This window comes from Cibotium barometz, chromosome 59 (assembly GCF_041138505.1).
Source record: "Cibotium barometz isolate CiBa-2024 chromosome 59, ASM4113850v1, whole genome shotgun sequence".
In the NCBI taxonomy this organism is placed as follows: Eukaryota; Viridiplantae; Streptophyta; class Polypodiopsida; order Cyatheales; family Cibotiaceae; genus Cibotium; species Cibotium barometz.
The window spans coordinates 27,150,071-27,261,239 of NC_141104.1; the positions used below are offsets into that span (position 1 = coordinate 27,150,071).

At 44.6% G+C, this 111,169-nt stretch overlaps 1 protein-coding gene and 1 pseudogene across 10 annotated transcripts; one reads left to right on the forward strand and one right to left on the reverse strand.

Moving 5' to 3' along the window:
- Window positions 1-30,021: 30,021 nt before the first annotated feature.
- Window positions 30,022-33,750, reverse strand: LOC147605657 (pentatricopeptide repeat-containing protein At2g33680-like). The gene has a single exon (XM_086793415.1). The coding sequence runs from the start codon at window positions 33,497-33,499 to the stop codon at window positions 31,277-31,279; it is 2,223 nt and encodes a 740-aa protein (XP_086649541.1). The 5' UTR covers window positions 33,500-33,750; the 3' UTR covers window positions 30,022-31,276.
- Window positions 33,751-46,992: 13,242 nt separating this feature from the next.
- Window positions 46,993-95,090, forward strand: LOC147605658 (pentatricopeptide repeat-containing protein At5g16860 pseudogene; annotated as a pseudogene). Of its 9 annotated transcripts, none has more exons than XR_015265124.1 (4): window positions 47,097-47,328; window positions 47,567-47,795; window positions 48,589-48,712; window positions 92,723-95,090. The product of XR_015265124.1 is annotated as a pentatricopeptide repeat-containing protein At5g16860 pseudogene, transcript variant X9 (transcript). The 9 variants fall into 9 exon arrangements; XR_015265117.1 differs by having other exon boundaries at window positions 47,097-47,262; window positions 47,567-47,808; XR_015265121.1 differs by lacking the exons at window positions 47,097-47,328; window positions 48,589-48,712 and adding an exon at window positions 46,993-47,090 and having other exon boundaries at window positions 47,567-47,808.
- Window positions 95,091-111,169: the final 16,079 nt, after the last annotated feature.

A 111,169-nucleotide genomic window follows, 5' to 3' on the forward strand; every position in this document is an offset into this window, starting at 1 on the left:
AATTGATGAATCAACATTAAACTAACGTGCTGCCTCAGTTGGCAAATTGGCACTAAATGAATGTGTTGCCTCCGTTGACGAATCGGCACCAAAATATGTGGAAGAACTATGGCACTGCCTTAGTCGCGCGGCGAATCGGTGTCCATAAAAGAATCAATGTGAATGTGAGTGGTATGCCAGAATCAAGTGTCGGTAGTGCGGGGTAAGCGATGTTTCAAGAATCCACTATGATTTCTCAATAGAATGATTCTTATACTTTACCAAGTAACGATGATACATAGTGCCAGTACGGGTGGTTGTTTGGTCATGGTCAATGTGAATGTGAGTGGTATGCCAGAATCAAGTGTCGGTAGTGCGGGGTAAGCGATGTTTCAAGAATCCACTATGATTTCTCAATAGAATGATACATAGTGCCAGTACGGGTGGTTGTTTGGTCATGGTCAATAATACTTTCAAGTACTAGAATTTCAAAGTCATCCTCGAGGAGAGGAGGGCCATCAATAACAAGGTTAACAAGAGTGGGGCCTTTAAAGGGTCTCAATAAACTAATGTGAAATGAGTTATGTATCTTCCAGTGAGTGGGAATGTCCAAGCGGAATGCATTTTCATTAATTTGTTGGATAATTGTGGATGGTCCATAAAATCTAGGAGCCAACTTGATCTTAGGATGCATGGCAATATTCGTTAAGCATCTTTTCTCTATGAGAAGCCAAACTAGATCATTTTCTTTGAATGACATTAGTTGTCGTTTCTTGTTGGCTTGAGCAGTGTATTTCAATTGTGCTCGCTTAATAGATTTAGTGACTTCAGCGAGAATAGTAGCGTGGTCTCATGAGCTAAAGTGTCAGCAGCTAGAACATCACTAGTTATGGCAGAGACATGAATGGGAAGGTTCTTGCCATAGAATATTTAAAGGAAGCTCGACCAGTAGCGGAATGGGGGGTATTATTGTAAGCAAATTGAAGTAGAGGCAAATGTTGATCCCAATTAGAGGGTCGGTCAATAGTGTAGGATCTAAGAAGATCCATAATAGTGTTGTTAGTAGCTTCAGTCTGGCCATTGCTTTCTGGATGGAAAGCGGATGTAAAGTCCATTTTAGAACCTAAGTTCTTGAATAAAGCAACCCAAAAATGATTGCAAAAGCGGCCATCTTGGTCAAAGAGAATGACTTTGGGAAAGCCATGGTGAGGAAAGATAGTCTTAATGAATAGCTTTGCAACCTGAGGGGCAGACAGGGTCTTCTTGCACGGTACAAAGTATGCTTGCTTGCTAAAGCTATTAACTATGGTCCATATCATGTCATTATGAGAGGACGTAGTCGGCAAACTAGTAATAAAGTCCATTGAAATGTCTTCCCATGGACCTTTGGGAATAGGTGGGGGCATTAAAAGACCAAATATTTACCATGATGGCGTTTAATTCTTTGACAAACAATACATTCAGACACAAATTTTGCAATGTCATGTTTCGTGTCAGGCCAAAAGAAATATTCTTTACATGTAGCTAATGTGGATTGAATTCCTCTATGTCCCATATATGCAAGATCATGTATCTCAGTTATGGCTAGTTCTCTAAATAGTGCAGTGATGCAAGGTCTCTTTTGAAAGAACAAAAATCCATTTGGATAAGAGTAATCATTTAGTTGCAAAGAATTGTTAGCATGTATGGCATTCCATGTAGGGAAAAAATCAGGATCATCAGCATATGAGTCAATCATGGCATCGAAAGATTACACTTGAATAGTAGACACATTATTCAAATAAGCATGTTTAAGCTCATCAAATGAATTAGAATTGCAAACAGAACTTTGGTTATCATCAAGAGGTCTGTGATTCAGAGCATCTGCAACTACATTAACACGGCCTGGTTCATATTGGATCATAGGGTGAAAATTTTAGATAAAAGAAGCCCATTTGAGGTGGCAATCCGATATTAAAGATTGGGTCAACAAGTGCTTGATAGCTTATTGATCCGTCTTTATTATAGGAACTCAGATCCCATGAGATAATGCTTCCATATGTTGAGGGCATGGCAACAGCTAAAAGTTCCTTGTCTAGGTACTATCCTTGGCCTCATTGGATTTAATCTTGCGGATTTCATAAGCTATGGGATGGTCATCTTGCATGAGGGTTGCATCTACGTTAGATCCACTACCATCTGTGACAACTAAAAAGAAAGGATGGTCAAAGTCTGAGAGTTGTAGGACAGGTGCATGGGTCAATAAGTACTTCAAAGTTTCAAAGGACTTCCGTTGATGACTGTCACCCCATCGAAAAACTATCTTCTTTGCAAAGAAAGATAGTCAATGGGAGAGCAATGGGTCTGGACTTTCTTAGGGTCTACTCGAATACCATCGGCCGATACAATATGGCCTAGATATTCCATCTTAGCTTGAAAGAAAGAATATTTGTTAGGGTTAGCATATAATTGATTTTCTCGTAGCAAATCAAAGACAATACTTAAGTGATCCTTGTGTTCTTCTTCAGAGTGACTATAAATGAGCATATATCATCAAAGAAAACAATCATGAAGTTTTGATAATCTAAAAAAAAATATTCATCATGCGTGCAAATGTGCAAGGAGCATTAGTGAGACTGAAGGGCATGACAATGAACTCATAATGTTCTGATTGTGTACGGAAAGCAACCTTGAAGATATCAGCAGGATCTATACAGATTTGATGATACCCAAACTTTAAGTCAATTTTACTAAATACATTTGCACCTTTTAATTTATCTAATAGGTCATCAATTCTAGGGATTGGGTAACGGTTCTTAACAGTCACTTTATTTAGTGCTTTTATAGTCTATGCACATCCTACAGGTTTTATTCTTTTTTAGCACAAGTAAGACAGGCACAGCAAATGGGGAGCTACTAGGACAAATGAGACCTTTGTCAAGTAATTCAACTACTTGACATTGCACTTCTTGTTGGTGCAATGGTGCTTTGTGAGGTAGTTGAATGCTTGGACTTTTATTTCATGTGTTTCATTGTACCTAGTTCCTTGAAAAGCAGATTTTACTTTATAAGCAGAAGGAGAAGTTTCAAATTAGAGTTTCTTAACAAGTTTTCCAAAGATGAAGTCATGTGAACTACCATCATCATGTAAAACATATACTTCAGAATCATTTATATGACCTTTCATTCGTAATAAAGCATGTAGCGAGGAAAGCATACTTGAATCAATAGATTCTGTGTTGTTCACCTCGCATTGAAGAGCATCTTCACTTGAGATTGGAGCAAAATCGAGATCCTCAATAGCGCTATCCTCTTCAATATAATGGAGTTTTGCCGATGAAGGGTTGCCCTTTGGAAGCTTAGCAGGGCACTGAGACTATTTATGGCCTAGTTTATGGCATTTATAACAAAATATTTGATATTTGTGCTGCGAATCAGCACGTGGTGCGTGCATGCTATTGTGGCTAGGTTAGGGCTTTGAATTTACATCATTTGGCTTGGAATTAGCCACATTAGATACATTTTTATTTGGAAAAGTGGGTGCACGAGTGTTGTTAAAAGTGTCAATGCATGGAGTAACAAAAGGTTTACGAAAATTACGATTGTTTGTTACCCAAGATGATTGTCGATTTTGAGTTGCCACTTGTGGTTGTCAAAATTGAGTAGCCTTTTGAGAAGAGCGAACCATCTGGGCAATAGATCGAAGCTCTTTTTTCGCGTCCTGGACGAAAGAAATTGCTTCCTAGAGTGAAGAGAGCTTCAAAGTGTTGATTTTTGCTTGTATATCACATTGAAGACCATCTGCGTATTTGTGTTGAAGTAAATCTTCAGGCACATCTTCGAGCATGTGAAGGAGTAAGAGGTGTTGCCAAAAATGCTGAGTATATTGACTCACGTTTTTACCTTCATCCCATGAGAAATTTAACCATGTGTGGCACGCGTGAAGATGAAACTAAGGTGGTAAGAATGATTCTTTGACCTTCTCTTAGAACGAGGCCCAAATGGCAGGGCGATCGATGCTACTGTGAAGCACGTTCCACCATAAAGCAGCTTTATCATTCTTGTGGTTGTGGTGGCGCACTTAATTTTGTAGCGACAACTTATCTTTGTTCTTTGAGGATTTGTTGAGCGTCAAACGCAGCTCACAAAATTTTAGCAATTCGGTTGTCCTTAGCGTTTGAGTCTCCCAGTTGCTTGTCGCGGTCTTGTAATTGGCATTCAACATCTTGAAGTTGTTGTTCTAGAGTAGTGTGACACGAAGTTGGGTTTTTGACTTCGGTCACTTCTTAGAATCAAAACACACTTGTATGAAACCTCACAGTCTCCTCACCCCTAAGTTAAGATAAAGATATACACATCAAAGGTGAGATCATAATTCATGGAAGGAAAGATGAAAGGCTCCGGAGGAGAAGCAAGAATTTTTGCTAGTCTTGCAGCTCCAAATAAGAGGGCAATTCTTTGTTGGAAGAAAATCTTCCGACTCAAAATTATGTGAACGGAAACATACGGGGAATATTGGTAAGGTTCATCTATGCGAATTGGGCGATTTGGACGGAGCATATTAAAGCAAAAGAATATGGCAATTACTTACAAGAGGATAAGACACATGGGATTGGCCTTTTGATAAGAGATTAAGAGGAATTAATCATATTAAGAAGAAAGAATGGCCAAAAGTCTATAAAAAACAGAGATACACAGAGAATTGCAGTTTTAAATCCATATAGGCTGTGCAAAAGAGGATTACATAGATGCGTAGAGCTTGAAGAGAGCTTCGCGCCCATATAAAAACTTTCAAAAAAAGTTATGAGCATTTTACTACAAGACTATAAAACTGTCAAAATTCGCCTAAAAGTTAGCAACTTTAGGAAGAAATTCTGATCATCAATGAAGTAAAGGATTAAGAAATTAGTTACATGAGTGGAAAGAGCATATAAAGAGCTTCCTAGCCATATGATCAATTTCAGAAATCAATACCCAAGTGAAGTAATTACCGATTGAAATTTGGGTATTGGACCACAAAACTGCACTTCTCTCTCTTTGCATGAAACCTCAATTTTCACATAGCCTCTTGCTTCTCATCTCCTTCATGATTCAAGCTAGAGGGTAAGGGTTAACATTGCTCAGTGGACAATCGTAAAGATTTACCTATGGTCCCAAAAGTCTTTCCACATGCTCATTACCGCTAAAACCATTGGTATCTTCAAAGGAGGGCGGCAATAAGGCAAGGGCTACCTTGAGAAGTCACAGGCCCACCAAGATAATAACTCCTTATCCCCCTTATCATGAATCATCAAAGAGGTCCAAAATTGTGTTAAGCATGAGGAGCTAATGCTAAATGAGATATTCACATGTAAAGAGAGTGTTTGAATAAGGGTTTGAAAGATAAGAGAATGGCAATGACACAAAATGCTCAATTGAGGAGGCTTCATTCATTGATTTGAAAGGGAGAGAAGGGACTCCTTTTATAGGTGGAGGATCACCCTCTCTTCCATTGTTACAAATTACAACATAAAAAACTTCAACCCTTCAGTGACATATACCATCAATTGTCCTCTTAGGCTAAGTCTTCTATTGATTATTAAATTGAAGACTTTTTTACTTTGAAAGTGTGATGAGATAATAGCCAAGTCTAAGTGGCATGTAGGTGGAGATCCCACTTACACATGGCGAAATTCTCCTCTTCCATGTAGGCATTCTAGAAGAATCTTTCTCAATTATGCACCTACACACACTCCTCCACATGCCTTCCACACTCCCCAACTTGTAGCCTTATGGTGAATACCATATTAATAATACAATTAAAATCCATGTGAGCATGAAGGCCCACTTTTATTTTTCGTATCACTAGCCTATCTACCATACCAAAGTATTTATCAAGCATACTTATGACATTTACAATGTGTGCACCCTAAATCAAGTAAAACCATTATATTTGAAGATAAAATGTTGTTATCGGGGTAGCTGCCAAGCCGCCGTATCACCACGCCGTTATTCTATTGTGGGCGCCGCAATCTTCTTGGACAAGCTTCCACCTTACTACCATTGAGAAACCATCAAAATATGCACAAAATTGAAAATGAAAGATATCATTTTTTCATGTCACAGTAGCATAAGGCAAAGAGGTATCCATGTTGGAGTAAGCACCGATGGTCGCCCGTCCATAGTTTCATTTAATTAAATTGCTACAACTTAATGTAAGTAGCCAAGCTTGGAGACCAAGCTACTTTTTGATATTAATAGTCAAAGTGGAATGTATCAAGCTATTTTTGAGCACTTGCTTTTTGGCTAATAAATAAATACATGAGAAAACTTAATAAATAAATACATGAGGAAACGTGCTCACTCATGTATGGGGGGAGATCTTCTTGTCTAGTTGCAAAGCTTTATGCTATGGCTATGGAGGTGAATTAACAACATTGGTATCAGAGCCAGTTAAAGTTGCCACTACACCTGGTTGCCACCTGCTCCTCTGCGCATCCCACCTCTCACCGTCATCTGTGTGTTTTGTGTACTTGCTACTAGCAGCTGACTGAATCAAACCTGACTGCCAGTTGTTGCCAGCACCCAACACATTCCAGGAAGTCAACACATGTTGCCCACTGTACCAGCTTGTGCCGCCTTCTGCTCGTCAACGTGCCCAGGCCAGCGTCCGCTGCCACCCTCACCCATTGTCGAGTATGCTTTCTGTTGCTGCTTGTCGCCCCCAGCCAACACGTGGTGCTGGCTGATGACAGGTGCCCTTGGCCACCACCAACGGAAAGCTGCCGCCTACTGCATCACAGCAGGCTCCGACTTCTGCATCGTCACCACCGGTGCATGACAGCGAGAGGGCGAGATGCAGTTCTCTTGCTTGATCGTAACGTCACCCTGAAGCTTGTACATTTGTGCCCAGACATGCCTCGCTGAAGACCTTCTCGATGAACTTTCCCCTGTAGACATCCAAGCAGAGAAGCTCAAAGGAGAGATACCAAACCTCCAGCCGCCCTCAGCCTGCAAGAGAATTAGGGAAATTTGAAATTGATGGTAATTTCGGGGTTTCTCAAAAATTAGGCAAAAATTGCTTAATTAAGGCTTTGACAAAATCAACAATTTTGGGGCTTTCCAAATTGAAGCCTCATGTGTAAAATTGAAGTCGTTTTGGGTCCTCTACTTTGGCCATCTTTTAGCTGGCATTGGTTTCTATCACCATGGATCTACCGCTACGCACCGGTCAAAATCCATCACACCCACGCTACTTCGTGGACTGATCTGCTCACCAAAAACATAAGACACATTACATCTCCCTTATCCGTTCATCAAGATGCGACCACCACTGGTCCACGCTCTCGCATGTACCCAGTCACGACCGTGTGGCAAATGAGCATACTATAAATACCACATAAAATATTAAATAATTCCACAATTCATATTTTCATAAAACAGGAACTGTGTGGTGCTCACTCGCGTGATGCTCTCCTCCTTGTAGATCTTCTTCCCCCCCGGTAAGCTCACATCAGGACCAACCTTGCAGTAGTTGCCGCTCTTCGATCCATTTCTGTTTCTGCTCATCATGAATAGCAGCAGCGACTTCGATCCATTTCCATTTCTGCTCAACAAATAGGAGCGACGATAGTGTCTTTCTGCTCCTTGACATGGACCAAAGAATCCTGGTCTCTGCTCACACGATCGCACTTTCGCGCTTATCCAAGGCGACCTATATCTCCTGCATCCTTGCCTCGAATGTCTTCTCTTTTTCCAAGGCGACCTATATCTCCTACATCCTTGCCTCGAACGTCTTCTCTTTTTCCACAATTGTGTGCCCCTAAGATAATTCGCAACGAATAGTTGCAACCGTTTAAAAAAAGCAAAAGACAAACAATACTTTTTGACAACTCATACCTTCTAATAAACTTGTCCACCAAAGTTCACACCTCTTTCCCACACAACATAAATAATTACATACACCAAACTGTAGGAAACACGTTAAATTTATATAAATAGATAAATTTAGTTTTGTTTCAATTTACAAAAAATCATGCGGCCTTATAATTTGGTTTGATACATGTAAGTGGCCCTAAAGTTTTAAAATAAAAGGTGGTACACTACAACACATCGAGAGCGTAGCAGCGTTTTTGAAAGGAAAATATCAAGGGTTTTCATGATGCTCAGTAGTGATATATTGCTGCCCTGCATTGCTTTTTTGCTACTCAGCAAAGCTTTTAGCAGTGCTTTTTTACTGTTCAGCAACATAAAAAACACTACTATACTGTAAAAATATCTCGTTTCTTTTACCGTCGCATAGTTTTATCTTTTTTGAATACAATAAACTTGTTCTTTGAGTTTTTTTTGTAAGTTTTTACTATCACTTCTACCTCTCCTACCCTATCTTCCTCAAGCTCAAGCAAGGTATATCTGCTGTTTTTCTTTATTTCCTATGCAAACAAGCTTTCTATTAAAGCTTTCTTGTGAGTATTTCCTTTCTCTTTCTTCTCTTTTAAGTTTTTCTTTTCTTCTTTTTTCCTTCTCATTAAAGCTTGACCCTAACCCTATCTTCTACATAAAAACCCTAATAAAGCAATTTGATGGAGAGCTCTCCATCAAAGCTCTCTATTATGTTTTCTATTTAGAAGCTAAGGTTAGGGTTAAGCTATAATGAGAAGAGAAAAAGAAAGATTCAATTAGTTAGGGCAAAATCTTTCATTAAGATTTTTATTAAGATTAGGGTTTTGTATATGCTTTCTATTAGGATTACTAATACTTTTCTTCTTTATTTGGTTTGATTTTGTAGGTTATCCACATATACAAGCCCCATAAGGTAAGAGATCTCTCCCTTTTATGTTTCGTGTCTTATGCTTTTACATGTTATAGGGTTTGTAAGTTTTAGGATTTGTTATTTTTCTCCCTTACATAAATAGCATAGCTCCTCTCTAGAGGTGGTCATATGCCTTAGCTTCATGTATGAGGCTAGTGCATAAAGCTTATGCATTAGCCTTATGCATAAGCCTCATACATAAATAAGGGTAGTGCATAAACCTCATGTATAAGACTTATGCATTACCAAATGTATAAGCCTCATGCATGAGGCTTATACATAAGGTTTATGCATGAGACTTTTTCATAAAACCTTATGCATAAGCTTCATGTGTAAAGCTTATGCATTAGCGATAAGCCTCTATGTATAGCCTTATACATAAGCTTATGCATGAGGCTTATGTATTAGCCGTATATATAAGCATCATGTATAAATACATAAGCTTTATGCATAAGTCTCATGCATAACCCGCATACATGAGGCTTATGTATAAGCTATGAATGCGTAGCCTCGTGCAAGCTATGAATGCTATGCATGAGCCTTATACATAAGGCTTATGCATTAGGCGAGTGCTATCTAGGCATGCACGTAGCTATCGGAATGCACGTAGCTACCGGAAGCTTCCATTACATGCTGGGTGCTACTGATGCATGCCGCTACCTAAGCATACCGATGCTTTTGATGCATGCCGGTAGCTACCTAAGCATACCGGTGCTTCTGATGCATGCCGGTAGCAATCTACGCATGCCGGTAGCTTCCAACGTATGCCGGGAGCTTCTTGTACATTCTGCTACTACCGGTATACGTTGATTGTTACGGTATGTATAAGAAACTATCGGCATGTATTGGTTGCTATCGGCATGTATTGGTTGCTATCGGCATGCGTTGGTTGCTACCGACATATGCCGGTAGCACCCTACACATGCCAGTAGCTTCTTATGTATGTCGGTAGCTTTCTACGCATGCCAGTAGCTACCTACGAGCTACCTACGTATGCCAGTAGCTACCTACGAGCTACCTACGCATGCCAAAACCTACCGGCATGCGTAGGTTACTAGCGACATGCGTAGGTAGCAACCCGCATGAGTAGGTAGTAGCACCTTCCTATACATGCCGGTAGCTTCTTGTGTACCGGCATGCATTGGTTGCTAGCGACATGCGTAGGTAGCAACCGGCATGAGTAGGTAGCAGCTTCCTATACATGTTGGTAGCTTCCTTTGTATTGGATGCTACCGTATTGATAGACAGTCACTTTCTTGTGTGGCACATGGTTATCAAAATGCTGGGCTTTATCATATAAGTGCTTCTCCTAAAGCACTTGTTTCTAATGAAGATAGTGATCTATGGCATTTCCGCTTTGGCCATGTTCCTCTTACTACTTTGCAACATCTTGTCTCACATGACATGGTTACAGGTCTACCAAAGCTTTAGAAACCTCGCCATCATATTTGTTCTTCTTGTGCTCAAGGAAAGCAACATCGGGCTCCTTTTCCAGAGGAGGCTACTCATAGGGCCACACGCATACTTGAGCTTATTCATGCTGATCTTGCAGGACCTATGGAAGTACAATCGCTTGGTGGATCCAAGTATTATATGCTTCTTGTGGATGACCTCTCGCAAATCATGGGTTTATTTCTTACCTAAGAAGTCTGATGCTCTTTCTCATTTTAAGGTTTGGCTTGCCCAACTAGAGAATCAAGCAAGTCAAAAGGTATCTTTTCTCAGGACTGACAATGGAGGTGAGTTTATAGCATTTGAGGATTTTCTAGCTTCAAAAGGCATACAACGACAAACCACCATACCCTACACTCCTCAGCGGAATGGTGTGGTTGAAAGAAAGAATAGAACGGTGAAGGAAATGGCCCGCTCCCTCTTACATCATGCGAAGCTACCTTCCTCCTTTTGGGGTGAGGCTATAGCTACTTCAATTTATCTTCTCAATCGCTCTCTTACGAAAGCAGTGGACGGCATGACTCCAGAGGAGGCTTTCACAGGCCACACACCTACTGTTTCTCATTTTCATGTCTGTGGTTGTGTTGCTCATGTGCATGTGCCTTCTTTTAAGAGGAGGACTCTTGATGGTAAGTCCAAACCTATAATATTCACAGGATATGCTTCTCACTCCAAAGGGTTCCATTTTTGGGATCCTTCTCGTGAGGATATTGTTCTTTCACGTGATGCCATCTTTGATGAGCATGTTTTTGGTCTTGATGAGTTACCACCTTCTACATCTCTCTCAGATCCATTTCCATCTCTTGAGCTTGGGCCTCTCTCATTCCCTACAGTCTCATCCTCATCTACACTATCAGTTCCTACTTCATCCCCTTCATTCATTTTGATTGCGACACCTACTACTTCATTGGATTCTACATGGACTTCTGGTCCTCCAAAATGGGTTCGCTCTCTACTTCAAGATTCAGATATATCACTTTCAGATGCTCAACAATCTACTACACGTGTCTTACGTACACGCCCTTCAGTAAATATTACCTTGATGTCTCATATTGGTGATGTGTTTGAGCCTGAAACGGTTAAGGAAGCTCTTTCCTTACCACATTGGTGTGAAGCAATGCAAGCAGAGATTTCTTCTAAGAACACATGGCACTTAGTTCCACGACCACATAAAAAGGTCATTGGTGTTAAGTGGATTTTCAAAGTCAAGTTTCATTCTGATGGTACTCTTGATAAGAACAAGGCACACCTTGTTGCTAAAGGTTATGCTCAAAAAGAAGGTGAAGACTTTGATGAAACTTTTGCTCCTACTGCTAGATATTCTACTATTCATGTTGTTTTTGCTCTTGCTTCTCACTATACCTGGCCTATATATCAAATGGATGTTAAATCTGCCTTCTTGAATGGAGATTTAGAGGAGGAAGTTTATGTGGAACAACCTGAAGGTTTTATTGCACAGGGTCATGAACATGATGTGTATTTATTACAAAAAGCTCTTTATGGTCTTAAGCAAGCTCCTCGAGCTTGGTATCAGAAGATTGAAAGTTTTCTCCTTTCTCTACATTTTGAGAGAACTCATGCAGATCCTAATCTTTATGTGCTTATTGTGGATGATGATATATGCATTCTTGTGCTTTATGTGGATGATTTGACACTCACTGGCTCTAATTTGGATCTACTCAAATGGGTTCAAACTCAACTCACAACATCATTTACCATGACTAATCTTGGACTACTCCACTATTTTCTTGGTTTAGAAGTGTGGCAATTTGCTTCTGGCATCTTTCTTTGTCAAAAGAAGTATACTTTAAGGTTGCTTGAGAAATATGGCATGCATGATTGTGCATCACTCACTTGTCCCATGGATCCTAATTCCAAATTATCCAAAGATGATGATTCTCCTGAGGTTGATTCTACAGAGTATCGCCAACTTATTGGTTCTCTACTTTATTTGGTTAACACTCGGTCAGATCTCTCCTATGCTATGAGTATTCTCAGCCAATTCTCTTCACAGCCTCGTCGATCTCATTGGCAGGCAGCTTTGAGGGTTCTTCGATATCTTCATGGAACTCTTGAGTATGGCATTTCTTATGCAGGTGGAGATACACTTATTGGTTACTCAGATTCTGATTGGGCAGGGTGTATTGATACTAGGTGTTCCATGTCAGGCTATTGTTTTATGCTTGGTAAAGGACTTATTTCTTGGAAATGTCAAAAGCAGTGAATTACTTCTTCTTCATCGACCGAAGCAGGGTACAGGTCATATCTTGATGCCACTTCTGAAGCACTTTGGCTTCAACAAATTCTGAATCACCTTGGATGTTCATCTACTTCGACACTCATCTACTCAAATTCACAGAGTGCTATTGCTTTAGCCAAAAATCCAGTTATTCCAAACACATTGATGTTCATTTTCATTTTGTTTGTGATTGGATTTCTGAAGGTCGCATTCAGCTTGAGTATTGTCCTACCAAAGATAATGTTGCTGATTTGTTTACTAAGCCTCTTCCTCGACCTACCTTGGATTATCTTCTTCAGCGCGTTGGCGTTGGTCCTCCCATCTGGACCTGAAGAGGAGGTGTTGGATAGGTGTCATCTCCAGATGGTGTCACGCTAGTGGCACACTCTTTAGCCTCTAGGCATTTTTGGGATTTATAGCATTCATTTTCATTTTTTCCTATTTACACACATTTTTGGGTGGAGGAAAGGGTGGAGGAACTTTCCTATATATATGAGGCATTGTAGTTCATTTCTAATCAAGTTGGCTAGTGGTTCATTGATGAGTTCTTGAGTACATTGTCTCTTCTCTCATCTCTTCTTTCTCACAAATCTCGCATATTTTACATTCTTATGATTTTTCTATAATTTATCTTAGAATATGTATTCAATGAATATAATACAAATGTATCCACATTAGAACTAAAAACTCTACGGCACAATAAGATGACCCCTCCCAGCATACAGACTCTATATTGCGGTAGAATTCTAAGTGTCTCTAGTGTTAAAAATTATGTTGCTTATAGCAATACCAAATTGTAGCATTTGGGTGTGTGTGTGTGGTCATTTGTTAAAGGTTAGATTTGGGTGTCATTTGTAAAATGGGTGAAAGGGAAAAAGGGAGATTCTAGATAATGTCATGGATGAGATTCACATGGGTTAGACACTTGAAAGAATAGGCGCTCCTTTCCATATTGGCCTACAATTGTTTAAAATTTGTATGGTATAATAGGATGACCTCCCTCCGACTGCAGACTATGTAGTACTGTGGTAGAAGTCTAAGTGTCTCTAGTGTTAAAAATTATCTCTAGTGTTAAAAAGTGTATGGTACAATAGAATGACCCCCCTTCGACTCTACAGATGATGTATTGCAGTAGAAGTCTAAGTGTCTTGTGTTTAAAATTGTGTTGTTTGGCAATGGCATTTGGGTGTGTGGTCATTTGTCAAAGGTTAGATTTGGGTGTCACTTGTAAATGGGTGAAAGGGAAAACTTGAGATTATAGATAATGTCATGGATGAGATTATAGATAATGTCATGGATGAGATTCACATGGTGTTGGACACTTGTATGATGACTAGATATGAAGTGGATGGATTATCACGAAGTTAATATACGTCAAGGAGGGGGAAAAGGCCAAGGGGCCAGGGCTTATTTATAGCCCTTCTTGTACTTGAAGTTACAATTAAATGCAATTTGAAGTAGTGTGTCTTTTTGGAGTTTACTTCTTATTGCTTTACTAATTACATTAAATGCAATTAATTTGAAGTAGTGTGTCCTTTTTTTTTCAAATAAAAGGTAGCTTATATTAAGAAATTAAAAAAAGTTACATCGGATAGAGAGCTTTCACAAGCAAAATGTCCTTTGTGATTACTATTTCTCTCAACATCATCATCTCTTGAATTGTGTTAATCAACTAAGAGAATTGGATTCCAAAATAGCCTAGCTACACAAGAAAGCTAAGGTTAGACTGGTTGAAGTAGTGTGTCTTTCTTGAGCTACACAAGAAAGCTAAGGTGAGACAGGTTGAAGTAGCGTGTCTTTCTTGAGTTTACTTCTTATTTGCTTTACAAATTACATTGTACCTTTTGCCCTTAAAGTAGCGTGTCTTTCTTGAGTTTACTTCTTATTTGCTTTACAAATTACATTGTACCTTTTGCCCTTACTCTTCATTTTAGAGTTTTTTTACGTGTAGGTTGCTCTTTCTTCAAACCAGTCTTCATTATAAACTATCTTCAAATGATTCGTGGGACTGCAGTTGGGCTCTTCTATCATTTGCTATTATTAATACATTACTACTTGAGCATCTTGCAGTTAATGCGACACCATGAGCTATTATTGAGATGGCCAAACACCGAGCCTGAACTGGCTTCCGTGGCTCCCCTAACTGTTGCGGTGCCATTGATTGCACGCATATCATTCCACCTATTTTATCGAGAGCGTGTCAAGGTGGGGATCGATTGTCTGATGCTGCACCTTTCGAGGTTGCCGGGTGAAAACATCAGAGAATACATTGTGGGTGACGGTGGCTTCCTTGGTTGATCATACCATGAAGGCTTCTTTATGGATAAATAAATGACCTTTATGGATGTAGCTGGGGATGTATGGGATCATCATCAGAGATGATCCAGCAAATAGGAGAACCATGGACTCATGCTACTGTGACTGAGGAGACATCCCTGTGCGGAAGGGATTACACCTCGTACATGCAGAGCTTGTCAATAAATGAGCAACATCAATCCCTCCAGCAAGGCACACAACTGGGACTTGGCTATTCAAATGGCGAGCTTTGCAGATATCCAGCAAAGCAGATGGGGGATGTTGGGACAAAAGAACTAGAGGTGAGGACTGGTTGTATGCTCTGTTCCCAGTAGACAGGAGCTCTGGCATCTTCCCTACTCAACTTGAGGCAGTCTTGCCAAGCAATAAGCACAGCCCTGAGGTATCCTTCTCCACCAGCAATCCCTCTGGTAGCAAGGGAAGCAACCATAACAAGTGGGTTGATTGGTTGATGGGATGTTGCTATGTGGTCGTGGTGGAGTGGTGTATGCAACAAGGGTAGCGGGCTTAGTTGGGTGCAACATGGAGAGGGCTGGGGAGGCAAGGAACTCCATAGTTAAGACTCGAGAATCGTAGCACCTGTTAGGGTGACTGTAAGGCAATACTTGATCCATCTGGGATGATAGAGTTTGTGTGCCAAATTCTGCTGAGATTAGGAAAAGGATCCTTTATGAATGTCACGATAGCAAGTCATCCACGGATAAAACGGACCTATGATTTGGTAAAACAGACATTTTACTGGCCTAAAATGAAGGTGGAAGTCCAAGACTATGTGGTAGGTGAATAAGACTAAGCGCATTAGAACAATTGGCGAGTTGCTACATCCTTTAGAGATCCCTTTTAGGACGTGGGAACGTCTTTCCATAGATTTTATTTCTCGGATTGCAACGGACCAATAGAGGGCATGATGCTATCTAGGAAAGCTGAATTTGCTTGTTCTCTATCACCTCTCTGATGAAGTGATATTTCACATCCACATGCTTCGTCTTTGCATGAAAGACAGGGTTCTTTGCCAACTGGATGGCACTCTGACTGTCACAATGCAACAATGGAATATCCCCTGTATAACCCAAATCAACCACTAAGCGAGATAGCCATAATGCCTCCTTGCAAGCCTCTGTGGCTGCAATATACTCGGCCTCTGTAGTAGATAAGGCAGTGCACTTCTGCATCCTGGATATCCATGACACAGCACCTCCTCTGAATGTAAACACATAACCGGTAGTAGACTTCCGGTTATCTGGATGACCGGCATAATCCGAATCCGTGTAACCATGCACTAATGCATCCTGTTTGCCAAAACAAATGCACATATCCTGTGCGCCCTTCAGGTATCTCATGACACCTTTCACTGCTTCCCAATGCTTCTTGCCAGGTTTAGCCATGTATCTAGAAACTACTTCCACTGCAAATGCAATGTCTGGCCTAGTAGCAACCATGGCATACATGAGACTACCACAAGCTGAAGCATACGGCACCTTGGCCATATCAGCCCTGTCTCTATCCGACTGTGGGCTGTCCATAGCACTGAGTTTCACATATGGAGGCAAAGGAGTACCAGTCTTCTTTCCCCCGTCCATATTGAACCTCTGCAAAACTTTGCCAATGTATTTCTTCTGAGACAAATACAACACATGCTGATTTCTGTCCCGAAGTATCCGCATACCCGAAATGTGATTTGCATCACCCAAATCCTTCATATCAAAGGTTTGATGCAGCCTCTGCTTCAAGGCATCCATCTCCTTACGAGATTTCTCGGCAATCAACATATCGTCAACATACAAGATGAGGATCAATAGACTGCCATCCAAAGCTTTCTTGGTGTACAAGCAGTGATCTATATCACTTCTCCTGAATTTTTGGGATTTCATGAATGTATCAAATTTATGATACCATTCCCTTGGTGCCTGTTTGAGCCCATAAAGACTCTTTTTCAGCTTGCATACAAGCTTCTCCTTTCCACTCACTGCATAACCCTTTGGCTGTTGCATATATATCTCCTCATGGAGATCACCGTGAAGAAAAGCAGTCTTCACATCCATTTGAATCAAGTCGAGATCATCATGCGCAACCAAAGCTAACACAACTCTAAGTGTGGTCATTTGGTTGTAGACTAACTGACAAAGATGGTGAGGTTTTACCTACAAGGTCAACCGTTAGAGCAATTGATTTGGCGCAATAGTTTGCTAAGCAGTTTTTCAAGTTGTATGGATTGTCTTGTGATATAGTGAGTTTGTTGAAATTATTCGAATTATTTGGCATTTATAGATTTATTTGATGGATATTTATTTTATGTACAAGCGAGAATGATCACCTTTAACTTGTCACATATTTTGAGCTTATATTGTGAATGTTAGTACAGATCAGTGGTGGCAGGGTTAGTGTGCGGATGTGCATGGATCCACTGGGCTTGCTTCTACGAAAATTTATTAACGCATGGCGCGTGGCGATTATTTATGATTCAGCAATGGTAGTGATATTTTATGTGTACGTTAGTGTGCAACATTTTGATATACATTAGTTCTATTTCATGAGTGAACCTTAGAGTATTCATACTTTTGTATTTAGGCTTATGCAAGCTCAAAGTGGAGATCCATATTTTTGGTCACATGTATTTTTGGCTCTTGCTTTTTGTACAAGGAAATATATTTAAATACACAATGAAGAGGACGTGAGCCACTCTCATGGTGGGGGGAGATTCAACCCAATCTTGTGTACGTACACATCTCTATTTTTATTTCAATGCTTTTGGTTTTGTGCTTTAATATTTTATCATAGGCTTCACCATGGCTTCTAACATTGGTAACTGAGTTTGCAAAATCCTCGTGGAGCCTAAAGGAAAAGAGAACAAGAGTACAAGTATCATCACATCATTAACGAAATTCTTTTCTTAAAAAATTCTCCAAAAGAATTCTTTGTTGAAGGCCAAAGATTAATCTTCCAAAGCAAGTGTGTGTGTGTGTGTGTGTATATATATATATTATTGTAAAAGAAAAAAGAAAAAAGATTATCTCTCTGCACGACGACGGTCGGTCGATTTTCTCTCCTTAGGGTGGTACACATTTTTTTTCAGAGCTAGCCCCCGATCCGAGCCCCCGATCCGAGCCGGTGGATCTTATTCAGCGTAGTCCAAAACCCTTTGTGGTGATTTCACCATCTCCTCTCGAGCACCATCTTCCTTTCCTCTCCACCTATGGCTCCCATGCGGCATTGCTATGCTGCAGAGAAAGGAGGTTTGAAAGCTTTTATTAAAAGGCTTTTCAAGCCTTTGATCAAGGCTTAATCAAAGCCTTTCGTAAGGTTTTTTTTCCTTTTTTAAAGAAAAGTGGCTATATTTTCCAAGAATAGGAGGCAATAAGATTCACCTGCTAAGGTTGAGAAAACAGGAGGCTACATTTTCTCTATGATGGTTGGCCCCTTCAGCAAGTTTCAAGATTCATCGGGTGAGGTTAAAAGGGAGATGGACAAGAAGCTGAAAATGCTTTGAGTTGATGGAGATGACCCAATATCGTGCCCCAAATTTCTGCACCAAAGTTCGCATGGATCTTTTTCCCTCGTCGTGCTGAGGACGGTCGCATTATCGGATGGATGGGGGTTGCGTTTTATGGTGTTGCATAGCCTTTTTAGAAGCCTTTGTTTCAAAGTCTTTATAAGCCTTTGACTAAAGGCTTTAGTAAAGCCTTTTCCTAAGGTTTTATTTTAGCTTTAATCAAGGCTTATAAAAATATTTTTTTAAAGGCCTACTTAAAGCTATATATATAATTTGAGCATTGAATCAACATATTTATTTTTTAACTAGCCTTATTAAAGGCTACTAATAAGCCTTTTAAGACCTTGCAAAAGCCTTGTTAAAGGCTTCTTTTAAGCCTCCTTCACATAGTTTTGGCTGGGTTTTTATATCAGTAAAATTCAAATCAACTTCCGGCCTTATTGCAAGGGTTTCTTGTGACTTTTTCCACGCCTTTTGAATGAGGAAATACCACAATTAATATTTATTTACTAATCACTTTCTTTGTCCAAGATTGAGATTTTTACAGACGTGATCATAATTTATCTCAAAGTGACAACAAGCCAACATTATCGAATAAATAGTCGCTTCCACATTCTACTTGCTTCAACATTCAAAGGTATTTGGCATACTGATTTATCAATTATAAAGTAAATTTGTGCTCACATTATAATTTGACATACGGGTAATTCAAATTCAACTACTAATCCATGTATTCTCCTTGTGACGTATTTTTTGGCTTGCCATTCATTGATATTATATTCAGTGCATATTATTTTATACATGTATATACATTCAAATATTTATTGTGTATATATAAATGTATGATATCTAGTATTACTATTTAATTCGGTTATTTTCACTATCCATATACATATATATATATATATGATAATACAGTTCATATGTATTTTCTACACACACATATATATATATATATTCTTATTGTTAATTAATTACACTTGCATAAAGAACAATCATTTGTGTTTAAATCTTTATGATTAACAAACTAAGCGACTCTTCTAGATAACAAAAGAGGTGAAACAACTCTAAGAACAACTAGTCGTTAGCTTGAAACAACTAGTCGTCGTTAGCTTGAAACAACTCTAAACTAAAAGTGGCCATGATAATATCATATCTTCTATTTTAGAAAAAAAATATGAATCAGCCCATCAATGATTATTGAGATCCAGAAACTTCATCTTTAATAATGCGAATGCAATAATGCACATAACTCACAGCTAGCCCCTGTTGAGCATATGTAATTTATTGTTTTCTCATAATATGATGATGCTAATTAGACAACTTTGTAACCATGAATTTTTTTCTATCATACTGTATTTACTATAACAATACTTATTGATTAGAATGTCTAAACTCATTCACATATTGATTAGAATGTCACATATTCATAAATATTTTGCATATACCATAACTGCTTCCCATGTTCCCCAATTATTCATTAAAATTATTTTCATGCATCATAGTCATAGTTACAATTTCTTATCCATACATATGTATATATGTTTAGTCTAAATATTTTTAATACGTGCATAAGTATTTCACACACACACACACACACACACATGATTTCTTTATATAAACGGTAGTTATTTTGCATTCATCTTGTTTTTACTTTATTTTGTTGTAAGTCGTAAGACTTTAGGTGCTGGGGATAGCAAATTAAAGGTTAGAGGTTAGTGTTTGATGAGAAACATCCAACCATTAAATTCTCCCCATGATTTTATGGGCCTTTTAGAATAACTGCTACGATCAATAACAATGCTTATCATTTGAGTTGAGCTCATATGCAGAGAAGAAGGGACTGCGAGCACCAGGGCAAGCTGGATTCCAACGAGCTTTCTCCACTATCAAGATTCCACAATCTTCAGCTCTAAAAATATAACAAATGATAGCTTATTTCACAATGACACTTTGGCAATACTCTATCTTTGTTGAATTCTAGATGTAATGACACGAACGAAAATTCCATCGAAGATTGCTAAAAATAGCAACTTTTCTTAAAATTTAGATGATCTCTTTGCATTCTACTACATGAGAAATACATGTAAGAACCACGTAGAAACCCATTTCATTGCTCGATCTCTCCCAAATCCTCAAGAGTTCGCCATATACATACTTTCCACTCAACACTTGAGCTCCAAAGCTCATTTCTGTGTCCAAGAAACCATCTTAAGTGCCTGGACCATGCTATGAACACTTGGTCCTTTGTACTAGATAATCCCTCATTCCCAAAGTTTGTATATTCTTGATCTTTTGGGCATCCAAAGCCCATCACACACATGAATTTTGGAGATGTCGAAAATGCTGACATTCCCCCCCAATGTAACTCGCCCGGGAAGCGCGGGAGTGGGTGTGCATCACTTTGACCATGAGCACAATCAAACATTTTGGCATTTAATCATAGCCATTAAATAATCCACAAAGCTGAAAATAAAAGTTGTACAATTGATACCACATAGAGGCCAGAATGGGCCGACCCCCCCTTGGAGTATTTCATTATCCAAGGAGAAATATAACATGTACAAGCTTTGAGGGCCTTACTCTCCCCATGGGAGATGCCGGATTATCAGTATACAATCATAAACATGTCCTTCATCCAATATGGCTATCCATCATGTCCTTCCATAGGCGCACAAACATGTATAAGAGCCCATATGGCTCTTTCATACACGCATAAACTTGTATGACAACCCACATAGCTCTTCCATAAGAACATAAACTTGTAAACTGTTAGTAGTCATCTCCTATCTATACACTATGTCAGGGCCTCTGTTGTGGGTGTGCCCGCCCCCATATTTGGTGTCTTCCCATTTTTCCTCACTCTCCATATTTTTTCCCATTTATTCGGAGCTGTGTGTGGGCTGTCGGCTGGCCCGAGGTGCTAGCCAACTTTGTCTGTTGGTTGCCCAACTGCTCTGATGATGCCCGATAACCCCCACAATGCTAGCCAACTAAACTTAATCTAGCGGACTGACCATTGTGCTGGCCGTCAGTCTGGCCTGTTTTGAGCTAGTCGACCGTAGCAGCAGAGGGGCCATATAAAATGGCCCCCTGCCCTCACACTTATTCATTGTATCATTTCAGGATTTTATTAATGTATATAACAGAGTTACACTAGCTTCTCTCTCTCTTTCATTTGTGTATTGCTCTCTACAGCAGTTGTCTTCATTTCTGCTATGCATTTGTGCATGGTATCAAAGCCCCAGGTGGTGTGAAGCTTGGAGACAATGGGACGTCGAGGGTTTGCTGATTGAGGTGATTATTGGAGACTATTTTGGGCTATACAGGACTTGGAGATCGGGTAGAAGGCGGCCATCACCGTTGGGACAACCACCTTGCATTCTATTTGCAGCCTCTTCTTTTTTTCCACCCACCCTCCCTTCACAAGACCTTGTGAACCCTTGAGATGGCAGATTTGCTTGAGATGACTGAGAAGCACGTGAAGATCCCAACACTCCCCACGTTCCTGGTGGACCAACAATTGGACGGGAACAACTATGGGATATGGAAAGTATCTGTTTTGGAGTCCTATGACTTGGCTGATTTCATTGTTGTTGGGGTTCCACGGCCAGAGTTGGAAGAAGGGGAGTTACCATCTATTCGGAAGGAACGGGAGGCACAGGCACAGTTATGAGATCGTGTTAATGCCCGAGTCCGTTCTTTCATCTTCCTCAATTGCACATCACAAGTGATCAATCACATAAAGCATATGACGCTGGCCAGAGGGATTTGGTAGCATTTGGCTTCTCTCTACAACAGGGTATCACCCATGAAGAGAATCTCCTTGGAAGTTCAGATGCGGGTGATGAATCCTGTAAAGTCGTCGGACGATGCGGGAGCACATAACAAGTTGCAAGCTCTTCAACAGGAAGTTCTCCAGGCAAAAAAGAGATATTGACAGAGGATATGGCCATAACATTGTTGTCACATTTGCCCTCTCCGTACTCAGCCTTTTACTCCTCTTTGATCACCAATGTGGCAGGCTCAGCACCATCACATGGGAGGAGCTTGTGCCTATGGTCTTGGACCAAGAAGAGCAATTCATGAACCCTCCATAGGGCGGAGGTTCTGAGGCCTTGAGTAGCCAATGGTCGAAAGGCAACAACAACAAGGGCAAAGGGAAGTCTTCTGAGAAGAAGCCCGATTCACGAACCCTCCACAATAGGGCAGAGGCTCTGAGGCCTTGACTGGCCAACGGTCGAAAGGCCGTTAACCAACAACAACAAGGGCAAAGGGAAATCTTCATTGGAGAAGTCTTCTAAGAAGAAGCCTAATTTCGACCGAGAGAAACTTAAGGCCGAAAGGACCTATAATGATTATGGGCGAGAAAGGCCACTATTGGAGAAAGTGTCCCAAGCGGACTGGGAAGAGTGTTGATTCTTTAGCTTCAGCTGGCAAAGACTCCAGCCTTTGTGCACTTGGAGATGTTGGACACCGATGCTTCATCTTCTTCGAGCGAGGAGACAGTTGGCTTCACTGCCAAGGATACTCGAGAATGGATTCTTGATAGTGGTGCTTCCAGGCACATTACTCCTTCCCCGTGACTTTTTTTCGGATCTGAAATGGTAGTCAGGTCGCATTTTCATTGGCGACAATTCCACCATACCAATTCATAGTGAGGGCCAGATGGAGATCATTCGATGGATGGTAGAGGGGGGAAGCATTCCTCTCGTGTTCTTTACGTCCCCGCACTTGGTTTTCATCTATTGTCAAAGCATGAGGTGTGCAAGATTGGCTTCAGGGTGGAGTTTGATGAGCATTCTGTTGCTCTACGGGACCACGAGACTGGTAAGGTTTTTTGGGAAGGCGGCATGGAGAATGGTATATACAAAATCTCCGCACTCTCCTCTTTGACAGGTTCTCAGATTGGTGATTTGTGGAACTTTTAGTTTGGCCACTTGAATGTGGATGCGCTGCGACGAGCTTTCCGGGACCAAATGGTGGTTGGCTTGCCAGATGTTGGCAGCAGGCAAGGACGCTGTAGTTCTTGCATTCGTTGGTAAGCAGCACAGGGAATCTTTTCCAAAGCAGGCGTCTAGGCGGGCTTCGAAACCTTTGGAGTTGGTGCACACTGACTTGTGTGGCCCTATGCAGACAGCATCCTTTTTGGGAGGTTCTTTGTACTTCATGCTGCTCGTTGTTGATGATTGTAGCAAATTCACATGGGCTTATTTTCTTTCCCAAAAGGACCAAGCTTTTTCTTGGTTCAAGGAGTGGCATGTGATGCTGGAGAAAGAGTCTCGCTTGCACATAAAGACTCTTAGGGCTGACAAAGGAGGAGAATTTTCTTCCAATGCTTTCGTGCAGTTTTGTGTGAAACATGGCATCAAGCAAGAGCTGGCCAATATAGGTTGGCCATCAGAGAATGGAGTAGTTGAGCGTAAGAACAGGACTGTGGTGGAGATGGCAAGGACGATGCTGAAGCATCGTGATCTTCCTCGTCCACTTTGGGGAGAGGCTGTGGCTACAGCTATCCATATCCTCAATCGTTCTCCGACAACTTCAGTACCAAACATAACTCCCTTTGACGCGTATTTTAGCAGGAAACCTGATGTCTCCCATTTTCGTGTGTGTGGGAGTGATGCATATGTTCACATTCCACAGAAGCAGAAGGGGAAGCTCGACTCAAAGTCCCAAAAGCTTGTCTTTGTGGGATATAACTCTCTTTCCAAGGGATACAGGTTGTCTCATCTAGAGAGGAACGAGGTTGTCATCAACAAGGATGTGGTTTTTGATGAGCATGTTCCGGTTTCCACTGTTGATGAGCTGCCACTTCTTGGAGACCCAGATGATTCTGATGATGATTCCTAGTCGATTGTTCCAGTTAGATAGCCTCAATCAGTTGAGGAGGTTGAGCCCGTAGAGCTGGAGATAAGCCCCAACAGCAGGAGGCTTCGCGTTCTGTTCGAGTACCCAAGTGGTTAGTAGACACCCTTCGGGAGTCAGGTGTTACAAAGCTTCCCTCTGAATGGACCACAGAGGACGGACCTCAAAGATCGCATAGAGTTCGTGATAAAAGTCATTCAGTGAAGCTTTTATAGGTAAACTATGCTTTGATGTCTCGTATCATGTGGGACAAAGAGCCCTACTTCCATCAAGGAAGCCCTTGCACAGGATACTTAGAGGAAAGCCCTCCATGTGGAACTAGATGCCATTGAGAAGAATAACACTTGGGAGTTGGTTCCGAGGTCGTCGAAACGATCTGTCATTGGTGTCAAGTGGGTCTTTAAGACCAAGTATACGTCAGATGGGTCAGTGGACAAACACAAAGCCAGACTTCTGGCTAAGGGTTATGCTCAGTGGCCTGGCATCGACTATGAGGATTTCTTTGCAATGACAGCGAGGATGACCACGATTCGGACCGTTCTTGCCCTTGCTTCTTCTCAGCGGCGGTGGCCTGTATTTCAAATGGATGTTAAATATGTGTGACCTGCCAGGAGGAGGTGTATGTTGAGCAGCCTCCAAGCTTTGAGGTTCCAGGATCAAAGGGAATGGTTTACAGGTTGCGGAAGGCCTTGTATGGTCTTAAAAAGGCTCCCAGGGCTTGGAATCAGAAGATTGATTCCTTCTTTTTACGGACTGGATTTTAGAGATCGGTTGTAGACCCCAACCTATATCTCTTTTGGGAACGCAGTATGGTCACGTTGATCATCCTTTATGTGGATGACCTCATTCTCACCGGCGATCGTATGGAGCACATTGCAGTGGAAGAAGGCTGGCTTGTCAAAGGAGTTTGAGATGACCTATTTAGGCTTACTTCACTTCTTCTCGGGATTGGAAATCTAGCAGACCCATAATGGGTTCTTTGTCTCTCAGTAGCGATATGTTCATGAGTTGCTTGAGGCCTTTGGGATGGAGAACTGCAAGCCTATCACATCACCGATGGACCCGAACACAAAACTTACAGTGAATGATCCTTTTGCTTGGCGAGATTGGGTTTCCACAGAAGGAGCCCACGGTCATCCAGTGCGATAACCAAAGCTGTATCGCTATTGCTCGTAACCCGGTCTTCCATGCCCAGACCAAGCACATAGAGATACAATATCACTTTGTTCATGAGAAGATCTTGGGGCTGGTGACATCTTGCTTCTTTATTGTTCGACGGAGGACAATGTAGCGGACCTCTTCACAAAGTCTCTACCTCAAGCTATGCTCCGACTGCACTCCAGCTCACTGGGGTTGTTCCACATCCAAGAGCTGAGAGGGGGTGTTAGCAGTCATCTCTTGTCTGTACACTATGTCAGGGCCTCTGTTGTGGGTGTGCCGGCCCGTATTTGGTGTCTTCCCATTTTTTCTCACTCTTCGTATTTTTTTCCATTTATTTAGAGTTGTGTGTAGGCTATCGACGACTACCCCCAAGTGCTGGCCAACTTTGTCTGTTGGCTGCCCGACTGCTCTGACAATGCCCGACCATCCCTAGAAAAGAAGCCTAGGAATCCATAGACCTGTATACCATAACTCTTACCACATGCTCCGCGCTAACCACACACCTTGGAGTAGAAGTTGACTATTTTTCCTGAAACACGTTCAAGAAAAACATACAACACTTCTCCTTGCATTTACACACAAGGGTTAGGTGTTCAAAACACATAAACCATGAGGAATAAAAAAGCAATAGCTTTGTAACCTCAAAGAATACTTAGCTCTTCTTCTTTGCTAAAAACATCATGAAGTCATGAGACAAATAGAACTCCATTATAGCTTGCTTTACGCTTTAGAAGCAACTTCCATAATACAAAGATAGAAGATAGACGCCTCCTTACAGACTCCAAGAAACCATAATGTTCACTTTCCATTATGCCTGGTATTGCTATGTATAATACTACCAATGGCCATAGTATGCACCTTAATAAGATCATTCTCACATAAGAATGAGAGAAAGCCTTATACTTTGATACCAATGTAACTCGACCGAGAAGCGCGAGAGTGGGTGTGCATCGCTTTGACCATGATCACAATTAAACATTTTGGCATTTAATCACAACCATTAAACAATCCACAAAGCTGAAAATAAAAGTTACACAACTGACACCACATATAGGCCGGAATGGGCCAATCCCCCCTCCCCTCCCCCCCTGGAGTATTTCATTATCCAAGGAGAAATATAACATGTACAAGCTTTGAGGGCCTTACTCTCCCCATGGGAGATGCCGGATTATCCGTATACAATCATAAACCTGTCCTTCATCCAATATGGCTATCCATCATGTACTTCCATAGGCGCACAAACATGTATAGCAGCCCATATGGCTCTTCCATACGCGCATAAACTTGTATGACAGCCCATATGGCTCTTCAACAAGAACATAAACTTGTAAACCAGCCTATGTGGCTCATCCATGAGCGCATAAACCAGTATAATAGCATGTATGTCGCATCCCTGAGTGCCAAAACTTGTAAAGCAGCATGTGGCTAATCCATGAGCGCATAAACCAGTATAACAGCCTATATGTCGAATCCATGAGTGCCAAAACGTGAAACCAACCTTCCCCAAGCTGGATATGGCTATGGTGGGCTTAGAAATGGTGAAAATCAGAGTTTTCAGCCTCCACCAAAAACCTGCTTGAAGCTCAAACTCACCCAAGAGATAACTCTCTCATGTTCAAATAAGTAAGAAAATGCTACAATGCCATGTGTCGAGCTGAATTGACAAGCGTGAGGACACTTGTCTTACTTTTATCCTCGTATCTGCCACATGTCCCAAATCTGAAGGCCAAAAATTCCACAATCTTCAGCCCTTAAAATATCCTAGATGATAGCTTATTTCGCAATGGCACTTTGGCAATACTCTATCTTTGTCGAATTCTAGACATAATGACGCAAACGAAAATTCCATTGGAGATTGCTAAAAATATAAACTTTCCCTAAAATTTAGGAGATGATATCTCTTTGTGTTCCACTACATGAGAAATACATGTAAGCACCACGTAGAAACCCATTCATTGCTCGATCTCTCCCAAATTCTCAAGAGTTCACCATATACAAACTTTCCACTTGACACTTGAGCTCCAAAGCTCATTTCTATGTCCAAGAAACTGTCTTGATGCTATGAACACTTGGTCCTTTGTACTGGATAATCCCCCAGTCCCAAAGCTTGTACATTCTGGATCTTTTGGGCATTTAAAGCCCATCCATACACATGAATTATGGAGATGCCAAAAATGGTGACACCTTTGCTCCTACTCTCTCTTTTGTTTTGCTTCCGCATTGTGCAACTTTATCATGGTATCAGTTGCTTCAGTGCTTGCATCCACATCTCGTTCCCTTTGAAGTTGGCATTTTGCGTTTGAAGAGGAGGCCTACGTTTTCATCATCTACTGGTGGCTACATTTTATTGATGTGTTTCCATCCAGGTGGCTGCGTTTTCAGCATAGCAGCTACGTTTCGGTAGGTGGCAATGTTTTTCTCTCCTTCCACCATCTTCTTCATCAGCATTTTCAGTTGCTAGTAGTGTGTGGGCTGCGTTTTCAGCCCTGGTCAGCAGTTGGTGGTCTTCTTTGAGTGTGGAGCACCCTCAACTAGTGGCAATTACAGCCTGCCTCTTCTTTGGCAGCTCTACCTACTTCGTGGGTGCTTTCCGACAAGAATTTTGGGCTTGTTTGCTCCAGTCTAGTCCCACTCTACCTCAATTCTCAGAGGGGGCTAACTGGTCCTTTCCTTCCATGGCGTTGGAGAAGTTTTGGAGATTGGTGGCTTGTTTGTAGAGGTTTGTTTTGTTCCTGTGGATATGGCTTCCCCCTGTATGAACAAGGAGGACAAGTTCAACAAAACCAACTATGCTCATTGGAAGCTGAATATGCGGATCTGGTTCATCCATAAGGGTTTGTGGGAGATTGTTCAGGGAAGTGAGAAGAAGCATGAGCGTCCTCAGAACTTGAGGCATTGGACCCAAGTTCAGGAGGATGAATTCCTTGTGAAATTACAAGACTGGGAGGATCGTGATTCGAAGGCGCACTCCATGCTTGTGTGAACCATTACGAAGGTCTCACCGGCCGTACAAACTCTTACCAGGGTTTGTGGTAGATTGTTACAGCAGTGAGAAGAAGCTAGAGCATCCTCGAAACTCAAGGCATTCGACCCAGGTTCAAGAGAATGAATTCCTTATGGAATTATAAGACTGGGAGGATCGTGATTTGAAGGCGCACTCCATGCTTATGCAGACCATTACTACGAAGGTCTCACCAGTCATGCAAACTCTTACCATTGCACATCAAGTCTAGTCCAAATTGAAGGATCTCCATGCTCGAGATTCATCTATGCGAGCAGTTACTTTGCAAGGGCAATTCTACAATCTGTTATTTCCTATTGGTAGCTATGTTTTGTTAGCTGCACTTATGTATGATGTTGTTTCTCCGTCTTTAAGGTGTCAGGTACCACTCAACTAGATTTTGATGACCTTAGCTCCCTTCTCTTGGAAGAAGAGTCCGTCCTTGTTTCTCAGGGTAAGATCAAGGTGTCTCCTAACAATTCTGATCAAGCACTTACTTCAGTACAAAAGAAAGATCGGAGTCGTTGCTTCTCATGTGGAAAGAGAGAACATCTGTCTAAGGATTGTTTGTCCAAAAAGAAGGACAAGACCAAGGGCAAGTCTTCATCTCAGAAGAAGGACAAAGACACAAGACAAGACAATGATATAGATACTTCCAATGACTCATCTAGGGCTCCCAGGGCGCTTTCGACTCGGGAGAACCAAGATGGTGTTCTTCTCTAATATACATGAAGTTTCCCCCATGTGCTTCTAGCCAGAGGAGGCTTATGGGCGAGAGAGAGAGCTGTAAAGCAGCTTCATTTTTTGGTACATGGAAACCGTGAGTCGAAGTTCCAAGCATTAAAAATCTGGCAAGACAAGGTCATCTCTGGTGTAGCAAAGACTATGGACAAAACTTGTTCCGAGTTCGTTCGAGGTTTTGGGACATGATGTATTCACAATCCACTATTGGGGGATAATTAGCGCGGTGTGTCCAACAACTCATCGTTCTATTCTTGGAGTTCACTACACACTGGTGTGGGAATTTGGAACTAAGCAAAGTTCTTTACTGTTTGTGGTAGCATTATGCTTTCAAGAAGAGGCTGGTGGGTGCTCTCTTCGAGGCGATTCCGATATCTATAGTACTGGGGAGTCCATGGTTACATCTTCATCAGCTTATCTTCTTCAGACTCTTGCACACACTGAGCTGCAGAAGGGGTGTTAGAATATTGTGCATCTCAGTGTATTGGGGCCATGCCTATTTTATGGGTTTTATATCTTTTTCTCCTTTTAGTAGGTCGTGAGGCTGTCAACCAGCTCCTATGGGTAATCGGCCAAGTTCCTTGCCTCACTATATAAGAGGCCTCCTCCATTCACTTCCATTATCCAATCCTAGCACATTTTGCAGCACTCTGCTGGCTATTGCCATTGTAAAAGCCTCATGCTATAATAAAGGTGATCTTGTCAACAAGTGCTCTCTCCTTTGCTCCCACACTCTTTTGTTTTGCTTTGCATTGTGCAACTTTATCAAGTACCACCAAAATAATCTAGACAAACTACTTCATAACATGATGGGAGCCTTGGAGGTGAAGTGTTAAGTCACTTCAGATTTGTACATTGCTTCCATGTTGGTACCACTAAAATAATCTAGACAAACTACTTCGATATGTGATGGGAGTCTTGTAGGTGAAGTGTTCGTCAATCCTCTTGAAAGGTAGCACCATGCATCCACCACGATTTTTTCAAATGCTTGAAGCTACAATAGATGTCAAAACTCTAACCTCGTTGCCTTCACAACAAGTTTTCACCTTCTAATTAAAGACACACAGTAACCAGTTAGCATGGAGGAACGTGACATGACCAGGAACAACACCATGTTGTTCCACTATCTAGCAAGGTATGCACCACAATTTTCCTTTTTGGATTATTTTCACATCACAACAATGTAGTAGGGAATGCCCATGCTTCGGAAACCGACCTGGCATTCCCTACTACATTGTTGTGATGTTCATACCAATCATGTGGTATTAATGTATGCAGAGTCATGGCATGGATTGGATCCGTTTCTCTATACCCAAGAGAACCCTTCTGAAGTATTGCCCAACAGCATCTTTGCCCATGCATCATCCAACACCACGATAATTTCCTTTGCAACTGTTGCAAACAGAACAATCAGCCCTGACACATGGCACAGCTTTCTCTTTGCCATCAACTCCAGCCCTTAGACACCAATGCCAATGTTGGACCCACACACAGCACATTTGTGAAAAAATGCTCTGTCAGCAACCCTCTCCTTTTCCTCCTCTTCTCTACATAGAACAGCTTCTTTTACATTTGCTCTTGAGCTTATTGATTGCACCACCCTTACTAGATTGTACATCCATATCCCCTTGACCACTAGAAAGTGTCCCAAGTTCAACAAGTTCCCTTTCAAGGAAGTTGTTATTCCTCACACAACCTTTTATTCCTCACGCTCCCTTTCATTTCTTTTCCCACCCCTTCTTAGAGTAGGGGGAGGGGACAAGGTTTTTTTTTCTCTCAAGGAAGTTGTTACTCTCACACCCTAATCAAGTAACGTCTCTCCCTTTTCCTTTCTTCAAGTTTAAGTGCATCATTAACACACAAATTAATCATCATTCGTCAGCAATGCATGCAACAGGATCAATGCTTATTCAATCAACGAGCTGCGTGGAGGGAGCTTACTGCTCCACTTCCTGCTCGGAGGCATCGTCCTCTTGCTGCAAACGTCAGGAAACAGTAGATGCCTAATTCAGAGTGGTTAAAGGTTGATGTCTGCCTATGCATGCCTTCATATGCTCCAGCATTTTGTCCATCATGAGGGAAATCATAGGCACTATTGCCTCTGCATCCATGATGAACAACTACGGAACCACTGATACAGCTGCCCGACAGCCCGACCTACTGCCCACCTACCTGTCCTGCCTGCTTGGACCCTGGCAGGTCACCTTATGGAGGAGTGTCGTGGCAAAAATTTTGCATACAAGCATAAACATACAAAGTTCACGTAAGGTAGTATCCAGCTGAATTTCTTTTATCTAAATTGAAAGTGTGATCAATGCACCGCCTCCCTAGTGCCACATTGCTATGTGTTCTACAATGGCTAAGCAAAGAGGTCCAGCTTGCGGTATCAGGTTGATGAGGCATGCTTCGAAGTACAACCTCAGCCTGACTAAGATGTCCTGCACGACCTAGAAGGTCTACCATGCAGTTGTAATGCTTAAGATTTGGTGCGATCCCATGTTCATCTGTCATCAGTCGGAACTGGTGATCACCTTCATACAGCACACCCGCATGACTGCAGGCAGAGAGAAGAGAAATGTATGCTACATCGTCCGGTTCTATGCCTTGTTGTTGCATGTCCTGAAAATACTCCAAAGCTTCTTTGTAACTATTTTTCTGTGCAAATCCAGCAATCATCGCACTCCACGGAACCAAGCTTCTGTTTTGCAACCCAAAAAATACCCTGTGGGCTTCCTCAAAGCTCCCACAGCTTGTATACAAGTTGATGAGGGCACTACCCACATATGCATCCAGCTCAAAATTGATTTTCAAGATGTGTGCATGGATCAGTCTACCATTTTCCAGGGCTGCAGTGCTGGAACATGCCTTTAAAATGCACACAAGTGTGACCGGGTTCGGTTGCGGTCCGCCGCCATGTTGCATTCGGTGGAAAAGTCTAAGGGCCTCCTCACCCTGCCCATATTGGGTGTACCCTCCTATCATTGCATTCCAAGTCACCACATCGTGCTTTGGCATTCTGTCAAAAATTTTATATGCCTCTTCAAGGTTCACACATTTGACATACATATGGATGAGGTTATTGCTGATACAGATAGTTTGATTAAAATCACTTTCAATGATGTAAACATGAATCGCCTTGCCCTGATGTAGATTGGCAATGCCAGAACATGCTCTCACAACACTTGCAAACGTAAGACTGTCCGGCTGTATACCCTCTTGCTGCAACTGCTTGAAAAGCTGAAATGCCATGTGAGCATGTCCATGTTGTGTGTACCCTGCCATGATAGTATTCCATGTGACTACATCTCTCTTTGATGACTGCTCAAACACTCTCTTTGCATCGTAGATACTTCCACAATTCACATACATGCCAATAAGAGCATTATTGACAACTACACCCAGCAGCAAACCTCTCTCAACAGTGTTGGCATGGATTAGCCTCCCCCAGTCTAAGGCTGCTAAGCTTGAGCATGCTTTTAAGATGCTGGCAAACGTGATTTCATTGGGTTTTATGCCATCTGCTTGCATCATCTCATACCTCTTAATGGCCTCCTCTCCAAATCCATGGTCCACATATCCTGCAATCATTGCACTCCATGTCACTAAGTCATGTTTTGGGGACTTGGCAAACATTGCCTCTACATCCCGCAGACTCCCACACTTGGCATACATGTCAATAAGTGCATTATCGATATACGAGCCACGCTCAAAACCATGTTCAATAACAAGGGCTTGACATAGCATGCCTTGAATTAGGGCTGTCATGCCTGTACATGCTTTCAAAACACAAACAAAAGTGATCTGGTTTGGCCCAAAATCTGTGCACTGCATCTCACCAAAGAGCCGAACAGCTTCCTGCCAACACCTGTGCCGAACATATCCCGCAATCAAGGTATTCCAAGTCACAAGATCTCGAGTGGGCAACTCAGCAAACACCTGTCGAGCATCGCCAAGACTGCCGCATTTTGCATACATGTCAATGAGTGTATTGTTGACATATAAGTCCAGCTTGTAGGGGCTAGCAAGGATTTGGGAATGGACCAGCTTGCCGTGATCGAGGGATTCCCTGCTGACACATGCGGTAAGGGCGGCAACATAGGCATGGCCATCTGGTTGTACCTTTGATTTTTGCAATTGTGTGTAAAGCCCAATAGCCTGTTCATGTTGGCCATGGTTGGCGTATGCAGAAATGATGGCACTCCATGAGAACACATTGGGATCAAGCAGCTTACTGAAAACATGATGTGCCTCGGGCAGACTCCCACACATAGCATACATGCGAATCAAATAGTTTGGCAGATAGGCATCTGAAACATACCCATTTTTTACAACGTAGTGGTGGAGGTCCCTGCCTGTTGATATGTCTGCATTATTGGAGCATCTCTGCAGAAGGCGGCAGAGGGCTTTTGGGGAAATAGTTGTTAGCTGCGGCTCCGGCATGCGTGTCTCATTCACTAATATTTGATGGTGTACGGGTCCCATTTGTTTGGAGCGTTGCTATGTCTGGTGGGTGTCATCCCTTGCTGTCTGACTTGTCGCCGGTTGGCGAATACGTGTGTGTGTGTGTGTGTGAGTGAGAGAGAGAGAGAGAGAGAGAGAGGGTATTAACGTCGGTAGTAATGTGTGTGTGTGAGAGTCTTACAACCCTCACACACTCCATAGCCATCTCAAATCATGCAATTTTTTAACTTGGTATCAGACCTAGATTAGTACTTCACTCTCAACATTCATTCATTAGCAAAAATTAGTGGCTTCATTAGGTATAATTAAGCTTTTTAGCATCCCTACTCAACCTTATCCATAAGCTCAATGTAGTGGCTACCATTTAAAACCCTTGTTCTACATATTCTCTCTAACATTGGGTAAGCCCTTCTAGGAGAATGTAGAGCACCTTAGGGTGAATCCATACACTAGAGGAATCAAGAAAAGACACCAAGAAACACACGAATTTGATGCTGCACCTACGCTTGATTTTTTTAGAAAAAGCTAGAAATTGATGAGCTTGCATGACATCAAGCTAATTCCATCCATACTCAAGGGTTTTCAAAGGTCTTGGACATGACTGTGGTGTCAAATTTGCAAATGGTGCGATGAGCGTGGAGATCCTTCATGTGGAGATGAACTCAATGAAGGGAGTGAGGCTGAGGTTAAATCATGGATAAATAAAGCTAGAAAAACCAGCCATCATTGGGTTAAGCCTTGGGGATAATATCATTCATCACACCAGCAAAGAACAAAGAGCATGCCAAAGAAGCATGGGATGAGCTAGAGAAAGTATTTGGAGCTAGGGAAAAAAAATCTAAAATAAATCTAAAATGCAATTTTATAGGCTTGATATGGAGTTCAAAGGCTCATTTGTGGAGCATGTAGGTAAGATGAAAAGCATTATGCTACAACTTGCAGTATCAAGGCACCTGTGGATGTGAAAGATGCAATTGCGGTCTTAATCAAAAGCATGCCTCATGAGTTTTCTTCGGTGGTAAATTACTAATCTTACTCTTGAACCTCTTTGTTTGAAGAAGATAAGAAACTAAAATTTACACAACAAAGCTCAACAAACAACAGGGAGACTACATTCTTTAACAAATCCAATGTCAAATATAACCATTGTGGAAGGATGGGGCATGTAATGGCCCATTGTCATCATCAAAACAAGCCCAAGCTTGTGTGTGATGCATGTGCCAAGGTAATCCGCCTTGAGAAGAAATGATGGTTAAAGGAGAAGCAACAAAGCAACTTGATGGTGGAAGCAATTCACAAGGATGCTCCATAAGAACACCTTAAGGTGTAATGATGTATGAGATGATGTTTTATGTCATATCTTATGTCTATGTTGATGTCTATGACAACCTTAGGATTGAGCAACCCTTGTTCAAGATGTGCCCATATGTGTGTGGATGTGATGCTGTCTATGTTCATGTCCATAATGTTATGTCATGGATGTAATCACCTCTAGCCACCAACGATATAGGCTAAGTGATGTATGTTTATGTGTATCTCCATTAAGGGGGGGGCAAATGTCATGTCTATGTCTGTCACATTACCTTCTTGGGATGAGATCCATTTGGGCACCAAGGGGGGTGGTGAAATATTGTGCTCGTCATGTTATGTATGGGGCACATGTATGTGGGAATAAGGTAGAAGAAGATTGGGATGCTATGGATGCAAGCTAAGGTTATTAGGGAATGTGAATGGATGAATGTAAAAGGTGGTCAATGGTCAAAAAGTAGGCACATGAAAGGTGCAAGGGTGCACAAGGCATGTGAGCATTTATGAACACATAGATGTGCATAGAACATGTGGATGAGAGCTCTATGAGAGCTACAAATGGATGTAACAAGGTTATTATCATAATGCAAAAACATGATCTATTGATTAGCCTTGACTCATATCTTAATCAATTCTATTAGTGTTGTATCTTACAACTCTCTCACACTACATAGCCATCTCAAATCATGTATTTTTTAAGCTGTGAGGCAAAACATATTCATCTATTAATAGGCATTTAGAAGTTCATATAGAATTTAATTTTGTACCTAAGCTTAAGTTGATATAAAGTAGAATTTTGATACCTAAGCTTGAGTTTACATAAAGTGGAATTCTAGTACCTAATACTGAGGATCAATTTGTTATAGCTATGCCATGATTATGCTTGGGAAAACCTCTTAAGGTTATTTTGAATTTTATTTGAGTGGTGAATTATGGTCATTCATCATAAGTTATCAATAACAATGGGCTTAGGTATACCATGGGATATAGGGTTCCTCAAAAAAGACTCCATCGTTACTATCGAGAGAAGGTAAAGTGTTGAGTTTATGATGTTTTGGATATTTGATATTATTATTGAGAGACGGCAAAAGTGTCAAGTATTTAATATTTTTTGTGTTGTAAAAATTGATAGTTAGTCATGATGATGATCCATTTGTAGAGGACATATCTAGATTAAAGAGAACCAAAGGTGATATTGTGAAACTCTCTATGGATAGAGAAAAATTAGTGTGTCTACGGCAACTTAGGGTCCTTTGGAGAAGATTCCTTGACATATTGAATTGTCAAGTTTATAGGGTTGCCAAGATCTTATGTGAACATGGTGACATCCAATTCACTATCTAGCATTAGTCGAGTTGATAAAAGATATTTTGTATAATTGTTTAGTTTTTATGTTGAGTATGTAGATTTGAAGGTTTTTCCAAGTAATGATTGTTGATTTTAAAAGCCTATGAGAAATAACCATCCAAATGAAAATAAAGTGGGGAGATACTTACCATTAATATGTAGAATGAAAAAGAAAGAACAGAAATAAAGTAGGGAGATACTTACCATTAATATGTAGAATGAAAAAGGAAGAATGGAATAAAGTAGGGAGATACTTACCATTAATATGTAGAATGAAAAAGAAAGAACAGAAAATAAAGTGGGGAGATACTTACCACCATTAATATGTAGAATGAAAAAGGAAGAATGGAATAAAGTAGGGAGATACTTACAATTAACATGTAGAATTATAAAATGGAAACAAAACTTAACCTTCAACGTTAAGAGTACAAAAATAATTCTAAAAAGAATAACCAAAATTGTGAAACTTAGTCTACCTAACCACTAATTAACATGGCAATCAAACTCAAAGTTAAGAGCACACTGATAAGTCTAAAAAGAATATACCAAAATTGTGAAACCTTAATCTAGATACGTAGACATAATAAGTGATTCAAACTCACCCATGACCACTAATTAACATGGCAATCCTTCTGCAAATCAAAGGAGAAAAACAACAAGGAGCTAACTTAAATTGTGAAACCGTAATCTAGATATGTAGACATATTAAGTGATTTAAATTCACCCATAACCACTAATTAACATGGCAATCCTTCTGTAAATCAAAGGAGCAAAACAACAAGGAGCTAACTCGAATCCTACAAAGAGATTGAAGAAGAGACTTATGCAATTAAAAGCCCTAATGCTAATAACAAAAAGAAAGAGAGGATTACTTTAAATAATAATTTTCAAGAAAATGAAAGCATAGACATAAACACCATATTGGGTCCAATTTGCTACCCCGTGAGAGGAAAGCTTCATCCAAGGAACCTACAATTCTTACAAATCACGTCGAATAGAGTTCTCTCTCTCTCTCTCTCTCTCTCTCAACAGTGAGTCATGAAAAACAACAACGAGTCATGAGTTTTTGTTTGCAACAAGCTGTCTTGTTTTATCACTAGTCCTAAATATTGATCAATTTTAAACTCTTTTAGAGACATTGAAGAGAAATGTTTTTTAAAATTTTACAAAATAAGCATAGTTTTAAACTTCTTTTAAAAAATGTACATATTGCTAATTTAAAGGTGAAAAATTTTCATGTCAAATAACAAAATGGAAAAAACAAGGTCAATACAAGATCTAATATTCTTTAAAACTACTAATAATTCACGCATGTCTATGTAATATATAATACATTCTTTACTTAGAATTATAAAAATGTACTTTTTCTTCTCCAAAAATTTAACTAACTTTATCCCAATCATTGTACCCCATCTAATCATTGAATTGGAGCATATATTTGATATTAAAATAAGTAGGTATATGGAGTCCATGGCATGGTTACAGAAGAGGCTTATTGAAAGAAACGATTTCTCTAGATTCAGATAGAAAACCAACGATCCAAACGATCAAATTTTAGATGGTAGTGAGTGCTACAATTTATCAGTTTACTTAATTTTGATCTAACAATTCGATTTAGAGTTATCGTCTTTGCAAAAACAAAGTTTTTCGTGTATAACAGTTAGATTTTAAGCCATGAAAATGACAAGATCCATCATTTTGAAAAATTGATGAATATTTGGATTCCAGAATCCACTTTGTTGACAAAATGGATTCTGGAGTCTAGATTTTCGAACACATTGACGTTTTTATCATGAGAGTGAAGTTTTCTCGAAAAAAGAGAAATTTTAGTCCATAATGAATGAAAATTTCACTTTTATTGGACGAAAAATTTAGTTCGTTGACCAAAAAAAATTCCATTGAAAAATTTCATCTTCGATTGAAAAACTTCTATCGACAAGAAAAAAAGATTCGGTCGACGAAAAAAATTCCGTCGATGAAAATTTCGATACTAGAATCCACTTAGATTTTGGAATCCAAATTTCAATACTAGAAGCCACTTAGATTTTGGAATCCAAATTTCGATACTAGAATCCACTTAGATTTTGGAATCCAAATTTTCGTCGAGGGATTGAAATTTTCGTCGGTGGGAAAAAAATTGTCATCAATGAAAATTTCAATCCATGGACGGAAATTTGGATTCTATCAACGGAATTTTTGACGAAATTTTTCGATGGGTTTTTTTTTCATCGATGAAATTTTTTGATGAATTTTTTTTCTGTCGATGGAATTTTTTAACGGACTTAATTTTCATCTAATAAAAGTGGAATTTTCGTTCATTATGGACCATTTTTTTTGGATGAAAATTTTGATGTTATGATAGAAACGTTAGTCTCAATGGAAATTTGGATTTCAAAATCCACACTTTTTCAACAAAGTGGATTCTGGAATCCAAATTTTCTTCAATTTTTCAAAACCACAACTGTTGTCATTTTCATGGCTCAAAATCTAACTATGTTTTTACAAAGACTATAACTCTAAATCAAACTATTAGATCAAAATAAAGAAAATTGATAAATTATAGTACTCACTATTATCTAAAAATTGACGGTTTGAATCATTAGATTTCTATCTAAATTTTCTTTCAATAAACGTCTTCTATGGCCATGGACTCCAATACCTACCTGTCTTAATACCAAAATATGCTTAAATTTAACCATTGGATCCAATACCTACCTGTCTTAATACCAAAATATGCTTAAATTTAACCATTGGATCAACTTTGTATATAAAGAAAGTTTATTTTCTTAGACAATGCACTAACCCCATGTAAGAGTTTCATTAAATTATATTGAGTCTAAAAGTAACGTCAAATTTTTCACCTATCAATTTGTTGATAATAGGCTACATACAAGACACAGTGTAGAAATGTGTATTGGTACAAAACTTATCCGTGCTCAAGGGAAAGTATGATCTAGAGATGCTTAAAGAAAGCAAAAAAGGAAAGTAAAGTGAAATTTGTTGACGTGTGGACATGCTTAATTTGCATGATATAGAAATTGTTGTGTATGGATTTGAGTTAAAAAACTTCTTGACACTCATGAAATAATTGAACCATACAAGAAAAACAATAAAAAAACTAATACTTTTTGTAGACATTTGCCTATCCTAGCTCCTTATATGTAGGTACAAGCCTGCAACTTGCAATGATTGTAACTCTTTGGTTTACTAGAATATATTTGAGTTTATACTTAAAATTGTGGGAATAATGTCGGTATACAACCTAGTGTGGGCCGTTTTGCTAAATTCAATCATATGTAAAAATAGACTACTTTGGAGAGGTCTGTTTTAAGAAAAGTTTGCTTTTTCCCTTAAGAATAGGAAAGTTGCATGCTTCATGCATGCATTCAATTATTGACCTCATATTTCAATAGGCTAAAGTATTATAATGAATCAAATAAATTGACTACTCTAAAATGGTCCAATTGAATTAAACTAAAGAGGTAGTCTAAGCAAATAGTCCAAATAATTGACAGCCGCCCACATTGCCAAAATGGGTGCCATTACATAAAAATTGGAGGAGAGTCATCTAATGCCGACGCTAACCCTGCCAACTAATCTGCTTATCAAAAACCATCACACAGATTATATAGCATTCACCATTCAAATAATCATTTAAATAATATTCTCATAACATCCTTGTCCCTCATTATTGCTATATATGCAAGCCAAATAGAGAGAGGGAAAAAACCATGGCGTCCCCCCTCCCCCTTTGTGACTGCCTATGTATAGAGATAAGCTAAACATAGACCTTTATTCTCTGCTTCTTGAACATCTCCCCTTTCGTGCGTGAGAGAGAAAATGAAATGATATATTAACGTCTTCAAAAGGCCAAAATGACCTATGAGACCAAAAAGGTTACAACAATTGGTGGATCTGATACAATGTCTGTGTAAGAAAAGCTAAAAACAACTAACTAAAACTGAAATAACTGTGAGGAAAAGTACGGTACTAGGAGCTCCTAATGGATAACATCTGGGAGGAAAACTCCAGCAACAAAGGTAAGCATCATACACATCACTATCCAAAGATGTCTCTCATCGGTCGATGGCGGATATCCTCGATGTCCTCCATGGTGAGTACTCTAATTGGACGTCTCCCATGCCGTGCTAGTATGGTCCTGATCCTCTGATGTAGTCTCCGCTGGTGTCGAGATGGGCCTCTCATCTTGGGGCGCCTGGACCGCCCCAGCTCTATAGCCCGATCAATCAGTGTACCTCTAGTGCGGCTATACTCTGGGGCTAGCTGCAATGCCTGCTGGCCTGACTGCTCAATCTCTGGTCGAAAGAAGTCTGTAATCTGCCTCTGTAGGTGTCTCTCCCTCTCTGATCCCGTCCCTTTCAAGAGACCCTCTCTATGTCTACGAAGCTCCAGCAAGTATAATCCGAGGCATCTTTGATCCTGGTATCTCATGACTCTAGAAAGTGGTCCGAAACCCTCTCTAAACAGGCAGTGAAAACGGCCTCGTATCTCATAATATACTGGACAGTGACATATGTAATGTAACTCCGTCTCTGGCTCCATGTGGCACAGCTGACAAATCCTGGCCTCAACTGGTACTCCTCTGAATCTGCCAGTCTCAATGTCTAGCTGGTGTGAGGATGTGCGCATCTGACCAATAGCACACCGTACCCCATGAGAAAGATGAGTATCCATGTAGCTGGGTCTAATCACAAACCCATCCTACGTGAGGTGGAGAAGATGATCTCTATAGAAAGCCATCTTCGTACCAAGCTCCTGTGTCGGCTGTATCCATGTCCTCCTAGTGTCTAGCTGAATCAAGTCCTGCCTGATAAGTCTGGTAATCTCTGCCCGTGTGAGAGAGAGGGAGGGTGCATCCAGGGAGTACTGAAATGGAGGTAGCCTTTCCATACTAAAGCCATGCAACTGGAACCAAGCTGTCATCTGTGCACACCAACATGATCCGTCTCCCTGTGATGCCAACTGTCGTAGACTCCAGGGCTAAGCGAGCATATCTGTCTCTAGGGAGAGCCCAAGTGCTATGTATAAAGGAGACTAATCGAGTGAGTGCCTCTACCACCAATGGGGGGGTAGCCATCTCTGCACGGATAATATCATGTGGTACGGAGGCCTTGGCCCTAATCATCTGAGAAATCATAGAAACCAAGGGCCTCTCCATATGTCTCCATCCATCAGTGCTACCAGCTCGGCTGTGGTGATCCACTGAGGGTCCCCATATCTCCACTCCATACAGCATGGCTGAAGTGATCAAAGTGTCAAAGAGCCAGAGCTTTGTTCGAGGTTCCTGAAACTGAACCTGCGAACACATCCTCTCTAGTCTCCCTAATGCTGCATAAGCTCTGGTCAATCTGGTCTCCGCTGCTCTCCTCAAGGAAAATAGTGGGCCACTGAAAACCACACCAAGGTAAGTATATGCATCTGTATACTCCACTGTCTCTTGACCATATGTAAAGGTGGGTACTGACCTCCTAACCCACTGTGCTGTGGTGTTAAACACCATCACCTTGGTTTTACCAAGGTTAACATACAATCCACTGTCCTGTGCAAATGTGTGCAATGCATCCAAATGATGCTACATCCCCTCTGGAGAATCTGAGATCAGCACAATATCATCAGCATACAATAACAGCGGAATCCATGTCCCTGCTAGCTGTGCTCCTCTGTCACCCTCCCGCTCTACATAGTCTGAAACCTCATCCACGTACATCCCAAATAAGGTGGGAGAAAGGGGGCAGCCCTGTTTCACTCCAATAGTGGAGTGAACCATCTCAGATATACCCTGAGTAGTATGTACCTGTCCCACAACTGTCCTGTATAAAGCCATGATTCCCCAAATCAGATCTGTGGGCACTCCCATCTCCTGTAGTCTGCGCATCAGTCTGGCTCTCGGTACTGTGTCAAAAGCTTTGCGGAAATCCACAAAGCAACAATAAACCCTCCTGCCATATAATCTGCCCTCCTCAATAATAGCTCTGAGTGTCAAGATATGGTCAAGAGTGGACCCAAACTATACTCGGTTGGGTGCAGGACCATGTGTAATTAATAATTAAATAAGTAAATATACATAATAAGAAATCTCTCTCTCTCTCTCTCTCTCTCTCTCTCTCTCTCTCTCTCTCTCTCTGCTATTAGTACCTGTTCATTTATATTCCTTAAACATGCTAGCAGCACCCTAATCATGCTCTTCATGAAACTGACTACATCTTATCATGGCATTATAGCACAAAATCTTGACTACAACCAACGCTCACTATCTCTCTTTGATGCATAAATTTGCCTGCATCACCTCCGTCGACATCCATGACAAGGTAGAGATTGATGACCGTAGGTTTCCATGACACTTATATTATGTTTCTCTCAATTTTGAATCCCCTCTCCTGAACCCTGCCTGCCCTGATGCACGTATGCCCTTTCTCTCTGCCCATCTACTCAACTCCTGCTCAAGAATAGATGCATATAATCTAGCCAATGTGTGACCAATCATGATGGTACGATAATTCCCAGGAAGCATGGGATCCCCTGACTTGAAGATAGACACAATCGTGGACATATTCCAAGTCTCAAGAAAACCCTCACACATAGCTCGGTTAAACATCATAGCAATAAGCTCTGCAAGCATATCTCTGGCATGAATAAAGTGCTCTGCTACCAAACCATCATGATCATATGCTCTCCCAGTCCTCATCCTGTCAATAGCTTTCCTTACCATCTCAGCAGTAAAGAAAGCACATGTCTCTGGGCATGGCTCCGCCGATGGGTCTGGCAGGGGCGGTTGTCCTGCTCTGCTGTGTACAGGATGCTGCATACTCACCCCAAATCTCTATGGAGGTAATGGCTGGTGATGGTGAATGCTCATGGAATAGTCTCCATGCCTCGCCTGAGTCCTGACTCATAAATAGCTGATACAAATCCCTCTCTAACTGAGCAAGATAAGCCCTCTTCTTCCGTCGCACTAGGTGCCGGAGGTAATCCGTGACTGTCTGTGAGTGGTAACACCCATGAGCACCTCTCTCTGTAATCCAATCCTCATCTCTCTGCACTCCTCATCATACCAACTATTCTGGGGCATGTTCCCAAATCGTCTCCGTGTAGGCTGACTATGGGGATATGCCTCTGATGCTGCAGTATGAAGCGTATCTATCAATATCTGAGTGAGCTCATCTAATGGCCGTCCCGGCTCCTCGGCACATAAGCGTCTGTATATCTCATCCGTGTACACGGTGTCAGTCTCCCTCGTAAAGGTATAACGAGTGTGTGTGGAGACCTGTCCCAATGGAGCGGTGCTGAACTGAAATGTGAGAGTGAAGGACAAGATAGCATGATCCACTGCTATTCCAACCGGCCTAGTGTGCCTACCATAAAATCCTGAAAAGAGGGAATGAGACTGGGCTGAGCCATAACATAGTCCACTGTACTAGCACCATGCCTATGTGGAAAGCAAGTGAAACCGCCCGATGTCGGGAATCTCTGTAGGCCATTCAGGATGGCCAATCCATGTGCAGTCCCCATGTCTATCAAATACCGCCCATACACTATATGTTCCTCATCCTGTGAGAGTCTAGATAGGCCCATATCCCTAACATCAAGCTCCCTCAACATCTCCTCTGAGGTATCATAAAATACTGTCTGGTTATGGGTGGTCCTGGCATTGAAGTCCCCCAAGAGAATGATGTCACCATCCCTGGAGAACTCCCAAATGTCATCATCCAAAATAGAAAAGGGAGACTGCCCGCTAGGTGATGCATACACTGATGTACTAGGAGTAAAATAGCATATAGCAATGTAGAGATATCTGCCCGTCTCTGCCCTCAGTCTAGACCACATGTACCTAGCCTGCTCATCTCTGCGGACTATATGTATCAGTGGCTGTAGCTCCTCTCTAAACAATACTGCCACTCCTCCTGAGCCCCGTCCTCTATGCTCTGAACGAGTCTCTTGTCTACAAGCTGTCTCCCATCGGTATCCACTAACATGTGGCATGGACTGTCTAGGAGCCTGATGCGTCTCACAGTAGAAGATGATGTCCCTCCCAGTGAAACTATCCTCAAAAGCCCCTACATCAAGACGTAGAGATCCATTACAATTCCAAGTAGCAACTTTGAGTGTAGTCCCATAGGTCTCGCGCCGTCATAAAGAGCGCCTCTCCATAATCACCACTCTACCATCTCTATAGAAGGCCACTTTCCCTTTCTCTCGGGCTGCTCTTATCTCTGGCATAACTTCTTTCATGTGGGCAAGTTGCGAGAGTGTGAGGTCATCTCCAAGGAATATTCCCGTCTTCTTGAGTGTAGGACGTCTCTTCAAGAAGTCCTTCTTCGCTTCCACGAAGGGGAAACGAATGATAAGTGCTCTCTCCTTAGAAGATTCGCCACCACTACCTTCTCTCTTCTTTCCCACTCTCCATGCCTTTGTGTGCGTGGCTTCAATGCCCATCATAGAGAAGAGCTCCTTGGTTTCCCCTTCCGCATCATCACGGTCTTTTAGACCGGACACTCGTACATGTAAGGCCCGGGTCTTCCTCCTTTGCTCCTCTTCAAGGGTCATGTTGATGATGGTGGGAGTGGGGATGGGTGGCGATTCTTTACCTTTCCCTTTCTTGGCGACCTCGATCCATTTCTCCGCATCGTCCATCTTCTTTTGTGTCTTTGTGATCACCTCCACCCATGAAGATGTCTTCTCTTTATGTTGCTCCTCCTCCTCTCGAATGATCCTCATTTGCTCCTTGATGGTATTCAGCTCTTCAAGAAAGGAGGGCTGAAATTTTCCATCCTCAAGATTGCTTTTTGAAGTGGCTGCCAACTCCTTTTTGAGGGCCGAGATTTCAGCCGCTTGACTCTTAGCATGCAATTTGGCCTCCGCTAGTTCCTCCTTTAAAGCTGAAATCTCAGCCTCTTGCTTGGAAGATCTCTCTTCGAGCTCTTGGATTTTGTCAAATCCCTTCTCGAGTTTGGAGAGGCGGTTTATGATTGCGGTGACGGAAGAGTCGACCATCTTCTTGTTTTCTTTGATAATTGTGCCAAGCTTGTCCTCCATCTTCACGAGCTCCTCTTTAAACTCGGTCTTGGTCATGACTTTTTGCAGATTCCCACAGCCAATGGACTAAAAATTAATTAATTAATTAATTAATCCATGACACAGGAGCAAACAGGGGGGGGGAAGAGAGGAGAAGAGAGTTATGTTGCTGGCTTGGGGGCCTGAGGAAGGGTGGGCGGGGAAAGGGAGGCATGAAGATAGACAGGCGAATAGCGAGGGGGGGGGGGGGGGGGCGCAGGCGGGAGGGTGGGTGGAGGGGGGGGGCGCAGGCACGAAGATAGACAGGCGAACAGCGAGGGGGGGGCGGGCGCAGGCGGGCAGCGAAGAGGGGGAGAGCGAGAAGATAGGCAAGCGAACAGGGGCGCAGGCGGGCAGCGAAGAGAGAGAGAGCGAGAAGATAGGCAGGCGAACAGGGGCGCAGGCGGGCAACGAAGAGAAAATAGACAGGCGAACAGCGAAGGGGGGGCAGGGCGGGAGGGGGGGAGGCGCAGGCGAAACCCCTGAGAGAGAAGAAAGAAAGAAAGAAAGTTGTATTAACGTCTTCAAAAGGCCGAGAGAGAGAGAGAGAGAGAGAGAGAGAGAGAGAGAGAGAGAGAGAGAGAGAGAGAGAGAGAGAGAGAGAGAGACTTCTTCAAATACCCAAAGGGTCTATGGGACTAAACAAAGGGTTACAATAGTTCCATAAGATAACTTGAGGTCCATGAGACTAAACAAAATGTTACAATAGTTCCATGAGATAACTTGATCATAGAAAAGAAAAACATATACAACTAACTACATGTACAATGATCACGATAATAGGCATATTTGGATACATGTGAAAAATGTATCTCTCCTTATTATGGTAGTATATGAGGAAGTTCATGTGTGTGGGGTACCATCCTCATCTGTCCAGGATATCGAGGCATAGGGGAGTTGATGTATGTTAAGAGGCTTGACGTGTTTACTACTAATGGGAAAGTGTTTATATGACGCTGAATGATCTCCCTAATCTGAAGCTGCCATGTGGAGTGCTGTCTCGCGAGCCGGGGACCTATGGATGTTGAGTGCATTGTAGCTAGTGGGGGCCCTTAGGGAATCAAAGTGCATCATGGGCTGATGTAGTATGGTGTCTAGTCCTCCTAGAAGGATCTACGCATGTGGGTGCCTCATAGGATCCCTGATTAGTGGTACCATTTGGTATCAAAAAGCATACCTCCTTGAGACTTGACCCTACCCATGATTGACTCATAAAAGTGTTATGATACTCCATAACATCTTGGATGGTGTACCTAAATCTTGAAAGCACATATGAAGGTATGCCCGGGGGATGAGTCGAAAACTTTTTACAAAATATCCATAAAGTAATAATAAACATGCATATTTGTGACCTAGCCTCCCCACTAATACCCTTCAGTGTAAAAATGTGGTACAAAGGATGGGATGTGAGTGTAGGGAGCAGGACTCAGGCATCAAGTTCATAGAGTTAATAGGAGAGGTTATCATGATACACATCATCTAGGTCGTGGTGGAATTGGAGTTGTGTAGTTAGAGGCAGGTGTGGCGGCGGAGTGGTGGGAAGGTGCCAAATATGGTGAAGGATAGTTAGTTAGGTGTGGTGGGGAAGGTGGTAGATATTTTGAAGAATAGATAGGTATGGTCGGCTCTAAGTTGGGGGGGTGGTGAAGTCTTGAATGTGAGTAGCCAAACCCAAGGATCCTATTGAATAGTCCACTATGCTAGCGCCTCCACCATATAGGAAGCAAGTGGGCCATCTATCCATCCCATTATATATGATAAGTCCATGGAGTACTTGCCAAAAGCTGTGGTGTGTCCTACATCTTATGATGTCGTTTGTGTGCTGTGGTCTACGCTAGTCTTCAATTTCAAGGCCATTGACCTTCAAAATATAGAGGTTTAGAAGGTTTGAACTTTGAATGCCCCGGCACTGTCTAGCTTTTGTACCAAAATGGCGTCTTCAAAAGAACCGGATGGCTCTACTCCATGATGTCCTCATATAGATGCATGCATGTATGGTCCAAGATTTCCTCATGTATGACGACGATTGTGCACTTGGCTGGGCATATGCGTCTCGGGTGGAGATCCTTACCTTCTTCGCGCCTGTTGATTCCCCCCCCGTCTGGATAGAGACAGCGCCCGATGTGTGTGTGTGTGTGTGTGTGTGTGAGAGAGAGAGAGAGAGAGAGAGAGAGAGAGAGAGAGAGGCCATGTTTGCCAACAAAAGCCCTATAGAATCGAGGGTTCCTTTTTTTTAAAATTTACTGTAAGGCAAGAAAACGAATAATTCAGAAGACGCCTAATTGTTTGAGGTCTCCTCGACAAAAATGAATGCCTCATGTCTATGCTACCAATTGAAATGGGTTTACTTGACCATTGCAGATCTTCTCGTACGGCAAAAACAGGTGGTGGAATCAATGATGGCAGGCAATGTAGGTAGGTAAGAAGGGCATGACTTGATGGGTATGCTGTACAAGCTCACAGAAGCAGTTGGAATACCGCAGTGGGCGGCAAGTTTTGGTAACAAGGGCATGACGGGACTCGATCCACAAGTTCCAGTTTGGATGGCCGTACAAGCTTTTCAATAACAGTAGAAGCAGTTGATAATTCTGTAAGTGCTGCAGGTACGAGGGTCTCCTATTACAGAGCTTGTTTCTTGTAGGGTTTTTTTTTGAGAGATTAATTTGAATGCTAGTTATACGCAACGATGCTTGGCGCGGACTCTCCTAGAGAGAGTCAAATCCCTTAACCAACTGGACTACACTGCGATAAATTCTTATGTTGAACGAATCATCACTCTCACACATAAAGACTCATATGGTGGCCATCCACTCCATGGTACTCCCGAGGATGAAGCTGTGTAGGTGGCAACGTGCCACATTTAACTTGCCCACCTAAAAGACACGTCTTTACCACATTAATGCATGATGCTTGGTGGATCTAATTGCTTACTCACAACAATAAGGTGATTGCCCATGCTTACACCAAAACATTCCAAGATTAAGCTTGGTCTAGGACAGTCGGTCCTTTCAACAATGGTTTTTTTTGGAAACGACAATCCAGTTTATTGTGTGCATCAAACCATACTTACTCAAACCCACCCAGCGTTTGGTCCCATTGAATGACCAACACTCAACAGAGTGCTTTCCTGCTGTTAAGAAGGAAAATCTACCTCAAGCGAGGAGCCTTGGGAAGAAATGAGCCTAATAAAGAGAGAGATGGGTGGAGGAACCATGGCAAATATAATACCTGGAAATGAGAGGAGGCACCAAGGTCCTCCAAGCTTTAGATTTTGCAATAGGCTCAGCGCCATAAATTTCTTGAAAAGGGCATTGAATCATCACATCTTTGGGTGAAGCTCAAGTGAGGGAGCAGAGCAGGACTGAACTATTCTTTATGTGCAGTGATGTCCACCTAAAATCATTTGAAGTTGCTATTCTTTTGAAGACCTCAAAACTTTGTCATTCTTTTGGGTGTCGCATTCAAGTTTGAAAGCCAAAAGCAAAGCACATCAACATCTAGCATCTGGTACGTAGCCCCAAACTTGCCTACCATGTTTGTGAATCAAACCTTTTCTTCTAGATTAGCATCTCTTTTACATTCTTTTTTTTCCAAGAAACCTTTTTTACAGTTTCTTACGATCCTTATGAAGATGCGTTGGTAAAACATGGCATACAATGGCACATCACCACTTATGAGATTGAGTGTGAACGGGTAACGTTCGTGGGTAAAGGGTGTAAGCCAAAGACCATGATGTGTACCAACGATGACATAGGGGGCTGGTGAGTATGGTGTGTGGCCGGCAAGTTCACACCGGATGCCCGGGGTCATTGATGTATAGTGGGGATGTTGTAATATCTAGTCCATACTATGCATGGAGTTGATGGTTTATTGTCTTGTGGATGACCACCATGAGGTTATAAATTGCACTTTCTTATAAGGTGAATTTTGGCATGTTCTTGGATTCATCTAGGTATATATATAGTAATATATATATATATATATATATAATGGTTGGGTGGTTAAGCAATGTATGCCATGCTAGGGTTCTTGCTTCTATCTTTGGGGGATCTTCATCTTTATCTCCTTCATGTTTTTCATGCATGTGATCTTGGCTAGGGTTAGGGTTTCTTATAGAAGGGATCTTACACTTCGTATTAGAGCTATAGGTTTCTTTCTTTGGGAGGAGGTAGTTCAGTTTTCTTGGGAGAGAGGAAGCCACTTGAAGATGGTGTTACTCTTGGCTTTGCCACACATGCTTTTCATTGGGGTATTTAGAGCAGGGGATCTCTTGTTGCACAGTTACCACCAATGATCGTTCGGCCTTGTTGACTGCGTTGCTGTGAGCTGCTCCAATGTTGTCTGTTGAATTCCTGTTGGTGTCCACTACTTTTTGTCCGGCAATTTAACTTAGCCTACAACCATTGTAGAAGCTCTTATTGGATGGCTAAGCTTACTACAACGCTTCAAGTACTTCATCTATACATGGCCGGGTGTCCCTTCATCGCTATCGACGTCGTCTTTCTAGCCATTGGCCGTCGACTTGCAACAGCAACATAGAGAGCCATATTCTTTAAAGCCTACATACCTCATAATTCTAAGGTGCCTATTGGAGGTGGTTCACACATAGGAGAGCCGAACCCTCACTCTCTCTCTCTCTCTCTCTCTCTCTCTCTCTCTTGAAGCTGCATAATTGCACAATGAAAGATTATGAAGATTTGGGCGTCGAGCATTTCGCACATGGAGATTATATAATAGCTCCCATTCTTGTAGAACTCTTTAATAGAGCCCTATGTGAAGGCTTCCCTCCCGCCTGGTTCACGAACACCTTGTCCCATCCATAAAGAAGGAGACCCTATGGACTATCATGATTGGCCACACAATGGCCAAGATTTAATGGGGCGGTACTAGAGTTTGAAATCAGCTAGCTTCATGGCAGAGAGGCACAGGTGGGCTTCAGGAGAAACTACTCCACACTTGATTACATCTTTACCCTATGGGCCATCATAGAGGAGGCGAGGGCATGGAAACATCATTTATACTGTTCATTTGTGGATTTCCACAAAGCCTTTGACCCTGTGCCTCGATCTCACTTGTTGAGATGACTGTAGGAGCTCTAGTTTCCACTAGCCATGATATGGGCCCAGTGTGGTGGTTGTATGAGGCAATGACTAGAGAGAGAAGAGAGAGGGATAGAGAAAGAACAAAGCTCTAAAGAGAGAATATGTTGTACGACTCAATGAGACACTTGATTGATTTTTGATTTTCACCAAGTACAATGCTTTTATAGGCTTAGGGCCTTATCTTTTTAACAAGGGCAATGACACATGGCATGGGCTTTTGAAAGCAAGCCTTAAATCCTAGTACAAATGTTGTTGGCATGTAAACCTCTTAGTAAGTGTTCGTGTGTTTGTATGTGAACCACCTCTTAGAGGGGCACATAATATCTAGATATTTTATGTGGATTGACCTAAGCAACGATTGCAGCAATAGTGCCATTTGTCAACTCCATGTGAGTGTGACTTAGTCAAAAGATAAGCCCCATGAGCTATAAAAACTCTGTTGCCATACCTGCTGATACACCCTTCGCTGCTTCTAAGCCCTAGGCATCACCATCCTGTAGTGGACCCTGCCATGAGAAGAAGCCCATGCCTTAGCTCGCGTCATCTACACCTGCTGGCTACGCAGCCACCTGTACCCGCTCAATATCCGTGCACAACAATCACCTTGTATCCCCTGTCACCTGCTGTGCATCATCGTCTGCATATTGCTGTCACCTCCTGTCACCTGCTGCTCCGGCTGTGACCAGATCGACCAACGCCCTCTTGCCTTGACTGTGCCAGCCACGTAAGCAAGCCTACAACAAACATAAGGTACAAATTTGGGTTTTTTTTTCAAATTTTGCATTTTTTAAAAATCAAAGAAAATTAGGGTTTTGGGCTATCTTTTTAAAAAGTACTTTTATGACATTGAACTCATGCTCAACCCTCCTAAAGCATTAAATTGAAAAAGGCCCTTGGTTGAAAACCCTAAATTTTTAGGGTTTCATAAGCTGAAAGTCATTTTAGGGATGTTGGCATTTAGCACCACCTATGTAAGGGTAGAACCTGGCTCATCATCTATAGGAGCTAAGACTCCTTGTCTCCATCATTATGTGTTCACATCTCCTCATTGAAAAGTTTGACGGGGACAACTTTCACAATTGGCAAACCAAGCTGAAATTCAGCTTGATGCATGAAGGCCTATGGCCTTACATTGAGGGGGAAGAAAAGATGCCCGAAGAAGGGGAAGATGTAGCACTAAAAGCTTGGAAGCTTAAAAATGTCATGTGCAAGTTTTGCCATGGACATATCCTGAAGCTAATCCAGAAGGGGCGGCGAGAAAAGATGATTAGAACCAGAATTTAGGAGCATGCTTTGCAGTTTTGGCCAGTGTTGGACTTGGAGCAGGACATCGAAGACATTGAAGGACCTGTCGGCTGCATGGTACATGTCGTGGCTGCGTTTTATGGAGAAAATGCCCAGTCGGCTGGCCGACCAGCAGTCGACCAGCTCTCCTTTTGTCCAGGGGCCTATATAAAGGCGCATTTGCTCATTGATGTGTTCATTCACTCCACTAGGGAGTGGGTCCAGCATTAGGACTGTTTTGGGTGTTTCCACCTTTTCATGAAGGCAGCCCATGGCTGCTGATTTAGGGGTACCTTTTTGTACCATATGAATATACTGAATTTCCAGCTATCTCTGTCTTTCTACTCTCCCTTCTGTCTGCGTTTCGCTGTTTTTGCATCAGCATGTTCTAAGTGGTGTTTAGGGCTGAAAGAAGACTCTCAGAGCTTCCGCGTGTTACATTGGTATCAGAGCATCAGGCTTAGCAAGGCTAAACGCTGTTTCGGTCCCATATGAAGGTGTACAGGTCCAAGGTACAAGAAAGTGCACGGATACGAAGCCCAAGGCAAGGAACACAAGATCGGGAAGAGCTCCTAGGAGGTTTGTTGGTGGCGTTCCACAAAGCCAGAGGGATGACAATCTTGTGAGCCAGATAGGTTTTCGGACAACGGTCCCAAGGGAGGATGATCCTCCAAGGGGTGGAGTGAGAGTGCCAGACTCATTTCTTAGGAATGAAGACCAAGACGGTGTTCAGAGTCAGGGCAGGAACGGATTGGGGACTGGATGGAACAGATGCATAGATCTTATTCAGAGTCAGAGTGGTTTTGGAGACCGGGCCAGGTTTTCAGTGAAAAGGGTTGCCAGAGATGGATGGATGACAGAGGGGGCCAGGGAACAGAATGGGATGATGACAGTCATCCAAGAATAGGTTGGAATCCTGTCATCAAGTTCAACAGAGGGGGATGTCATGTGCAAGTTTTGCCCATGGACATATCCTGAAGCTAATCCAGAAGGGGCGGGGCGGCCAAAAAAGATGATTAGAACCATAATTTCGGAGCATGCTGTGCAGTTTTGGCCAGTGTTGGACTTGGAGCAGGACATGGAAGACATTGAAGGACCTGTCGGCTGCATAAGATGCTGTCGGTTGCAATAAGTTGCTGTCGGCTACATGGTACAGGTCGCGGCTGCGTTTTATGGAGAAAATACCCAGTCGGTTGGCCGACCAGCAGTCGGCCAGCTCTCCTTTTGTCCAAGGGCCTATATAAAGGCGCATTTGCTCATTGATGTGTTCATTCACTCCACTAGGGAGTGGGTCCAGCATTAGGACTGTTTTGGGTGTTTCCACCTTTTCATGAAGGCAGCCCATGGCTGCAGATTTAGGGGTACCTTTTTGTCCCATATGAATATACTGAATTTCCAGCTCTCTCTCTCTCTCTACTCTCCCTTTTGTCTACGTTTTTGCATCAGCAGGTTCTAAGTGGTGTTTAGGGCTGAAAGAAGACTCTCAGAGCTTCCGTGTGTTACATTTTCAGAAAGCCTTTGGGTTGATAGCCGTAGGGTTGTCTGACAACTTCGTACATCATGTAGTAGATCTCGCGACTTCTAAGGAAGCTTTTGAGATGCTGGACAAGCTCTTCGGAGCTCACAAGAAAAACTCCAAGGTTTCCGTGGAGATTGAGTTCTATGGACTCATGATGCAGTCACATGAGAGCTTTGACGCTCATGTGAATAAGATGAAGTCCCTCCTGAACCAGGTTGCAGCACTCAAAGTTAAAGTGGAGGAAGATGTGGCCGTAATTGTGCTTATCAAGTCCATGCTAGAAGAACCCTTTGGTACCCTCATCCCCACACTCAAAAATCTCCCGATACTCACCTTGAAAGGAGTCATAAACTCCTTCAAGGAAGAAGATAAGAAGTTCAAAGCCAGAGCAAGAGGAGGGGATAGCTCCTTCTACACAAAGAAGCGGAACTTCAAAAAGTGCACAATTTGTGGCAGGACCAACCACACCAAGAAACACTGTTTTTCAAAGAAGCCCCGCAAGTATTGTGGTAAGACAAATCACCATGAAAATAATCGTTATCACAAAGCACAAGCAAATGTCACCTATTGCAAAGAAGAAGCAAACTTTGCAGAGTACAAAGCAGAGTGGGCTTTTTTAAAAAGCCCTCAACAGCAAAGAAGAAGTTGGCGTGACAAAGTACCTCTTCATCAAGGACTACACCAGTCACAACATTCCAATGAAACTAAGTCATAGGCTTAGTTTAATCCAAGACAGTATGTACTAGGATAACGCTTGAGGAGGGTGTTGAAAGCAAGCCTTAAATCCCAGTACAAATGTTGTTGGCATGTAAACAATCTCTTAGCAAGTGTTTTGTGTGTGTGTGAACCACCTCTTAGAGAGGCACATTATATCTAGATATTTTATGTGGTTTGAGCTAAGCAATGATGTTAGCAGTAGTGCCATGTGTCAACTCCATGTGAGTGTGACTTAGTCAAAAGATAAGTCCTAAGAGCTATAAAAATGTACTCACTCCTTGTACTTTCATATCATAACAATCACATCAATATAGTACTTGAGTTTTGTGCAATCATTGTCTTGTACTCTCTTTCACTCAACCATGGCTGCTCCACTGTTTCAGCCACCATAGTTGAACCCTAACCTTGATACCAACATGGGCTATGACATCATTGCTTACATACACACATAGAATCTAGCCTCAAGAGGTTGTTCACACACATAAGCACACTTACACACTAAAGGTGGTTCACACACACACACATACAAAGGGTTGTTTCATACACATGAAGCTCTGATTCCCATCAATCCAAGTGCGGGATGCTTGTGACATCTCCTTTTGTTTAGCTTGATGGAAGCTACGTAGCCTCCAAATAGGCTGTCAATAATGCTAGATAGTCTTCAAAGAAGTTCTTGTTAAGCCAAACTACTTCATGTGTCCCTCAGTTGTGAAACTTTGTGAGGAATTGACGCTCTTTATGGTCGGAGCCATGCTTGAAATGGTGCAAAAGGATCTGTTTTGGAGCCATCACTTCGGCTTTGTCGACAATATCAGGTTCTTATTCATCTTGGACATCTATGGGAGGAGGTATGGAATAGTGCTTCAGCCAAGCGACATGAAACACATCATGCGTGGTCCAATTGGAAGGTAACTTCAACTTCGGATACCTCGTTGATCTTCTCTAGAATGGAAAAAGGTCCGAAACTCCGAAACGACAACTTTGGACATCACTTGTCCACATGTTTCAACCTTTGTTTAATCCTAAGATATAACCAATCCCCTTATGAGAATTTTACATCTCTTCTGTCTTTGTTGGCTTGCCAAGTATAGGCCTTTATGAGAATTTTACATCTCTTCTGTCTTTGTTGGCTTGCCAAGTATAGGCCTTTTGTGCTTTGGCTAACTTGTTCTTCACAGACTCCAAAATCTTGTGGTAGGACTCTGTTTTTTCTTTTCAGTTAGCGTCGGGCACAAAAGATGATGTCTTGGTTAACAATGACTGGAACGGTCTTCCAAACGTCACCTCATATGGAGTCCTGCCAATAAACTGAAGAAATCTAGTCATTAAGAACTGCTTGAACCAAAGGCAAATATTGTTTCCACTTACCTTGCTGATCATGGACATAACACCTCAACACGTCAAACACCAATTCATTTTAAATCTATCTGGCTGTTTATTTGTGGGTGGAATGCACTTGAAAAATTAAACTTAGTACAAAATTATCAAAGAATGCTCTCCAAAGTTGATTGGTGAAATTGGCATCGTGATTTGAGACAACGGTCCTAAGTATTCCACCAATTGGGTACCAATGACAGATAAACGTCTTCAGGAGTAACAGTAGTCCTGCATGCAGAAGTGGCGAGAAGCTTCCTTGAGGATCTAGTGGCCTAGCCCTTTTCTCACCGATAGAGGTGGTGATCCCACTTGGCATTACAGACCACCTGTGTGGTTATTCCCCCCCCTCCCCCTTTATGAGATAACCTTCTCCTCATAGAGCGGCTAGCCAGAGGGGAAGTGCATCTTTCTCCACCTTTTGATTATTTGATCCCTGCCCCGTACATGGAGGTGAGTTTGTATTTGTATTTATCTCTTCGTGGCTGTTTTTCATTAACTAATAGAAGGATCTTTTTCCCGGGGAAAAAAAACATTAGTCTTGCAAAGAATAAGCATAACAAACTTGCTAAAACGATCAACAATCGTTAAACACTGCATGTTACGCTTACTTGGACTGGGAGGCAAATTTGTCAAAAATCCATAGATATATCCTTGAAAGGGTTGTTGGGAATCGGCAATGGTTGTAACAAACTTGCTTTCTCCCATGCGAAGCTTTCACCTTTTGACAAATTGGACAATGTTGCACATAAGTGAACTCGTCCCGCCTCATTCTTATTGGGATTTCAGAGTTAGTTAATGTGAATTCCCTCTAAAGGTGTGATCAACCCTTATTAAAGTCTAGGTTAGAAGATAAGGCTTGATGCCTATAAAAGCATGTACTGTACTCCCCCATATGCATGTATTCAGGTATCCATGTACTCATGTACCCCATTTTGACTAGTAGCATTAGCTTCCCCCCTACTGATGTATTGTGGGGCTATCACTTTTCTTTTCCAGACAGTGTATCAGATGTCACATGGTTGTAACTTTGGTCTCATAGGTCACTTTGGCCTTTTGAAGACGTTAATATAACATTTCATTTCATTTTCATTTCTCTCTCTCTCTCTCTCTCTCTCTCTCTCTCTCTCTCTCTCTCTCTCCTCCCCCCCTCTCACATGTCACAATTGTCACGGATTGAACTCACAATTATAAAAATTCCTTCACGATGTGTTGTATTGGTTCAAATCTCTACATAAACTGCTTCAAGACAGAGAGTCGAATTTTGTAGAAAAGCCAACCATCAAGTATCAAGAAATGGCATGGTCCTATGGCATCCAACGCCTGCTCCCATTGAGCCCTGAATTAATCGGAGTCCGTGTACCTATGCTTTAACTCGTCTAGTCCAGTACAACGAGATCCATGCGTGTGGATTGGATGTAGGAGACGGTTCCTTTCTTGCTCAATGCATCAACCATTGGATTGGCCTTGCCTAGAAGGTACCCAATCATGCCACTGAATTTCTGGAAGATTTGGCTCTAGTGGTGTTGCTGATCACTTCATTGTGTACTCGGCATCGTTTAAAGCCAACGCAATGCCTGATGATCAGTGGGAACCTCAAAGATGTGCCCATGTAGGAAACATTTCCAATGTTTCAAGGTGTGGATCATGGCAAGGAGTTCTTGATCATAGACCAAGTAATTCTTCTCCACAGGGATCGGCTTATGAGAGATGTAAGCAACTGGATGACCATTTTGCTGTAAAACAACTCCAATGGCGATATTACTCGCATCGGTAATTACCTGGAATGGGTCATCCCAAGATTCAAGTGCTAAACAAGGGTCTCTACTAAAGCAACCTTGAGGTCCTTGAAAGCTTGCAGTCCCCGTGGAGTCTTCACACCCTTGAGCAAATCTATGAGAGCTACTGAGAGGTCGGAGAACTTGTGGATGTGGGTGGAATATGCTTGGTAAATTCCCACAAACGACCATATATCGTATGCCATTTTTGGAATCTCCAAATTCAAGATTTTCACCACTTTGGCGAGATCTAATCGGATGCCATTGGCACTAATAATATATCCAAGGTAATGAACCTCAAACAAATAAAACTCGGATTTCTTTTCATTGACGTAAAGCTCGTTGCTTTCTAGCAACTTCATCACTTTTTCAAGGTCTGTCATGTTGCTCAACTGTAGCTGAAAATACCAGTATGCGATCCCGAAAAATGGAGAGACACTTCCCAATCAAGTCCCTAAAAATATGCATCATCATGCGGTTTAATGTCGCTGGGGCATTTGTTGAAGCGAACGACATGACCACAAACTCGTAGTGGGCCCGTTCAGTGCGGAAGGCTATCTTGGGGATGTCCCCATTGACAACTCGAGGGTACCCACTTTTCAAGTCAAGCTTCGAAAATACCTTGGCTCCATTCAGCCTCTCTAAGATATAATCAATCCGAGGCATTGAGAACTTGCTCTTGATTGTCAAGCTATTCAGAGCACAATAATCCACACAAAATCTGGAAGATCCATTCTTTTTCTTGACAAAAAGGATCAGCATTGCAAAAAGAGACACACTGGGATGTTTGAAATCTACTTGCAATAATTCTTGGAGTTGGCAGTGGTCCAACTCTGATTCCATAGCCTTGCTTAGGGGATATGGAAACTTGTTGGTCATGGGAGGAGATCTATTCTGTGATGCTCATGTCTAGACGGCGGGAGCTTGGGAGGGAGATTGTCCCAAAAGAAAATCTTCTGGAATAGGTCATGTAGGGCCTGGTACTTCTCGGAAGCACTGGTAACTGTCTGGGTGGTCTAAACATAGATCACCACGCCATGTGCGCCTTTCCACATTTCTCGTTTAGGCTGCATGTGGCTTATGAGAGGAAAGTCAGGTATCCGTGGCTTACACTTGATGATCACAAGAGCCTTGGACACATTCCGGAGAATTGGAAAAGTGTCACTTCCAGTCAGTGTCTGGGTGAAACTTGTGAAACCAACGAATCTCTAGGATTATGTCTGTCCCCACCAGAAGGGCAACCATGAAATCCTGCACAAACTCTTTGCCCTGAATGACTAACTCAATGGGAAACAAGCCCGTTGAGCGGCTTGTTGCGTAATCATATCCTCCATACTGCTGCTTTCGAACAAGACAATGACTCTCTAGCCACCTATGTAGCCAAGGGTCTTGAGCAACACATTGCGCTCATACTCTAGTTCATGGGTGCCCTTCCACTTATCTTCGAGCTCCCGGCTGACAATGGTGCCAATTGTGGGATTGGGAGCCGACGAACTAGAGGCATCCTAGGGGATCTTGTTGGAATGAAATCTTGCCCTCCTCTTCTCATGCTACCATGTGGCAGCCTAATATACCACATACTGGGTTGGGGTCAATTAACCCCTCTATATAGGGCAAAATGCCCTTGGTCTCCTTTGATCCCCCACCTTTATTGGTGGTCTCATGGGATGTTTGGGTGGGGGAGGGGACCCCGCCGGTTGATGGCCATCTTCCGCGTGGTGTGTCTCTATTTCACTTGGTGCTCTGTGCTTCGTGTTCTTTCATGGTATCAAAGCCTGGTTGGCTCCTGCTTGGCACCGGGCTTCGCTTCCAAGGGGTGTTGGAATGAAATCTTGCCCTCCTCTTCTCACGCTGCCGTGTGGCAGCATATTATCCCACATAGGGGGTTGGGGTCAATTAACCCCTCTATATAGGGAAAAATGCCCTTGGTCTCCCCTGATCCCCCCCCTTTATTGGTGGTCTCATGGGATGTTTGGGAGGGGGGACCTGACTGGTTTATGGCGGTCTTCCGTGTGCTGCGGCGCCTCTATTTCTCTTGGTGCTCCGTGCTCCGTGTTCTTTCAGATTTGTGTGGGAGCTTGGCTCACCACTAAAGCTGTCGAGGTTGGGGTTGCGGTCTGGGAAGGGGGTTTCGTAGGGCATGCCTTAGAAGTATGCCCTATTGAATGACAATAGAAGCATCGCCCCTCCTTTTTATACTGGTTTTGCTCACTGGATGAGCTTTCTAGTTTGGAGTAAGTTTAGTTGCGTACGTCAAGTTCTTGGCACTAGAGACTCCCGTGCTCTGTCCTAGGGAAGACCCCGATTGGTTCTCGCCCTTGCTACTTGCAGTAGTTGCCTTGGGCAGTGTGGGTTGGGAAGTCTTGGGCTTTCCACCATTGTACTTCATTTCAACACTCGAGTGCTCGTTCGAAGATCGGTGGTTCAAACATATGCACATCCCATTGGATTTGTATGTCGAGAGCATACCGGAACTGCCTTCTCTTGTCCTTCTCAGCTTTGCTCAACTATAAAGCGAGGTGAGTGAGCTTGTTGGCAAACTGGAGAACTGGTTGCATGCTTTGGTGCAATCCCTTGAACTTGTCCTCAAGCTATGCAAGATAATGAGGCGGTAAAAACTGCTTCTTGAGGTGGTGACAAACTAGTCCCATACATAGGCAGCAACTCCGAAACGGGAATTGGCTTGGGCCCGACGAGTCCACCAAGAAATGGCCTCACCCTCAATGAGCAACTAGCTAACACTACTTTCTCCACATCCGACTTTCTACCCGCAGCAAAATAAGCTTCAAACTGACGAATCCAAGAATACAAAGCAGTGAGGTCGAGTTTACAATGAATACTTATTGAAGTTCACCTTCTCGTGAAGATGAGTTGAGGAAGTAGCCAGTTTACCGCCCTTGCGTTGAGATGCAAGGAATCGCTCATGCTACATGTGTCGTCTTTGGTCCTCTTGCATGGCAGCACGAGTTGTTGCTTTACGGTCCGCCTGCATCCGAAGCTCCAGCTCTTGTATTTGCAATTCAAGTGAAGGAGGAGCCTATTGCATTAACCCCTTAGTGGAGCTGGTTGAGGTAGGGATTTGGGTGAGAACTGGCGAGAGGGGGGAAGGTAAAACGGGGGAAGAAAAGGTTGGAAGAGGTAAATCGCTTATCCAGGACATGGATCATAGCTTTCTGCTCAAGCAATTGATCTCCGTGTTACTTCATGAGATTCATGAAATTCTGGAACATCGCTTGCATTTGGTCCCCAATGACAGCAGTGCTCTTGATGCCGTTGCTGCAGAAGTGACTCTCTTCCTGGATCTAATAGTCTCTTCTTGGATCTGTTGTTCTTTCTCATCGTCGGAGCTTCCAGTGGTCAAGGTTATTCTTGACGGCCAACAAACCATCCAGTGTGTGTGGGAGACGTTTCCGATCGCGTTCCGAAGGCTGAAAACCAATTGTCCTTCGAGGGACAGGAGTCACACCGGAATGGGAGGAGCTTCCGGTGTCTAAAAACCAACCACACAATCGAATTTTTTTTCTTGGCTGAATTTCTTCACCAAAAGGCAAAGCTCAGATACCACTGTAACATGTGGAAGCTTACAGACGAGGATTATACTGTTAGCAGTCATGTCATGTCTGTACATTTACACCAGGGCCTCTGTTGTGGGTGTGCCTGTCCGATTTAGGTGTTTTCTCATTTTTCCCCACTCTCCATATTTTTCCCTATTTTTTTTGGAAGGTTTTCCTGTGCATGTTGGCTACCTCTGTATGTTGGCCGACTGCAAGATTGTGTGCTCTGACATTGGCCGACTGCTCCCTGCTTCTCTCTGTTGTGCTGGCCGACTTCACACGTGTGATGGCCGACTGTCTGAAGAAGCTGGCCGACTGGAGATGTAGCAGTCGGGTGTCTTTATGGCTGCTGTCGGCTGCCTTTTGTGCTGAGCCGACTGGCTGATGGGGCCGTATAAAATGGTCCCATGGCCCCCCACACTTTGTATTTAGTCACCGGGATTTTCTTGTGTATATATAGCTGTCATGTGCACAGTGTGTATCTACCGTGTGCTACACGCACACAAGACTAGCTTCGAGGTTTGGGGAAGCTTGGAGCTAGGCAGGCTAATTGGCGAGTTGAGTTAGGGATAGACTAACGGGCGGGCACCCAAGTATGGACGGGCGGGCGCCCAAGTGTGGACGCCGGATGACTGGCCAAGAGCCTATAAAAGGGTGGCCAAGGTTAGTCATGACTCATTAGATATATAGAGTCTTGCATGACTATGTGAGAGCTCTATGGTTAGGAGCCTGGATCTAGTGCAGATGTGCACCTGCTTCATGCAGCCGAGGTTGGCAGCAGTCTCGAGGCCCGCAAGGGTACCTTCGTGGCGGTATGGGACGTCACGAGGTAGAGATTGGTCGGTACGTCCATCTAGTTAGCTCAGCTCGTGGCTCGGTGGGGACAGCCAAGTCTTGTGGGCCTGCCCACGGCTATCGAGGTTGGGAGGTGAGTCAGGCCTGCACCCCCGTCTTGTTTGTTTGATTTGTTTGCAGGTTTCGGGTCATGTACCAGGAGCGTTCTACGAGGAGATCCTTTGGGGTTTTGACAGTGGTATCAGAGCATGCCTCGTGAACGAGCAAGTTGGTAGGTAGAGAAAAAGAGGTCGAAGAAAAGGTATGAGTTCGAGAAGCTTGCTGTTTTTTCTGTGCATACTGCTGTTATTTCAGATTGAGTATGTTGCTTTTTCATCATAGAAACCCGTGATGATGGAGATTGTGGTCTAGTAGGGTTGGTTTGCTTAGCAAGAAGAAGGGCTATATGTTTGCCACTGTTTGAACAGTGTGGAGAGAGAAAAGAAGAAAGAACCAGTCGGCTATTGTTTGCGAGAGAGAGAGAGATAGAGAAGGTCGCTGGCTGTAGCTGTGTAGCCTTGTATACGCAGCCAGGGTTGTTGATTATCTGCAGACGTTGGCGGGCTGTTACACATAGTCTGGCGCACGTGTGCAGGCGCTGGTGCGCAAGGTGGCACAGGCGCCCCTATGATGTGCAGGTGGCCAGGTATACGCACAAGCGCACGCAGGCAGTCGGGCCAGGTAGGTGCGTAGGTAGCAACGCCAGGCAGGTGGTTACAGTCGGGTACACGTGCAGGTACACATAGGTGGCAACATACGCAGGTGGGTACACGCAGTCATACGGGTGGCTGGAAAGCAGGCGCAAGGTGGCTTGACGGCGCTGCAGAAAAATGCGAAAGCAGGTTGCCAGGTGGAGGTATTTTTAGCTTTTGTTAAATAATAAAAAAAACAAGGACCCACGCCACGCTACCTTGCTTTTGTTTTTTTTTGCTAAACCTTAGTAAAGGGTTTAAAAACCCTCTTTATGCTTTATAGGTGTTTTTTTTAAAATAAAGGAAACAAAAAATATATATATATATATATATTAAAAAAAACACAAAACCAAAAGCTAAAGATAGCTTTTGGGGAAGCCTATATATTCCCCTTAAGCGGGCTTCTTGCCACACATCTCTCAAGTCTTCAAGCTCTCAAGCTCTCGAGTTCCCTAGCACTCTTATTTGTGCAAGATTAATTTTTCTCTCACCTTGCCCTCTTCAAGATGTCGACCCAAGAATCCGAGTTGGAGCCCCTTATCGAACGTGAAGACCTACCGGCTACGGAAGACACCGATGCCGATCTTTTCGACGATTGTGTGTGAAACCGATCCCGTCAAGTGGGAAAGACTCCGTTGGACACCCACACGCTTAATAGCACAACTTTAAAACCACAAATTTGAAATGGACAACTAAAAACAACTTGAAATTTAAATGAAATGAAATGGAAAGTTGGACACCAGCACTGGGGCCGGAACGGGCCGACCCCCCCCTCAATATATGATATATTTATTGGGAGTATTTAATAAATACAATGCTCCATGGGTTCCAAGAACCAGATAATGTCCATGTACATATGAAAACAGTACCAAACAAGTGGGCTCGAAGTTCGATGTAGAAGCTTGAAGCAGAACGACCACTAGTGTGGTCCAATCTCTACGGTCCTGTGCTTTCACTGGACTCCGCGGAGAGCGCCTCCCTGGTGTTCCGAGACCACGCACAAACAGGCGCTCTCGTACTAACGCCTGGCTCTCCCGATCTCAGCACCTTTGGACCGAGGTTCGCCAATATAGCTTGGACAACCCGGCACCGAACGGGTGTTGGCCGAGCGGGATGAATCCCTTATCAGATTTAAACATAAAATACTTTATTGAAATCTGAAATTCACTTACTTGTAGATGGTTGATAGAAAAAAAAAACAATACTCGTGGTATGATGAGCCACCCAGGAAATGCGAAGTCCCCTTGATGAAGACTCCGTCGCCTCGTGGTGAACCACCAAGGCAAGTACCACCGCAAGAAAACCACAGCTGCCTGCTGTGAGAGAAGAAGTACAGCTTACTGGTGGTGGACAATGTCCTGGATGCAAGACGCCACTTGTGGGTGATGCACACGCAGCCTGACGATGTTGGACACACAGCTGCCTTCAGATGGTGGCAGCCGTCTCTGTGTAGGCAGAGCATGTGATGGGCACCTGGCTGGGGAGGAGAAGCAGCCGCCAGCAGTGAAGGTGTAGTCGCCTGTATGGGAGGTGAGTAGCCGCCTGTAGTGCAGTTATAGCCAGCCGCCTGGAAGAGAGAGCAGCGTGGAGTAAACAGCCGCCTGCAACAACACTCAGCCACCTGTAGAGAGGCAGGCGCAGCCAGCAGCAGAGGGTACTGCAGCAGTCGCCTTCAGGAAGAACATGCGCCAGAGGGAGAAACAGCCGTACAGAAGCATGCGCAGCAATCTTGCTGCAGATTCTTGCTGCAGATGGTACGCACAGTCCACCAGAGGAGCATGCGCAGCAATCTTCAGCCGCCTGGGAGCCAAGAAAATACACAGCCGCCGGTTCTCACGTAGGGTGGAAGCGATGGGGATCTACGCTTGAAGGAGGGAGCTTTTTTTAATAATATTAATGTGGAGTTTACTCCACGCTTGCATGTGGGTGGGGAGTTTGGGTAGGTGATCATGCCCACCCCCACACTCACTTAAAGTGGGGCTGCCCACCTTGGCCCCTAAGTGGGTGCCCACTTTTAAATAAATGTGAACTCCTAACCTTATAAAATAAGAGGTTAGAGATAAAATAATAAAAACAACATGTGCAACATACTTACCACCTGTTCACATGCACCAAAACTCGTCAGAATACAGAGCAGACTTCACGACTCACTGGCAGGTGTCCCCGCTCAGTAACTAACACGTCAAGCAGGCAAACACACAAATACATGTCATGCGAAAACAGTTTCAAACATGCAAAATATGTGTGCATGTGCAAATAGTAACATGGACATATCTCCCGTTCATGGAACAAGTACAAAATATTTGTCGGCACAAAACTGGCACGACATAAAAACATAAAAACCTGGTCTTTCTATGGAGTGACAGTCCCATAGGTAAGACACAGTTCCAGGCACGAGTTTCCCTATGGTGTGACAGTCCCATAGGCAAAACACGGCACGAATACTAGCTCTTCCATGGCGTGACAGTCCCATGGGTCGAACACAGTCCAGGTCATACACGGGTGGCACTGATCTGGCTCCCGTCCATACGACACCATCCTGCTAACACACGGGTGGCCCCAGTCTGGCTCCCGTCCATGTCAGCAAAATATTGGCCTCTTCACATGAGACACCGGCCTGGCCTCAAGTGAACGAGACGCAAAAATTGGAGATGGACCAAATGGTCGGCCAATTGGTGACAGTGTGTCAAAATCAGATTTCCAAGAATTTAAAGTTGCTCTTGAAGCTTCTTCCTCGGAACGTCAAGCACAAATAGCGGCACAGATGCAGGCTTTACAGAACTCCATCTCTCTGTTGACCACTACCCTATCTACTCTTTCGGGTATGGATACCTTGGCATCTGCTTTAGGCCCCAACATTGCTCCGGAACAGTTCAGGGGCGAGCAAAAGCAGCGTACCAAGGAGATAGTGGACACTTGGCTACATAAGTGGCAAGTTCATTTTGCATATAACTATGGGAAAAAGATCCAATTAGCAACAGTAGGTTTCCTCTCAGGCAAAGCTTTGCTTTGGTGGAAAGAACTCAACCCTAAACCAACGACTTGGGCACAGTTCGAAGGCGTCTTCAAGAAAGAATTCCTTAAGAAGGAGGATGATTATGATGTTGTTGCCCGGTTTACTACTTTGACCATGACCTCGCATAACCTTACTTATGAGGTCTACCTCTAGAAATTTAGGGACTTGCAGATGAAAGCTACGAAGATGGATCCCACAACTCTTTTGGGGCTCTTCGTAGCCGGTTTACCCGACTCATACTGTTTACAGGTTAAAAATAACAAATGCAAAACTTTGGACGAAGCCATTCATTCTGCTCGTATCTACGATGATTCAATGGTCTCTTCCAAGTCTAAACCCGTTACCGAGCAAGGAAACAAGCATAAAAGGAAGTTCTCCGCACCAATGGCTAGCACGACTGAAGGAAAGTCTTCGGACCAACCTTCGAAGAATTCAACTTCGATACCAGCGAAGAAGAAACGTCTTCTTAAAGCTTTGAAGCTCAAGAAGGAGGGACGTTGCTTCATCTGCGAAGAAAAAGGACACATGCGTAATAAGAGTGCCCGAAGCAAAACGGTGCAAAGACCAACGCAGGACCCAAGCCAAAGGCAGCTAACCAGTTGTCTTTGACAGGTACGTCAGTTACTGTACTTTCTCGCCCTAGTACATGTTCTGATTGTCTGTTCAACTCTAAAGTTTTTGACTTGCATGATCTTCTCCGAGTTTATGGAGAAGTGAATGGCCATAGAATCCACATTCTTCTAGACCCTGGCAGCTCACACAACTTTGTTAACTATAAACTTGTGCAGAAATTGGGTCTTGATACGACACCCAGCGATCATACCTATGAGGTATGCCTACCTGCGGGTCGGCAAGTATGGGATCGAAAGGTGGAGATGTTACCAATCTGGATTCAGGACTACAAAGATACTTTGGAATGCTATATTATGCACCTAGAACATGTAGACTTGTTATTAGGGATTGAGTGGTTTAAGACTTTTCACGTCCAGACAGATTGGTCTAGTCATATTTTTTCTTTTGAACATAGGAACACCCAGTATAGTATCTTAGGTGATTGTATACATCCCTCTCAGGGACCTGTTGTAAATACAGTTGATTTTGGTAATATAATGGATTCTTCTTTGTATACTGCTTTCCATTGTGTATTGATTCCACTTCCGTCATTTCTCATACCTTCTATGGTTGTCAATGAATTAAGTGTATTTGAAAGCAAAGAATTACAGAAGATACTTGATTCGTTTCAAGATGTATTTCCTAAGGAACTGCCATCGGGCTTACCACCTGAAAGGGCAGTAGATCATCGTATTGACCTGATCCCTAGTGCTCATCCTGTTAGTATTCCACCTTACAGGATGAGCCAAGCTGAGGAAGATAAGTTGGCTAAACAACTCGAAGATTATTTGAGGATGGGCCAGATCCGTCCAAGTAAATCACCTTGCGGTGCACCTGTGTTGCTTAGGAGAAAGAAGGACAACACTTGGAGAATGTGTATAGATTACAAGAGATTGAACAAGCTGACAATTAAGAACCGTTATCCTCTCCCTAGATTAGATGACCGGATTGACCGGTTAGCAGGAGCGAAATATTTCACGAAGATAGATTTACGTATTGGCTATCACCAGATACGTATTCATGAAAGGCATGTCGAAAGAACCGTCTTTCGGACTAGGTATGGTCATTACGAGTTTCTCGTATTATCTTTTGGGTTAACCAATGCTCCAGTCACTTTCCAGTAAATGATGAACGATCTTTTTTGTGAACATTTGGGAAAATTTATGGTTGTGTTCCTGGATGATATTTTGATATATAGTCGTACTCTTGAGGATCACGTTAGACACCTCACCATTGTCTTAACTATTTTAAGACAGAATCGACTATATGCTAAATTAAGTAAATGTGAGTTTTTCATGACAGACATCCTTTACTTGGGACACAAGATCACTAGAGATGGATTGAGCATTGACTATGACCGAGTTCAGAAGGTTCTGGACTGGCCTATACCGCGAACAGTGAAACAACTTCGTTCTTTTCTCAGTTTTGTTGTTTTTCTTTTTAAATCTATGCGAGAGTACTCTCAGCTCACACTACCGATGACCGACTTATTAAAAGGTCGTGGACGTAAGTCAAATCAGCCTATCACTTGGAATAACGATCTGGATATGGCCTTCAGACTTTTGAAAGATAAAGTCAAGGAAGCACCTATCTTAGCATTACCCGATCCTAGTCGTCCTTATGTTCTTGAAACTGATGCCAGTGACTATGCCATCGGGGCTGCTTTATTTCAAGATGGTAGACCTGTTGCTTTTGAAAGTAAAAAGCTAGACAACACTCAATCTCGTAGGCCAATCCTTGAGAAGGAGCTTCATGTTGTGATTCACGCTCTCAAGGTTTGGAGACACTATTTATATGGCTCCAAGTTTGTGGTATCGACTGATCATCAGTCAATCAAGTATGTGTGTGATGCGGATGATTTGAGAGGAAGGAAAGCTCGATGGGCTGAATTAATGCAAGATTTTGATTTTGAGATTCGTTATAGAAAAGGATCCATGAATAGTGTTGCAGATGCGTTTATTCAAATTAGAGAGGTGAATACTTTGTCGTTCATCGAGATTTCTACTGACTTATTTCAGTCATTGAGAGGTTTTTGCAGGACTGATAGTTATTTTGGTCCATTTTGGCAGAAGATCCAGGACGGGAGCTCATTGATTGACCAAGACTCGATGACTGAGCAACCTACCATTCAGGCTGTAGGAGGCTAGTGGATGATTCGGAATGGTTTACTATTCCGTAATGACAAAATTTGTGTACCACAGATCCCAGACATTAGGTCCAAGATTCTTAAGGAGTGTCACGACACCCCTTCTGCTGGACACCCTGGGGTACACAGGACATTATCGTTAGTGAAACACACTTTTTATTGGCCAAAGATGAAAGGGTATGTAGAAGATTATGTTCTCAAGTGTCAAGTTTGTCAAGCAAATAAAGCTGAACGCTTTAGACAGGTTGGGTTGTTGCATCCTTTGCAAATCCCAGGTAATAAATGGGAAAGTATTTCCATGGATTTTATTACCAAATTGCCTAGAACACATCAAGGCCACGATTCTATTTGGGTTGTGGTAGATCGCTTGACAAAATGGCGAGATTTTTACCAACCCGGAAGACCATTACAGCTACGCAATTAGCAAGGCAGTTTATCGAGCAATTGTTTAGACTATACGGGTTAACGCAGGACATAGTCAGTGATAGGGACTCTTAAGTTTACGAATGATTTTTGGAAACTTGTTTTTGAGAAGTTGGAAACAACTTTGAATTTGAGTTCCTCAGATCATCCTCAATCTGATGGCCAGACTGAAAGAGTGAATCAAATTTTGGAGGATATGTTTCGGGCATATATATGCAAAAGACAGAATTCTAGGGAGGATTATCTTGCTATGTTAGAATTTACATATAACAGTACTAAGCATATAAATACACGTTTTAGTCCTTTCATGCTTATGTATGGTTTTCAACCTAGATCACTTGTTACAGTGGGATTCTTAGGACTTCAGCATGATGTAGCACGTAATTTTTTGCAAGATATGTAAGAAATGTTACAAGTTGCGAAGGAATCTATTAGAAGTGCTCAAGACCGAGACAGATTTTATTCTAATAGACATCGTTCACCCAGAGAGTTCTCTGAAGGAACGATGGTGTATTTGCGAGTTTCGAAAGATTCCGAGACTTTACGAATAGGTCGATCTCCGAAATTATCCCCTAGATACTGTGGACCATTTCGTATTACACGACGGATTGGTTCAGTTGCATATGAATTGGATTTGCCTTCTCATGTGAAAGTTCATCCTGTATTTCATGTCAGTAGACTTAAGGAAGTACTGGGTGGAACAGACCAGTTAGTTACTCCTCAAGAAATCATAGATGTCGAGGACATGACATTTGTTCCACATGAACCTGAAAAGATTCTTGGATTTCGTGAAAGAAGATTGCGTAATACGCTTATCACGGAATACAAGATCAAGTGGAAAAATCGTATTGAGGAGGATGCTACATGGGAGACATTGACTACACTTCAGAGAGATTACCCTGGCTTTTTAGTGAGCTCAGGAGTGAGCTCTTAGAGGAAGGGAAGTATGTCATGTGCACAGTGTGTATCTACCATGTGCTACACGCACGCAAGACTAGCTTCGAGGTTTGGGGAAGCTTGGAGCTAGGCAGGCTGATTGGCGAGCTGAGTTAGGGATAGACTAACGGGCGGGCACCCAAGTATGGACGGGCAAGCGCCCAAGTGTGGACGCCCGATGACCGGCCAAGAGCCTATAAAAGGGTGGCCAAGGTTAGTCATTAGATAAATAGAGTCTCGCGTGACTTTGTGAGAGCTCTATGGTCAGGAGCCTGGATCTAGTGCAGATGTGCACCTGCTTCATGCAGCCGAGGCCGGCAAGGGTAGCTTCATGGCGGTATGGGACGTCACGAGGTAGAGATTGGTCGGTACGTCCATCTAGTTAGCTCAGCTCGTGGCTCGGTGGGGACAGCCAAGTCTTGTGGGCTTGCCCACGGCTGTCGAGATTGGGAGGTGAGTCAGGCCTGCACCCCCGTCTTGTTTGTTTGATTTGTTTGCAGGTTTTGAGTCATGTACCAAGAGCGTTCTACGAGGAGATCCTATGGGGATTTGACAATAGCAGAGTGACACGCCTCTCTCTCCTTCTCTATTGCTGTATTTTTCAGCAGTGCACTTGCTCTTGTGTTCTTAGATTTTGTCTTCATCTTCGGTGCATATGTATTAGAGCTCTAGGCTCTTGATAAATCTTGGAATGTGAGCAAGAGGGGGGCTGTTTTGTTGCTGATTGGTGGACTGTTTTGGACTGTTCGGGAAGAGGAGAAGAGAAGCAAGAGGAAGGCGGGCTGATTTGCTGGAAAGCTACTTACAGGTTTAAGTTCTTCTTTTTTCCCACCCACCCACCCTTTTCAGTTACACCCCCGCAATGGCAGATTTACTCGAGATGGCTAAGAGGCATGTGAAGATCCCGACACTCCCCACGTTCCCAGTGGACCGTCAGTTGGACGGGAACAACTACGGCGTATGGAAGGTAATGATGGAATCTGTTTTGGAGTCTTACGACCTTGCTGATTTCATTGTTGTTGGGGTTCCACGGCCGGAGTTAGAGGAAGGGGAGTTACCCTCGATTCGGAAGGAACGAGAGGCACAGGCACAGTTGTGGGATCGTGTCAATGCCAGGGTCCGTTCTTTCATTTTTCTCAACTGCACACCGCTGGTAATCAATCATATCAAGCATATGATGCTGGCTAGAGGTATATGGCAGCATTTGGCTTCTCTCTATAACAGGGTATCGCCCATGAAGAGGATCTCCTTGGAAGTACAGATGGGGGTGATGAATCTTGCAAAGTCGTCGACGATGCGGAAGCACATCAACAAGCTGCAGGCTCTTCAGCAGGAAGTTCTCCAGGCTGGGAAAGAGATATCATCAGAGGATATGGCCATCACGTTGTTGTCGCATTTACCTTCTCAATACTCAGCATTTTACTCTTCTTTGATTACCAGTGGTGGCAGGCTCAGCACCATCACTTGGGAGGAGCTTGTGTCCATGGTCTTGGACCAGGAGGAACGATTCACGAACCCTCCACAGGGCGGAGGTTCGGAGGCTTAAGTGGCCAACGGTCGAAAGGCCGTAACAACAAGGGCAAAGGGAAGGCTTCATCGGAGAAGTCTTTTGAGAAGATGTCCGACTCAGACCGCAAGAAACTCAAGGCAGAGAGGACCTGTAATGATTGTGGCGAGAAAGGCCACTATTGGAGGTAGTGTCCCAAGCGGAGCACCGAGAAGGGTGCCGAATCCTCAGCAGCAACCGTGAAGACTCCAGCTTTTGTGCACATGGAGGTTATGGACACCGGTGTTCCATTTTCTTTGTGCAGGGAGGAGGTTGGAGGACTCTCCACTACGGATACTCAGGAGTGGATTCTAGATAGTGGTGCTTCTAGGCACATGACTCCTTCCCGTTCGGCTTTACAGGATCTTTGCAGGTATTCTGGTCACATTCTTACTGGGGATACATCCACTATCCCAGTCCACAGTGAGGGCAGGTTGGAGATAGTTCCCGATGGCAGAGGGGGGAAGCATTTCTCCCAGGTGTTGTATGTTCCATCACTTGGTTTTCATCTGTTGTCAGTGCATCATGTTTGCAAGACTGGTGTACGGGTGGAGTTTGATGAGCATTTTGTTGCTCTCCGGGACAAGGCAACAGGCTTGGTAGTTTGGGAAGGCGGAGTGGAGAATGGAGTTTACAAACTTTCAGCACTCTCTCTCTGAGGTCCTCAATGTGGCAGTTTGGTAATGGCCACTTAAGTGTGGATACGCTGCAGGTGCAGGCTTTCTGGGTCCAGATGGTGGATAGCTTGCCAGACGATGGCAGCAATTGGCAGGAACTTTCCAGTATAGATGTTGGTAGTTCTTATGTTCGTCAGTCAGAGGAAACTTTACAAGTAACCCATGCTCTGATGTCTTGTAGCATTCGGGCCAAAGAAATTCCTGTAGTTGAGGAAGATCTTTCCACGGGGACCTATTGGAAAGCCAGGCAGGTGACAGTTGATTACTTGCAGGTGGAGGTAGATGTTGCACATTCTCGAGGCTTTGTGGTTCCGGATTCAGAGGGGGTTGGTTACAGGTTTTTGAAGGCCTTGAGTGGTCTTCCGCAAGTTTTTAGGACTTGGCATCCCACCGTAATAGGTGTTGATCCTTGTGAGCAGTATGATGCCTCCTTGACTCAGAAGCAGAATGGTTCATTGATTTGGTTGATGCATACCAGATTGGACGGGAGCTTCTTGATGAGGTTGTTGAGCTCATGTGTGCAGAGGACTCTTTGGGAGGCAGGATTGTGTATCTTGTGGTTTCTGCAGCATGCGAAGCATCTTGGACTCTTTTACAGAGGAGGCGGATTGATGGGTGGAGTCAGACTCCACGGAGGTAGTGACTCAGATTGGGGAGGAGAGCTAGACACGAGGACCTTGACATTAGGCTACAGTTTTTCCCTGGGCTCAGGACCAGTTTTATGGAGCAGTAAGAGGCAGCCATCTTTTGCCTTGTCGTCGACAGAGGCAGAGTACCGAGTTGCTTACGAGGTGGTGAGGTTGCAGAGGTTACTTGGCAGGATTGGGTTTCCACTGGAGGAACCCATGGTCATCCAGAGGCATTTTGTTCGTGAAAAGATCGTTGCTGATGACATCTTGCTAGAGTTCTGTTCGTTGGAGGACAGTGTGGTGGACCTCTTCACGAAGTCTCTATCTCAAGCTTTGCTCAGGCGGCACTCCAGCTCAGTGGGGTTGGTTCCACATCCAAGAGCTGAGAGGGGGTGTTAGCAGTCATCTCCTGTCTGTATATTTACACCAGGGCCTCTGTTGTGGGTGTGCCCACCCGATTTAGGTGTTCTCTCATTTTTCGCCACTCTCCATATTTTTCCCTATTTTTTCTGCTGTGGGAGGTTGTCCTATGCATGTCGGCTACCTGTGTATGCTGGCCGACTGCAGGTCTGTGTGCTCTGACACTGGCCGACTGCTGCTTGCTTCTCTCTGCTATTGGCCGACTTCACACGTGTGATGGCCGACTGTCTGAAGCTGGCCGACTGGAGATGTAGCAGTCAGGTGTCTTTATGGCTGCTGTCGGCTGCTTTTTGTGCTGGCTGACTAGCTGATGGGGCCATATAAAATGGCCCCATGGCCCCCCACACTTTGTATTCAGTCACCGGGATTTTCTTGTGTATATATAGCAGAGTTACACGCCTCTCTCTCTCCTTCTCTATTGCTGTATTTTTCTGCAGTGCACTTGCTCTTGTGTTCTCAGATTTTGTCTTCATCTCCACTGCATATTCTGACATATACTTCGATAAATAACTATCAGCCCTTTGCTCTTGATGATGTATAGCACAATGTATTGCCTTTAGCTCCTTCTTGGCTGTCTCAGCCCTTGAACCTTGGCTCTGATAGAATGTGCAGCGGAAGAAGGGAAAGTGGAAACACAGGAGAGAGAGTGAGAGAGAGATGGAGAAGAAACATAGGAGAGAGAGTGAGAGAGAGAGATGGAGAGGAAACACAGGTGAGAACATGCTCTCAATATCATCATCCAAAGGAATACATGTCCGGAGCAAGGGGGGAGAAAACCTCGTATGTGAGGGACTGCAGCAAACAATGCTAAGCAAGCAGTGAATAATCAGGGAGGTAGGTCTGGCTATATATATATGCCCAAAAGTAGGCAGCCCACTAGCATCCACATGACTAGGATAAATGTCCAAGACTAGGATAAATATCCAAGACACCATAAAAATGGGGATAAAATAGGAGAAAAATATGTGAGGGATGACCAGCCCCTCTAGCTAGCCTGGTCACGCCTAGAGGCTGAAATAGGATACCAAACAGGAAGCCAACAACAAGGGGATGATGTCTTAACACCCCCTCTCAGCATCAGATGCTGAGTGAACTCCAAGAAGCCAGAGACGCCGTCCTCGATTATAGATGAAAGACTGCAGAAACAGGTACCAAGAAAGCTCCACAAGCAAACTCCCGAGCAACTTAGCTACAAAAGCAACAGAACAAGTTGCTAGGTACACCGCTCCTCTGGAAGAAAACAACCATGTAGGCTGTGACATGCTGCTTCAAATAATGGTTCCAAACCCAAGTGTAAGAACACTCCCCGAAGTTGAATGTCATGTATCCAGCCTGGAGAAGGTATGAAAAACCTCATAACCAACCAAGATCAGATCCTGTAGATAATCAATCCTGGGAGAAACAAACTGCTCCTCAGTGGAACCCTCAAAAGAAATAGAGTCAATCTGCTCCAACTCTGTACCAAGAGTAGCCAAATGCTGTGCACCCAACCTAATTCTGATCCAAATCCAAAAAACTCTGGAAGTACCACTGTGTCCCAAGCACGGTTAGCAATCACAGATCCAAAGCATCCCACTAGGTCCAAAAAACCATCCTCCAAAACAACAAACCTGCACACTGCAGCAAACCAAATGCAGAACTGGCAGAGGGAGGGGCATCCTCAAAGGCATCACAAAGAGATTGCAGAGGAAGACTTCTCACAATGAGGAAGGGAAGCAGGAAAGTCTAAAGAGGCATCATTGACATGGCTACAGGTAGGGAAGAGCGTCATGAGAGCAAGCATCGAAGCTCTTGAGATAGTTGTCATCAAGAGTAAAAAGGCATGTACGATCACATACGAGAAACGGTTTTGACCACTATAGGGAAGGCCCTTTCTAGTGGGCGAGTGATGTTGACCTTTTCATTTGCTGAGGAGTTCAAGAAGTTCAAGGCTCTATTGCCGAATTTCTGTCATGAAATAGAGGTTAAGAAGGAGGCTCTCTAAGTGGATTCTTCAGAGCCATCAAAAGGGTTGGTTGAAGAGTCTTCACTTTCTTCAACACTAGAGGTGATTTCTGTGTAGATGGCACCACACGAGGACATGTCAGTCGATGTGTTTTCACCACTAGAGGTCGTGTTAGATCGTTGTTTTCTTTAGTCTATCGTAGGGTGTATATTATTTGGAGGGTGTATATTATTTGGAGTATGTTCTTTAGGGAGGTGTCCATAGGGAGGACCAAGCATTGGCGCCCAAGAAACAAGGAAATGTTGGTTTGAGCATACTAGTGCCCAGAGGTACTTGTGGTTATAGTGTTGATGGAGCTGTTCTAGGAAGGTGTGGGTTTCTTTTTGATTCCTTCATTGGCAGGCACATGTGGGCCTTTTGGAAGCCAAGAATGGTGGTCCATGGTCCATATGTGGAGTTTCAAAGGTGATTGGAGTTTACATTGGGAGTGTTCTCTAGGGGAGGGACTTTTCCTAGATCTTGGACAGGAGGATATTCTACAATTGGAGGAGCAGTCCGAGGAGGAGGCTTCTTTAGAACCGCATAATGAGTGTGAAGGAGATGCTTGTGTGTGCGTCTCAGCTTTTTTCATTTGTCCGGTTGAGCACACACCCATAGTGCTTCATTGCATCTGCCATCGGGCTAGAGGCTTGAATAGAGAAAGTTTCTGACCAAGTCTCTAAGGGAGAGTCTTCACAGTTGTTGCCGTTTGCACTAGGTGGAGAATCTTTCAGTGGCCGTTGCTTTGGTTTCTTGGCTAGTACAAGAGGACTCTTCTCATGTGCCGTTTGCATTGGGTGGTGTCGGATGTCATGGAGGCACCACAGGAGGATAGGTTACGAGATTTGCTTTCAACTTTGGAGGATATACCTGTCACCAAAATTGTAAGGCCTTGAACACACTTTTGCTTGACCATCAATTTGTACTTAAGCAATTAAACACTAGCCGCATCCATTAAACATCATCACACATGCTGAAAAATAATATCACATACACAGAGACCACACTGGGACCGAAACGGCCGGCCCCCCTTTGACGGAATTCTCTATTCTTGAGGAGTAACCTTTCATACAAAGGATGCGGGTGCTCAGCACATGAGTTTTCCAAGTACATATGATTTCCAATCAAATAGAGAAATTGAACTTGCGAGAACACTGTCCCACAAACTCACAAAATTCTGCACTTGTAACTCAAGGCCAAAATCTTTGAGATTTCTTAAAAAGCAAGCACTTTTTGCAATGAAACTCTCCAAAATCTCTCCCAGAGGTACTGTCTATGCTGAGGTCACCATGAAAACACCTCTGGCACCGAAGAGCAAACATAAAACACTAATCTCCGAAGAAACAAGCTGTCCATTTTTGAAATTCTGTTTTCAGCCCATAAACATGATATGAATCACAGAAGCTCTGCATATGCACATGATGGAGAAAGAGTACTATAGGGGTTGCTAAGGGGCTGTCCAGAACAGAAAAACAGCAAACCACCACTGGTATATCAGCACAATAGAGAAGAAGAGCTTGAAAAGCACACGCCCAAACCAAATCAGTCCCACAAAACAGTTCAAGCACATCCCAAATCTGCCTTAAAACAGCCCACTGTCTACAGCCTGTTGCGAGGGCAAAAAACTCTGTAGTCTGCCTGTTCGGACCACCGAAGCAAACAACCTGACCAAAAGAGTGAAAACAGCCGATGTACGGTCTGTTCATAGGTGGCCAGAAGAGGGAAAGCAACACACTGCTGTCGGCCAGCCTGCACGACCAGTTCGAGGGCGGCCAACAAAAGCAAAGCTCAATACTGTAATCGCCCAGTACAAAGGCAGGAGAAGAGAGAGAGAGATAGCTGCTGTACGGTCTTCTCCTTGCGAGGGTGCTGCTGTACAGCCAGTCCCCTGCAACAGCTCGGCAAGCAAGATAGAAAATAGCTGCTGTACGGCCATTCCCTTGCGAGGGTGCTGTTGTATGGCCAGCTTCTGCAGCAACCAGTCGAGAAAGGCAGAGAGAGAGAGCCATTTTGTCTCTGTATGGCTAGCACACTGCTGACGGCCTGCTCAAAAGTGGGAGAAGTGAGTACTGGATGCTGCCGGCCTGTGCACCTCTGTGCATCTCCCCAAGAGAGCTGCCCCCTTCATGCTTTTAACGATTCAGCCCATGCCCTTCTTAGATGGAGTTGGCCAGATCTATAAATATGGTCCATGCTTTTTCTTTTCTCGAAAAGTGGCTTTGGTTGCTTAAAATATTCCCTTTTTAGCTTTCTTTAACTGGTGCCTCTATAGGATTTGACTCGCCTGCGAGCTCCGCTCCTCCCCCCCCCGCTGCTTCTCGCCATCGCGCCCCCTCTCCCCCCCCGCCAGCCCTCCGCGGTCTCCTCCGCCCTCTCCCCCGCCTTTTCATCTCGCCCCTCTACGCCACCTCCCCACCGCCTTCTGCCTCGCGTTCTCCCCCGCCTACACCCCCCCGCCTCCACTCCCCCGCCTCCCTCCTCTTCTCCGCTTTCTTCCCCCCCGCCTTCTCTTCCTTCGCCTCCTTCCTCGCTGCATTCCCCGCCTCTCCCCCCGCCGTTTACTTCCTTCCCCCATCCTTTTTCCTCCGCCTCTCTAACCTCCTTCGCCTCCCCCTCTCTTCTCTCCCCCGCCACCTCTCCCCCCTCCGCCTTCTCTCTCCTCCCTTCCGTCCCGCCCCTCCGCCCACCGCTAACTCCTCCCCGCCTCAGCTCCCCCCCCCCCCCGCCCCGCCCCCGCTATCCTGTAGCCCTCCGCTTCTCTTTTTTCCTCGCAGGGCTGTGTCCCTCCCGTTGGTGACCCCGGTTTCTGGCTTTTTCCCTCTGGAGGACTCCATGGAAGCCGCTCCGACTAACCCTGCCGATTCCGGTCTCCGTCTGGAGTTCACAGCTGAAGATCTTCAGTTGTTTGTTTCCACAGTTTCCGCTCTTGAGGCCTCCTCCTTGGTCTGCAAGATAGTGGGTAGCCGTCCGATGCGGAGAGAGCTTCGCGACCTTCTGCAAGGCAGCCTTGTTGGCGTGCCCGCCAAGATCGTCAGCGTGGATTTTTTGGGACGAGGCTACTATCAGGTGGATTTCGAGTCCCCACAGGCAGCTCAGATGGTGCTGGCTCGGAGCCCCATTGCCCTCCGCTCTTCCCGGGCGTTCCTGGCGCGATGGACTCATGGTTTCGACCCCGCTTCTGACCCGCTAGCAGGCGCGACAGGTTTCCCCGTCACTATCTGTTTTCCTGGACTCCGTAGGGAGTACTTGCCCCTCTTGTCATCCATTGGCAAGGCGTTCGGGCAGGTGGTGGAGACGCCTCAGACAGCGGCTTCAGTGATTGCTCGGGCAGCAGGACTCCCGGCCATTCGGGTTGTGGTTCCGTCACCGGAGTCCCTCCCGAAGACGATCCTTCTCCCTTGTCTTTCTGGAGGACATATGATACAGCGCGTGGAGTATTCGGGCCTCCCCGGCCAGTGTTACATATGTCGGGAGATGGGCCATCTCGCACGCGCCTGTCCCCGCAAGGGGGCTCATCCTTCACGTTATGCCGCCTCCGGACCCCCAGCAGGAGACCCGAGGGGTGGCCATCCACTTCAGAGACCGGACATCCCTGGCTCGTCGCAGCAGGCGCCATCATCTGACGAGCAGGCCCCGGCGGAGGATGCCGCGCAGTCCCAGGAGGCTGGCGGATGGCAGGAGGTTCGCCGGCGGAAACGCCCGGCCCGCAGGGACCGTCGTCGCAGACGCCAGCAGGCAGCACAGGCTGGCGGACAGGCGACTCCGGCTGGCGTACAGGCACCTATCCGCACTTATGCTCCTGTCAGGGATAGGCGGCCAGCAGGTCCCACCCCGATGGACGAGGATTCAGACTCGGTGCCCGTTGAGGCCGCTGGTGGAGCCTCCCACGTGGAGACCCCGCTCCCGCCTCCCCCCGCGGGGCCCCCCCCCCCTCCTTGGAGCAGATTCCTGAGGATCCTGGGCCGCACTCTTCGACCCCCGGCTCCCCTTCCCCTCACCCGGAGAGCACTCCTTCCACCCTCCCTTCTCCCCCCCCAGCCCCCCCCCTCCCGCCTCCCCCGGCGGCCCCCCCTGACACCTATCCTCTGGCAGATGCCTCTCCATCCTCTCCTCGCTCTCCCCCCTCCTCGCCACGAGCCCCCATTCCTCCCTCGGCCTCTCCAGGATACTTCGCCAGACCACCCACTGCCCCGGGGCAGCGCAGCTGGGTAGGCCAGAGCTCAGTCCAGCGGCTGTTCCACCGCCACTCCGGGCCGGTGGAGATGGCGATCCTCGCCTCGCCCGCCACAGAGTTCTCTCCAGCCTCCCCTGGGGGGCCCCCGCGAGTGATGGGACTACCAGTGGATTACGGTTTTTTCAGGTGCCTCCAGCTGGATGCTGGCCCGTTCGAGACACTGGTCGCGCCCTTGCGAGTTTGCGTTGTGTGCCATCCCTCTCGTTCTCCCTCTGTGGTGAGCAGCATGGTGGCTTTCTCCTTTCCTCTCAGTGTTGCCCCAGACACAGCATGGGATTGCAACTCTGTAGAGGAAGTTTTGCGTGATCAGATACTGGAGTTTTCTCACCACTTCAGTGACTTGGGGCTCACGGACCTATTGCAGACCCGATTACACTCAGCCCGCATGAGCCTGTTTGGTATAGGAGACTGGCGGGCGGATCCGGTCCACACCTCAGTTGAGGCGGTGCTTCTGATTCTCCTCCATGCCGCCCCGAGGGTGCAGCCTACCTTTAGATACATATATGCAGAGGATTGGTCTCACGCCTATGCCCTGGACAGGGCGAAGGCGGAGTGGGGCTGGACACAGAGGCAGGTCACCCTCTTTTTGGAGAGACTCCGCACCCGGACAGACAGTGATTATTCTCCCTCCAAGCCGGCGCCCAAGACTCACAGAGTGGAGGGCAGATCATCCGGGCCGGCTGAGAGGGGTGAGCCAGTGGAGGCTGCTTCACTTGCCATAGCTCATCCATGAGGATCCTCTCATGGAACATCCAGGGTCTCGGTGGACATCGCTGCTACATTGGCAGGGGCAGACTTCGCCAGGAGATCCAGAGGGCTCTCGTTGGAGGACCCATCGATATCCTTTTCATCCAGGAGCACCACCTTTCTGCCGGGCGTACCCGCACCTGCGGGAAGATCTTGCCAGGCAGGAGTCACACTTTTTGGTCACCGGCATATGGCTCCCAGGGGAACCAGGGTGGAGTATGCATCTCAGTCAGCAAGCAGCTTCTATCTGAAGTTGTGGACTCTGGCATTCTGGTCCAGGGTCGTGCGCAGTGGATCATCCTTCGGGTTGGGGAAGACCGCATTGGCTTCCTCAACTTCTACGCCCCTAATGGGGCGACCGGGAGAGCCGAGTTCTGGAGCACCATTAGGCAGTCCCTCCCCTTGGCAGACCACTGGTGCCTCGGAGGGGATTGCAACATGCTGGAGGATGCAGAGGACAGGATGGGGGGCAGCCAGGAGACCATTCATGGGCCGGAGCTAGCTGCCTGGGAGGAACTAGTGCTTCAGGTGAGAGGCCAGGATCCGTGGACTCTCCCGGAGTTTGGCAGGTTGCAGGGGAGCCTATCTTTCTCGCGCTCGGATAGACGGGCCACAGGGGTTAACCTATCCCGCATCGACAGGTTTTACATTGATGAGTGGGCCTGTGATAGAGGTGGCACAGTGGGCATACTTGCAGGCTCCTCGTTTTCAGACCACTATCCAGTGCTTCTCCAGATCGAGGACCCCACGAGAGGAGAGCAGGGCCAGAGCGTCCGGATTCCAGATTGTCTCATAGAGGAGCTCGAGATTGCGATCAGAGTTGAGCAGGTCTGGCAGGAGCTGCAGTTCAGGAGAGGATCGGCAGCCAGCGATCTTGCCAGTGGCTTGCAGGAGATCAGCCAGATGCTCAGACAGGCTGCCTTGGACCGGCTGGAGGCCTTCAGAGAGCAGGAGAGGAGCCTACGGAGGAGTCTAGCGTCCCTCCAGAGACTCCAGGAGAGGGATCCTACGAGCCCTTGGATCTCAGAGCAGATGGAGTCAGCTCGCACGGAGATCAGATCCATCGAGGAGAGGAGGGTGGAGTTCCGATTCCATGCTCGGGCTTCCTTTTGGACACAGGCTGGGGACAGAGTGACTCGAGATTTCTTTGAGGCGACAGGGCCTCGCTTCAGACGAGAGGGTCTCAGGCGTCTCCGGCAGGCTGATGGCCAGGTTGTGGTGGATCCCCCTAGGGTTCGGGCTATAGCCACAGATTTTTACAGGGACCTTCTCTCTGCTGAGCCAGCAGATGACAGGGTGAGAGAGGCTCGGGAGGCAGTCTGGAGCTTCACGAGACCGGTTGTGCCGGCCCATTTACAGCACTCCCTTCTCTCCCCCTTCTCGGATACGGAACTGGAGGAGGCTCTTCAGGCATTACCTCGGGGCAAATGCCCAGGAGAGGACGGTCTTTCGGTGGCTTTCTTCCAGAGGTACTGGGGCCTCTTACACAGGGGCTTCAGATTGGCATTCCAGGAGATTATGGAGTCAGGAGTCATGCCGGACAGCATGGCTGAGGGGTTGATCCACTTGATCCCCAAAGAGGGAGGAGACAGACTGGAGATTAGACAGTGGAGACCGATCACCTTGCTAGGCACGGCCTACAGGGTCCTAGCTAAGGCGATCAGCAGGCGGCTTCAGCCTCACCTTCCGGACATCATCCACTCCACGCAGACTGGCTTCATCCAGGATAGGAGCATTCTGGATAACATTTTCTCCTTCTGGGAGGCTACGGCTCTGGCTAGATTTCGACAGGAGGATCTGGCAGTGCAGTGCTCCTTCTCGACTTCGAGAAGGCATATGATCGGGTGGACTGGGCCTTCTTGGAAGGCACTATGGAGAGGATGGGCTTCCCCCCTCAGTGGATCCGTGGGGTCTCTGCACTCTACTCATCGGCTCATAGCCAGGTGCTGATACAGGGCGTGCGCGGAGAGAGGTTCCAGCTCTCGCGCTCGGTGCGGCAGGGGTGTCCCTTAGCGCCCTTTCTTTTTCTTTTTGTGGCGGAGGCCATGAGCACTTTTTTGACGGCACAGGATACAGGTTTGCGGGGCCTCCAGCTTCCCATCCGTACCTCGGAGGAGCTCCTAGACTCGGAGTTTGCGGATGACACTGCTGTCTATCTTCAGGGAGGTGAGGAGAACCTCCGCCGCTTCGCCTTAGCCATGGACAGGTTTTGCAGAGCTTCGGGCGCTTTGATCAACTGGCACAAGTCGTGTGGGCTGTGGGTCAGCTCTATGCCCCCCCCCGACTTGGAGGCCAGTTGACGGTTTTCAGTGGCTGCCCCCCGGCACTACAGTGCGTTATTTGGGATGTTATGTGGGCATTGACATATCTCCGGAGCAGCAGATAGCCCCCCTTCTTCTGAGCATTCGGAAGAAGCTTCTGTATTGGAGTACTGCTCGTTTATCTCTGGCTGGCCGAGTAGTTGTGGCCAACCAGGTTCTGCTTGCTACTATGTGGTACATCACTTCTTGCTGGGCCTTCTCTCGGGCATGCATTGGCCAGGTGCAGCGGCTCATCAGGAACTTTCTTTGGTCCGGTGGCGACGGGCGGCCCGCCAGGGCCAAGGTGGCTTGGGCGGTGATCACTCAGCCGAGGGAGAGAGGCGGCCTGGGCATTGTTGATCCTATTTGCCAAAGCCGAGCATTGCTTGGCAAGTTGGTAGTTCGTGGCCTCCTGCCAGGCGCTGAGCCGTGGAAGGAGTTTCTTGTTTCCAGGATGCTCAGCCGCACCCCTTCTCTTAGCGGCCCCTGGACCCCCAGCATTAGGTGGATCTTTACAGAGCAGCGATCCAGAGGAGTGGGCCTTGGCTTCGAGGAGCGTTTTGCAGCTAGCCTTCTGAGGGCCTGGTCGCATCTGAGGCCGTCACTCTTCCAGACTCCTCCGGGCACCGATGAGGAGCGCCTGAGGCAGCCATTGATCTGGAACCCCTTGATTCGACTTCCCAGTGGCCATATGGTTGGATCGCGGTCTCACGTGTCGTGGGGCCCGTTGAGCTCCGGCCCAGCCCAGTCCCTAGACGACTGGATATGTTTTCAGCAGCTGCCTCTAGAGGCTCAGGAGAGGAGACTCAGTGGGATGAGGGGCAGAGAGTTGATGAGACAGGACATTGAGGCGGCCATCCCTCGGGAGTGGCGGACCCCAGTACAGGACCCTCCACCTCCACAGTGGATGGGTGTCTTTACTCGGCATGAGATCCTTCTAGCGGTCTGCGGCACAGCGGAGAGAGTCGCCCCACTCACTTTCGAGGTGGGAGAGGGTGGCCAGCTTCAGAGGACACGACTAGATTTGGATGGGCTCCAGGGTTGTATTCTTCAGAGGGTGCGGGTGGTCGGCTTTCATCAGAGACAGTGGCATGTAGACCCCTCACCGGCCTCGATAGGGGAGGACCGTTCTTGGAGATTATGGGCTTGGGACAGCAGGCCTCTTATTCGCCTTCAGTGGGATCCAGGTGAGTGGTTTTGGCGAGATCCCTACTTGGCCCCTACCAGCCCAGGCATCCCCTTTTTTCAGTACACAGCGAGGCTGGGGCGGCGGATTCAGAGGCACAGGATAGCGAGCACCCCGGCGGCGGCCGAGCATTGGCGGCGACAGGGCTCTCCCCTGCCTTTCTTAGGGACTTCTGGCAGCGCCTTTGGGCCAGCTTCCGGCCCCGGAAGGTGACGCTTTTTCTCTGGCTCACAGCGCATAGAGGACTGGCTGTGGGGGCTTGGCTAGCTTTTGGCAGACACCCAGCGTCCTACCCTCGGTGCGGCCATGCACAGGAGTCGCAGCGGCACTGCTTATGGGATTGCCCACAGGCACAGCAGGTCTGGCAGCGCGCTCTCAGGATGGTTTTTGCAGGCTCACCAGGTGAGATGCTGGTGACGTGGGGTGCGGTGGCGTGGGCCACGGACAGCGGCCCGGCCCTTGGATATGAGGACGTCCCTGGCAGCGCGACCATCCAGGTCTCTGACAGGGCGATGGCGGTGGTTCCGACGCCAGACTTCTCTTCGGCAGCCCCTCAGGAGGGGGTCGGGCACAGATGGGAGTTGATCAGCAGCATGACGGCTTGGCACATATGGAGAGCCCGATGCAGGGAGGCCATTGACCGCCAGGCGACTCCACCGGCGGAGGTCATACAGGCCCTCTGGGTGGACATCATTCACACCTTGAGAGGACACTGGGGGAAACTCCAGGGCGACTCGGATCGCATGAGAGGGCGCCGCAAGGCTTTCCTCCGCACTTGGCACCTTGGCCCTTTCCTCACCGCGAGGGGCGAGGATGTCACTTGGCACTACAGGCCTCCAGTCTGGCTTTTCTCACCTCCCATATGTACTACTAGGTAGCCCCCCCCAGAGAGCGGCCAGCCACGGGGGTGGAGCTCAGGAGTTCACTGTGTTTTATCCCTCCTTGCGAGGTGAGCTTTGTAGCCTTATGGCGTTTTCTCATTAACTAATAGAAGGATCTTTTTCCCGGAAAAAAAAAAAAAACTGGTGCCTCTATAAATTATAGAACTTGGCCATCTTTATTGTCCCTACTGTTAAAAATATCCCTCAAAGGTGGGCGCCTAGCTTTTACTGACCTTGTGGGCCCGGAAACTGGCCCACATGTCCGTGTAGGGTGCCCATAAAGCTTTTTGTGATATCCAAAGCCCATAAAAGCTCCTGTCAAGTGCCCAGGCTTCAATGCTTTTTTAATCCTTGAGCTTAACCCCTTCTTTTGTGGAAAATCCCCGTTCTCATCCTTTGTGAATTAAGTCCAGGCTAACCGGACACTGTCCAAATCATAAGGGTGGACCACATGGTGAAAATACCAATGGGGGTGTCCTCACAGTGCACATTTTTTTTGGAGGTTGTACCAGCAATAGCTAGAGTTTTTGCTTTGGTGTACCAACGGAGGTATTACTTGGAGTATGTTCCTTAAGGAGACGGTGGTCTAGAAATGTAGGTGCTGAGCAGTACTAGTGGCCACATACAGATTCGGTGCAGCTCTTTTGTGGAATATTGTTCTTAGTTCTTCTTTCTTTCTTTAGGGTGCATTAGAGTTGGTGAAACAAGGAAGTATTTTGATCCATTTGAGTTGATGCATTAGTGCCTGGAGTGTGGATAGCGGAGTTTGCCAAGCCCTTCATTGGATTGTTCTTCCCATAGGTTACTGGTGTTTCTTCGTGGACGGTTGGACAAATGGGAATTGCAAGATTTAATCAAATCAGGGCATTCCAAAGGCAAATTATCCTATTTCTCCCAATAATGCTGTGACAACACCAGCACCTTCATGGATGATAGTTATGGCTTCCCAACCTTTACACATAAGTGGCAATGTTACATTGGTATCATCTTATTTTGTCAATAACACTGGGATTCCTTTCTTGTGTAGGCAACTACTCATAGTAACAACGTAATTAGGCAAAAGTTGGTCATCCACAGGTCTCTTTGTAGGTCTTTGTGCTTATGCAGTGAGGACAGAATGTGTGCCTTCACACTAGCCACAAAGTGGTCTCACAGTGTTCGGGATTGTGGGTATCTTGGATGAGCTTTGCTTGGATCTTTTCCTTGGCACTTTATATAGACACCATGCAACTGAGGATAACTGCAATGCAAGTGGGGGAGAATGTGACACACCTCATCCATAGGTACACGTGGACAGCAGCCAGGGCTTCAGATGAGGTGTGCATGACTGGTGGGCAGCCATTTGATAGGCCCAGTTTCCATGTGGTAATGTGTGGCAGTTGGCCAGTAGACACTGGTCGTGGGCAGTCCTCTGACCTAGCCGACAATAATAAAACAGGCCGACTGGCATTAGTGGTGCGTATATATACGTGCCTTGGAAAATCATCAAAACCATTTGTATATCTCCAGTGATTAGGGCCTACAAAGTGTTTCTTTGGCGCCAAGGAGGTTTTCAGTAGAGCATGGGCTGTAAATTCCAGTTCTAAAACTTCTTTTTTGTACATGATACATACAATAGTTTAGGACTCTTATGTGTGCTGTGTGTATTTATTCTGTTGCTGTTTCTCTCACTAAACCCTAGCACACAGGCATGGCTTTGAGGGCAGCTAGCTGGTTACACATATCAGCCAACTCTTCCGTCTACTCAGCCATGAACATGATAAAGAGCTGAAAACTAAGTAACTTTTTCCAAACCCTAACTATGCTTTCCTAATTCTATTGGCTGATCCCTTTTAGCAATACAAATACGCCGCCTGCGGGCTTTTTTTTTTTTTTGGGGGGGGGGGGGTCTAGGAGTGTGAATGTACGCTTATATGCTGTCTATTCTCTTTCAGATCTTGATTAGTATGTTAAGTTTAAACACTTCTGCAAGAGATGTGACTTGTACTTTGAAATACAAGTCTTAAATTACAAATCACACAATAATAAAGATGGACAGTAATACTGAATTCTGATGAATATGATACAACAGATGGTTGTAAGCTCCACACCTGTGTGCTGCTTTGATTGTGGAACTGTTGATATGGAGGCTGTATGTTAGAAGGAAGCCAAGATGCCATTCACTGGTGAAGGTAGAAAACTGAGTGATGGACGGGCTAGCGCCGAGCTCTTTAAATAGTCTCAGTAGACTGCTGGGTTAGTCCTCTCCAATCATCAAGTGTATGTGTGGAAGGGTTCCTCATCCATGAAAGCCATATTTGAACCGTCATTTTGCCGGAACCATCTTGGGACCTTTTTTATCCCAAACATGATGCCTTGGATGTTTGTGCCATGACTAGTGATGTTGGGTATAAAGTCCCAGTTTCGCCTCCGGACCTTGATCATCGCGTAGCTCTTTTCGAGAGCTTCGCGGCCATATATTTACTTGTACATTTGGCCCCCATTTGGGCCTTGTAACGGTATTCTTTGTATTTGGTCCGCCGGGCGCCCCATAAGTTGGGCGCCCGCCCATACCCTTGTATCACTATAAATACGAGGTCTCCCTTGAGCCTCAATAAGACAATCAAGATATTCTTGAGCATTGTGTGAGTTCTCTCTCTCTCTCACTCTCACTCTTCTCTATCTCCTCTGCACTTCCTTGGCTAAAGCTCTTGTGTTTGAGTCATTCTCCTCCAACAACTGGTATCAGAGCTATGGAGGGAAGCTGTATGCAGAAGCTATGGAGTTAGAGGTGTCTTCCACCAATTGACTACGGGATCGTCTGCGTTTTTCGCGTCAAACACCTCCCTTCTATCATCAATCTGGTGCGTTTTTTTTAGAGTGCTGCTCTTTTCTTTTTAACGCAGGAGCCTCTTTTGTGGTTTTTTCTTGCTCTTCCCCTCTCCTGCGTTTTCTGCTCCACCCCTGCTGCCCTTCTGCTGCATTTTCCTCTCCCTTGCTGCCCCCTTTGCTGCGTTTCTGCTGCTGCGCTGCTGCAATCAGCAGCGTTTGCTGCCTTGTTCTCTGCCTTCTGTACGGCTGCCATCAGCAGCAGCCAACGCTGCTGCCAGCAGCCCCACGACCACCAGCAGCAGCTAGGGCTGCAGCCAGCAGCCCCACGACCACCAGCAGCAGCCAACGCTGCAGCCAGCAGCCCCAAGGCCACCAGCAAGCAGTCCGGGCTGCAGCCAGCAGCCCCACGGCCACTAGCAGCAGCCGACGTTGCCTCCAGCAGCCAGGATCTACGAGCAACCCCCAAAAGACAGCAACATACTGCCCCTCGGGTTTACATCGACATTCGGTGATACTCTTCCGCCGTCTCCTTCACTTGAAGTTGTTTCATCAATCTACGAGCATCCTACATTCAACCCATATCTGGTACATAACATCTTGCTATTGCTTACTTTCTGAAGTGTCAGTTTGATAAGTCATGGCGTCTACAAGTGATCTTAAGGGTCTACTAGAGATTAAGAAGTTTGCAGGCACTGGGTTTGATCTTTGGAAGGTGAGGATTCAGAATATCCTCTATCTGCGGGAATGTGATACTGCACTTGAGCAGTTCAAACCCGCTGCTATGACAGATGATGAATGGGGAATCCTGAACAGAAAGGCCGTTGCCTATCTCCAGATGGCTGTTGCTGATGAGGTTCTTGTAGACCTCAAAGGGCTGACAACAGCCTATGCCGTCTGGGAGAAGCTGAGAAGCACCTATGAGATCACCACGCCAGTGAACCAGGTACATCTCATCAGGAAACTCATGAATATGCAACTTGATGATTCTAAGAATGCAGTAGAGCATATTACTACTTTCACAGGAGTGCTTAATCAGATGCAGGATTCTGGATTGCCTGCTTTTGATGATAAGTTAAAAGCTATCTTTTTGCTCACTACTTTGCCTGACTCTTGGGAGACACTTGTGGTGTCACTTGGGACAAATCCCAACCTAACTTTTGATGGAGTCAGGGGTGCTATTCTCAATGAAGATATCCGGAGGAAGACCTCAGAGACTAGCGGTTCTGCAAATGTCTCACGAGGGAGGACGACCAAGCGGGGAAATACTACTACCAATTCAAAGGGTAGAAGCAAGAGCAAGGGCCAGCAATCTGATGTTACATGCTACCAGTGTGGTCGTAAAGGCCACAAGAAGCCAGATTGCAAGTTTTACAAGATGGAGCAAGACCGGAAGAAGAAATCCAGTCATTCAAATGACAAAAAGAAGGAAAAAGAGAGTAATTCCAGCAAAGCAGAAGAGTTCGAAAAGGACAAGAGAAAGGCCAATGTGGCCTCTGGTGTTGTCATAGAGGAACTGTCTGACTCAGATGATGTGCTATGTGTTTTTTCTGCTAATGCTCTTGATGTTCATAACTTGCATGTCACAGAACCAGATGTTATTCATGCCTTGATGTATGAATCTGATGTGCTTTCACAGACTTGGATTATTGACACGGGTGCCTCTTTTCATGTAACTCCTATCAAGGAGTGTTTTGCAACTTTCACTGCAGGCTCCCGAGGAAAGGTGTTCTTGGGGAATGATCATGCTTGCAATATTGAAGGTATGGGCACCGTGAATTTGACTTTGCAGGATGGTAGTGAGTTTGTGCTGCCAAATGTGAGGTATGTGCCTGGTTTGAAAACCAGTCTCCTGTCTGTGGGCCAGCTTGATGCCTTGGGATACACGGCCATATTTGGAAATGGCACATGGAAATTGACCAAAGGCACAAGGCTGATTTCAAAAGGATGCAAGAAAGGAACATTATATAGCCTTCATGGTCAGGCTTTGTCTGGTAAGTTTATTGCTTTTGCAGAGGTACGCTCCCACATGGAGCTTTGGCATAAGAGACTTGGCCACATGAGCCATAAGGGTCTCTCCATTTTGTCCTCCTTGAACAAGTTTGATGCAAAAGGAAGCAAGCTTGATTTTTGTAATGATTGCTTGTATGGGAAACAGAATAGGAGTTCTTACTCCTCTCGTGCCTCTCGCAAGGCTGAAAAGTTGGACTTGGTCCACTCTGACATATGCAGCATGCCCATTAAATCTAAAGGTGGTTCAAAGTACTTTGTGTCTTTTGTGGATGATCACTCACGAAAAGTATGGATCACTTTGTTGAAATCTAAGGATGATGCTTTTGCTGCATTTCAAAAGTTTTATGCATTTGTTCATACTCAAACTGGAGTGAAGATTAAATGCTTACGCACTGACAATGGGGGTGAGTTTGTTAGTACTAAATTTCAGAAATTTTGTGATGATAATGGCATTAAGAGGGAACTTACACCCCCCTATAGCCCCTCTTCAAATGGTGTGGCTGAAAGGTATAATCGTACACTGTGTGAAGGAGTTCGATGCATGCTGTCCACAGCTAATCTCTCTCAGGATTTTTGGGGAGAAGCCTTGAAAACTGCAGTTCATGTTTGCAATCGATCTCCACACACAGCTTTGAAAGGTGGAATCCCTGAGGAGGTTTGGTCTGGCAAACCGTCCTCATATGCCCACTTACGCATCTTTGGCTGTGATGCATATGTACATATCCGCAAGGAAGACCGGAACAAGCTTGATGCTAAGTCCGAGAAGGGCACCTTCGTTGGCTACGGTGATGAAGGTGAGATGGGCTACCGTGTGTGGTTGCCATCAACCAACAAAGTGGTTCGCAGCCGGGATGTTGTATTTTATGAGGCAAAGCTGCTCGGTAATGTTTGTGCCTCTCATGGTGATCAGAAAAAGGTCAAATTTCAGCAAGGGCAGCCACCCATTGATGCTGAAAATGAGCCCCAGGATGCTTCACAAAGGGCTGAAGATAATGAGTCCGTGATATTTGAGCCAGAAGAGGTTGGACAGCCGCTTCATGCTCCTGGAGGTGTAGGGCAGCAACCCCTATATGCTGAAAATCAGGCTGTTCGTGAAAACCCGCAGCCTTTTGATGCTGAAATTATGATTCCTCCCGATATTGACCCCCAACCAGCCAATGATCATTGGGTACGGAGGTCTACTCGTTTTCAGAGGGAACCTCAGCGTTTTGATCCCTCTTTACAACATGTTTTGCTTACAGATGAGGGTGAGCCTCTTACTTTCAAAGAGGCTAAGTCTTGTGAACTCCGAAACAAGTGGGAGCATGCTATGCAGGAGGAGATTAAGTCTCTACATGCAAATGACACTTGGGATTTGGTTGAGTTGCCCAAAGGAAGGAAGGCTATTCCTAACAAGTGGGTGTACAAAGTCAAGACAGTTGACGGCCAGCCTAAGTATAAAGCCCGCCTTGTTGCTAAGGGCTATGCTCAGAAGGAAGGGATTGATTTTCAGGAGGTCTTCTCTCCTGTGGTCAAAATGACCACCCTTCGTGTTTTGTTTGCTCTCACTGCTGTTTTGGATTTAGAACTGTATCAGATGGATGTAAAGACAGCTTTCTTACATGGTGATTTAGATGAAGAGCTGTATATGAAGCAGCCTGAAGGCTTTGTCATTCCTGGCAAAGAAAATCTGGTTTGTAAGCTGAAGCGTAGTCTCTATGGGCTGAAACAAGCCCCGAGGCAGTAGTACAAAAAGTTTGATGCTTTCATGCTTAACCAAAAGTTTAATCGTAGCCATGCAGATCATTGCTTGTATACTAAAACTGATGCAGATGGCAGCCCAGTGATACTTGTGCTGTATGTTGATGACATGCTTCTTGCCGGGAAGAATAAGAGCGTTTTGGAAGCTCTTAAGGACCAGCTGAAGTCAGCTTTTGCTATGAAGGACTTGGGTTCAGCTGAACATATTTTGGGTCTTCGGATTAGACGGGACAGAGCACAGAAGTTGCTTTTCCTCTCGCAAGAGAAGTATATCCAGAAAGTCCTTGATAGATTTAACATGGCTGATTCTAAGCCTTTGGGTGCTCCATTGCAGCCCTATGTTAAACTATCCAAGGATGATTGCCCAAAAGACGATGATGCAGCTAGTACTATGCGTGGGATCCCTTATGCTTCTGCTTGTGGATCTCTTATGTATGCTATGGTTGCTACACGGCCAGACATTGCTCATTCAGTGGGAGTAGTCAGTCGTTTTATGTCCAACCCGGGCAAAGCACATTGGGATGCTATAAAGTCTATTTTGAGGTACTTGAAGGGGACACAGAAGAAATGCCTTATGTATGGTAAAGGTCCACTTGAGGTGCAGGGTTATTGTGATTCAGACATGGCAGGTGATTCTGATACCCGCAAGTCTACTAGTGGGTACATCTATACTCTTGCAGGTGGTGCTGTTTCTTGGTGCTCTAGACTCCAGAGGATAGTAGCACTTTCTACTACTGAGGCCGAGTACATCTCCGTCACAGAGGCTTCTAAGGAGGCCATTTGGTTAGCACGCCTTGTCACAGAGTTTGGATTGCCAGAGAGGGCTCCGGTCCTTGGTTGTGATAGCCAGAGTGCCATATACCTGGCTAAGAATGCCATGTTTCATGCTCGTACCAAACACATTGATGTACGGTACCACTTCATCAGACAGGTGCTAGATGATGGTTTGGTCAGTTTGGTCAAGATTGGCACTCATAAGAACCCTGCAGATGCTCTCACCAAAAGTTTGCCAAAAGCACAGCTTGATATGTGTCTACAGCGGGTGGGAGTTACATAGCTTAGAGGAGGGAGCTTCACTGGCCCTTTAAGTGGGAGGTTGTTGGGTATAAAGTCCCAGTTTCGCCTCCGGACCTTGATCATCGCGTAGCTCTTTTCGAGAGCTTCGCGGCCATATATTTACTTGTACATTTGGCCCCCATTTGGGCCTTGTAACGGTATTCTTTGTATTTGGTCCGCCGGGCGCCCCATAAGTTGGGCGCCCGCCCATACCCTTGTATCACTATAAATACGAGGTCTCCCTTGAGCCTCAATAAGACAATCAAGATATTCTTGAGCATTGTGTGAGTTCTCTCTCTCTCTCACTCTCACTCTTCTCTATCTCCTCTGCACTTCCTTGGCTAAAGCTCTTGTGTTTGAGTCATTCTCCTCCAACAAGTGAGGCCATATGTATGGTAGAGGCAGACCATTGTGAGGCCTATTCCATAGAGGGACAGGGTCATTGAGTGCATAGACAGGTAGGAATGCAATAGAGTAGAGTAGGTGCATGTATGCCATGAGAGATGTCCTTGCCCGGAGGCGTAAGCCTATGAGAATGTGGATGCCAGGACCAGATTGAGTTTTACATCACTGGCAGACAAGAAATTAGCCTAGAAGACATGGGCAGGTCAAGTGCAGGTCTGGACAGCATCCTAGAGACCATTTTAGCTCCCTGGGCAGCCCAATTTCAGCCCAGGCTAGGCACCATGGGCACCTAAACAACTGGGGCTTTTTATCACAGAAATAATTCTATCTACTCAGGCTGACTTGGCAGTAAAGAAAGGGCGATGTGGCTATGAATATGGCCCCAACTCTCCTCATCTCTCCATTCAGCCTTCTGAGTCCTCAGCATCTTGAGAACAGAGGAGCCAGAAATCAGCTCTAAAGCCTTGTAAATTAATAGAGGATTTGGCACATTTGGGAACAAGATCAGGAAAGTGCGCTCACTTCCTGGCTCACTAACCTTGAAAGCACAAGTGATGTAAGTGTTTTTACAGAAGTCAGCCTTTCAGCCTTATACGTTCACATTCTCATATCAGTAAAGTAAACACTCTGCAAACGGTGGTTTGGTTGGGGGGTTCATGTCCATCTCATATCACATTCTCATATCAGTAAAGCAAAGTCCATTGGGACCGGGTGTTGGTGTTGTGTTTGTGTGGTGCAGATCTAGCAAGTGCAAAGACACCTTTTCAAAATATTTCCACCTATTAGGTTTCTGCCAGGTAAATGTAGTTGGTTTAGTCTCCCAACTTTGGGAGTAGGTCACATAAGGTAAGAGTTTACAAGCATGCTTTCTTAGTAATGATCAAGCCTGTTTTATATTAACCAGGTAGTTGAATGCCCTTCTATTGTGCTTTAAAGATTCACTTGCAAACAGTGATATCTGTCCTTTTGCGGTTGTTGGCAAAGTCTTCACAGCTTTCTGCTTTTGGCACTGAATCTTGGAAATTGTGTGAGAAGGGCAGCTAGATGTGGCAGTTTAGGGATTGGGTTTCATGCACCATAAAGGAATTGCTGCTTCCACAGAGAATTTCTATTATTTGCTCCAGCAGTGCAAAAGCCTAGCAGCAGGTAGGCAAGTGCATGGTTTTATTGCTAAAGATGGGTTTGAAAATGACTCTTTCTTGGCAAGCCATCTTATCCGCATGTTTACCTTCTTTGGAAGTTTATGGGATGCCAAACAAGTATTTAGCAAACTGGCTACTCCAAGTGCTTTTGCATGGAGTGCAATCATTTCAGCCCATGCACAGCTTGGACAAGCTTACCAGGCTGTTGGCCTTTATAAAAAAATGCAGCAGCATTCAAATGTGATACCCAATGAGTACATCTTCGTTGCTACCTTGAAGGCATGTGCAACTACTGCAGCTTTACCGCAAGGCAAGCTGATCCATACTCATGCTATTGAAAGTGGGCTTGAATCCAAAATCATTGTGATCAACACCTTGATAGATGTCTATGCCAAATGTGGGGGACTTGAGGATGCTCATAAAGTGTTCATCAATGTAACTAGGCGAGATGTGGTGACATGGAATGCTATGATTGGAGGTTATATCCATAATGGGCATGTCCAAGAGGCTGTTCTCCTTTTCGAACAGATGCAAAAAGAAGGCTTTAAAGCGAATTATGTGACATGGAATGCACTGATTGGAGGATATGCCCAACATGGGAAGGGTGAGGCAGCGCTTATGTTTTTCGAAAGGATGCAACTGGAGGGCCTCCATCCAAGCCAGGCCACATTTGTTGGTATCATGCAAGCTTGTTCTAGCATGGGAGCTCTTGAGCGAGGCAAAGTGGTGCATGTCCAAGTCTTGGAAAGCAACTTTAAGTCAGATCTAGTTGTTGGAAGCACCCTTATTGACATGTATGTGAAGTGTGAGAGCCTCAAGGATGCCCGTTGTGTGTTTGACAGCTTGTCAAGACGGGATCTAGTCACATGGAATGCAATGATTTCAGGGTATGCCCGGCATGGCTACGCTCATCTGGCTTTCCAGCTCTTTCATCAAATGCAAGATGTGGGTATGAAACCTGACAAGTTTACTTTTGTGAGTGTTGTGAAAGCCTGCACAAAATTAGCAGCTTTGGATCAGGGAAAGCAGATACATTCTCTTGTTATTGAAGGTAGTTTTGAGTCTGATATATTTGTCGGCAGTACTCTGATTGACATGTATTGCAAATGGCATAGTTTAGACGACGGTTGTAGAGTTCTTGAAACGATGCCAAGGCATAATATTGTGACATGGAATGCAGTGATAGCAGGATATGCCCAACATAGTGACTATAAAGGGGCCTTGAATCTTTTTAAGAGTATAAAAGACAAAGGCTTTACACCAGATGCTGTGACCTTCATCTGTCTTCTGTCTGCATGCAGTCATGTGGGTCTAGTGGATGAAGCCTATTGCCATTTGGAGGCAATGAAAGAAGCCCATGGCATTAGACCCTCATGTGACCATTATGACTGTATGCTTGACATTTTGGGGCGTGCAGGGCGCTTGAATGAAGCAGTGCAATTGCAGAAAACTATACCGTTTTCACTTCAAGCTGCAGGTTGGAGATCTTTGCTTGGTCACTGCAAAACACATGGCAATGTGGAACTAGGAAAGTGGTGTTTCGATCATGTTGCTTCTTTGGATGGGAAAGATTCGGCGGGTTATGTGCTTATGTCTAATTTATGTGCCGATGCAGGCATGTGGGAGGATGCAGTCAAACTAGAAGAGCAGAGAAAATCTGGAGGTGCCCAAAAAAAACCTGGCATGGCTTTTATTGAGGTTGACAACCATGTTCATCGCTTTCTGGTGGGTGATCTAAGCTATCCTGTAACAGGAAGTCCCTTGTCAAAGCTAAAGAGGCTCAAAGGACACATGATGCAAACAGGATACATGCCTGCATTGGACTTTGTGCTACAATTACTGCCAGTTTAGGACAAGGAAGATACACACACTAATTGAATAGCATGTAACAAAGCGCTTTTGAAGGTGTACTAATGTTAGCCCAGGTTGGCACCATGGTCCTGGTGGTTCTTTGCATCTTCATCCTCTTAGACTTCCTCAAGTTTCAGTTCTCTTGATGTCTAGAACAGCTTGAGAGGTCTAGTCCAGGAGCGACTTGATATCTTAAGTAGCCTTTATCTTGATATGTCCTGTAATTCTCATGATTGAAAGGCAGCATCATGAACTTAATTATAGGGTTACGTTTGGATCTATGTTGTTTACTTATGTGCATGCTGCCAATTGCTGTGTGTTGCGTGGGTGCAGAGCTTCCAATTCATGTTCATGCATTAGTGTTTAGATGGCCAGTATGTTTAAGAGACTGCACCATTAGTTTGGAGTGCTTATGGATCAAAGCAATGTTGTTTGAAGGGGGTGTTCATACATTATGCATTTAGCAAATTTATTTGTCATGATGGAGTTGATGATTTGAAGCTTTGTGTGGACTCTCTTGGAGTCAAGATCCCACTTTTGTTTTTGTTAAGTTGATTGTAAATATTTGCAAATTTATTTTTGTCAAGTGGGACTATGTATACTTTCTACTTGCACACAATCATAGGTAGCACTGTGAACAGTGCCAGCTAGCATTTAGAAGTTTAAGGTCAATGTGAACTAGCATTGGGATATAAGGTAAATACAATCTAGCCGTGTGCTACTAGGTATATTGCGCTGTCTGCAGAGCTAGTTAGTTCCAACTACCAACATGGTGCTTATATATTTTGTACTGAATATAGTGCTAGTTAGCAGTATGATTATCATTATGATAAGTATATTGACATGCCACTGCGTAAGAGTTTCTGCGCGAGACGGCGGCTTCTTTCTACATTGCAAAGTCCTTCCGTCAATCACGAGATGCGAGTGTCCTTCACACATGGTTTTGCCTTGGAGAGTTGCCAGTGACACTGCCACAGCAAAAGCGGCCAGCCAATGACACCACCACAGCAAAAGAAAGGTTTAAAGTGGTAGGCTTCGTTTGTGCAGAGCACTATGGAGAATGTTTAACAGCATGGCAACATAAACACCAAGTTTAAAAGGTTGCAGTGTGTGAATGTGTTACAACTGGAGCTGAAGTTATAACAAATTTATCTTAAGAGGGCACCTCAGGAGGAAGCTATTTGCCACAAGTGGAGGGCAACGTAATGTTGACTATGTTCAATCTGTCTTAAGGACGTGAGAGGTTGGCCTTTTGCCTAGCTGAGAGGGATAGAATAGGTTCAAAGCTACATGATTAAATGGGTAAACTTCATAGCCATGAGGGTTGTGAAGCCTTGAAGCCCTCTCAGCTCGATCTATCACAGGGGAATGAGCACCTGAAGACAACATGGGAAGTTATCCATCAAGACCCCTTTGAGGTACAAGGACTAGAGATGCTTGTGAGGGCCATGTGATCACCCCCGGGCGTCCTCCAAATGGGTACAGACATGGCTTAAATAGTGGAGCTCTTGCTTTCAGAATACTATATCTTCTTTTGTTAGCAGAAGATTCTGAAACTCCCTGACTTGTCTCTTGTTTTGTAGCACGGTTTGAGGCAGGAAGAGGACTCAGTGGAGGAGGCCACCCTTCACTTTGAGTTTGCAAAGAAATGGTTGCCAACTTGGAGGAAAGTCATTTATCTCCACCCCTATTTGTGCATAGTTAAGCTTTACAGTAATTACTGTTAGGAAATCACAAAATAAAGGCTGAAAATGCTTGAGTTGTAAGCCATGAATATTGCATGTTATCTTCAATAGTGGGCAGAACCGGAAGGCTGCAGACAACTGTGTGGTCATCTGTTGTAAGTATCCCCTTGCACCCAAGTATATTGGTTTTGTGCATGAAGTGCCTGCTGGTGTCAAGGCAGGAAGATAAATGTTTTGCCATTTTGCACATGAAGCTGCAAAGTGTCTGAGGGGAGGCAAATGATGCTATCAAATCTCTCCAAGCAGCATGGTCACCTCCAACATGAACCTTATGCCTGTAAATGCTTGTATCAAGTATGGTAGGATGCTCTAGCTCGCTACCTCCACCCCCATTTGTGCAGAGTTAAGCTTTACAGTAATTACTGTTAGTAAATCAGAGCATAAAGGCTGAAAATGCTTGGGTTGTAAGCCATGAATATTTCATGTTATCTTCAATAGTGGGCAGAACCGGAAGGCTGCAGACAACGGGTTGGCTGTGTAGAGATCTGTTGTGACAGATGTAGTATCCATTGCGCCCAAGTATATTGGTTTTGTGCATAAGTGCCTGGTGTCAAGGCAGGAAGATAAATGTTTTGCCATTTTGCAGATGACGCTGCAAAGTGTGCGAAGGGTCTAGGGGGGAGGCAAACGATGCTATCAGATCTCTCCAAGCAGCATGGTCACCACCAAAAAGCCTTAATGCCTGTAAATGCTTGTAACAAGTATGGTAGGATGCTCCAAAGGAGCGGGCAGGCACAAACGGAGCTCTTCCACCAAATCAAAAGTCTAAGCTGTTGGTTGTAGAAGCAGATATAAGAGTAGCCAGTACAAGATCCACTGGTCAATGCTGACCTCATTCTTGATTATGGAGGAGGTGGATGATGATTTTTGTAGTGTCACCTAATCTTCTAATCATGTTGATACATGCCATGAGATGTCTCTCAGTGCTTCCGATACAACAACACATGATTTGCTATACTGATATTGGTGCTACCAGGCAGTTTTGACGGGTGGTGTCGCCACCCTCTCTAGAGCCTCCTCCTCCCCAGGAGCCAGAGACTGCCACTCCCTGTCCCCAGGTGCCTCCCTTCTGAGCCTCTGAGAGGAATACCACCTGTTGGCATTCTTAGACCGGGTCAACTACACTTTCTTCATGTGTCTCCCTGTGGATTCAGCAGCAGAGTTTGAGGAGGCAAGGGCATCAAGAGTAATCATCACATGAAATGGAAATGTGTCATGACTCACGTGTCCAGAAAATGATGACATGTAAAGAACCACCATAGGTACCCAAAAGTATCATAAGCCGATCACACTCAAGGAAATTGGCAGTGTGCCCTTGATTTTGCCGAATGGTAAGGAAAGTTGCATGAAGGATGTACTATACGACATAAGGGTGGTTGTGTCGATGCCGTGAGCACTTTCTTAGATTTTCCCTTCTCCATTGATGAGTTGGGGGAAGCACTGTAGGCTCTTTCCCATGGGAAGTGCCTAGGCGAGGATGGCCTTCCGGTTTCCCTCTTCCTGCGGCACCATGATCTCATGAACGTTGGCTTGTGGAGTGGTTGCGGAGTGTCTCCAGTGAGATCATGGCATTTTGAGTCATGCCCGAGCGGCTTTTAGAGGGGTTGATCCATCTCATCCCCAAGGAGGGGTGGACTGACTGGAGGTGCGCCAATGGAGCCCCATCACTCTCCTGTACTGCCTACAAAATCCTCACATGCCTGAGCATCTTTAGAGGGGTTGATCCATCTCATCCCCAAGCAGGGGGGACCGAGTGGAGGTGCGCCAATAGAGACCCATCACTCTCCTGTACTGCCTACAAGATCCTCACCAAAGCCATTAGCAGATGCCTCCAGCCATACCTCCCAGACTTCTTCCATGGTACATAGGCAAGTTTCATCCAGGAAAAGAGCATCTTGGATAAGATCTTCACCTTCTGGGAGGCAGGAGTGTCAGCTAGAATCCATTAGCAATTTGGTGGTGCTTCTACCACAATAGGATGGATTGGGCTTTTCTTAAAGGAACCATGCTCAGGATGGGATTTTTGACTGCATGAGTGCAGGGGGTCTTGGCCCTATTTTCCTCTGCTCACAGCCACGTTCTTATACAGGGTGCCAAGGGGAACGCTTTTGCATCTCTAGATCTGTGCTCTCGGGCTGCTCCCTGGCCCCCTTTTCTCTTTTTGTTCGTGGGCAAAAGCTGTGAGCAACTTTCTTGGAGCACAGGGTCTCTAGGGCCTTTGGCTCCCCGTAGGACTTTGGAGGAGCTCTTGGATTCAGAGCTTGCTGACGACACGACGGCCTTCCTCTCCGGTGAGGGGAACTTACAGTCATTTGCTGCAGCGATTGAGGTTTTTTTGGCCTTGCCTGAGGGGCAAAGATCAAGTCTTGTGGCTTTTGGGTGGGTCCTTTCCCCTCTCTAGCTTGGTGTGTAGTTGAGGGCTTTCACTGGATTCCACGTGCCTCGCCATGCGGTATCATGGGTGCTAGGTGTGTATTGGCATCTCTCCTGAGCAACAGTTTGCCCCCCTTCTTATGAGCGTTTGGAGGAAGTTTTTGTACTGGAGCTCCATGCGGCTCTCTCTGGTTGGTCGGGTGGTTGTGGCCAACAATGTTCTTTTGGCCACTATGTGGTACGTCACTTGATGTTGGGCACTTGTTGGGCATCGCATTCTTGCATATGCCAGGTCCAGCGGCTTATCAGGAACACTCTTTGGGCATGCGGCGATGGCAGGGCGCCCATGCCAAAGGTTGCATGGAGAGTCATCATTCAGTCCTTGCCACCAAAGGGGGGGGAGGGGGGGGGGGGTGGGATCATTGATCCGATGGTACAGAGTAGGGTCCTACTGGGTGAGCTGATAGTCTGCGGCCTTCTTCTAGGCAGAGAGTCGTGGAAGGGCTTCCTCCTTGCTTGCATCACATCTTGCACCCCTGTTCTTGGCAGTCCTTGGCTCCAAAGCCCCAGGTGGATCTTCATGGAGGTTGGCACGCACAAATTTGGATCCTCTTTTGAGGAGAAATTTGTGGCCAGCCTTCTGTGAGCTTGGGACTTTCTCTAGCTTGTCTTCTTCCAGGCTCCTCTCTCCACTGATGAGCGTTCTCGATAGCCCTTGAGCTGGACACTTTTTTTGATTACCAAGTGGTCACCAGCTTGGGGCTCGCACTTACATCTGCACTCGGGGGCCAAAATTTGTGCAGGTCTAGCTTAGTCCTTTGGTGACTGATCCACCTTCAGACAACTTCCTCTCTCTGTCCAGAGTCTGAGTGCCTCTCTGGGCTTCAAGGAGGGCGGAAGCTTATCCTCGACATTTACATGGCAGTTCCTCCGGATTGGCAGATCCCCTGCTACAGTGGGTGGCGACAATCATCTCCTGACACGGCATTCCTCTCAGTCTTTGCCATCGGAGATGGTACCATGCCCCTTGCCTTTGAGATAGGCAGCCAACGGCTGCCTCCACCTTTCAGCCAGTCCCCCCCCCCCCTCCCCCCCCCCTCCCTCTCAGGACTGCAGCACTCCGAAGCAGCGGGTCGGGTTATCGGCTTCCACGACTGTAGTTTGGCACATCGATGCTTCTCTAGTCGAAGTTGCAGGTGATTCTTCTTGGCACCGGCACCCCACTCTTCCGCCCGAGCACCAAGGTTTTCCTTTTTGAGTACTCATTCGGATGGGTAGGCGAATCCAGACAGCTCGGATTGAGGGCACACCAGCCACGGTCCCCCCCCCCCCCCCCCCCCCCCCCCCCCCCCCCCCCACTTCCTCTCCGACTTCTGGAAGTGGCTGTGGGATAGTTTTCGACCTAGAAAGATCACTCTTTTCCTTGAACAGCTTGCTCACAGGAGCAGCATTTAGTCGGAATATGTGAATGGCCAGCCTCTTGCACCACCATATGCGGATTTCACCAACATCACTACCTTTGGGATTTCCCAAAGGCTTGGTGGGGGATCCTCCAGCTTTTACAACAGATCCAAGGAGCTCGAGTAGTTACTTGGGGGGCCATTTCAAGGTTGAAAACTATCCCACAGCCACTTCTAGAAGTCGGAGAGGAAGTGGCGGAAGTCCAAGGGTATCATACTGGGATGTCAAGATTCCTCGAGATTCTCGATGCGGTGATGGCAGTGATCCTGAAGTGTGCAAACTGAATAGATATACCATTATCATCCACCTCATAGAGAAGAAAGATTACTCTTTTCCTTGAACAGCTTGCTCACAGGGGCAGCATTTAGTCGGAATATGTGAATGGCCAGCCTCTTGCACCACCAGATGCGGATTTCACCAACATCACTACCTTTGGGATTTCCCAAAGGCTTGGTGGGGGATCCTCCGGCTTTTACAACAGATCCAAGGAGCTCGAGTAGTTACTTGGGGGGCCATTTCGTGGGTCGCGGAGGCAGGATCAGCTCTCCTCGATGAGGAGGACGATGATGGTACATCTATTCAGTTTGCACACTTCAGGATCATGGTACATCTATTCAGTTTGCCATCACCACATCGGGAGTCTTGAGGAATCTTGACATCCCGGTATCATCCCCTTGGACTCCTGACACCTGCACACTGATGAGAGGTGGGATATCATTTGCAGCATTGTAGCCTAGCACATTTGGTGTGCATGCTCCAGTGGGGCCACCATCGAGGGTACTTTCACCGCAGTCCATCAACTGCATTTGGTCAGGCATTATCCATATCTTGTGAGGACATTGGGATCGATTTGGTAGGTGACTCAGACCATATGCAGCAACGCCGAACAGCCTTCTTGTGTACCTGGAATAGTGGTCCTTTCCTCACCAGCAGGGATGGTGACATCACTTGACACTACAGGTCCCCCCAATGTGGCTTCCCCCCCTTCCCGCAGGATGTGGTCTCCCTCCGAGAGGGTCTAGCCATGGAGGGAGCACCTCCTTCCTTTCATTGAGCAATTTACCTCTACGGATGGTTGCATTCATGGGTTGATGTTTTTTTTAAACTAATAGAAGGATCTTTTTCTAGGAAAAAAGGAGAAAATAAAATACATTTTCTTTTAACATTTAGGAATACCTTCAAACTTTTACAGAAGTTGGCATTATATATATCGAATGCTTCTCACTTAAGAGAAGGGGTCTTTTTCTGTCAGGCACATGGTTGTATTTCTACAACCTGCATGTGATATGCTAGAGGTAGGAGCCGAAAATGAGGTCCTTTGTTATTTCAATAATGTTCTATTTGTAAATTGTTTAATAAGCACTTTTCAATAAAAGTTTCTTTGTTAATAGAAATACAATGTACACTAAAAAAAATTGTTTTAAAAAGAGAATAATATATGATATCATATGAAATAAGAGCTCTGTTACAAGGCACATTAATAACACGACTACAAATACCCATACGTGATCAGTATGAGAAATCTGAAACATACTTGAGCTTCCATAACCATAGAGAAATCCAAACGGTATCCCAAGAGAGGAATCACATTTCTGCTAGATTGGCTGCAACCTTATACTAAATGCCTTTTCCAAGATTTAGTCCCAAGCAATGTAATCGATCGCCATTGGCTTTTCTTCTCCTTTTGTGATGAGATGAATTGGACCCTTTGTGAAGAAAGAGTGCATATTTATTATGTTCCACATTTCTTGGAAGATTTGTTCCCCAAAGCCATCCGAAAAACGAGGGCAATAAACAGTCTTCTCTTGGACATTTACCATAGAGTAGTGCAAGGAGTCCCACCACATCAACCGAAAACGTAGCATCAAGGGATATCCTTCTCTCTTTCATGAATAGTTGTGGTATGGTGGACACTTACCACAATGTAGTGCAAGGAGTGCATGTCTCACCTCATCAAGGGATATCCTCATCTGTCTCATCATAGTAGGATCTGAGTGAATATAGTACTGTGAGTACTGTGAGCATTTAACACTTTCTTTGCTAAGAGATAGATCGTGAGTAGCAAAGAAGCCTTTCTTACATTTTCCACCCATGTGGATCCAAAATGATTCATGAGCATGGTATCTCCATTACATGCTCTGTAATCAATCTTGATAGTGCAAAGGGTATCTGCAATCCAAAGGGCATTAGGATCTCCCTCTGCAAGGTTGCCAAACTTGCGTTGATACTCATGATCAAGAGTCTCCTGTGTCCTATGTATTAAGGCCACCTTATGCTGAAAACCATTGATCATCTGTAATACACGTGCAGCATCTTATGGGCCATGTATAAAGAGTATAAATACCTCCCATGTAGCTCTCTGTGTACATGTAGCTCTCTGTGTAGGGTGCACTGGCTACTCGACCATATAAAAATCTCCCCCAAAGATCCGATGATTTGCATGCGGAAGCCATTCTACAAGAAGCTTCCAGAAGGCCCATCCCTCTCTCTCTATGATTGGGGAATAAGTATTGAGGATACCAACATATATTTGTCTTGCATGATAATGATCCACTGTCTGCATGAAAGAGAAAAGTGAAGTGTTTACGCACTTTTAGAGCTTCAAGGAAATGGTTAAGAAAGAAAAAGGCATATACATAAAATGCCTAAGACTAGATGGTAGGAGAGAATATTTCTTCGATGAATTCAGTGATTATCTAAGAGAACATGTGATAAAGACATAATTCAAGTTTGGGATCTCGTTTGTTATTACATCAGGTGTACAAAGAGCCAAAGCAGTGTTGAGAACACCTAGCAGTGATCCAAGTATGCCAAGTTTATGAGGGTCAAAAACCCAATGGATACGTTAAGATATGATGGGTATACAACCCATCATTATGTATATATGGTCAAAGCAATACAAGAGATAGAGCCTCCACGTTTTGTGAGGAGGGGGAGTGCTTATAGAGTGAGCACAAACAAGGGAGCAGGGGGCGGGTCCTATATCTCTCTTTTTTGCAAGAGCTGCAAATAGGGAGCACGTGCTAGTTTTTTTGTGGTACATTGCGAGCAAACGATCGAGAGAGAGAGAGGGAGGGAGAGAGAGAGGGGGAGGGGAGAGAATGCAATCATGACACAAAGGAATACATGAGAAGAGAATTATGATATCCTTAAATGTGAACTTGAATGAAGCTTTAGAGAAACAATCTTCTTTATAGGTTAACAACAAATGAATCCTCATTTTTCTTTTTCTCAAAAAGTTCAAAAGCCAAATCAATCACCAAGGCATCCTAAAGATGACATGTCCAAAATAGACCAAGCAAATAGGAAGTACAATCTTTTTCCCAAGCAATTGAACTCCTAAAGAAGGTAGGCAAAAAAAAAAAAACAATGGACATAAATATAATGCGGACATAATGGATCATGGATGGGAAAAAGGAACTCGGTGCATTGCAACACATAAGGGTATCAAATCTGCAAGGAAAACATCCATACAAGTGAATTTTCTTTCCATACACAATGCTAAAAACCAAGATACATCAAGGACATTATATACCTTTGCTGTATATGGACATAGAAGGCACTCATAGATTACTTCATCATTCTCTATCAAGATTACATGTCGATCCATGTCTGTAGCAACTAGCCCTAGTGTGCCGGTCCCAACAAACATATCAATGATGGTCTCACTAGCACGGGTGAAGAGGGACACAATGTACATGCAAATCTTTTGACCTCTTTGACAGCCCCCCCTCCATGGATGATATTTTCTTTTAACCCAATCCTCAGATGGCACACTACACACACAATAATCAACACACATGTTACTAGTGATGAAGGTTTAATGTTCATATTCTTTATGAGATTACCAATATACTCACTTGTCATGAATGAGATCAAGCTCAACGTCAAACTCATCCCCGAGTTCCATTTATCTCACTTCATCAGAATGAAGCTCAAGGTCTCTCCTGGTAGCAGAAGAACATACAATGCAGTTGAGAAAAAGAGACATGTCACCTGCCCCAATCAACATATCAAACTTGTGAGGTCTACTCTTTGTTCACATTGAGAAATGGGGAGGACATCACATACATTAATTACCTTTGTTCCCATTTGTCCTTTCTTCCGTCCAATGGCAGGTGTTCATTGGACCACTTGCTGATGAAGAGCACGAATCCCTTCTATCCAGCATAAGACTCAACCTTATGTGCCTCTTCCATTGTGTACAAGCACACAAAGAATCCAGTATCAGACATGCACAAGTTTGCTAACTTGAATGCTGCATGCAAGTCCACATCAGCCCGATTCCACTTGGGCACCTTCGTTTGAGAGCAGCCCTCCACCATGGTATTTGAAGGAAAATCAGCAACACCATGTCCCACACACTAGTCTATCATCTTTCCCCTTACCTTCCCCTTGGTACAAATAAAATTCAATCCTTGCAAAAAATTTGCCATCATATCCGATGGCACCTCAAGGCTCTGTATGTCACGAGCAAGGTCAATAACATTGATACAGTGTGCCAACACTGTGCCTGCACACAACAGCATACATCAACCAAGGATTTATTTAGGAATCAAAGTCAATCAACCACCGATGCAGTCTGTTTGTACCACCCCTTTTTCGCATGCATATCGACGTGGGAGTGAGTTCCTCCTCAATAAATGCACGGTCCTCGTCATCAACCTCCACCAGCAAAGTGCTTAAGTTTGCAGACTCACCAAGCTGCCTCAATTGAAACAACCTGTCTCCGAATGTACTCAGTACATAGCCAAAACTCATTGACCCTGAATATTCATAGGGAATAGTCAGCATGTATTAAGAAACGAATCTTGAAAAATAAATCTAATAACACGGGCACACGTTCTTACTTGTTCAGTCTTGTTAAGAAAAAATAACAACTCCCGACATCACCTTGTTGAACTGACAAACTCACATTTCACAGAGCAATGCCAGATATGTCGGTAGGATGATCTTCAACATGTACCAAAACAATGAAGACCAAGTATTGTTATAAAAGAATTCCAAAACAAAGATATTATAGCACTGAATAATACCTTGATTGATGCACTCCATGCACTCCATGAAGGCTTCCAAACAAAGATATTATAGCACTGAATAATACCTTGATTGATGCACTCCATGAAGGCCTTCCATCTGCTGTTGCCATCCAAGATATGCACCATCTTTCCACTCAAGAATGGGCCCCATTCATTGTTAGTATGTAGGAGTGCCTCAAATTGGTCATTCACTACCCTCCAAGCATGAGACCAAGACTGAATATGAGCCGATGTGACAGGTGATTCCTCCCCTTCTAGGTTGATCATAGACACAATAGGATCCTTTACTAGGCATGTACCCACCCATCTTCCTGAATGACCGAGAAATTGTTGTCTCGGTGTTCTGGCTCAGCTTTCGTACTGCCTCTGTGGGCACCATCCTGCAGAGCGGTATTAATGGAGGATCGGCGTGAAATCAACTTTGATTCCTTGAAAGGAATCCTAGTGGGCTTCTAGCTTTCATCATCTTCCCAAAATCTCTGTTTTTCTGACCTGTTTGGAGGTGTCCTTTGTGCATGTGCCCTCTCTTTGGCTGCTTTTGTGTCTAATCTATGCCTTCCTTTCAAGACCCTCCTCCCTCTGCACTGGATCCTCCAAATTATGCCCTTCATTCTCCTCCTCGTGAGTGGTCCCATGGCGCTATCATCCTCATGCAGGCTGACATCATCTCTCTCCACTGGTTTCTCCCATTCAATGGGCTACAACATAGGTAGTCATGCATGTTCGGGCCCTTCTTATCTCCTTCTAAATCACATTCTGTTGGCTCTTTAAAAAGACCTCTCCGAGATGGAGCGGAGGTTGCGAGTCTCTCCTCACTTTTTGGATAGATTTTGACCTGCACAACATATTTACATGTTTTACGTCTTGGAAAGAAGCTGAGATTTCTTCCTCCATTTCACACACACTTGAAGACTGGGAGTAGAGATGACGGAGTGGATATCTAGAGGATTTGTTGTCAATATTGCTTCTAGAAGCAAGGCTCCATTTTCGAGAAATAGTATACTTCCTCAATGATTTTGTGTTCAAGATATAACGTTGTGCATTCATTCATAAATGGATAAAATAAACACAACAAAATATTCCCTTATTGACACTCAAAGACAGCAGCAGCCACCAACTACCAATTTTTTTGGAAAAGACATTCCTTAATGCACTAATTTAATATTGGCCACGTCCCCAAGTGATGAAGTCGAACGGCCACAGTGGCACCCACCGAATTCAATCCTATTGAATAACGGAATCATCTACATATCTTCCATCATTTTTCAAAACAATGGATCTCACAGAGTGCAAGGGGATTCAATCAGATACATTGTGTGCATCTAAATGTAAGTATCGAACTCAAAATTGTCTTCTTTACTGTGCATGCTAGAAGTTTATTTTTATTCCTATTTTCGGTGGGTTTTCGACCTTCGTCAGATCTCCTGATTTTCTGGTGGGTTTTTTCTGCTAGATTTTATGGCCAAGGAAAGCCCATATTACTGACCCACAGACCAATCTAGATCACCTCACAACCAACTATAGGTCGGCATCTTTCTTTCATGCTTGCGTGAAGAAAGATGTCGAGCTTTTTTTCTGCCTCATAGGCCAATCTAGTGATCCTCAAAGACCGACTATAGGTTGGCATCTTTCTTTCACACTCAGCGTGAAAGAAAGATGTCGACCTTTTTTTCTGCTCACAGACCGATTATAGGTTGGCAGCTTTCTTTCACATGCTGAGCATGAAAGAAAGATGTTGACCTTTATTTCTCCAAGGAGGCGGACTTTGGAGATGTTAGAGGTTGCTAGCACTGGTGTGACTATAGGTCGACATCTTTTTTTCTCCCTCACTGGTGTGTCTATAGGTTGGCATCTTTCTTTCACACTAAGCATGAAAGAAAGATGTTGACCTTTATTTCTCCAGGAGGCCGACTTTGGAGATGCCAGAGGGTTGCCAGCAGTGATTTGGGGACATCAGGGATGCCAGCAGCAATTTGGGATGAAGAGGCTGCCATTGGTGATTTGGGGTAGGCAACTTTCTTTCACGCTGTGAGCGTGAAAGAAAGGCCTCCTGAATCAGCACCTCTCGATAATTTTCAGAGGCTTATGTTCTGCTAATATCGTTTTCAGAGGTTTATGCTTCCTACACAGCAAGACCTTATTGTATGATAAAAAACGCAAACTATTCGATGAACTGGAGCCAAAGATTTGGGGACGAAGAGGCTACCCACCAATGATTTGGGGTAGACATCTTTCTTTCACGTTCAGCATGAAAGAAAGTTGCCTCTCGAATCAGCACCTCCCGATAATTTTCAGAGGGTGCTCCGTTAATATTTACGTTTTTAGAGGTTTATGCTTCCTACACAGCAAAAGATCTACCTTTCGTTTTTGTGGAGTGAGTTGCTTGTCGAAGGGAGACCATTTTGCTACGGGTGACCTCATGGATAAGCTCGTGTTTAGGAATCCTAACTCAGCAAAGGTTGCCCAAAAAAGCACAAGTAGTGTTAAAAAATGAGAAACCATGACAATACACCTAATATAGCAATTAGGTAAAAAGGTAGACGTGATTAATTCCTTGACAGTAAAAATGGAACAATAAGTCGGTGCTTTAAAATTATAAGTCGACTCTTGATTTCCAGTGGAGATGCAATGTGATAGCCAGCACGATTAACACAAGAATTGGGAGGCTTGCTGAGATTTATAACTAAACCTTGAAAATTATTAGCCATATACAACGATAACTGAACCTTGAAAACTTACAAATCTTAGCAGAGATATTTACACAACTTAATTTGCAAATATGTGGACACGAGACCTTATTTTCAAATCACGTAAGAAGACTCAAAAACTGAGAACATAAGCCCCTTTGTTAAGCTTGGATAACATAAAAGAAAGAAGTTACACAATCCTAATCACTATCATCATCATCAGAGTCATCCATATCTTCATCTCCCTCAACATTTGCCTCAGCACCATCGTCATCTGATTCGTCTGATTGTGATGTGGTCATTGGGAGTGCGGGGTCGTTGGGATCATCACCAGAGGTGAGGTCATCATCAACCATGGTGGCGACTATTCTTCCTCCTCCTCCTCCTCTTCATCTTCAGACTCATTCTTCTCTTGTGCAAACTCTGAGAAGCCTGGTGGAGTCTCGTCCACCCAGGAGGTCGCTTGGTGAGAGAGATTTGGCAAGGCATCGTTTTTCTCTTTTTGAAATCTTCCTCCGATCATCGTCGAAGTTGAGGTCTGATGATGGAGAAGAGGAAGGAGATGACATGAATAAGAGCCGAAATGCATAAAAGGAAGGAGGAATGACAACGTTTAAGACAATAGGTGCTTTATGTAGAAATCAGTCCACGTTCTTCTTGTGAAATTTTTAGGATAAACATATGTAAGAATAATAAAGACTTTATTTTAAATATTCATCTAGATTTTAATAAGATTAACGAGTCCTTGAAAATGGGTGGGAAGATAAGTTGTCCTTTTCTATATTTGAAGAGGAGGACGAGTGATGATTCCTTGAACATTGACTTTGTGCATATTATGCATTTTTTCTTTTTATTCCCAATGAGAATGAGTGATATAGATTAAAAAATTAAATTGCATTGCATTCCAAGAGTTGTCAGCTCTTATCTTAGTTTAATTTATTTTATATTTAATTTCTATTGACACAATCCCAAATGTTCAAGCATATTAATTCTAAACCAACTTTTTCGCATAGGGACGTCATTAATGCAACCATTTTTTTGGGTGAGACTGGAGGTGCTTCCTTGGAGGTTCCTTTCCTAGGGGGGCGGGCAGGGGCTTCGCAAAAGTCATTGCAACCTATCTTAGGGGTCTTCTCAAACATCATTGTGGAAGCTCTTTTGAAAACCCAAGATGGTTTTGAGATATTGGGTTCCCACAACCACACTGCCTAGAATCGAGGGGGATAAGTACTTTGTTCTTGAACAAAGTCTGTCCAACTTCTACCTGGCACGTGGCGACGAGGTTGTTCAGGGTCAACGTCAAAGGCTTCGGGGAGTGCAACATCACCCATGTACGTTTTTTAAATTATGTTATTATTACAATTTTGTGCTGTTTCTAACCATGCTATTATTTGCAAGTGTGTGCAATTGCTAACATGTGGTCCTGCGCTATGGATTGGGTACTAAACAGTGCAGTAGAAGATGAAGAGATGCAGATCCCTGCAAGTTCTTTGACCAAGATGTCATTGATATTGACATAGATCCATCATTTCCAGAATCGGTGTCTGCATTCCAAATCATAAGGGTCCTTCCACCCAATCACGTGCTACACACTTTCGTGAGAGACTGTGAATACAAAGGCAAGCTAGAGTTCCTACCCAAAGAATATAATGGAAATTGTATTTTTAATCTTATGAATGGAATAATGTTGTATATGGGGATGGAGAAAAAATATGAAGGAATTGTTTGGACAAAGCCTCAAACACAAACCAAGTCAAATAAGTCCTTTGTATTGAGAAAGTTAGTTGGTGGTGGCACTTTTCAGTGCATGAACGAGACGTGTGTGTTCTTGCTACGCTGCTCTAGGTCGAATAAGCTTTACTGGAAAGGACAATTGATAAAGGCACCACCTCAAGGATCTCTAGCAATGGGTAGTTATGGGGAGATAATTTTTTTTTCCTACAAGCATGTACCTATATGCACGGATACATGCTTTGCAAGTGCTCACTATTTCAAGGCCAAGACAATCAACACATACACGCTTTTTTATACATCGAGGATTCTACTCACACCAGGTTCAACGGGGCATGTGTAGGAGTGGCCCTTCATAACACCAAGATCCTTGTGCAAAAAGTTGTACAGATGGACCATAATGCAGGCCCCCGAAAAGTACAAATGATTGTTGCAAGGGAGCTCATTTTGAAGGCATTCACTGATGAAGACAGATTACAAGGAGAGCATATGTCCGAGCTAAAGTTTGCAGAGATGGCGGACGAATTGGGAGGCTTGCTCCGGCTGGACAAGTAAGGAATCATACCATGCTATTATAAATGCCACATTATTGCATTCACTTTTGATTTGATGTAACTACGTTTTAGGTTGAAGCAAATGATAATGCAAGCTAGGAAGGGCAACCAACTTACTGGGAGTGTGGGCTTGAAGCTATCTTAGATTTAAAACAGAAGTGCCATTTCGAGTTCTTCCATGGGAGCCGATTTCCTCTCCAAGTGCAGTCTGAGTTGGAACGTACCTACATTTTTAAAATGTCCACCACATAGGGCCAGATTCAGGAGTTGATATTGTTCAAGGCATGGACGTTGATAAGAACGGAGACCTCAAGGATGCATACGTGTGTTTTGATCACGTTCATCGACTAGATGGATGGCAAATGATGGCTGCACATGTGTATGACCCGAAGTAAGTATCCATTACCTTCCCTAGAGAGATGGATTAGCTCTCTAACTTGTTTGCCCACTAAAATTGTTGTGTTTTTTGTGGGCGGAAGTTTGCAGCAATTATTGACAATAGCATGGGCAGAGTTTCAGCAAGAGGACAAGGTTGCCCAAGCAATGTTTTGGGATAATCTAAATGCTGTAATGGTTGAGCACACATGCAATTGAGCTAATGTTTATGGTTTTATGGCCGATGAGGTAGCTGCCAATTGGAATGCCATTCGGCGGGTGTTCAACAATGGAGAGGCATTGCGAGATAGGGATAGGTCGTGCCTTTTTCATTGGCAAGACAGCCTCAATAGGCACATAGAGAAGTATATTTTCTCACGTCATCGTGAAAGC

Excerpts from the sequence above, each read along its gene's own strand:
- LOC147605657 (XM_086793415.1), bottom strand. The coding sequence starts at position 33,499 with ATGGGACCCGTACACCATCAAATATTAGTGAATGAGACACGCATGCCG.